Below are 121,896 nucleotides of genomic sequence, written 5' to 3'. Positions count from 1 at the left end.
GGAAATGTTTTATTATTGTCACCATTCCTGCATCTCCGATTAACATGGTTGGCTACGTATGGTGCGAAATAAGTTCCACATACATACATTATTTACAGCCCTTCATCAATCACCTGCTGGGTGAAGGCTTTCCCACGCCGTGCCACTTGTGGAGGTTGTTTGACCATACTTCACCATGCTGGTCAGTGCAGGTCGACAAAAGAGGGAATGGCAGAAATGGCTCTTGTATAATAAAAGTGGCACCAGGCCGTCGTTCTGCCAAGGCGTTTAGGAATGACAGACAAAAAACTCTACTGGAATTGGACTCATTACCTTTATTCGGTCTTGCATATCAAAGTCGATGATTATAAAGTAGAAAGAACACCGCGGTAGTGCAGCACAGAACGCTCCTCACCCAACACATTTCCAGGAAATCGTTTTTCCTCAAATGTAATGTAAAAGGCACCTCAGGAACAGCAAATGAATCGTAAAATGTGCATTCCCTACCCACGCACAGGTTACCCTTGCACCGATTACCTCCAAGAACCTGTCCAAACTGTATCATATCAAAGCAGTCAACAGAAATGATTGTGGTATGAACATTTTCTTATTTTAAAGGGATTAAGCGAGAGTTTAGAATAATGCTCTTTGATTCTTCAAATCAAGTTGTCAGGGTTAAAAACAGTAAAACGCATCCGCAATTCCATTATTCTCGACGTCTGATGCCTACACGGTGGTCCCACCAAATTACAATTCATCTCGCTGGCTCTTAGTTGCGCCAAAAAAGTCACAGATATACAATTAGGAAAAATGTACCAGTTATCTATGTTTTGGTGCAGAAAATAATAGTAATAATAAACCTCAACAAATTGTGTTTTCATTGTTCCCGATTACATGTTAACGTGTAACATGTGTACATGGTAATGTGTAAACACGTGTACATGTTAACGTGTAACATGTGTACATGGTAACATGTGTACATGGCAGTGTGTAACATGTGTACATGTTAACGTGTAACATGTGTACATGGTAGTGTGTAACACGTGTACATGTTAATGTGTAACGTGTGTACATGGTAGTGTGTAACACGTGTACATGTTAATGTGTAACGTGTGTACATGGTAGTGTGTAACACGTGTACATGGTAATGTGTAACATGTGTACATGGTAGTGTGTAACATGTGTACATGTTAACGTGTAACATGTGTACATGGTAGTGTGTAACATGTGTACATGTTAACGTGTAACATGTGTACATGGTAGTGTGTAACATGTGTACACGGTAACATGTGTACATGGTAGTGTGTAACACGTGTACAATGCCACAATACAATGTCCATTATTGTGGCGCCTTGCATTCTACGTCTGTTGAACTTCTTTCACGCCGTACACAGCCAACCGTTGCTAATCGGAGGTGCAGGGGAAGAACAACTAAATAGACTCGATGACCAGATTGGAACGATATTGTATATTCTAAATATGTAAATAAATAACATCGATAAAGAAGTGTTTCTTACGATACGACTATTATGGTTGGGCCAGAGAGCTACGTGCTTGCCTATGTGTTGTGAAGAAGGGTCATTGCCTGAAACGTCACCTATGACGTGTTATTGACGAATACGCTGAGTTATGTTGTTGTTATTTGAGCGTGTGCACCACTGCCAATACAGTCTTACCAGGTCAATTGTTCACTGCACAGGGGACTTGCCATCTCCTGCCGAGGATGTTTACTTTACAGGTCTTTAGGCTGTCATTTCCTTTTTTTATGGAGACCTAACAGTGAGGAGAGTTGTTTTGTGCAGTAGCATTGTAACGAAGACCACACATCATATATTGAGTCAATTTAATCGACCACTTGCACAGCAATATCACATTTCCGTGAATATAGTGTCCATTAATACTCAAACGAGCATTGATTGGTGCTCATTTCTATTGGCCACACTGAGCAAAGGGTAACACTCTGGCCATGGAGTCCATTAGGGAAGCCGACATTTCGTGAGAGACATCAAAGGGCTAAAGCCATATACCTGGAAAACGTAAAACTTAAAAACAATCATGTTAAACAACACCTTCATCATCGGTTATGTTCATCCTTTCAAATGATAAACTGAGAAGAGGTTTTCCCCCTTTTTTCTGGCAACAAAACAGGTGTTAAGATGTTAAAACACCAAACTGAAACCTTTTACAAGGAATCATGTCTGCATTAACCACAATACTTGTGGTCATGCAAAAAAACGTACTCTAATAATATTTGCATTGTCTTTGAACCTGATTGGTCCACACCAGCGACAACGCACTATCAGAGTAATTCAGGCATGGTTCCTTGTAAAAAGGTTTCAGTTTGGTGTTTTAACATCTTAACAGCTGTTTTGTTGTCAGAAAAAAGGGGAAAACCTCTTCTCATATTTTGGTACTGGCAAAGGAGGTCCCAGGATAAATGATAAACTGTCAAAATCATTAAAACATCAGTTTGTTCCTCTTGTTTTTCCAACCTGCTCTTTCTCCGACACCTCTCTTCTTTTGATTCATGACACCTTGAGACTGGGAAAGGTGCCTCATGAGTGCAAAGTGAATTTTTTTTTTATTATATTATTGACTTAAAGCTTTCGTGACTGCAGGAATTCATATTCTTTGGTCTTTCGGTAAAGTCACGTAGATAGGTTCAAGGAAAATAACAAAACCTATCTAGGTGACTTTACCGAAAGACCCAATAATATTATTATATTACCTTATTTGAATTTATATAGTGCCTTAATTAAGGCGCTAAACAAGCAATTCCCAATTTGTACATTTAAACGGCGTGATGAGATGCGCTGAGTTGATGAGGATAGCAGTGCATGGTGAATATAATGATGCTTGAAACAAACGGTGATTAAAGTGACAGCGAGTGGTTCATGATGATGAGCGAGTGTCATGCTGAATGCGTAGGGAAGTTGGGAAGAGGGATAGAGTTATCGATGGGGAAGGGAGTTTGGGTAAGCGAGGGAAAATCAGCGAGTGAGTTTCAAGGAACGAACGATAAATAGACGGTGAGGCTGATTGTTTGACACGTCAGGTCAGCTTGTTCCAGTGTAAAGAGGCCAGAAGCGAGAAAGAAGGGAATGGTGATTGGGGACGAGGAGGAGGGGGAACGGACAGAGACAGAGCTGGGATTGTGAACGGAGAGGACGAGAAGGAGAGTCGAGCGAGATGAGGGAAACGAAAGATATGTAAACTAGGGTGAGGAATTTGAAAGCCGGTGTAGCTGAACGAGGAGAGGTGGTGTGTGGGAGTGGTAGGGGGTGATTAAAGATGATCCGGGCAGCAGCATTTTGGATTTGTTGAAGTGGTTTCATTGCATAGGAGGGAAGACCGAGCGCGAGGGAGTTGCACTAATCGAGTGGAGTGAAAATGAGGGAGTGAGTTCAAAGTTTTGCGGCCGTAGTTGAAAAACCTTCGTCAGCTCCACTTTCCGACCAATGATACCCGGCTTGTGATGCACAGTGATGTGGGGCCCTCTCGTAACATCAACACACGCACAGACAAGTGCAGTTCTCATCCCGCTTATTCACAACACAAATACATTGATGAATGTAGGGCCCATGGCCACTACATATTGGTGACTCCTCTTACCCATAAAAGCATAGATTGGATGCCGATAATAGGAAAAAAAACTATTTTGGGCCACGCATAATATTGTGGAAAAAGCGTTCACTGCATTCGTGAAAGTTCGGCGGTTACAGATTTTTTAAAAGAAATTTAAGTTGTAAATCCACCACTTCTGACAGAAAGTATGGCGCAAGACATTTCCCCAATATGAGACCCCTACTGCAAAGTGAATTCAAACGTGTTTTTAAAAAGTGATCAGCAGTTGAGTTTTCTACTTAAAATGAGAAAATAAATTCCAACAGCAACAACAACAACCTTCACAAAGGGGTGATGTACCCTTACAGGTCTTCTGTGTGGAAGTGTTTTATCAAAGGCTCCTCTTGGTCTGCATTCTGCATGAGGTTAAAGTAGAAATGAATTGTCTGTTTATAGTTGTGTAACGAGATCCTCTCATTCACCCCGTGATACCTGCAAATACAAAACATCACATCACGTCAAGAAAATGTCTACGTGATCCATTCACCGTTCATAGCCGTAGGGTACCGAGAACATTTACCAACAATTGAGCTTAATTTAAATATACAATCATAAAACATTATCATTTGCAGCCTTTTGTCAATAGACAGTTGGATAAGGCGGCCCTCCCGAGCCGAGTCGGACGTGGAGGTCGCTTGACCATACTTCACCATGACAGTCAGCGAGCGAGGGCGTGGTGGGACCCAGGACTGGTTCAGCTCTCGCTCGCCACCGATGTTAGCCGTTGGATTCGGAGCGCGAGGTGTGAACCACCGCGGCACCACCACAACGACCCCCGCAAGCATTCACACTAAACAGGCTGACGTACATGAAGGGCCATTGCCGGGCGCCATTTCGGACAATGACCCTTCTTCATGTGCTATGAAAAAAAGGCAATAGCTTGAAACGTCGGAAATTATATTTTAAAAATAAACCATCACTTTAAAGCAGTGTTGTTGACGAATGTGTTGAGTTTTTTGTCAATTGTGCTTGTGCATCGCTACCAGCGCAGCATTACCAAATCACTTGTTTCAGCTATTCTAAGATATATTATAGTGTGAGTCTAATTCTTTCAGGCCACCAAAAAAACTGCTGGATCACAGTTTTCTGTGGGTGGTCTTGAATTCTATTAAAGCAGAAGCAACAACAACCACCTTCCGCAGAGAATCCAGACGACAACAATATGGCCATCGTCAGCATAGGCATCATAAGCTCTATCTTGATTTGAAGCTTCCGTGACTGCAGGAATCCATACTCTTTGGTTCTTTCGGTAAAGTCACGTAGGTATAAAAATAATACAAAAAATAATATAGCACGACGTTTCGATCGCAACACAAGCGGTCGTCCTCAGGCGGAAAAAAATTATCCAGCAGTGGAACTGCTGAACCAGGAAGAGCTGCTACAACAAGAGGTTATATATGTGGCGAAGGGCAAGCAGGCGGGGTCTGAGTTGGAAAGGAATTCCATCCCCGCACGCAAGCACATTTGTCGTGTTAATGGGGGAGGTTAGGGAGAAAGAGATTAGGGAGAGAGATTAGCATGAGCTCTACGTACACAGAAGAAGTGTTTCCCGTTACCTTGGAATATCCTCCAGTTTACTCCAAATTGGTGTGAACCTGTAGAGAGCGCTGGTCAGCTTCTGATAGTGCCTGGTATCCGTGTTGGCAATACAGAGTCCTGGCAGAGCAGAGTTGGTACAAACACATGGCCATGTCAGACTGGGGTCTTAACGTTGCTGCTGTGTTATAATTGTTGCATTATCGTCCGTGGACCTGGTTTCACTGCAGAGGGTTCGATTTCACTCGTTATACTTCGATCAAATTTCCTAGAACTTACAAAACCCACCAAAATGTTATTTAAAAAAATAATAGCTCGGCTATCAGCTGCAATAATGACACACTAACAGAGGATGGCGCTCAAGCCCAACACTTGAAGCTACAACTAAACTTTTTTTTATTTTACCAGGTAAGACCCACTGACCTAAAGAGCTCTTTTCAGAAGTGACCTGCCACCTATAATTGCTCGACGAAGTGGCTTATCACGTGACAATTCATAGTAGGCAAATACTATAAATGCGTGTTGATTCTAAATGTGGATACAAAAAACCAGAGGCCTCGGAGAAAAATCCACACGACCACAGGGAGAACATGCAAAGTCCAATTATACCTACGACTTCCTGTATACCAGACGAGGTAGTTAACATATCGCTACCGTGGCACCCTACACGACTTCCCAGGCTCGGGCCATTAGGATTTAGCCTCACAATATTATATAGAATTAAAGGCTACACAGGGTCTACAGCGGGATCTACAGGGTCTTCATACATTGCCAAAGAGTCCCAAAGGCAAAGGATTACTGCGGACCAGATCTGCACATGGCTCCCCTCGTCAGCCACGCACGTGTCCCATTCCTTGCTGGCAATTGCACACGCCGCTCGGAATAAAGAGGGTGGGCAAAATTCACAGGTGTATAGCCCTTTGGACACTCAACAGAACTGTAGATTCAATAAAACATCAATCGCACAAATTGGAACAACAAAAACTAGAAACTAATATATGAATTACTAATTATATTTGCAATAAATAAGAATTAAAATCAAGCATCTAGATTGAAAACTAATTTCTTTCGAACTGCTTTTTCTGTTTAGTTTGTTGTCCTTCCCGCACCTCCGATTAGCATGGTTGACTACGTACAGTGTGAAAGAAGTTCCACATATCGTACATAATTTGGAGGTCCTTTCTGACTCCCATATAAAAAAATATATAGTTTGTCTCGGCATCGATGAGTTCCTCCAGTAATCTGCCATTTCCAGCTCTGATCACGCAATGGGGGGGGGGTGGCGAAAGACGAATTGCGACATTGCTCAGGTGTCGATGACAATGGCGTGCTCACCCGGGGCGCTGACGATGTCTGGGAAGGTGTCGGTGATGCTTTTGCTGATTGTCCAGTAGCCAGTGGCAGACTCGTCAAACGGGCTGATCGGCAGGGGCTCCATGGAGGAGAGGACCTCCAGCTCCACTCGGTCGTCGGCGATGATCTCCTCGGTCAAGCGCAGCACCTGGCGGGAACACAATGTGACCACGGCACTCGCCAACCCGTGCAGCAGAGAGCAGCAAGTCCACAGCCTCTGCACGACACTGCTGCGGGAGACGGTGATCCCATAACCCACGTGACGGCAAGAAGAACCAATGAAAGTTGGGTCTATATAAGAGATGAGTGAAAGAGCTGGAGCATAGACCGTAAGACAGAGATAGACACCAAAGTATGTCGGGCACATTTATAGGCGTGATAGGGAAAGCCTGAAGAAAAGCTATTGATGTTTGGAATTAAGTGAAAGAAAAAGGAAACAGAAGAGGTTGACAGACTAAGATGGACAGTTAGACGGTGTACAGCCTTTTCTTCTAGAAGACAGTAGTTGCGTTCCCGAAGAACATCGCGTTATAATAAATCTATAATATAGGGTAAAGCACAGTCCGTGATAACACGTGAGATGTGTATGCAGGCTGAACAAAGACTGAGGCACGTGGAAGCATCCAGCAGCATCCCGCCTCGAGTCATTTTATGCCGAGGCAGCCGTACAACCGCTTATTCCTACTCGCGCGACGTAGTTATGTTCACTCAATCGTGTTATATCCAATTCGCGTTATAGGAGAACAGACTGTAACAGTGTTCTAGAAAAAGCCCAAAATCACAGAGTGGAGTAGCTTCATCCATTGATGAGCGGGAGAAAGACCAGCATAAGTACAATATATAAAGAGGGCCGGCGTGCCGCACATGGGCAGGGGGGGGGGGAGCACGGAGAAGCAACGCCAACCACAAACTGGATACCTTTATTAATTTATTTTCAGTAGTTTACAATTGAAACTAAAACTAAATTAATTATATGCACCCGCGATTCCTAATGTGAGGGATAAAGTTAACACCTGCCACCCCCACCCGTCCAAATATAGAAGTGAAACTCTGCCTGTGATGCCGCGTGCAGACTCACCTCGCTCACCGACTGAGCCGGGTGGATGCGGTAGTTGACGGTGGCCTCGGCGAGCGGCGCCACCACGTTCGGCTGCGGTAGAGGAACGCACGGCAGCCGGCTCAGGGTGAGGCAAAAGGGTTTCGTGCACGAGGCCGAGGTTCTTCAACGACGTTTTCCTGGCCGGCCTCACAATAAACCTTGCGTGCGATCGCGGGCCGTGTGACGGCACGTCAGAATCTTTGGAATCAGGATCTTTATTTAGTGCTGGAAGAATCCGATGAGCTATGACGCTCTTTTTCACAGATGTCCAGCAGGGGCAGGTCCGCAAGTATGGGCGGGCAAGCACATCATGGCATCAACATAACGTCCGCACACAGACTCCTATTTTATCTGAACCGTGTATTTACATGTCTCACATCTCTCCCTTGCCTTCATCTCACTTCTGTTCATCCCTATTTCTACGGCTCTCGCATCTCTCTCTCTTTCTCATGTATCTCTTTCTCATCTAATCTGTCTTTTTATTTTTCGCAGTCATATCTCTGAGCGGGCCACTCCGAGAGCTTTCGCAGGCCAAGTCTGGTCCGCAGGCAGCTCATTGAAGGACTCCGCACAAAGGCTTCGGCTTGCTTCTGCCTCTGCCTTTCCGAACAGGAACATCAAATTAGAAACCCCAGTTCAGAAACTGTGAATTCCCTAAGGAATGACGATCACATGACATAAAACCACAATCCCCAGTGCGGCTGCATTCAACAGCCAAACATGAGACATGGTAATTGTCACGGTGATATGATTGATCATAACACGTACAGGAAATCATTGATACTGGACATCTGTAAAAAAATAGCTTGAAAGCTCATCGGATTCCTCCAGTATAAATAGATCAATATTCAGATGTTTGTGTGGAATGGGCCCCACTTGTGGTTGCTCGGTGTTCCCTGTTGTGACTGACGTGATTCCACACAACTACAGAAAGTTCCACAGAGTTCACATTCCCCTATACATTGTTTACACACCTACTGAGAGAGGCTATTCTTTTTAAACGATGTTTTTATTTGACCAGATAAGGCTCACTGAACTGCTACGTAGCTCTCTGTCAGAAGCGACCTGGCCACAAATGAGAGCTCAACGAGGTGGCTCATCATCACGTGGACATTTATAGCAGCCGAATTCTCGAAACGCATGTTTATAATTGTGGAGGGAAAAACCAGAGAACCTCGAGATAAATCCACACGACCACGTGGAGAACATTCAAACTCCAAATATACAGGCGTCAGGGTCGGGATCGAACCCATAACCTCCTGTACACCAGGCGAAGGATGGAGCGGCAGTGCAGTGGTTAGCACAGTGCACAATGCACCCGGTGACCCGAGTTTGATTCTTGGCCACGGCTAACATCAGTGTCGAGTGATATCTGAAGAGGTCCTGGACTCTGACCCTTCCACTAACCAGAACTGATCAGCTTGGTGAAGTATGGTCAAATAGCCCCCATGGCTGACAAGGCTTTTGGAACACTTGAATTCAGCAGTGGGTTCAAGAAGGGCTGACATAATTAAAACTATGATTGTTTTATTACTGTCCTTAACTTATACCGTACAGTACTTGGAGAACATAGCAAGCATTTTACCTTGACACCTGCGTGGAATTCAGTCACTGCAGTTGTGGTCCTGATTAGGGCATTGGTGGTTGGCTTCTGACCCAGCACCCTAAGAGCATAAAGCGAGACATTGAAAGGACATTTGAAATGTAACGATGTTTAGCTCAAGCGGTTATTCAAGGAGTGCTGCGGTGGCTCGGAGATGTTAACTGCCTCGTCTGGTATACAGGAGGTCGTGCATTTTATCCTGACCCTGACGCCTGCTGCATATTTGGAGTTTGCATGTTCGCCCCGTGGTCACGCGGATTTTTCTGGTTTTTTCCCTCCACATTTAGAAACATATGTTTAGATTAAATAACAAGGTATATGGCCCAAGTTGCCTTCCCTCTGTTGGAGTCAATAAAATGGGTTCCACCCTCTGGACAGTCAACAAAGGCCGTCCTATGGAGACACCGCCTCTTACAAGCTGAATCGCGTTTGTTTTGGAAAATTTCACGCGGAAAAAAAAACTGAAAACCGAGGAAAAAACCCACCCACGTGAGGGAGATACAATCAACATTTCCATCTCCTGGCCACCTAGCACTCCCACGCCTACAACATCTGGCAAGCTAAGTATGTAAGTATGTACAGTGAGGGAAAAAATGATTTGATCCCCTGCTGATTTTGTACGTTTGTCCACTGACAAAGAAATGATCAGTCTATAATTTAATGGTAGGTTTATTTGAACAGTGAGAGACAGAATAACAACAACAAAATCCAGAAACACGCATGTCAAAAATGTTATAAATTGATTTGCATTTTAATGAGAGAAATAAGTATTTGACCCCCTCTCAATCAGAAAGATTTCTGGCTCCCAGGTGTCTTTTATACGGGTAACAAGCTGAGATTAGGAGCACACTCTTAAAGGGAGTGCGTCTAATCTCAGCTTGTTACCTGTATAAAAGACACCTGTTCACAGAAGCAATCAATCAATCAGATTCCAAACTCTCCACCATGGCCAAGACCAAAGAGCTCTCCAAGGATGTCAGGGACAAGATTGTAGACCTACACAAGGCTGGAATGGGCTACAAGACCATCGCCAAGCAGCTTGGTGAGAAGGTGGCAAGTTGGTGCGATTATTCGTAAATGGAAGAAACAAAAAAAACTGTCAATCTCCCTCGGCCTGGGGCTCCATGCATGATCTCACCTCGTGGAGTTGCAATGATCATGAGAACGGTGAGGAATCAGCCTAGAACTACACGGGAGGATCTTGTCAATGGTCTCAAGGCAGCTGGGACCATAGTCACCAAGAAAACAGTTGGTAACACACTACGCCGTGAAGGACTGAAATCCTGCAGCGCCCGCAAGGTCCCCCTGGTCAAGAAAGTACATATACATGCCCGTCTGAAGTTTGCCAATGAACATCTGAATGATTCAGAGGATAACTGGGTGAAAGTGTTGTGGTCAGAAGAGACCAAAATGGAGCTCTTTGGCATCAACTCAACTCGCTGTGTTTGGAGGAGGAGGAATGCTGCCTATGACCCCAAGAACACCATCCCCACCGTCAAACATGGAGGTGGAAACATTATGCTTTGGGAGTGTTTTTCTGCTAAGGGGACAGGACAACTTCACCGCATCAAAGGGACGATGGACGGGGCCATGTACCGTCAAATATTTGGTGAGAACCTCCTTCCCTCAGCCGGGGCATTGAAAATGGGTCGTGGATGGGTATTCCAGCATGACAATGACCCAAAACACACGGCCAAGGCAACAAAGGAGTGGCTCAAGAAGAAGCACATTAAGGTCCTGGAGTGTCCGAGCCAGTCTCCAGACCTTAATCCCATAGAAAATCTGTGGAGGGAGCTGAAGGTTCGAGTTGCCAAACGTCAGCCTCAAAACCTTAATGACTTGGAGAAGATCTGCAAAGAGGAGTGGGACAAAATCCCTCCTAAGATGTGTGCAAACCTGGTGGCCAACTACAAGAAACGTCTGACCTCTGTGATTGCCAACAAGGGTTTTGCCACCAAGTACTAAGTCATGTTTTGCAGAGGGGTCAAATACTTATTTCCCTCATTAAAATGCAAATCAATTTATAACATTTTTGACATGCGTTTTTCTGGATTTTTTTGTTGTTATTCTGTCTCTCACTGTTCAAATAAACCTACAATAAAAATTATAGACTGATCATTTCTTTGTCAGTGGGCAAACGTACAAAATCAGCAGGGGATCAAATACTTTTTCCCCTCACTGTAAGTACTTACTTACTTAAGTAGGGAAGTATTTACCTACTTAGCTTAAGAAATATGACACGATCAGACGCATTTAGATCTTTCAGGATTTATGGTTTCATTATTATTAAATATAAAATGTATTCTCCTCTTACGCATGGCCATCTATTCAGCGGCGAAGTGCCAATGTCGAGGTCTGCTGGCCACGACGAGGGCCTTCTGGAGAAGAATCCATTAACTGGCAATGAAGTTTTAGTACTTCAGGAAACGGCAATGCGATCACCACCAAAGTAATCTTCACAAAGCCAACAGTGAACTGAATCGAATCATTAAAAACAATTCATAATCAACGTTTTTGGGTTTAGATCGCGTTATTTATAAATGTGTCGTAACCCTCCACCACCCGACACGGCCAATCAGTAAAAAAGTGTCACGTTGACAAAAGACAATTAGTTCACTGCTTTAGCCCACCGGTGTGTTGAAGCGTGAAACCACAACAATTTACAATTTGAGTACGACGTTTCGCTGGTAATTGCATCCAGCAATTCGCCATTCTGGCGAATTGCCCGATGATGCTGGATGCAATTACCAGCGAAACGTCGTACTCAAATTGTAAATTGTTGTGGTTTCACGCTTCAACACACCGGTGGGCTAAAGCAGTGAACTAATTGTCTTTTGTCAACGTGACACTGTTTTACTGATTGGCCGTGTCGGGTGGTGGAGGGTTACGACACATTTATAAATAACGCGATCTAAACCCAAAAACGTTGATTATGAATAATATTGGTCGCGAAAGCCTACGTGTTAAACTCATTAAAAACAAGACGAACTATTATCACTCCACTCGAACAAATGTTTTGCATTGAAAGGTACTGCCGGTTGATGGACAGTGCGGCAGTTTATGGGGAAAGGTGACATCAGTGTACATAACGGTCGAGTTGTCATCGATCTGCAAGTTTTTTTTATCAACTTTTTTCTACATAAGACACTCAGTCCTCATTTGCACACAAATGCACCTCTGTATAAAGGCCCCACAATGTTAACGTTGAAGCTACAAAGAACTAGATTATTTTTTTATGTTACCAGGTAAGGCCCACTGAGCTATAGAGTTCTTTTCAGAAGTGACCTGGCCACAAATGATAGCTCAACGAAATGGCTTATCGCATTGAAATGTATAGCAGCCAAATACTCTGAACGCGCGTTGATTATAAATTCGAGGGAAAAATCAGAGGACCCGGAGAAAAATCCATACGATCACTGGGATCAGAATCGAACCCATGACCTCCTGCATACCAGGCAAAGTAGTTAACATCTCACCAACATGGTGCCCTAAAGTGAGCACCGACTTTGATCTCCCTGTTATGGCCCTGCTTACCAGCTGAAAATCGGGCCAAAGAGCCAAAGGTTGGACGTCACCATTCGCATCGGAAAGTTGAACTGCAGCAACAACAAACAAAACAACTTCGATTTAAAGCTTTCGTGACTGCAGGGATTCATCTTCTTGGTTCTTTCGGTAAAGTCACGTAGAAGGGAAGTAATAAAATAATAAAAATAATTGTTTTATTATGTTTTATTTTTATTATTTTATTACTTCCCTTCTACGTGACTTTACCGAAAGAACCAAGAAGATGAAACAAAACAACCTTCATGTAAATCGGAGGGAAACATCAGTTTGCGGAACACCGCGGTAAAAGTTCCATTCCATTTCTAATCAGGAATTACCATCAAGCATGCTCATCAGCATCAACACAAAAGTACTGAAAAGGATAGAAGACTGTTGCTCAACAGTAGTGTCTTGATTTATTTGCTGATAAATAATATAAAGTGGTTAGCGAATTGCGGTATGTACCCGGCCACCCAAGGTCGATTTCCGGCAACGGCCAACACCCACTGAGTTTTACCTAAACTGGTCCGGGCCCTCCACCTCCAGTTCAGCCACCCACACAAACCAGCATTGAGGCCAGAACTGGTCCTGGCCTCAGTTAACCCACCTGCAATATGGGTGCTGGCACTCAAAATTCAAGTTTGTTATTTTCAAGGTCACACCTTCTAGTTTTGTTTATTTCCCTTTTGAAACTGAAGCCAATGCGAGTTTAGAAACGATCTCTCAAAATTTACAACAATGCATTACAGTCAATACACGCATAGTCAAAGTAGAGGCATATATGCAGAGAAAAAGAGGGACGAGTCCTGAGCAACACGCAAACAAGTAAATTAGAACGGCATTTTCAGCTGTGGACTTTTACAATGAAAGTAACAAATTGAGAGGAGGGTGTGATCCCACAAACCTGAAGCTTCACTTTTCCACGTGCATATTGAAGTGGCAATCCTAACCCACACCGATCGACGCTGGTGAAATGCCAAATATAACCCCCACGTCCGACATGGCCTTACCTCAAACCGTGGATTGATACGTAGCTGTAAAGATTGAATTCACGAGAAAAAATGAACATGTCGGCGGGCACAATGAAGAACCAGCTTCAAATATGTGTGTGAATATCCCCTTTAGGAAAAGCTTTATTCATATAATGTATCAAATATTCTTTTTGTAAAATAACAGCATTGCAACAGCACAATGCGTTTAGAGAAGATAACAAAAGTGCAATCAGTAACAGCATCAGGACGGGATGTGAACCGATTAGGTTTGTCTCACTGGAGACGATTGCAAGCGTGTGGGTAATGCACTGACTCACTATAGTCTGAACAGCTGTGCGTCTAATTTCCTTTGTTTATGGCGTGAGTGACAGGCTGGCTTGCACGACTGATGCGATTGTTATAGGGCAATTGAGGGTATGGCTGCATCCTCCCGTGTGGCAATGAGGTTAATGCTTGACTCACAGTTGTAAGGTTGTGAGTTGAAATCCCGGTCAGTAGATTTTAAAATATTTTTGTTGCTTTGCTTTTCTACTATTGTTTTACAAATTTTTTTGTTCTATCGGTCTCAATGTAACACGTGTAGATATTTTACAAATTATTTGCATAAATAATAAATAACAGATACTTATTCTAAATGATTACTACATGCACAAGTCGATGCCTGTATCTTTTATAGTGATAATTATATTAATTTTAATCAATGTATTGTTGCATAGCTATTAGTCAGCCCCTCATCCCCATTAAATATTTTACACATTTAGTACCCCTTTGTGGGAAGTAAATTGTCGTCTTATGGACAGAATGGAGGAAACACTGGCTCAATGGAGTTGGTGCTAAATGAAAATCTTGATTTATTTTTATTCATCCTGGAGGAATCCGATGAGCTACGAAGCTCTTTTTCACAGATGTCCTGTAAAGCCCCCCCCCGCCCCCCTCCTCTTTGAGGTGGGGAGGTCACTGTGCGTGAGGTGTGACGTCTGAGCGAGATGTCACGATTGGGGGTGGTGGTAAAAACCCAAGCCCGCTGTTCACATGCTGATGGGTCTTTGTCCCCAATTTACGACCGAAATGTTGTGATGTTGCTATCGTGAACACCTGGACATACAGGGCCCTTCGGCTTTGTAGGTGGTGGAACTTCCTTTTTGTCAAGGACACTTAATTTTGCCATGGGTGAATAGGTATAGCGTTTGACAGACATACCCAGTCCACCCAATCTCGTCAAATCTGAGCATGGTTACATCCGAACAGTACTTTTAACGGGGACCAACATGCCAAAGAGCTTGCTGTGTTACGTGGTAAAGAGCAGAGGCAAGTGCAGCAACATCCGTTGTTGTACTACACCAACCCGCACTTAACCAGCGTGGTGAAGTATGGCCAAATAACCCCCATGACACACGGTGTGGGGAGGCCCCAATCCGGCAGTGGACTGAAAATAGGTTTGAAGAACAGCTTGTTGAGAAATTGGAGAGATTTTCGTTTTTTAAAGGCAGTCATGAGCATTAAAAAAGTGGCCATCTCTTGTTTACAGCCCTGAGCCAGTGGTGGAAATTCTACATTCCTATCACGGGGCCAAGTCCCTCCATAGGACAACCACTGCTGACTTCCCCACAAAGTGGTTACTCAATTTGGCAACCCTGTTGGAGTGATGTGCTGAGTCAATAAACCCCCCAACCCAGAACCGAACTCGCGATCTTTCAATTGCGAGCCGCTCACTCCACCTCACTCCATCGGTGAGCCAGCGCGGCCAGATTAATAACTTGTGCAAAATGTTTGCATTTCCATTGAAACATTCACTGCTGTCTCTAATAAATTGAGCAATGATTACAGAAAGTGAGAAAGGAATTGTGAGTTGCGTCATCTGGTCCAACATTATCATCCTCAGTTTAACACATTGGCTATCGCGACTAATGTCGATAATAGAGGATTTTTTTGGGGGGTTAGATCGCGTAAATATAAATGCGTCGTTAAACCCGCCACCACCCGACACAGGCAATTTGTAAGGTTTGTCACGTAAACAAAACATGCCAATTTGTTACTTGTTCAGCACACCGGTGTGTTGGAGAGTAAACCCACAACGTTTACAATTCGAGTATGACGTTTCGCCGGTAATTACAACCAAACTCATCATGCGACAGCCATCCTACATGTGCTGAAACATGTCGATTGTAAACGGAGTGACTCGCCTTCACGCTGACCATGGACAAATCAAGGCACGGTATTTAAAGTCCAGTATAGAGTGAACTTTCAAACATATATATAATGGCGTTGGGTGGGAGGGGATGGGGGGTGTTGCCAGAAAAGACAATACCCACGAATGGAAAACATGTATAAATTAGGCGAACACGTGAAGTGCGCCACCTGTGTTAATTGCTTCTTATTTTTGCCCATGTGTTTGCTAGCACGTTTGCATGAATCACACTGACCCGAAATGAGTTAGGAGCAGCTTAATCATTAAACCAGCATGCTGGCCAAATATTTATTTAGTTATGTTGCAAGCGCAGCTAATCCGCCCATGTATAATCAGAGCTAGCTACGAGTCGTAAGAATATAGGGTACGGGGAGAGGAAGTTGGGTGAGGCAGGTGTCGGACCGGACACCACACAGAGAGGGGGTGGGTGTCATTTGTTGGCTCAAAGGTGGTTTCTGACAATCTCCTATTCGAAAAAAGGTACAAATCTGTAAGAATAATAGGTGTAATCTTGATTTGAAGCTTTCGTGGCTGCAGGAATCCATTCTTTGGTTATTTCGATAAAGTCACGTAGGTAGAAAATGATTAATAGATCACGACGTTTCGATCACAGCACAAGGGAACGTCTTCAGGTGAGAGAGAGAAAGCTACTGAAACAAGGTCTTATGTAGGCCTGAGATGGGTGCAGCCTCAGGGTAAGTGGGTCTTACCTGGTAAAACAAAAATATTATAGGAAATATGAGCAGAGACTGCATTTCTGCCAACACATACGTAAGAGCTACTATTTGACAGCAAGAGATAAACAAGCCCCATTGTAAAAAAAGACACGTGTTATTGTTTACAAATTATGATAATCATTGGATCAAGGATGGCAGTGAATACAAGCCAAGTGTATTGCCTACATCATGACGTATGTATTTGTTTGTATTGCGCATTAGTGTTCCTGTGTGTGTGTGGTTTATATACGCTGTTGTGAAGCCACTTCTGACATGGGTACATTAAAACAAACGTGTAAGTGAGAAGGGCTTCAGAGTACCTGTGGTGAGAGGTATTCAAAGAGTGCTCTTTCTGGTCCAGACCCAAACTGCTGAGGCAAGGGGTTGCTCTCCAGGCTAGAATGCAAAACATCATGAGTAAGACAAAACTTAACTTATAACGGGAAATAACCTTGAGTTTCTCACAATAGATTTTACCCTCTTCTTTTTGATTCTTTCGGCAAAGTCACGTAGAAGGGAAATAATAAATAAAACAGGTGTCAAGATGTTAAAACACCAGACAGAATCCTTATTCAAGAAATCCTGTCTGCATTAACCACACGTACTTGTGGTGAACATGCAAACAAAAAACATGCTCTGATAATCTTAATTTAGGAGCTTTCGTGACTGCAGGAATTATTCTTTGGTTCTTTTCGGTTAAGTCACGTCTAAAAATAAAATAATAAATTAAAATAACATATTACGACGTTTCGATTGCAACACAAGCAATCATCATCAGGTATAAAAGAAATAGCAACAAAAATCTAACTAGAAAACTATAGACAGACATACAAGCAGACACACATCACAACGGCACACAGAGAGAGGACACAAATCGGCACAAAGAGAGGGGTCGTTTCTGTGACGGTCCCTTAAATATAGAGAGGGGGGGGGGCGGGGACGGAGAGAGAGAGGGGGCAGAGAGAATTAGCATATCAATGAGTGTACGGCAACGTACTGCTGTTGCAAGTAAGATGACAATGTGGAACGGGCACGCAAAATTGAAAACGGGCACGCAAAATTGAAAATTAGGAGACAGGCACACGAAAATTAAATAACCTAGCAAAATATCGAAATGTGATGTAATACAACACAGAGAGTCGGTTAACACACAATTAACGCATAGCCTGGTTGATTACGTGTTTCAAAATTTGCTAAGTTAGAATTTAAAGTGTGAAAATTCCAAAGAGAGGACACAGGCAGAGAGAACAAATAGCCAGAAAGAAAAAGGATAAGCATAAAACTTCCCCGTAGAAGTGGTTCAATCTTAATTTAGGAGCTTTCGTGACTGCAGGAATTATTCTTTGGTTCTTTTCGGTTAAGTCACGTCTAAAAATAAAATAATAAATTAAAATAACATATTACGACGTTTCGATTGCAACACAAGCAATCATCATCAGGTATAAAAGAAATAGCAACAAAAATCTAACTAGAAAACTATAGACAGACATACAAGCAGACACACATCACAACGGCACACAGAGAGAGGACACAAATCGGCACAAAGAGAGGGGTCGTTTCTGTGACGGTCCCTTAAATATAGAGAGGGGGGGGGGCGGGGACGGAGAGAGAGAGGGGGCAGAGAGAATTAGCATATCAATGAGTGTACGGCAACGTACTGCTGTTGCAAGTAAGATGACAATGTGGAACGGGCACGCAAAATTGAAAACGGGCACGCAAAATTGAAAATTAGGAGACAGGCACACGAAAATTAAATAACCTAGCAAAATATCGAAATGTGATGTAATACAACACAGAGAGTCGGTTAACACACAATTAACGCATAGCCTGTCACATTCCACATTGTCATCTTACTTGCAACAGCAGTACGTTGCCGTACACTCATTGATATGCTAATTCTCTCTGCCCCCTCTCTCTCTCCGTCCCCGCCCCCCCCCCTCTCTATATTTAAGGGACCGTCACAGAAACGACCCCTCTCTTTGTGCCGATTTGTGTCCTCTCTCTGTGTGCCGTTGTGATGTGTGTCTGCTTGTATGTCTGTCTATAGTTTTCTAGTTAGATTTTTGTTGCTATTTCTTTTATACCTGATGATGATTGCTTGTGTTGCAATCGAAACGTCGTAATATGTTATTTTAATTTATTATTTTATTTTTAGACGTGACTTAACCGAAAAGAACCAAAGAATAATTCCTGCAGTCACGAAAGCTCCTAAATTAAGATTGAACCACTTCTACGGGGAAGTTTTATGCTTATCCTTTTTCTTTCTGGCTATTTGTTCTCTCTGCCTGTGTCCTCTCTTTGGAATTTTCACACTTTAAATTCTAACTTAGCAAATTTTGAAACACGTAATCAACCAGGCTATGCGTTAATTGTGTGTTAACCGACTCTCTGTGTTGTATTACATCACATTTCGATATTTTGCTAGGTTATTTAATTTTCGTGTGCCTGTCTCCTAATTTTCAATTTTGCGTGCCCGTTTTCAATTTTGCGTGCCCGTTCCACATTGTCATCTTACTTGCAACAGCAGTACGTTGCCGTACACTCATTGATATGCTAATTCTCTCTGCCCCCTCTCTCTCTCCGTCCCCGCCCCCCCCCCTCTCTATATTTAAGGGACCGTCACAGAAACGACCCCTCTCTTTGTGCCGATTTGTGTCCTCTCTCTGTGTGCCGTTGTGATGTGTGTCTGCTTGTATGTCTGTCTATAGTTTTCTAGTTAGATTTTTGTTGCTATTTCTTTTATACCTGATGATGATTGCTTGTGTTGCAATCGAAACGTCGTAATATGTTATTTTAATTTATTATTTTATTTTTAGACGTGACTTAACCGAAAAGAACCAAAGAATGCTCTGATAAATATATGCATTGTCTTTGAAACTTATTGGTCCACACAAGAGACAGCTTTCTTTAGAGCCTAGTCTCAAAGTGTTCGACCAGAGAACGCCAAAAGGCAAATAGCACAAAGACAATGCCACTATCAGGGCATTTATACCTCGGGGTGAGCAGCTACAATATGGGACCTTCCATATGAAACTAAAGATTTCATATGGAAGGTCCCATATTGTAGCTGCTAACCCCGAGGTGCTCAGAACTCAGAAGGCTGGGCTGCCATACTAAATGTGTAGAAGTGGGCTCAGTGAGCTGGCTTCTATAACACCGTGCTGCTGCCCTCTCATTCGCTGTTCGGGAACTCCACACGTGTCCCATATGGGGTCGAGTGAACGCAAAAGTCGTGAGCACCCTGCGCTGTGAACCCGGAGCTCTGTGCTTCACTTGTGGCCACAATTAACATCAGCCACACCTTTCGCATCCTACGTCCCATTCGGGCTGTGGGTGTTACTTAAACCATACCTCACCACGATGGTCAACTCCGGGTTAGTTAAGGTGGTAGCATAGATATGGTAATATGGAAATACATTACAACAATTAGGGTTAACAAAATCGGACACATTCTTGGCGATGTCACGAGTTTTAGGCACGGAACAGGAAGGTCCTTTTCTAGATGTGAAGGCGGTGGCCCCAGAATGATTAATTAATGCGCTATGAAGAAGGGCAATTGCCCAAAACATCGCCTTTTATAATTTTTAGCTTTCAAGTCCACAAAGTAATTGACAATTGTGTTGAAATTGTGATTTCTGATTTTACACCAGTGCCAACACATCATCACTGAACAATGTTTTTACATCTTGACCAAAATATCCCACTTTGGTTAAGATCCAACACTTATGAAGCAAAAATTATGGGATAATTGAAAACAGAAGTAGCGGAGCATACACTCAAGGCCAGGCAGGTGCCCCTGCTATTTTGAATCTAGGCACTGTGGTGCTGCTGAAATCAGACGATATCTATTTGTAAGCGGCATATTAACATATCCGGGGTACACCGGTGTACGGTATAAAAAAAGCTCTTTTTTTGCAATCATTATTTATTTTCCAGTGATCCGCAACCCCAGTCACAAAATCTTGCGGGGTGGCAGTCCGTGAAAATCAGTTCTCGCGAGATCAAAGCAGTCAGAACATTAATGTTTATACGAGCAGCTGAACACGAAGCTTCACAGTCTGGTACCATATAGCAGCACCCAGTCTGATCACGACTGGTTGCTCCGTGTTCCAAAGGCAGATTTGACTCGTGCCGTCGACTTGGTCGGATGGTTCCTCAGTTAATTACCAGAATCAATTCTTGGCGGACGGTGGCATCAAAAGATTACGACTCGTGGTGTCACATGTTCGAATGGGAAAGCAGCTGCTGAATCTAAGGCAACTTCTGATGGAATGTCTGCAGTTCACTCAAGGGCAACAGGGACATCGTCAGACTGTTTGTGAGGACCGGTGTGTTATGCTGCACCGGTGTACCGCCAATATGTCCATATGGACTACAGCGTCATGTGGCCTGCAGTGCGAGTCTTGTGGCCTGTAGACTGCAAAGCGCCCACACCCCACCCGCCATGCTCTCATGCTGTCAAATGTTGTTTGTAAAGTGTTCAACTGATGCTAGTATGGGCTATGCTAAATACATACATATATGTGTGGGAAACTATTTGTGAATCAGATCCATGCCCTGAATCATAATTAATGTAATCACCGGGGAGTGAGTTAAACCAATTCTAACGATTCCTGTGAATGATGATAAACTCATCAGACACAAATGTGAGTGCAAGCTGGGAACGAATAAAAGCAGTAGTACACACAAAAGGAGATTTCTCAACAAGACAAGGTGCGATAGTGATCATTAGCTCGGTCCTCCCATCATGCCTCGCATAACACGACATCACTGTACTGCGTGTGGACTGCACACAGCCTTGCTTTATACAACCGACTCTCATATTAGGGCCAAAATTGTGACCATGTTATTTTATACAAAGGCAGGACAATGAGACAACTGTTTACCACGTTGTTCCCTGTTAGGAATCATCAGTACATTTCATAATGAGTATAGACATCGTTGCCTGGCTACCACCTCGTGCCACGGAGGCTTTGTGTGGGCCTCCCTCCCCTCCCTGGTCACTGTGGGGACAGTTTGGCAAGAAGGGTAACAATACCCCCCCCACTCACCGCGTGATGGCAGAGGAGAGGATGCCAATGGAACTCTCCCGGGCGGGCATAGAGGAGTGGCCCGTCTCTGTGCGCACACGCAGCCTCAGCATGAGCGAGCCCTTCTCCGACACACCCACCCTGCGAGCAGCACGCAGCTAGTCAGAACCACCAAACTCAGGATTTGCCTCGAGGACGTTACTCAGTTAAATGAGGGACGCATCGAGACACGTCTAGAAGTGTCCTGCTTGAGCAGGACACTTCGCTACAAGGCTACGGTGGCTGGGTATGTCGCTAGAAGAGACGAAGGTATGTGGTCGAGACTAATAGAGTGGTGGTCACGGGAAGGAAAGCGCTTCAGACTGTGTACAATAAAATCAGCTCATGTGCTAGATGGATTGTAGCTTCACAGGACTCTTAAGGGATGGTGACATCTTGGGGAAGCTCCCATCCAGCAGTGGATTGATCACGGCTGCTGCTGCTGCTGCTGATGATACTGATGGACAACGTTGGAATTTCGCGAGGATTTCAATGTGAGTGGAGCTTGCTGTTGGGGGTTATGGCAGTCTTTACAGATGGACTGCATTCCATATTCATGGAAGGTTACAGTGCTAATGTACTGGTAATGTACAAACTTATCACAGAATTCCTTAGCAGCTCCCACATGATCTATTTCGTGACTCACACGGCCACTGGTATCTGCAGGCCTGGCACGACCCCATCCAAGATGACCATTCCCTCATCCAGCAGGAAGTCCAACTTGACTCCTCGGGATTCCAGTAGCTTTGCAATATTTCGTGCACCTTTGTCTCCCCCGATCTGTCACACAGAGATGTTGAACAAAGGGGCAGCCACTCAAGAGGAACGCAGTACAAAATAAGTCATGTAAAGATGAATGAGTCAGCAATTCAAATCAAATCGTATGTTCAGAATACGACCCTTGAATTAGTATTTGTGCAGTGTGCAGCCCCTTGTCAATCCATGCTGGATAAAGTTCTCCCTCATGCTGTGTCATCATGAGAGTTGTTTGACCATACTCCACCACAGTGATCAATACGTATTCGTGAAGGAGGCGGCCCACTGCACTTTAAGTTGAATTGTGTTTGTAGGAATCAATTATTCAATATTCATTCAAACGTAATTAACGATAATGGGGCGAACAAGGCTGCATGAATAATGCAGAACGCATTCAAAAGGAAACAAGTGAGGTAACGCATTAATCGATCACTGAATCAAATCACCACCAGCATCGTGGACGAGGTAGAATCACGATGTGTGTGTGTGAGCTGTCAACGAAGACTGACACGCACTGCCACGGCGACCCTCTCCATCAAACGCCTGCTCTGCGCACTAAACGGCGCTGCAATGAGGAGCTGCTGTTTGTGCATACGGCTCCTCCCAAGAGATGCTCACTGCTCATCAGCAAAGACGAGATGAGCCTGTTTGATCTGGATACGGTTCTAAATAAGGCAGACCCTGCAGCGCTGGAACATCACCGCAGCCAGTTTCTCCCATGTCCCTGCACATCGCCACCGACGCTCCCCGGGCATGACTCATGCCTACATTTGTCCAGTGTCACCCTCTCACAGTCCTGTTCAGCCTGTGCCAACCTCTCGTTCCACTCTAGCAACTCGCCACAGTCCCGCAACATCGTGTACAGTACATGTCAATTCACTGCCGGATGAGAGCCCTCCTTCCCATGCAGTGCAGGTCGCGGTGGGGGAGGGGTTTACTTGACCATATTTCACCGCGCTGGTGAAGGTGGGGAGGGTAGATGTGGAAGCATAGATGTAGTCTACAGCTGCACTTCCCTCTGTTGCTCAGCACACAGAGCCGCATCTTATAACAACCTGCCATGTGTGTGTAACGGGTTCCGGAGACACTTGTAGAGAGAGGTAACTTGTTTATTACAATACAACACTCCAACAGTCCTGATACTCTGTTACAGCCTAGGTACACAGCCTAGGTACACAGCCTAGATACTCTACTCTGGCTACGCTCTGGAACTCGCCGTCACAAGGTCGTCGAGTCGGGAGTTCCAGAGTCCCACCACTGGCTCTCACATCGTCCCAGGGTCATCAGATGGCTGGTCTTGGGTCTTGAGCTACAACTGCCCCTGATCGTCCAGGGAGCTCTGCTTTTATAACTAGTCCCCAACGAGGGGTGGGGCCGTGTGCGCCCCCAGATCTCCCACAGAGCACACACAGCCCCCCCCCTTTGGCGGCGCCAAGGGGATTAAGCGCCTGGGAACCCAACGCCTGACGCCAAGAGGCTTAAGCATCTGACCCGCCTGAGAACCCACGCCTGGCGCCAAGGGGATTAAGCGCCTGGCCCTCCCAGGGACCCAGAGCCCCCAGCAGCCCCTCCCTTCTTATGTCACTACATGTGCATGGTGATCGCCCATCCCAGCAATATCCAGGTTCAAAAAAACCTGTTTAGCTTTCGAGATCGAGTGCATTTCAGATGACTGGGTCATACGTGCCATCTCCTTCACATGGCAAAAGTAGCAGCAAATAAGCACTGATGTTATTGCTTGCTCAGAGATATTTTTTTCCTCAGTATGTAGACATTTGAAATTATTAGAAAAAAAATCACACCGATTAACCCCTAAAAAAAAGAAATGCCCATGTATGCAATTCGTATGCATCACGGAGTATGAAATACTCTACAACAGGCTTTAGAGAAAACTCTTGCTGGAGAGTCTTCCGTACCTCCGATGAGCACGGTTGGCTACGTACGGTGCGAAAGAAGTTCAACATACAAAGAAAACACTAATAATACTGTACCCTGATTCACATAAAAATGCCTCAAATGCACAATACAGGCCAGCATGAGTCCTCCTCACCTCTTCATCGTGTCCAATGCCAATGTAGAAGGTCCTCTGTGGGACAAACCCACGCTGCAGAAGAAGCTCCAACGCCTCCAAAATGGCCTGTACACACGTTTCAAAATTATTTCGTTTAACCACGTGAAAACTCAAGAAAGGCTCATTGGCAGAGTGACCTGGCGCTTTAGTCTGACAGTAGGGGGCGATGTTTGCTATGTATAAACCCGATTGAGTAATTTGTGGATAATTAAAAAATTTAGACCCTGATAACAACATAAAACACCATCATACACCATCACGCCATAACCATCAAATAGCCAAAAAGCATCCCATTGCATAACCACCATGCTACCAATAGTACTAATTCATGAAAAGTGTAAGCATTTAAGCAGAATCCATTGTTTGTCTCCACATGTAAACTTCATTTTACTTTGTTTTTACCACGTAAGGCCCCACAGAGCTCTGTAGCTCTTTCCAGAAGCGACCTGGCCACAAATGATAGCCCAATGAAGTGGCTTATCGCGTGGAAATGTATAGCAGCCAAATAATCAAAACGCAGCATTTGTTTGAACAAGCAAACTCTAGACAGGATTTGAATTTCTGGGTCTCATCAGCAGAGTCACGATTGTGAAAGAAGATAGCACTGGGAAAGCCAATAAATAGAGCGATGGACAACAACGTATTCAGAGTTATATGTGGTAACACGGAACAAAGTTCTGCTTACACTTGTTTTTTGCTGAAGAAGTTCAAACAAAATTAAATTCACTTAAAAAGGACAATACAATTCTTGGATTTGGGGTTGGCCTTTACACTTGTATATTAAGGCCATTTTAAATAATTTTCACAAACCCATATCTTAACACTTCAGGTGATCATAAAACCCTTGCACAATACCACGCCTATTTGTCAGACTAATACACAGATATTAACAATCCTTTGGAACAAAAATGTTCCACCAAGAGTGTTCCACCAATGTACAACACACACAGCTGCATGTATATATTAAGCATATAATGACATCACCATTCATGGGTTATTCTATATGGTTATTATACACCCTTGTGCATGCAATGTTATTTGGTTGTCCTAGAAACGTGTTGTGATTCGATATTCACGTGTGCTACTACAGTACATATGAATTAATCACAGACCCAGACTCACATAGACATCCACAGACTCACGTAAAACGTATTGTAATTCTGAGTTCATGGCTTGGTTCTATTACGTGTGTAAGTGGTTCGAATTAGGTGCACACACACACAGCTTGGAGGCAACACTATTGATGAGAACAGTAAATAATATAACACTGTACATAAGGTGGTGACCACCTTCCTCAACTCACTAGCACTATGGAACACTTTACAGCGTGGCCAAGAGAACAAAGGGCTGCCCGGTCATGGACGACGACCGGGGACTTGAGGACCAATGATGGCGTCTTCACTTCGGGGGTGAACAGCCCCGCTCTCCGTTCACACCCCGCTTATAACTGCTCCGCGTGGCCGGCTCCGCACAGCATGCGATACATTGGCACAGCATGCGATGCATCGCATGCTGTGCTACAGCCGGCCTCACATAGCAACCCACCCGGTGCTGTCCACGATATCGGGACATCGCACGCCACGGTCCTCTCATACAGCGACATCCCCGATGTCACTACACATGTGCAGTACTCTGCACAGAAGCCCATAGACTCACACAGAGATTCACAGACTCACATGTGTAGAGGAGTAGAGGAGAGTGGTGGCGTCGCGTGCGCTGTCCGGTGCTGTGACATCACGGGACGTGGGGTCGCACGCGCCGGGCAGTGCACGTGACGTCTCGCCTCAGAGGGTATTTAAGGGAGACCCCGTGACGTAAGCGGGGTCACTGGAGGAACGGGGATAGTGGAAGGGGTGATGAGGGAACCCTTATAGTGATACCTGTTAATAAACCCTGGCGGAAGCCCCTAACTCACCTCCGTCTCCGAGTACCTCCGTCTACAACAGCAACAACTACTTAACAACTGGTGTCAGAAGTTTACACCGTCGCCAACATGTCAAAAGCGGGCACACGGCGTAAGAACCCACCGGCACATGACTTGGAGGGTGCCGAAGGCGGAGAGGAGGCTCCAGCAGTGACCCCGGAGCCCGGGACCCCGGTGACGGTCCCCATGGAAACGAGCGGGCCGGAGCGGGAGGATTCGGCTGCGGGGAGTGCCAGCTCACCGCCGCCGCCAGAGACGGAAAGCGTCCCCGCAGCTCTGCTGCACCAGCTCCTGCAGGCGGTGGGGCAGCTGACCGTCAGGTTGGCCGAGGTGGAGGCACGGACGCAGCCAACCGCCCCGCACTCGAGACGGGAGCAACTGTCAACTGCCAACGTTGAAAGCGCCGCCGTTTTCCCAGCGACCGCTCCACCGGAAATGGCCGTCATGTTGGCTGCGACGCAATCCGCGGCGGCCATGTTGGCTCGGGAGACGTATGCGGCCGCTACTACGGCTGTGACGCGGCGGCCGGCGGACATGGCTGCCATGGCGACCGCGACACCGCGTCTCTCCACCGACGCGGCCGGGGTTTCTCGGCACGCCGCTCCTGCGGGACCAGCCGCCGGCGACGACGCGGCTCTACATCAAGCTGCGCCCGCCGGGGGGGCCCCGGGTAAGTACGCGCGTGCCGTCCTCGCCGGGCTGCCGGGGTGGGCAGCGGCGGCTGCCGCTGCCCCGTACATCGCCGTGCCGCCGGAATGGGCCGCGGGTGCTGCCATGGCGACCGCGACGCCGCGTCTCTCCACCGACGCGGCCGGGGTTTCTCGGCACGCCGCTCCTGCGGGACCAGCCGCCGGCGACGACGCGGCTCTACATCAAGCTGCGCCCGCCGGGGGGGCCCCGGGTAAGTACGCGCGTGCCGTCCTCGCCGGGCCGCCGGGGTGGGCAGCGGCGGCTGCCGCTGCCCCGTACATCGCCGTGCCGCCGGAATGGGCCGCGGGTGCTGCCATGGCGACCGCGACGCCGCGTCTCTACACTGACGCGGCCGAGGTTTCTCGGCACGCCGCTCCTGCGGGACCAGCCGCCGGCGACGACGCGGCTCTACATCAAGCTGCGCCCGCCGGGGGGGCCCCGGGTAAGTACGCGCGTGCCGTCCTCGCCGGGCCGCCGGGGTGGGCAGCGGCAGCTGCCGCTGCCCCGTACATCGCCGTGCCGCCGGAATGGGCCGCGGGTGCTGCCGCGGCTCCACCTGTCGCTGCGCTCACAGGGCCGGCCACCGGCGATGCCGCGGCTCTGCACCTCGCCGTGCCTGCGTCCCTTGTCATGGATGACGCCGCGGCTCCGTGTTATACCGCCGCGTCTTCGGCGTGGCCCATGGTGGCTGCAACGCCGTGGTGCCTCGCCGCGTCGCGAGAGGTTGTGGCGGCTGCGGCCGCTGTCCCGCACCTCGCTGCGCCGGCGGGGTGGGCCGCGGGGGCCGCCGCAGCTCCGTGTTATACCGCCGCGTCTTCGGCATGGCCCGGGGAGGCCGCAACTCCGTGGTGCCTCGCTGCGTCGCGAGAGGTTGCCGCGGCTACGGCCGCTGTCCCGCACCTCGCTGCGCCGGCGGGGTGGGCCGCGGGGGCCGCTGCAGGCCCGATTTATACCGCCGCGGCTTCGGCAACGCCGTGGTCCCTCGCCGCGTCGCGGGACGACGCCGTGGCTTCGTACGCCGCCGCTGACAGGTGGGTCGCGAAAGCGCAGGTGCCTTCACACCTCGCTGCATCTACGGCGTGGCCCATGGGGGCCGCAACTCAGCCGCACTTCGCTGCGTCTACGGCGTGGCCCATGGGGGCCGCAACTCAGCCGCACTTTGCTGCGTCTACGGCGTGGCCCATGGGGGCCGCAACTCAGCCACAATTCGCTGCGCCTACGGCGTGGCCCATGGGGGCCGCAGCACCACCGCACCTTTCCGCGTCTTCGGCGTGGCCCGCGGGAGCCGCAATGCTGCCACCGCCGCACCACGTCGCGTCCGCCAGGTGGCCCGCAGGTGCCGCTTGGCTTCCACACCTCGCGGCGCCGCGCGGCCAATGGCAGCGCCGGTTACCCGACGTTGCGCCGTTTGTCGCGCAAGGGGGCGACTGGTCGGCCTTCCAGGACCGGTTCGACGCGGCATACATGTCGGTCGGCTGGTCCATGGAGGAGGCCTTGCCGGCGCTTCCGACCTGCTTGGACGAAAGGGCTCTGCAGGCCTTCAAGTCCATCTATCCGGCCAATCGGGCTACACTCCCGGCGGCCTATATCCAAATGGCCAACGTTTTTGAGCCGCCGTCCACCGCGCAGCTAAAGTTTTCATTGCGGCGGCGGGAGGAGGGGGAACTGCCGCTGGCCTTCCGCTGCTCGCTCCTGGCCCTGGCACAGGCTGCATACCCTGACCTGTACGGCAGGGCACTTGATTCTATGGCCTTGGGGAAGCTGCTTGACCTGGCAAGGGAGCTAGGAATTGCTCTGTCGATCAACAATGATCGGCAGATCACATCCTTGGCGGTCGCCGAAAACATTCAGGCGCACCTCTCCCTCCGCCAACGGCCTCAGATGGCGGCGTGTGCGGGGGTCCCGGCGCCGGACGGGGGGGTCACCTCTCAGGGGGTGGACACCCTCGCGGCCCTGGCGATGCCCGATCGTCGAGGAAGGGGGGCGGGTGGTCGCCGTCCGGAGCAGCGGGGGCGGCCGGGACCTTCCCGTCCACAGGAGGCGGACACGGTGGCCTGCTTCCGCTGTGGTCAGCGGGGCCACATTGAGCGGGGCTGCCGGAATGCCCCGGGGGCCTTTGGATAAGGGACTCCAACTTCTCCCAGACCCTCCTTGGCATCGGGTCCGGGGCCCCAGGCGAGTCGCGACGCATCATCTGCGCGGCCGCTCCCTTCACCTCATGCATCTAGCGGGGCTGGGGCCCATCGTCATGGGGTTGTCCTCGAAGGGTCGGGTGCACCATCGTCATCACCCCCTCAATGGCCCAGACAGACCCGCCACTGGGATGCGCTTGCGCATAGGATGGTGGCGGCAGCTGCCGGCTCCTCAGCGGTGGCAGGATATGTGCAAGGGGTGCACGTTCGCCTCCTGGTGGATACGGGGGCATCGGCCACCATTATTTCGGAGGCCATTTTTGGGCTGCTACCCCACAACGTGGGTCCGTTAAGGCCGGTTCGCGGGGCTTGTGTCGCCGCGAACGGCGGCAGTTTGGGCATCTTGGGCCACGTTGTAGCGTCGGTTCGGGTTGACGAGATTGAGTTGGCCGGGCCGATTTTGGTCTCCAGGACCTTGGCAGTGCCATGCCTCTTGGGGACCGACTTTTTGTCTAGGATGCCCATCCAAATTCTCGTTGACCAGGGCTGTGTGGAAATGCCGTCAGGGAGGCGGCTGAAATTCCTACAATCGCCTACCGTTCTGTCTCCCTTGGTCGCCGGTGTACGGGCCTTGAATAAAGTGCCGGTGACCGTACCACCGGCGTCACAAATCCTGATACCCCTTAGGTTGCGCAAACCGCTCGAAATGGGCTCCACGGAGACGGGTATCCTCCTGTCCCCGTCAAGCTACTTTTCAAGGACGAAGGGGTTGGTGGGCGCCTTGACAGCCGTGTCGGGGGGCCAGGACCTTTTCTTGCAGGTCCTCAATTCGGGACCCTTGCCGGTCGTAGTCCCGGCCGGCGCCGTCCTGGCACACGCGACCCCGGCTCCTCCACCCGAGAGCGCTGCCCCGGATGGAGGGGTCGTGGCGGGCGTGATGCGCACGGGGGACCCCGACGCATCATGGATCGCCACGTTGTGCGACGAGAATGCCTCGTTGTCCTCCGGGGAACGTCGGCAACTCCGCGACCTCATCGAGCGGTTCACCGATGTATTCAGCCAAAGTAAGTTTGATCTGGGTCGCACTACTCTTTTGGACCACCACATAGACACGGGCGACGCGGCCCCTATTCGACTTAATTCCCACCGCTTTAGCCCAGCGGAAAAAGATCATGTCTGCTCGGCTGTCGAGGAAATGTTGGCGGCGGACATCATCTCCCCATCTACTAGCCCTTGGGGTGCCCCCATTGTGCTAGTCAAGAAACGGGACGGGAGTCTCCGGTTCTGCGTCGATTTTCGTAGATTGAACAAGATCTCGGTGGCTGATGCATATCCATTGCCTCGCATGGATGATTCCCTGGATGCCCTCTCGGGCGCGCGGTTCTTTTCGACTTTAGATTTGCTCTCCGGCTTCTGGCAATTGCCACTGGATGAGGCCTCTAGACCCAAAACAGCGTTCCGCACACCCCAGGGGTTGTTCGAGTTCAATCGGTTTCCTATGGGTCTCCATTCGGCCCCGGCCACCTTCCAGCGTCTCATGGAGATGGTCTTGGCGGGGCTGCAGTGGGAGTCTTGTCTAATCTACTTGGATGACGTTATTGTTTTTGGCCGTACGTTTGGCGAACACTTGCAACGCCTTGAGGCGGTGTTCGTCAAAGTGCGTGCTGCTGGCTTGAAATTCAAACCCCAGAAATGCCACTTGCTACAACCATCGGTGAGGTATTTGGGACACATTGTTAGCACGTCAGGTGTCGCCACGGACCCGGATAAAACGGCTTGTGTCCGGACGTGGCCGACTCCCACATCTGTCGCGGAGGTGCGTAGCTTCGTTGGCTTCGCATCGTACTATCGCCGGTTTGTCCGCGATTTTGCGACCATTGCGAAGCCACTGCACGCCCTTTCCGCCAAAGGCCAAAGGTTTCACTGGGGCGCGGAGGAGGAGGCGGCTTTTGCGGCGCTTCGCACGGCCTTGGCGGATGCGCCGCCCTTGGGGTACCCGGATTTTACGAAACCCTTCCTGCTCGATACCGATGCCAGCGACACGGGAATTGGGGCTGTCCTGGCACAGGTGGTCGACGGGGTTCAGAGGGTGGTAGCCTATGGCAGTCGCGTTCTGTCCTCGACGGAACAGCGATATTGTGTGACCCGGAGGGAACTTTTGGCCATAGTTTATTTTGTTCAGTTGTATAGACCATATTTGTACGGTAGGCTGTTTACGGTCCGAACCGACCACGCGGCCCTGCAATATTCGCTGAAGATTAGTCAGCCCTCGAGTCAGCTGTCTCGCTGGCTCGAAGTGCTCCAGGATTACCCCTTTGATGTAATCCACAGGAAGGGGACACAGCATGGAAATGCGGACGGTTTATCCCGATTGCCGGCAGGCGGTGGGTGTGCTTGCGCCCTGGGCTCTAGCCGTTGCAAGGCCCCAGGGGACGCCGCGGCCCAGTTGGTCGCGTCGGCCGAGGCGGACACCCCTCCAGGTGCGGCGTCGCCCGCGGATTTCGGCCTTGGACTTCCCCGGGAGGTATGGTCCGGCTTGCAGATGGAGGATTCCTCTCTGCTGAAGCTACGGCGCCGTGTCGGACATAAGGCCCGGAGCTCAGCTTCGTCGGCTGCCCCGGAGATCGCCGTGCATGACGGACTACTCATGCGTTGGGATGCCCAATTGGAACGCTATTGTGTGGTTGTGCCCACTAGCCTGCGTGGTAAATTAACCCGAGCCATTCACGAGAAGCTTATGCACCTTGGCTACCACAAGACCTTATTGACCCTTAAGCGGGACTATTACTGGCCGGGTGTTGAGGGTGACGTGGCACTGATTTTAAAGGGTTGCCACGACTGCGCGCGGAGGAAGGCCCCAGTTGTCCGGGACCGGGCCCCGCTGCAGTCCATCCGGGTTTCTCGCGTTAATGAGCTCGTGGCGCTCGACATTTTGGGGCCATTCCCTGCATCCCAACGGGGCCACAAATACCTCTTGGTGGGCGTTGAGTACCTCACACGTTGGCCCATGGCATGGCCTTTGGTCGATCAGTTGGCCTCTTCTATCACCGAGGCCTTCGTCCAGGGGTACGTGTTTGACAAGGGCGCGCCGGAACAATTGTTGACTGACCAGGGGCGGAATTTCTCGTCTAGGTTGCTCAAGGAGGTGTGTGACCTCCTTGGCACCAAGAAAATCCGCACCTCGCCCTACCACCCCCAGTCAGACGGGATGGTAGAGCGCTTGAACCGCACCCTTACGTCCATGCTGTGCCACCAGGTGAACACGTCCCAGTCAGACTGGGACCTGTTCGTCCCGGGGGTCTTGGCGGCGTATCGGTTGGCCCCTCATGCCTCCACGGGATTTTCGCCTTTTTATTTGATGTACGGTAGGGAACCGGAGCCCCCGGTGCACGTCCAGATGGACGTTGGCTCCTCCAAGAAGGGGTCGGCGGTGCCGACCCCTTTGAAGGTCGCGCTTGACCGGCTGCGCGAGGCGCGACAGGCCGCTGCCGAGAATTCCGCAAGCCGGCAGGCGGCTAATGAGCGGCTGCCCAAACACCAGGCAGCTGGCCTCCCGTGGATAGCGGGTCAAAAAGCGTGGCTGCATTGTCCCCAGGTCCCCGTTGGCACATCGGCCAAATTGCATCGCCCTTGGCAGGGCCCGTGGAGGTTGTGGAGGTCCGCCGGCCGCAATGCGTCCGGATTCGGTTCGGTCGCCGGCAGTGGATAGTGCACCCGTCCCGGCTCAAACGTTATGTTCCATCTACCCTGGGGGATCCACCCCCAATTCCGGAGCGGCCGGCTGATGATGTGTCCGGCGTGCCTGACCGGCCGGGTCTCGTTGACGGAGGTGACGTCCGACCTGTGTGTGTGCCCCCAGGCCCCTCCCGAGTGAGGCCGACAGAGACCCCCCGGTCACCGGAGGCCACGGCGGTGGGCCTGTTGCCCGCTGACGGGCCACCTGCACGGGAGGCGGACATCATACGGGGGAGCGGGCCAGCAGCGCATACCCGCTCGAGGGGGATGCGGCTCCGGTGACGGCCCTGATGGCCGTTCAGCGGGCCCAGCCCCTGGCGCCCGTTCGGCGCTATCCGGCGGATGAGGCCTTCGGGGTCTATTTGTTTTGTTTTTTGTTGTTGCTGTTCTGCTTGAGGGGCCGTGCTGCCCTAAGGTTTAGTTTCTAGCAGCCGGTTATACCTTCAGGCACATGAACTCGTGAATATTCGGTCTTCGGTCCGGTGTGGGGCCCCGCTTGCGGGGTGCTTGCAGCCGGGTCGGCTGTTTTTTTTCACGGGGGGGGGTGATGTAGAGGAGTAGAGGAGAGTGGTGGCGTCGCGTGCGCTGTCCGATGCTGTGACATCACGGGACGTGGGGTCGCACGCGCCGGGCAGTGCACGTGACGTCTCGCCTCAGAGGGTATTTAAGGGAGACCCCATGACGTAAGCGGGGTCACTGGAGGAACGGGGATAGTGGAAGGGGTGAAGAGGGAACCCTTATAGTGATACCTGTTAATAAACCCTGGCGGAAGCCCCTAACTCACCTCCGTCTCCGAGTACCTCCGTCTACAACAGCAACAACTACTTAACACATGTAACGTGTTGTGTGATTTAAAGTTTGTGTGTGTAGTGCTTTGTTCAATTTAGATTTTTATTCCCCCAGTGTTTCGAGCCTGTTTTATACCGCGCGATGTCAAATAATTTAATAAAAGTTGACGGTGTCTTACCATGAGACTGTGCTTGTCATCTATGGTCCCTCGGCCGTAGATGTAGCCTTGACGAATCTCTCCAGAAAAGGGCGGTACATCCCATCCTTCATGAGAAATTGTACAAACTGTTAAGTAATTTAATGACATCGAGTGAGTTGTTGAATAGCGCGTCTACTGTGCAGAAGCTTAACATGTTAATCTTGATTGATGGGTGATGTATTCCCCCAGTGACGCCTTGAACCCAAGCACACCTACAAACTGTACTGGCAGTCCAAGAATAAAGCAATGCTTCGTCCAGATAGCAGCCTATAGAGGATTTAATGGCAGACAATTAACAAGAACTGCTTACGGATATAAACACACCACACCGTAATGCAAGTATTTAAAATATACCCTGCTACCTGTGCTCCGACAATAACCTCAACACAGTATTCGTGTACACATATTTTGTTTTCAATGGCGAATTATGTCACAAAAAACCTACAGCTGTACAGTAATCTGTGTGAAGTTATTTGTTTGTATTTGGCAGGCATATAGGGGTAAATTATAAACGCACTGCAAGCTGTGCCGTGATTCTATCTTTAGATCAAAGCACGTGATAATGGATGGACGCTTAACTAACACACGTAACATGCGCCATTGACGACGGGGCATGCATGGGATTGTTTCACAGGAGGAGTGCCGGGGGAGGGGGCTGCTGGCAGGATGCAGATTGAAGCAGCCCTTGCCAATGTGCCCCGAACAATATCATCACGTGTCCCTGTTGCGCTGCAACATCTCAAGAGCACCGATGTGGGCAATTTAAGTTTATTTTGTTTTCCATAATTTGTTGGGAGAATTTTAACAACAAATAATTTGGTAAATGTAACTCCTCTCAAATGATCTGGCAGACACCAGTCATTGCCAGACCTAACACGTAGGCTTTCACGACCAATATTATTCAAAATCAACGTTTTTGGGTTTAGATCGCGTTATTTATAAATGTGTCGTAACTCTCCACCACCCGACACGGCCAATCAGTAAAAAAGTGTCACGTTTACAAAAGACAAATAGTTCACTGCCTTAGCCCACCGGTGTGTTGAAGCGTGAAACCATTCAAATTGTAAATGTTGTGGTTTCATGCTTCAACACACCGGTTGGCTAAAGAAGTGAACTATTCGTCTTTTGTAAACGTGACACTTTTTTACTGATTGGCCGTGTCGGGTGGTGGAGGGTTATGACACATTTATAAATAACGCGATCTAAACCCAAAAACGTTGATTATGAATCGCCAGACCTGCTTGTTGCGTAACAGGTGAACATTCTGCTCCGTGGGAAATTCCAAAGTCACTTTGGTCTTGAGATCACCCTTACCCCGCGGTTCAAACCACCGTAGTTTTTAACAACGAGAAGCCACATCCTCATGTAAATACTGCACGTGATAAAAACTGTTTTGCTTGCAGGAAAACAAAGGGTCGCACATTATGAGTCTTGCAGATTGCAATAAACACAGGCCATATTCCCAGCCAACTAAATATGCAAACACCTCCCAAGGCTGCAAACGTACTTTGTTAGCAGGCTAGCCTGATGCTCTAGTCGTGGACTGACTGCCTCCAAAATCAAAGTTTGCCACTTTAAACCCACACCCTATTCGTTGAGAATGAGCCTCATATATTTGGGTGTATAGCAAACCCTTGTTCGACACATATGGGGCTCTGGCCTTGCCGAATTATCAAATATTCCAAATTATGTACAATGGAACTCCTTAGTGCCACCTGCCCCCTATAAAAAAATGTGTAATTTATTTTACAAAAAAAAATTCCGGCCTTTCTGGATGTCGTAAAAGGTGCTTGAATTTAAGTAAAACTCTTCACACATCATATGCATTGACACACCTGCATCAATTATATCCAAAACTTTGGATTTATCTCGCAGACTAAGGGATTTAAACATATGTAGTGAGTCCAACTGAGTCGCAGACGTTACTCTTTAGAGGCAACACATTTATTGTAACACGTATATACTAAGGGGTAACTGCCCCTTCACCAGATACAGCCTAGGGTGGTGACCACCCAGCTAACTACACTATACAGAGGAGTTACAGCTACGAAGGGTCGGACCCTCACTTGGGTCCCCGACCACGTGTTGATGCCTCGTAGGAAGTAGAGCTTCCAGCTTGTAGACGTAGAGCTTCCAGCTTGTAGAACGAAGAGACCCCGGTCCCTTTCAGGGACCCACCTTATATCCTCCCGGGTCATGGCTGCTCCACTCTCGGCCCTGCCCACCTTCTCGAGCATTCTAGCTCCCTCTCGATCCCGCTCGAGAGCTCTTCCTGGACACGTGATCACCCCCTAGCACCCCCCCCCTCCCCACCTGGGGCCTTCTCTGTGGACACTCCAGATCACGTGTCTACGGCGTCAACCAGAGTGCCATGGCCTGGGGCAACTCTGGCCCTGGGCTGACACTCTCCCGCTCCCCTTGTGAGAGCCCCACTACACGCTAAGCGTGGTGCCGACCTGACACAGCAACCCACACGGTGCTGTCCGCGACGTAAGTACATCGCATGCCACGGCCCTCCTGGGCCCGTACCATACAGTGACATCCCCGATGTCACTGCATATATATGAATGAATACATATATTGTATAGTATTGTTGTCACTTAACTTACCTTTAATAATGATGAACATACACATTTAAAAGTCCAATATCAACAAATAAATTAATTGCTTAGTATATGGCATTATTTAAACTCACCTTTAATTATGCCACTTCTTTTTCACTTAGGGGCCATGGTTAATGGTAATAATGTACGTCATATAATTCAACGCAGACGGTAGAGGGGTAATGTGAGGGGGGGCTACATGTGAAGAGCGCTTTCAGTACCATAGTCTGGAGCGGGCACGACATCCAGGTGGGCAGTCAGCATATAGGGCGTCCGCCCACCATCAGCGCCACGCACCGTCAGCAGGTGGCTGAAGTTGGCCACGAGGTCGTGGGTCACCAGCTCTGACTCGAACACCACTGGGAATTCTGCAAAGTGAGAGCAGCATCCACAGTGACGAGATGGTAACTACCTTGCCTGGTATACAGGTCGTGTACATTTGGAGTTTGCATGTTCTCCCCATGGTTCGCGTGGATTTCTCTCCGGGTCCTCTGCTTTTTCCCACATTTGGCTGCGATACATTTCAATGTGATACGCCACTTCGTTGAGCTATCATTTGTGGGCAGGTCACTTCTGAAAAAGAGCTGTATAGCTCAGTCGGCCTTACCTGGTAAAATATAAAACATTGTTTAGTTTAGTTTACAGCTCTTTGTCAATCCACGCCGTGACAGTCGTGGAGGTTGTTTGACCTCAGGGATTTATTTAATCCGGGTCTGTCTGGGTCTGAAATCAGGATATATTTCCACTCTGTGCACACCACATCTCAGTATACCTATTGCTATGACTATGGCTACTAGTTATACCCCACTTCCAGACATAACAGCAACTTGGATAATTTTTAGTGAGAAATTAATCCATGACCATACTTCATATTATGTTGGTCAGTGAGGGATTAGCGAAAGGAGGCCCAACATTGGTTCTTCAGTCACTCGACACTGATGTTAGCTGTAGCTGGGAATCGATCACAAGTCACTGGGTCCATAATTACGTTGCAAAAGAACTTGAAAAGACATTATTTTAAATTATCTTTAAGTAATAATGAATAGCTTTGTCAATCGGATGCTGGATGACAGCAAGGGGGCTGTTTGAAAATAATTCATCATGCTGGTTGGATTCACACTGGAACACTTTACTATAACCACGGTTACCATTTAAATTTGCCTTTCATGTTTAGTTGTCATGACATTGACTAAACATTTCTTTAGACTGCCTATCACCTGGCTACTACATACAATAGAGTACCCGTAGTTTATCAAGTACAAACAAGAAATTGTAGCTATGACGCAATAATCAGTATATAGCATTTCGTAAGACGGGCCTACAAGGACAATATTTTCCATTGCATGCAATTTGCGCAAGATAAAAGACTGGACTGGTTCAGTGCAGTTATCACTCATCCGGTAGCCTACGTTGTTCAATGAGACGCAGAGTGTGTGACACCCAGAAGTTATAAACCGTGATTCATATGACATTAGATGAAAAGCTTTAGGCTCTATTGCTGTAAATTTGTTTAAGTGCAAAGTTTATTTTGTCTCGCTTAGTGAGAAATCAAGAGACCAAGTCTAGTTTGCAAGAGTGACGTTGGTCAATAAAATAACAAAAGCAAAATAAAGTACCGCAGTGAAGCATTGTAGCAATCAAAAGACAATTCTCGTGAGAAATATTGCACGCACATAAATTAATGTTCAAACTAAATATTCCCCTGCAACACTAAGTTGAATGAACACCACCAAGCCCTTCATCCCCTAACCTCCCCTAACCCAGCGCCCTTCCTCCCCTAACCCAGCTTAAATATACGCTGCCAAGCTTGGTGGTGTTCATTCAGACGCTGTTCTTCACCTGAGGATGGCTGCTTGCGTTGTGGCCGAAACGTCGTGAGAATTGTATTTTATTATGTTTATTTTTATTATTTTATTATTTCCCTTCTACGTGACTTTACCGAAAAAACCAAGAAGATGCAGGAATTACTCTTTGGTTCTTTCGGTAAAGTCACGTAGAAAGAAATTAAATTAAATAATAATAGAATACGACGTTTCGATTGCAAGACAAGCAACCATCATCAGGTACAAATGAATGAGAAAACAAACATAGTAAAATTAGGAAGTGTAATGCAATGCAACACAGACAGTCGGTTAGCACACAGTTAACGCATAGCCTGGTTGATTACGTTCTTCAGATTCATCTTCAAAATAAAGTTTGACATTAAACAGATATAGGGTGCATAATATGTAAATGAAAACATTTATTTGTCAATAACACTGCCTTAAAATAAAAATGTTTTAATAATTGTGCACCCCTGCCAATTCATAATCACTAAATACTGTATGTTGTTTAACATCTATACAAACGACATATGTCGACTATGCATTCTAATCTAGAATATGGTAATATGATCAGGACCTAAACGTCTATGGTGAGGTCTGCAAGCCACGAGAGGGCTTCAGTGGAGAGTTTGTGTAGTTTTGCTCTTCCTCAGTTGAAGGAGCCGAGACTACTGTCATTTACTATATCGTCCAGTTTGGGTTGCAAGGCCATTCGCACTGCGGCTTTTATTTATAACACTGAGGTTTTCACGAGCAATATTATCCAAAATAAGGGTTTTTTTTGGTTAGATCGCATAAATATAAATGTCTTTAAACCAGCCACCACCCAACACAGCCAATTAGTAAGGTTGTCGTGTAAAAAAAACGTGCCAATTGGTTACTACTTCAGAAAACTATCGTGTTGGAGGGTAAATCAAAAACATTTACAATTCGAGGACGACGTTTAGCTTGTGATTACCACCAGCTTCATCAGGCGATAGCCAGAATTATGAAGAAATTCTGGTTTCTGGACTGGTTCAATCCTGAATTCTGACTATCGCCTGATGAAGCGTACATCGGTATACGGTATATTTTTTTATCCCCCACGCATGCCTATTCAAATTGAATGGTGCACTTTTAGAAGTGTGCCGTACAAGTTACTTTTCGTTGGTGCCACCTGACAATGACAAGGTGATACGCGTGAAATTTGAACCAGTCCACCCGCTTCCCAACTCTGAACCGACCAGTGTAAAGTTTGGTCAAACAACGATTGGGGGGAGGCTTTCATTCGACAGTAGATGGAGAAATTGATGTTTTTTGACAAGTCGGCACACATCAGCCTCGTATCTACCAGGGGAAGCATTCAAAATATTTTCCCTGAATTGTGTCTCGATTGTGCGTTCGGCATCATGTCATGGAATGCAGAATACATTTGGAAATCTCACAGAGCAGTGCAACACTTCGTGTCGGCAAAAGTCTCCCAGAACTACTTATTTCCCTTCAAGTGACCTCTGGTCCTCACTATAGGTGGCAGCACTTTCCCAAACACCCTGCCAACTGACAGGAATGTTCACTGTATATCAAATTGATATGCTGAACTGTCAAAGCGGGAATTTAGCTAAATAAAGTGCATAGTCAAGTTTAGCGGGTGTTTTTGTGAAGTTATTAGTCACCGGGTTGGGCCCATAAACTACACTCCAAAACCCAGTTTAATGATTCCAACCCTGACACCTGTACATTTGGAGTTTGAATATTCTCCCCATGGTCGCGTGGATTATTCTCCAGGTCCTCCGGTTTTTCCCTCCACGTTTATAGAAACATGCATTTAGAGTGTGTGAGGGGGATGAGTGGGTGTGTGAGGGGGGATGAGTGGGTGTATGTGGGGGTTGAGTGGGTGTGTGACAGTGTGAGGGGGGTGAGTGGGTACATTCGGGGGGTAAGTGAGTGGGTGTGTGAGGGGGGTGAGTGGGTGTATGTGGGGGGGTGAATGGGTGAGTGGGTGTGTGAGGGGGGTGAGTGAGTCGGTGTATGTGGGGGGGGGGGGGTGAGTGAGTGGGTGTGTGTGTGTGGGGGGTGAGTGAGTGGGTGTGTGAGGGGGGTGAGTGAGTGGGTGAGGGGGGTGAGTGGGTGTGTGAGGAAGGTGGGTGAGTGGGTGCGTGTGGGGGGTGAGTGGGTGTGTGAGCGGGGTGAGCAAGTGGGTGTGTGAGGGGGGTGAGTGGGTGTGTGAGGGGGGTGGGTGAGTGGGTGTGTGGGGGGGGGGTGAGTGGGTGTGTGTGGGGGGGGGGGTGAGTGGGTGCATGTGGGGGGTGAGTGGGTGTGTGAGGGGGGTGAGTGAGTGGGTGTGTGAGGGGGGTGAGTGGGTGTGTGAGGGAGGTGGGTGAGTGGGTGTGTGTGGGGGGTGAGTGAGTGGTGCGTGTGGAGGTGAGTGAGTGGGTGTGTGTGGGGGGTGAGTGGGTGCGTGTGGAGGTGAGTGAGTGGGTGGTGGTGGGGGGAGGGAGAGTGGATACGTGAGGGGGTGAGTGAGTGAGTGGGTACGTTCAGTGGGTAAGTGAGTGGGTGTGTGAGGGGGGTGAGTGGGTGTATGTGGGGGGTGAGTAGGTGTATGTGGGGGTTGAGTGGGTGCGTGTGGGGGATGAGTGAGTGGCTGTGTGAGGGGGGTTGTTGTATATACAGTATAGGCCTTTTTCCAAAAATGTTATATTAAGAATGATTCCGCCTATTTTTTTTTAAATAATCGATCGGGGTGAGCATAGGGCACGAAAGGGTGAGGCACACACCCACCCCTCACACCCCAGCTGCCTTGCCACATAAAAGCAACTGGTGGGAGGTCATCTACAAAGCCATTAAATAATAAAACCTCGGGGCAAAGGGAGGTTCATATGAATCTGGGAAATCTCCACGGGTCAAAGGACCATAAGACACGACCTCCACGGACGTTTTGGACAGGTTCCCAAACAAGTCCTCCAGACCCCACTGGCATCTGGAAAAACAGCCTGGTCTCACATCGAAACTTGCTGACACAGCCTTTACACCACCAGTCGGCTCTCCACGGACGGTGAGTGCCACAGGGCAAACGGACATTACAATGGGCGTTTTTTTAAATACGGTAAAAGTTCGAAAATTAGCGACAAGAATAAATCGACATTATAGACTGCCAGTACACTCTCAGATTAAGAACCAGACTGCAGTCTACATTAGTGGCTCTTATTATTACTTATTTTATTTTACCCTTATTCACCACATATATTACTTCTTATTGCATCTTTCTATCTACGTGACTTTACCGAAATAACCAAATAATATGAATTCCAGCAGTCACGAAAGCTTAAGTCAAAACTTAGTTAAATCTCCAACCTCAGGATATCAAAATATAACTCGAGAATAAGAAGCATCGATCCCTGGCGACACAGACAGAGAACACAATTTAATAAAACCCTCGGAATACCTGTGGTAACAACTATGGTACATCACAAATCTTGGTTAAACATAAACCCAATAATAATTATGAAGTATTAGACCTATATGACGCCAACACCATGTGAGACTAGGCTCTAAGAAAAGCTGTCTCGGGTGTGGACCCCTCAATTTCAAGGACAGTGCATACATTATCAGAGTTGTGTTTTTTGTTTGCATTCCGACCGCAGGTATTGTGGTCAATGCAAACATGACTCCTTGTAAAAAAGGTGTCAGTTTTGTTGCCAGATAAAAGGGTAAAAAAACAATTATCATATTTTGCTACTGGCAAAGGAGGTTCCAATGGAACATAACAGGTGTTAAGATGTTAAAACACCAAACTGAAACCTTTCACAAGGAATCAAGTCTGCATTAACCACAATGCTTGTAGTCAGAATGCAAACAAAAACATATTCTGATAATGTATGCATTGTCCTTTAAACTGTTTTAACATCTTAGCACCTGTTTTGTTGCCAGAAAAAAGAGGAAACCCCTATTATCATATTTCGGTACTGGCAATGCATTCATTTGCATAATTACACTAAATAGCATAATTTCGGAAAATTACAAATGTTTTAATGTTCATTAAATAAAAATATTTTTAAAGACCTAATATTACACGCTTTTATTTAACTCACTCTGTCTGTTGTATCCTCAATTCTTGTAACTCAATTTTAACTCACTTCCCAATGTCGTATCGACTGCAAACTTGGTATACGCATGTCATACTGATAACAATACCATATTCTATCATTTAAAATAATATATATATTTGTAAGCAATTTTTTTATATCTTATGTTTCGGCGTGGGTCTAATTGTCCACGCTCAACCGACGTTGGCTGTAAATCACCACAGTCCCTTACGTTATGGCAAGCCTCGGGGCCACTTCCTGGAGTCGTGGAGTTCTTCCATTACTCATTAACGCGTGTTTTTAAAAAGTATTTTTTTAAATATTACTTATATGCAACAACACAGGGTGAGTGGATGGGCCCATGTGCTGCACGTCGTCACCCTCGCGCAGCAGGCTGCCGAACCGCAGCAGCGCCACCTCGTCCAGCGCGCCGGGACCCTCTCGGGAGGAGACCGTGGGCACGCGCACGGCCGCGCGCAGCCTATCGCGCGCGCGCGCCTCGCGCCTCCCGACAAGCGGCTCGAGCGCGAGGCGCGGGGCGCGCGCGGCCCGACCGAGGCGGCTCTCCCCGCCCGGCGAGCGCGCTCCTCCCGCCTCCCACAGGAGCGCGCGCGCCACCACGAGCGCGGCGAGCAGCGCGGCGCTCGCGGCGAGCAGCGTGGCGAGCAGAGTCCGAGCGCGGGCCATGACAGCAGCAGCAGCCGGTCACGGTGGAGCGGGGAGGGTTGTTGGTGGTGGTGGGGCCTGCGGCGGGTCGCCCCGGGGGAGGGTGTAGGGGGGGACAGCAACAAGTCACGGAGGGGGTAGGGGTGGGTGGTGGCCGCTGCAAGGTCACTCCTCGCGTGAACTCGTCAATCGCCCGCGATCTAACCCCAAAAACCTCTAGAATGGATATTGGTCGCGAAAGCCGACGTGTTAAATTGATAGTTTTAACTGGTAAAGGGACTGGAACCCTTAACTCTCTCGGCGTGTTGACGAGGAGGGTGCCCGCTACGCGTGTGTCACCGGTGGGGCATGAGGGTCAGCACTTTTCAAACCGAGGACAAAATCCAGATTTTCACAAACGCATTTGTTAATACACTGCTGGAGTCCTCCCTATGCCGTGTGCGGTTGTGGGGGGTTCATCTGGCCAGACTTCATGGTTATTGGTGTGGGATGGTGAAGGTGGCATAGAAGTACAGTACAATAATGGATTTAGCTAAACTGCCCACAACGTTGACCCACAAGCTATCACATCTGTTATTACACACGGGGGTCATGCACCAAGCATTATGCAAGCTCAGCTCGGCTGAGTATCCAAGATTGGGCTCATTCTGGGTGAACAAAAAAACTTTTATTTATTATATCGCTCTTTGTAAAGAAACGTCCTGGCCACAAATGATAGCTCAACGAAGTGCCTTATCGTGTGGGAATTTATAACTGCCAAATCCTCTTAATGCATGATTCTAAATGTGGAGGGGAAACCCAGAGGACCCAGAGAAAAATCCACGCGACCACGGGGAGAGAGGCATGCAAACTAAATATACAGCAGGCGTCAGGGTCGGGATGGAACCCACAACCTCCTGTATACCAGGCAAGGTAGTTAACATCTTGCCACCGTGGTGCCCGAGTAGTGGTTACAAAACGAGTTACAGTTTCCTGGATAATTGATTTAAAAATGACTTCACCCCACAGTGGATTAACACAAGGGGCTGTAAAGTTATCAATTTCCAAGCAGTGATAACGCTTGCGCAAGTAGTGATGAGATAGTTGGTGCAGGCATCACGCATCTCGCAACCTGCAGCATTGGTAATAAATAAAAATTCAGTTGCTTATATGAATCGTAAAATGTACTAGTAAAACCGTATTACCATACAATCACCATGCAATTAAACATGCATATATCGGTTTTGGAATTAGAACACCAACAAATGACACCACAATGCCACAAAACGAAATAAGTGTTTAACCTGGTGAGAGTTGGCCGAGCAGGAGACAGTGGCCGAAGCAGCCCTGTCTGTCGAGTTGGCATTCCGCTTCTGCCACGTGCAGAGCCAGTGCGGACAAAGTGAGGTGCGGGAGTTTGGACTTCGGACTGCCCTTTAGGCAGTGCCGCCCTTCAGATATTGCGGAACAAAGATCAGAATCCAAGGAGAACACGCGGTGTTGGGCCACTGCATGCTGTTGGCATGGCACCGCTACCCACATCTATTACATTTCCATGACCCGCAGATCCCGAGTTGACCCCCCCAGTACCATTGTGTACGTGGTTTTAGTCAGCTGGAGTTGGCTGCCAGAGCCCAAATTCTCAGGGTCCGATTTCCCTTCACGGGCCTACCTGAATTTCCTCCGTCGATGGTGAGATCTTAACTACATCGCATGGTATACAGGAGGTCATGGGTTCGATCCCGACCCTGGCGCCTGTATATTTGAAGTTTGCATGTTCACCCCATGGTCGCGTGGATTTTTCTCCTGGTCTTCCGGGTTTTCCCCTCCACATTTAGAAACATGCGTTTAGCGTATTCGGCTACTGTAAATTTCACGTGATAAGCATTTCGTTGAGCTATCAATTGTGGCCAGATCGCTTCTGAAAAATGTCTATATAGTTCAGTGGGCCATACTTGGTAAAATAAAAATAGAAAAATAAAATACAATGGTACCCCGGAGATCGAACTTAATTCGTTCCAGAAGGCCATTCGAACACCGAATTAATTTTCCCCATAAGAATTAATGTAAATGACATTAATTGGTTCCAGACATGAGAAATCTCTCATTATAAAGCATTTTTACACGAAGTTTACAGTAATTACATGCATAAAATCATACAAAAAACAAGAAACAAATGAATTGAATAAATGAATAAATATATGGAATAAATTAAATAAATTAACATTGAACTTCACTTTACCTGCAGTAAGGAGAGTTGATGGCTTGAGTGGAAGGTGATGAGGAGGAGGTGGTAAAACCTTTGTCTGGGCAAGCGTCATGCACGCTGGCCATATATACGCGTCTCAGCAGTACAGGTTCTTTCAAGTCGCGATTGCCCGTTCGACCTCCGAATTTAGTTCAGTTTCCAGGGCAAAAAATGTTCGGAAATATCGTTCGAACACCGTTTTGTTCGAGTTCTGGTGCGTTCGATCTCCGAGGTTTTACTGTATTTTAAATACTCATACTCTTTTGGGTCTTTCAGTAAAGCCACGTAGAGAGAAAAATAATAAATAAAAATATTACGTTTCGATTGCAACACAAGCAATCGTCATCAGGTGAAAAAATATACAGTGTGGGAAAAAAGTATTTTATCCCCTGCTGATTTTGTATGTTTGCCCACTGACAAAGAAATGATCAGTCTATAATTTTAATGGTAGGTTTATTTGAACAGTGAGAGGCAGAATAACAACAAACTCCAGAAAAACCATGTCAAAAATGTTATAAATTGATTTGCATTTTAATGAGGGAAATAAGTATTTGACCCCCTCTCAATCAGAAAGATTTCTGGCTCCCAGGTGTCTTTTAAGAGTGTGCTCCTAATCTCAGCTTGTTACCTGTATAAAAGACACCTGTTCACAGAAGAAATCAATCAATCCGATTCCAAACTCTCCACCATGGCTAAGACCAAAGAGCTCTCCAAGGATGTCAGAGACAAGATTGTAGACCTACACAAGGCTGGATTGGGCTACACGACCATCGCCAAGCAGCTTGGTGAGAAGGTGACAACAGTTGGTGCGATTATTCGCAAATGGAAGAAACACAAAAGAACTGTCAATCTCCCTCAGCCTGGGGCTCCATGCAAGATCTCACCTCGTGGAGTTGCAATGATCATGAGAACAGTGAGGAATCAGCCTAGAACTACACGGGAGGATCTTGTCAATGATCTCAAGGCAGCTGGGACCATAGTCATCAAGAAAACAGTTGGTAACACACTACGCCGTGAAGGACTGAAATCCTGCAGTGCCCGCAAGGTCCCCCTGCTCAAGAAAGCACATATACATGCCCGTCTGAAGTTTGCCAATGAACATCTGAATGATTCAGAGGACAATTGGGTGAAAGTGTTGTGGTCAGATGAGACCAAAATGGAGCTCTTTGGCATAAACTCAACTCGCCGTGTTTGGAGGAGGTGGAATGCTGCCTATGACCCCAAGAACACCATCCCCACCGTCAAACATGGAGGTGGAAACATTATGCTTTGGGGGTGTTTTTCTGCTAAGAGGACAGGACAACTTCACCGCATCAAAGGGACGATGGACGGGGCCATGTACCGTCAAATATTGGGTGAGAAGCTCCTTCCCTCAGCCAGGGCATTGAAAATGGGTCGTGGATGGGTATTCCAGCATGACAATGACCCAAAACACACGGCCAAGGCAACAAAGGAGTGGCTCAAGAAGGAGCACATTAAGGTCCCGGAGTGGCCTAACCAGTCTCCAGACCTTAATTCCATAGAAAATCTGTGGAGGGAGCTGAAGGTTCGAGTTTCCAAACGTCAGCCCCGAAACCTTAATGACTTGGAGAAGATCTGCAAAGAGGAGTGGGACAAAATCCCTCCTGAGATGTGTGCAAACCTGGTGGCCAACTACCAGAAACGTCTGACCTCTGTGCTTTCCAACAAGGGTTTTGCCACCAAGTACTAGGTCATGTTTTGCAGAGGGGTCAAATACTTATTTCCCTCATTAAAATTCAAATCAATTTATAACATTTTTGATATGGCATTGCCCTTGTCGTCTGAGAGGATGACTATGTCATCTCTCTTTTTTAGTTGAGAAAGCTCAAAGCACTCATCCTTGCTGATGTTGCTAATAGGTGTCTTAGTGTTTTTGAGGATTGCAGTGATTTCCGATCTCAACCGTTGGGAAAGAACGATCTGAGGACCCAATTCAAACCATCACCTTGCCATACATAGCAGGGGTTACCAAAGAGATTTCCAAAATCATGAGCAAACACAAGATCCAGGTTCGATTCAACACAGTGCATACAATTCGTGATCTGATCCCATCTGTGAAGGATGTGATCCCTGACATGCAATACCCCCCGGTGTCTACAAACTAAGCTGTGCCTGCGGCAGTAGTTACATTGGGGAAACTAAGCGACATGTCTCGGACCATGTTCCTGAACATAAGGCAGATCTGAAACACGGTAGGACCAATACCTCGGCCGTGGCTGATCATTGTTTTAACGCTGTGGGCACACACGAAATATATTTTTCCAAGACGAAGGTACTCTGCAAACCCACTGGCTATCAACAAAGATTCGTTCATGAAGCCACCCAGATATATAAAAAGAGACAATTCCAACCGAGAAGATGAGTACAAACTGAGCAATCGTTGGAAGGACGTTAATAACCAGTTTAAGCCATAACTGGCTGTGATGTTTCCATCCTACCTGCCGTTGTTAGCAGTTATTTCCGACTCTCTGAGTTACATTACCAGGTTAAATGTCTTTACATTAACAGGCTAAATGTCTCACTAACACAGCCACCGCTGCTCCTTTCCCTCGATGTTGCGGTGGCTCTCGTTTTTTAACAGGCTAAATGTCTCACTAACACAGCCACCACTGCGGTGGTTCTCTTACATTGACATGCTAATCTCTCACAATGCAATGGCCACCTACACAGCTTTATTGTCCTTGATGTGGCGTTGGCACCCGGTTTTCTTACATTGACATGCTAATCTTACATTAAAAGGCTAAATGTCTCATTGACACAGCCACCATTGCGGTGGTTTTCCTACATTGACCTGCTAATCTTACATTAACAGATTGTCATTCTAATCTCTCACATTACAATGGCCACCTCTACAGCTTCGTAGTCGTGGAGGTATATCAGCTCTCCGATCTTACATTTACACGCAAATTCCATCTCTAGCCCCGCCTACTTACCCTTGGGCTACACCCATCTCAAACCTATATAATACCCTGCTTTAGCAGCTCTCCCACTATATTTTTTCCTGCCTCAGCAGCTCTCCCGCTATATTTTTTCACCCGATGACGATTGCTTGTGGTGCGATCGAAACGTCGTGATGTTTTTATGTTTTATTATTATTTTTCTATCTACGTGGCTTTACCGAAACACCCGAATAGAATCTATTCCTGCAGTCACGAAAGCTTTAAGTCAAGTTTAAATACTCGTCCGGGGGAAATTGGGAATATGGAAAAGTGGCCTCACTGCTGAAATCAGATTTTCATCATTTCTGGGGTTTCTCTGTAACCCAACGTATGAATTGCCATGCTGTGTTATTAAACAGCAGAGGCACACACATGCACGTGAGTTCGTGATGAATGCTGAAAACATAATAACGTGTAAACACAATCATTACAAACCATTCTCTTTATTTAAATACCTCACAGATCAGTTCCACCACTTTGATCCAGTTGTTTCACAGATTCTGCTACATTTTGCATTACTGGTTACGAGTAAGGCTAATTATGTTTTATGTCACGGTAATTCTTGGTGAAATTCATGGCCAAATGATGTGGGGGGGGGGGGGGGTAACCACTATTTCATGAAAATTTTCGAGTGAGTAGCCGAATAAAACGTACATCACTTGCCATTTCTAACATTTCACAGAATGTATTCGAATCCTCAATTTCGGTGACATCCATGAACTCTGACAAATGGTAGTCTTAGTTATGAGTGGGCCCAGAGCCCTCCTGAAGTGGAATGTGATGGTAAACATCAGAGGTGTGGACTCGAGTCATGTGACTTGGACTCGAGTCAGACTCGAGTCATGAATTTGATGACTTGTGACTCGACTTGGACTTGCATAACAATGACTTTGTCCCACCTATGAGATGTGGACTCGAGTCATGTGACTTGGACTCGAGTCAGACTCGAGTCATGAATTTGATGACTTGCGACTCGACTTGGACTTGCATAACAATGACTTTGTCCCACCTCTGGTAAACATAACACAAGTGTTTCTGGGGTTGGCACTGCCACGACGGAGTCTGGCACTTTTTTTAAGCGTGCCACCCCCCACCCCCAGACCATAGTCTGAGAACTCATGACGACATTGGCCAACTCATGACGACATTGGCCAACTCATGACGACATTGGCCAGCTCATGACGACATTTGCCTGCTCTTCATGCTGGGAGGATGCAATTCTAGCACGGGCAGGGTCCGTGCGCCGTTTAACTTTGTGAAAACAAATCGAGGGAGAGGCCCTGTTCCTGGCTGAGGGTATAGGTTGTATGTATGGATATTGAACTTCTTTGACAACAAACTAAACACAAAATGCAGTTTAAAAGAAATGAGTTTTAAATCTCATTTCTTGGATGAAAGTTGAGCATTCGAATTTGTTTCAAGAAGAACACGAGGAACATGGAGGATGCATCCCCTCCCCCCTCATGTCCTGGTCGACTGGTATTTAGTCAACCTTTATTGATAAACACTGCCTTTACTATTTGCAATTCGTGTCGTCCTTGTTGTCTATTTCACCCTTACCATTTGTTTCGCATCACTCACACAACTTTACGTACAAAAATATCTCCACTTTAAACACATTTTTCAACAATTTAAAAAAAACGTCAGGCAAAAAACTTGTGTTCTGTCTGTATGCCAATGAAACTCCATTGCTATACCCAGTTTTTAAACGTAACATGTAAATGGAACGCATTTAAATAAGTGCACTCAATCCACGTGCATCATGAACACTTTTGCAAATAGAATCCACAAATTCACAAAATTCATTCCGTGCAGAAGAACCGTACACTCAATCGGTTACGCTCGGTCATTGTGTTCAGTTGGGAAACTTGCGTTAATGCGCAACGGCATTTCTTTTATCACACCGTTACCAGGAGAAGACAATTCACGAGCAGTATTCAGATATGAAGCCCTTATATCATCCACTTTATATAACTTCTACGTAATATGTACAATTGACAGTACAGCCCTCACATCAACTTCCCCCCTGACTTGACCAACCGCTACGGACCGGTGTAGTGAGGTACGGTCAAATTGAGGCCTAAGAGATCCCTCATCCAGGAGCGGAATGACAACAGCGCTGCATGTGTACCAGTATAAGAGAAACATAAACAAGACTAAAAAAAAATACAGGAACGATTTTCACATATGCCTCTTGTGTCTTGTACCAAGTGTGAACGTTTGGCTGATGCATGGTGACAAACGTGCCCATGCTGTACCACGGATGCGGGGGCAGCTCTCATCAATGCATCTCGCTGCACCGTCAAAGCGGAGGAGGAGGAGCAGCGGAGAGAGTTTTGGCCGGCGAGTTGCCACAGACAGAACGCGTCAGCCGGCATCGGGGGCAGCATCAGCTGGCGTCAGGCAGCTTGCTCAGCGGGAAGGCGACGGCGACGTCGTAGGTGGGCGGCGGGGTGAGCGGCTCCACCACTATCCTCTCCTCCCGCGCGTTCCCCTCCTCCCCCGGCAGGTTGAGCGTCTTGCGGTGGTTCGCCGCCACCTCCGACTTGATCCTGCGGATCTTGCCGTGGTCGCCCGTCGAGGCGTTGCCCCCGGGGTGCGGGTCGCGGGGGTCGCCCGCGGGGGCCGAGAGGTTCTCCGTGGAGGTGGCGATGTCGTACGACGGCAGGTAGACGTCGTCTCCCGTCGCGTCGCTGGAGCTCCGGTCAAAGGCGCTCGCGTTCACCACCTCCTCGTAGCGCGGAGCGCGGAACAGAGAGCCGTCCCTGCGAAGGATGAACGGGGTCACATTGACGCATCACGTGGACGCGTCCCCGACGCACGTCTTATCTTACTTATGTTACTGAGTTATGTAGCTCTCTTTCAGAAGCGATCTGACCACAAATGATAGCTCGACGAAGTGGCTTATCACGTGGGCATTTATAGCACGTGATGTTGATTCTAAATAATTTTCTTATTTATTTAGCGCCTTCACCAAGGTGCTGAACAAATAATTATCAATTTGTATATGATTATGCATGAAATAAACGATAATGAAAGTGACGGTGAGTGGTTAATGATAATAAGTGAGTGATGATGAATGAGTAGGGAAGTTGGGAAGACTGATGGTGTTAAGATGGGAGTGGATGGGGAAGAGGAGTTTGGGTGAATCAGGCACAATAAGGGAGCTTTAAGGAAATAATGAAAAAAGAGACAGGTCACCCATTGCACAAAAGGCAATGATGTTTTTATCTAGAGTGCCACGGTGGCGAGATCTTAACGACATCGCCTGGTATACAGGAGGTCATGGGTACGATCCCGACCCTGGCGCATGTATATTTGAAGTTTGCATGTTCACCCCATGGTCGCGTGGATTTTTCTCCAGGTCCTCCGGTTTTTCCCTCCACATTTAGAATCAACTTGCGTTTAGGGTATTTGGTTGCTTTACATTTCTACATGATAAGCCACTTAATAGAGCTATCACTTGTGGCCAGGTCGCTTCTGAAAAACAGCTGTATAGCTCAGTGGGCCTTACCTGGTAAAATAAAAATAGTTTAGTTTATCTATGGTGATGGCTTTATTCATCTCCTCACTAAACAAAGGATGCCGACCGACTGACTATTTAATAAGCAGTACGAGCATCCGCAAGGGCAAACATGCGTTATACCATAGTCCTGTGTTGTGCTGGTTTGTCTCCCCGTTTTGGTCAATGTGGTTGGTTCTCAACAGGTGATGTCCCTAATAGCAACACAACCCTCTACTACAGTTCTGTTTATTGGATCGTATTTGTGAGAGTTATCATATCCCCCCCCCCACTACCTCCATGCCTGTTATGGGTGGAGGGCTAATTCGCGAAAGCTTTCAACCAGAGTTGGAGACCGCTAATAAAGTCGGCGCGCGCGACGTGTCAAGGTTTGGAGAGCCACTCCCTTCAACAAATGGCACGCGACTTATGGGAAGAAAAAATAAATTGAGATGCGATTCTCATCAAAAGTAACCGCTCAAAAGGGACTGCACTGTGCCCATTGGATGGGTAATTCCAATAACATGTCGATACGTCGACAAAACACATTACGTCTTCACGTAACGTTTCTCCACCGGCGTCATTACAGCTTTGCAGATTGCCGCAAAGTGATTGTGCATCAAACACCACGTTTACTATTTGTCTCCTTACTGAATACTGTACCTTGTCTGGGAATTCTGCGAATTCAAACTCCGACCCGGGTCTTACAACAACAACATTCAGGTGGGTATTTGGATGAAACTTTAACGTACGTTTCCATTCAGCCATCACCGTCAGCCACGTTTCTATTCACCGCTGGGTGATGGCATCCCAACGCAGTCGCCATCCGTCACCATCTTGCGATGCCACAATCCATCTCACTGCTGCTGCCCATGGGCTAATCCCTTTACAACCCTGTGTTTGCAATTCCATCACCCGGTCTCATCCACCGGCCCCATCTCGCGATGATTTGTCCTGCCCTAGTCGACTTACTTACGTCTCTAACCTGCGTCTCTAGCTCACACTCTCTCTAAGGATACGAGCCATAGAGGAGTGGGAAACCCACCTTTGACCAATGATTTATATTCGTGCTATGAAGATGTCACAGGTTTTAGGCACGAAACAGGAAGGTCCTTATCCAGATGCAAAAGGGGTGGCCCCAGAACGGTTCAGTCATGAAGAAGCGTCATTTCCTGAAATGCCGCTTATTATGTGTTTTAAGGCTGCAGTGTTATTGACGAATGCGTTGACGTTCTTCATTATTGGTGATTGTGCACCGCTGCCAATGTAGCATCGCCATGTAATTTCATTTTTATTTTTTGGAAAGATCCGTTTCATCTTTAAAGAAGTCTGGGAACTGTCTTACGGAGAACGGCGTTGTGTAATAAGGTGGCGAGTCTACCGCAGAACATCTGGACAAAACTGTGCCAAAATTCCTTTGCTTGCGGTTGTGCCAATGCTCCTCATACTAATGGGTTCCAGCAGGTCGAATCACACGTGTCCGAGGTTCCAGGTTTGAGCTGAACATATTGAGATTAATATTTGTCTTTACACGCACGCGCGTGTGCATACATAACGCCGATAGAGACCTCACTGACGTAACCACAGCTACTTAGTGCATCAAGAGCTCATAAAAAAGTACCACTTTGCAGTAAGTAAATTGTGGGTATACTATGGATATGCTGGCCCCAGTCATAGGAATGTGGTATTTATATTCTACACGTCATAGCAGGTAACATGTGAGACTAGGCTCTAAGGAAAGCTGTCTCGGGTGTGGACCAATCAACTTCAAGGACAGTGCATACAGAGTTATGTTTTTTGTTTGCATTATGACTGCAGGTATTGTGGTCTATGCAAACATGACTCCTTGTAAAAAAGGTGTCAGTTTTGGTGCCAGATAGAAGGGTAAAAAAACCAATTATCATATTTTTTACTAGCAAATGAGGTTCCAATGGCAGAATTTGAAACTCGCACCCTTCCGATTGTGAGCCGCGAGCCTCTGCCACTGCGCACAGCGTTAAAGTGTAATGTGAGGATATATCCGGGTCGTTGACGGATTACAACTCGTCACGATGATTGGCTCTGCCGGTCCTGGTCCATAGCCAATGGGGGGAAGCCTAGCGGCGTGGCCCTGACGTAATGGAAAGGTGACAGCTGTAAGTAGAGGATTGGTTATGCTGGCTTTAGCCACAGCCAATGGGGAGACGAGTCAGGGGCGTGGTCCCGGGAGCCTACGGTGAAATATGGAAGATTCCATAGAGGCTAACCAGGATTGGTGGAAACGTACCACGTGACCTGGGTATTAAATAGGGGTGGAGACGAACAACACGTGGTCAGAACTGGAACGAACGAAGGGAAGAGGCCACGCGAGAGCGGGGGTCCAGGCTGCCACATGGCTGCGCGCGTCTCTTTCTATCCCTCTCACGCTGTCTGTCAGCAGCGTGAAGGAGTGTTGTAATGAAAGACGAATAAAGACCGGATTCCAGAAGTCGCTTCAACGACCTTTATTACAAAATGATGCTTTCAGGATGAGCTCACCGCGTCGGCCCAGCACTGACCTGTCCATGATGACCCCACCGTCGGCGATCGCCTCCGCGCGCACCTCCGGGACGGGCGGCTGGCGGTGGCGGGCGACGCACACCGACCAGGTGATGCCGATCACCAGGAGGCAACCCCCCACCCCGCAGAACATCACCACGGTCCGCGTGGACGACTGGCCGATGGACGGCGTAGACGGCTGGTCGACGGAGGTGCCGTTCCAAATCCGGTCCGGGTTTTCCACGGCTCTTCAAGAACACGTGGGGGGACACAAGGTGGTGTAGGACATCACTCTGGGGCAGACTGCTGGTCGCTCATTCTCCTCTGCCATCCCAATATGGTCTGGAATTCCCTCCCCCCAGAAATCCTACCTACCTTTTACCTACCAACTACCAATTTTTATTTCACCAGGTAAGGCCCACTGAGCTATGTAGCCCTTTTTTAGAAGCTGCCTGGCCACAAATTATAGCTAAACGAAGTGGCTTATCATCACATGGAAATGTTTCGGAGCCAAATACTCTAAAGGCACATTTATAAATATGGAGGGAAAAACTGGAGGACCCAGAGAAAAATCCAAGCTACCACGGGGAGAACACGCAAACTCCAAATATACAGAAGGCGTCAGGGTCAAGATAGAACCCACGGCGTCCGACGCACCAGGTGAGGTAGTTAACACCTCGCCACCGCGGCTTGTAAAATAATCAAGTGGCCTTTAAACATCAATGAAAGAAAGTATCGAAATTTTCGGGGGTCACAAACCTCTGAAGGACCCCCCACGAAACAATCGTAAGGGCCATATTCCCCTGAAAAACGTCCATGTGAGTGGCATATGTGAGACGCGTTTTTTGCTTGTGCACACCAGTGCAGAATGTACACCATAATATAGGTAATTTTTTTGGGATGATATTGAACGCGAAAATCTACATGTTAAACAGAATGTTCGGTCCGGCGCTCCGTTACATAACCGCTCTCACCTCCAGGACAGCATGAGGATGCCAAGCATGAGGATGCCGATGCCCAGGGCCAGGGTTGCGTAACGAAGGCCAGAGCACTTCTCTTGAGACATCGCCAGCTTGTCTCTCGACCCCTTTGATCTACGGGGTGGGGGGAGGGGGAGAAAGCAGCAAAAAAAACGAGGATTTGAACGTTCGCACAAGCTCCGGTGATGTAAAAAATATCTGAAATCGCCGTGACGTTGTGTAACTCTGCAAAGAATCTTACGCTTCGGATGGGTTCACACTGAGAGGTGCACACGGCGATGTGAAACACATGCAGGTGACGACCAAGGCAAGTGGGATGTTTTTATTCTTATTTATTGATTGCAACATTTCACCTGTATAATCACCTGAGATGCAACGTCTCATTTGCAAGAATGGCAGAGGGATGGCTGACTGATGCGTAACATCGCAAACACGCAACGGCACCCACACAAAACACATTAAAATCTACCGTATACACTGTATACATTTACACAACCTTAAGTTTACAAAAATTTTTTTTTTTTATCTTACCAGGTAAGGCTCACAGAGCTGTATAGCTCTTTTTCAGAAGCGACCTGGCCACAAATGATCGCTCAATAAAGTGGCTTATCATGTGCACATTTATAGCAGCCAAATACTCTAAACGCATGTTTCTAAATGTGGAGGGGAAAACCAGAGGACCCGGAGAAAATTCCACGTGACCATGGGGAGAACATGCAAACTCGAAATATACAACAGGCGTCGGGGTCGGGCTCAAACTCACAACCTCCTGCATACCAGGCGAGGTAATTCACATCTCACCACCGTGGAAATATGTCAACAGACGTCACCTCACTCATGCACAGCACAACATGCAGCAAAACCCACTGTTGTACTATACTATGTGGCAGTGGCAACTGGTTTCTCTTCAGTCTGAGCCTCCAGTAAACTTAGTTCAACATTAGTAGCGACTGGTGCAGGATCAACATTGGGGAGACAAAGGCGGTCGGGAGTTGGCAGCGCGACCCCACTGCCACGTGGTTGGAGTGGCGCGTGCAGTACCCCGTGCAGGCTGAGCGGGGCAAGTCTGCGGAGCTCGCTACGGTCCACGCCGCGTGTGTGGGAGCTTCCAGCCCGCTCTGTGTCTGCGAGTCTATAGCGCCGTGCGTCCAACATGTGTCATCGGCTGCGGCGGGGGGTTGCTCGTGCGCTGTACATCAAGGCCCGTCGTTGTACCGTACTATGCTCCTGCGTCTATGCTCCTGCGTCTATGCTCCCTGCCTTCATTCTGCCACGCTGACCAGCGCAATGAAATTGTGCTGAAAGTCACCCCTCACGACCCCGCAAACTGCATGGAGATGGTCCTCATTCAGCAGTGCTTTAACTCGAGAGTTATGCATGTACACACATGTACATGTACACACATGTACATGCTATGGTACAACTTTCAGCTGGAGGAAGTGAGAACCAATCTGAGGAGACAGCGTGGGTGGGCAGGTCGGGTTCAAAGATTCAAAGATGTCGAGGTGGCGGTGTCATCAGCAGAGAAATGTGGCGCCACGGTGGCTAGGAGATGTTAACGACCTCGCCTGGCTTACAGGAGGTCGTGGGTTCGATCACAACCCTGACGCCTGCTGTCTATTTGGACTTTGCATGTTCTCTCTCCCCGTGGATTTTTCTCCTTGTTTTCTCTCCACATTTAGAATCAACGTGCATTTAAAAGTCTTTGGCTGCGATACATTCCCACGCGATAAGCCACTTTGTTGACCTATCACTTTTGGCGAAGGTTGCTTCTGAAAAAGAGCTGTACGGGCGGCCCTCGTGTTAGGAACCTAATTCGTTCCTGAGGCCCGTTCTTAAGTCGAACGGTTCCTAAGTCGGAACACATCAATGCACCGTGTTTAAATGATCAGCGGTATGAAATATGTTCCGGTTCAACAAAAAGGGAAGCATAAGCAGCGCCCATGAAGGCATGTAACACTGTAAAAAAAATGCCGTGCAGTAAATAAACATAAAATAAAGTAACAAAGAGAAAAAAAACTTTTATTTTCACTTACATTGAGCCCTGATGCTATCTTGGGGGCAATGAGTCACCACAATTGCACACACACAAAGATCCCCCGTGTAGCCTTAACATACTGTGGGGGCAAGTGCTGTTAGCGAGCAGCACCTATGAAGACCGGCACGGCACACGAAGGGGTGGGTGGCCAGCACCACGCCCGGCCGCCTTTGTCTCCCCAGTGGCGACGTTTACACACCACACCAGGTACTCAGTTGAGGCCGAGTCGACCTGGAGGAGGCCCAGGTCCCAGTCAGATAATCGTCACCGGTGTTGATCGTGAGCGAGAATTGAACTTTAGTCGCCAGGTTGGTAGGACAGTTCGCGAGGCGTTCAACTATCGCTTCCCCCAATACCAGCACCCACCATTCGCCACTAAGTGGCAGCCATGTCACCACGGCGCCTGTGCCAGGCGAGGTGCACTTTGAGGCCACTTTCACACACACACAGGAACTGGTGTTGGCTGTGAGCAAGAATCGAACTCGCGTCGACGCTTTTGTATTGTAGCATAGCGCTGACCGCTCCACTACCGCTCCCCACACACTCACTTTCACACACACACGCGCAAACACTCGCTCATGACACCTCGCGGAGGATCACTCCTCTGAATAAAATACCTCTGTGGTTCCATTTCGAGGTCGCGTTTTAAGTGAACGCGTTTTAAGTGTGCGTGTTCATCGGTCGAGGATTGCCTGTATATCTAAGTGGGCTTTACCTGGTAAACATTTCTAGTTTAAGAGTTTACTTTGGAAATCAAGATGCGTCATCGATTGTTGGGTTTGGCGTTCATCAGCCGACAGCCAAACGAATTAAATAGTCACGCAGTGCACACGCATTGAGACAACGTGCCAGTTCCTATTGCTCCAGCTCACCGGCAAGTTGAGGAGCACGCCTCACAAAAACAACATTTTCGCAAACAGTCCCCTTTACAAACGTGGCAATGAGGAGATTGTGTTGGTGGTTTTCTGCTTCTGAAGAATTCTCATCCACTGACCGCCGCGCTGGGACAGTGAGAATCAACGCGTCCTGACAAACGATTCGCTCGCGTTGTGGCGCAGGCCTTCGACGTGCCTACACCCGTTAAGTTATAGAACTTACGCGCATTCAGTTATAGACCCCAAGCGTTAAGTTGTAGAACCTCCATGTTAAGTTCTAAAACCTACACATTAAGTTATAGACCCTAAGCGTTAAGTTATAGAACTTACGCGCCAAGTGACAAAACTTACACGTTTAGCTATAGAACATACTCACTAAGTTATAGAATGTATGCGATACTTCATTTGCTTTTGAAGGCATATCCCGTACACTCGTACAGCATGGGCTGGGGATCGCAGTCACCCGCAATGCATGCCAACTCGGTAACGTTACATGCGCAACCGAACTTACTCCGACTTTCCTCTCAACAGCCGATTGAATGCTGTGAAAGGGATGGCTCCCGTGTCTCGCCGTGGTGGAGACTGTAAACATTGTGTAATGAGTGTTAACATTGTGTCATGAGTGCATTGAGATTGGTCGGTCAAGGAGTGATTTGCTGCTCACAGGAGCACTGGGATTGGGAGACAAGTGAAAGATTTAGAAGTACAAGTTGCTTTCCCTTCAGGTTCTGCTTGTCACTCGTGGCGAGTCTGTGATGGATTGGCAGGGTGGCAGCGTGTGTGCCTCTACTTATGCACGTGTGTACGTTGAACCTCTTTCGCACCGTATGTAGCCAACTGTGCTAATCGGAGGTGCGGTGAGGGGGACAACAACTAACAAAAACAAAGTGTTAATACTCACGCCTTAGAGCAACACATTCCTGGGCTCGATTATAAACTCAGGCGCGTTCCTGTGTGGAGTTTGGACGTTCTCCCTCTGTTCTGCGTGGGTTTCTGTCTGGGTTTACATGTGGGTCTTTACTTGGGTGTCTGTGTGGGTTTCCTCGCGGTTCTCCAGTTTCTTCCCCCATAGCTAAAAAAAAACAAAAAACCCATGGCGATGTAACTGGTATCGGCTAAACATTCCAAAGGGCGAAAAATAAAATACCCACAACTTACTCAATTGGGATAAACACACAGCAGCGGCAACACAAACATCACCCCCCTCTCCCTAACTGCTAAAAACACCTGGCAAGACCCTCTTGACAAAGGGTCCTGAGACTCGGTGAGGCTTCCCGGGGTAAAGAAGTGTAATAACAACAACACGCGTAGTTCATCATCTTGAGACTTCGGTGAGAATTCAGACGGCGCTCAACAGCTGACACGCGTGTGGTTATAAACGCTATCGTGCAGAGGCAAACAGTTCAGATGGAAGTAGAACATGGATTGTGAGGGCAAAGTGCGACCCCCATTACAGGTTTCAACTCGAGTCTCGTATAGGCCCAGTGATGGCAGGCAAATCGCTGTCGCCACCAGCATGGGAGGCCACGATGATAATTTTTGCTATTTGAGAAAACGGCAAATAGTGGCAAATCGCCAGATGATGCTGGATGTAATTACCAGCGAAACGTCGTACTCAGTTTGTAAATGTTGTGGATTCACTCTTCAACACACCGGTGGGCTGAAGTAGTAACTATGTGGTATTTTTTTACGTCACAAATCCCTTAGTGATTGGCAGTGTTGGGTGGTGATGGAGGGTTTCGACACATTTATACTCATGCAATCTAACCCAAAAACCTTTATTATGAATAAAATTGGTCGCGAAAGTCTACGTGTTCAACTGATCTATAATTGACTGTTGTTTTTGGGTTATATCACGTAAATATAAATGTGTCGTTAAACTCGCCACCACCCGACACAGCCAATTAGTGAGTTTTGTAGTAAGGTTTGTTTACGTGCCAAACCTTACTAATTGGCCGTGTTGGGTGGTGGCGGGTTTCACGACACATATTTAGGCGATCTAACCCGCCCCCAAAAAATAAACCTCTTATGGAGAATACTGGTCGGAAAAGCCTACTACGTGTTCAACTGCAGATAATGCGCGCTGGGACTTTTACGTGAGAAATTCGAGTGGCAAATTCAAATACAAATGTGAGGCACGCGCGCGAACCAATTTGAACTGCACCACTCCAGTTCCCACGACAGAAACGAAGCTGAATCACGCGGGAGCGCAAACAGGCTGCCTCTTTCACCAACCCACACTGACTGGCGTGGTGAAGTATGGTCAACCGACGCCAACCTCTGATTAGAAGGGGTGGCTACGTACACTGTGATCCAGAAACTGTGGAGGCAGCAAGGGTTGGTGGATCGCACACAGATGTTTTCTCAGAGCGCTCCGGTTTTCTCCAACGTGTACAAATACAACTTTGTATGTACGTATGTTGAACTTCTTTCGCACCGTACGTAGCCAACCGTGCTAATCAGATGTGTGGGGGAAGGGCAACAAACTAAATACAAAAATCAGTGAGAAAGAAATGAGTTTTCAATATGAGATTTAAAAGTGCACAGCTCCCGCTGGTTTCCTAATATCGAAAGGAAGAGCGTTCCAGACGGCCGTAGAAGTGCATCTGAAAGCGCGAGATGCGGTGAGCGTCTTTGTTCGATGGCCAGCCAAAATCCGTTGCTAGAATGACCGGATTTTGGGTGATGGTTATGTTCCTTGACGAAAAAACTGACTTGAGAACTTGGGCAATTGTTGGTAGCGCCGGCTCACCGCCTTGCTACTGCCTTCCAAGTTCGGCTCTGTGGTTCCTCAGCGATGTAATTTGCATGAACGATGATGCGATATATATACACAACTCAACATCGTTAACTGCGAGGCTCAGGAGTGTTGAGGCACATTTGTTCGGTGTTCTCAAATGACTCCGGGAGATAGGCAGCGCATGTACAACTCACACACACGACCCACGTCCATCGTGGCAGAGATTTAATTTTAATATGTAACTTTATTACATTTGTATTTGGTATCTAAATTACACATCTCAAAGTAATTGGTGATCTGCATCTAAACAACTTGCCATGTGAGTCAGCCGTAGAGCAAGCAGACTCAGCAAGCAGGTTCTCAGCAGTCAGAAGGTTGTGAGTTCCAATCCTGGTTGGGGGTTAATACAGCCTTACAAATAAATGTTAATTATTATTTGTATTTCCATTTTGTGGTGAAGCAGGCAGTGAATCACTCCGATCCACCTCTGCCATATGAATGTGGAATTGACACCACTGGCTCAGGGCTGTAAAGGAAAATAAAAAAAAAACTATTTTTTATTTACCAGGTAAGGCCCCATTGAGCTATGTAACTCTTTTTGAGAAGCGACCTGGCCATAAATAAGAGTTGAACTTAGTGACTTATCACGTGGACACTTATAGCAGAAGCCAAATACTGACGTTGATTTTAAACGTGAAGGGAAAAACAGGAGGACCTGGAGAAAAATATACGTGACTACAGGCAGAACACGCAGACTCCAAATATACAGCAGGCATCAGGGTCGGGATCGAACACACGCCCTCCTGCACACAAGGGGAGGTAGTTGACATCTCCTAGCCACAGCAACGGCGAAGAGCACTGCCTTAACCCTCATTTTAAGCAGGGAACTCGCTTCAATGCGCATCCAAATTACACCGAGACACAGTGAACCAGTAACTAGTTACTCACACCACATTGCGCCAGTGATTTGTAATTTGAATTACAAATCCGGCCCATGCTGGGCATCTGTGAAATAGCTCATCAGGTTCCTCGAATATAAATAAATGTTCTAATTCTGAATGTATTTTTCCCGTCTTTACGTGGCAGTGGAGGTTCCAGCTCAGCCACACAACGTCCAGAACTCTGGGGGGCGGTGGGGGGTGGTGGGGAGTAGGGGGTAAGTGGGGGACTGTCGATGGAGCGAGAGAGATCAAGAGTGACTTCCTAGACAAAGCGGAAAGGTCACAGACTTTGCATTAACCCGCAAGGTTCCTGTGCACCAGGTACCTCTGACCCCGTCTCTTCAGTGCACATAAACACAAACGGGGTTGAACGGCCGTGTCAGCCAGGTCTCTACACCCTGCCGCTATAAACGGGCGTCACGTTAGATAATTTCCCCCCACGCGCACCCTGCCCTTCCGCCCCGGGTGCACTTGATGCCACAGACCCAGGCAGTTGTGTAAAGGTAAAGCAGCCAGGAGCGAGGATAGATTGACTCAAGAGCCGGGGTTACTGCCTTCATCCTGTGACACATGTCTCACCGCTCAATTTGCATAGGCAAAGGAGACTCCATGTCACAAACGTTACCGGGAACATTTCAGAGTTTGGGGTGCGTTATAGAACCTGTCTCAGACAAGCGGAGATAAGTCGACTGGGATTGGCTGGGGTAGGATGCGTCGTGACTCGAGAGGAAAGCCACATTGGGGTGAGAAAGGTGGAGACCGAGGCCTGGAGAGAGAGAGAAAGGTGGTTCTAATCGGTGAGCCAGGATGCGGAGTGAGGAGTGGACGTGGAGATGGTGGCCCAGGACAGCAGTAAGTGGAGAAAGAGGAGCAGGAAGGGAGATGCCACATGAGTGGGTGGAGAATCGCAGAAAGAAGTATAATCTCGCACACCGAGTAAATCCTTGCAACGTAAAGCAACCTTGAACGCTCCTCCTGCTTTCATTCAGCATTGGGTAGAGTACGGCGAACGATGATGACATTGCGAATATACATAGCCTCTCAAGATTTCCCAGATGAAACCGCGAGTGGCAACCCCGGCAATGTAAATAATGGCACGGATCACCTTCGTTCTCGCCGCAATGCTTGCTCCTCGGTGTCATTGACTTGTGACCCGCCCGCTGGCCATTCCCGTGTTGTTTAGCAAACGGCGTTGTCTGGGGTCTCTCTTGCAACAGAGCCACCCTTTCTCAATGGACTCAACGCGATAATGAATTCATTGATAGAGCAAACACCGCCCCGCCCCCCCACAGACACCTCGGCAAACAGAGCTCTGATTTATTAAGCTCATATTTCCCGTGAAAACACACGCCCGTTTACACTGCTGTCTCTCTCAGTGCCAGCGAGTTCAGTGCCGGATTATCCTCGGACCAAAAGTAGCTACGTATGCTACCGGCCCCGCATTTTCAAGGGCCCCGCGCTAAATGCTTTCAATCTATCAATTCCGGTTCAGTGATTCTGCACTTGCTCTATTACTATATACTCGCCTTTTGCCCGTCCAAGGACGGGTGTATTTCAGTAAATCTGAAACTTGCAAGCGAAAAGTAGACCACGACGTGATATTTATTGACAGACTTATTTCATTTAAAGGTTATAATCCGTTGTTCATCGTGACGTCCTTTTTACTTCTATGTCTCAATAGCGTTATGGAGATCGCGTGACGTGAGGGTTCCGCTCATGATTATTAATGAGAGCGGGTGCTACATGTGGAGTGACGTCATCCGCTCATGATTATTAATGAGGGGGGGGGGGTCCATGTGGAGGACGTCACCTGTTCATGATTATTAATGAGCGGGGCTGGCCGACGTGGAGTGACGTCACGTACGGGACACACAGACATTCTTGGCTCATTATAGTAGTAAATGCTACAGGCCCCGCACGAGCTTAATCCGGCACTGAGCGAGTTGTAACAATGGCGTGCCTCGTGGGTTTGCACGACGAACCCAGCGACCCACGTTTGATTCCCGGCCATGGCTAACGTCAGCGTATGTTGAACTTCTTTCGCTGCGGGGAGGGATATCGACCCCATCCCTGGCTCACACATTCACCAAAGACAAAGATCCCCCGTATAGCCTGTAACAGACTGCTGGGGCAAGTGCACGTACACACAGATACAACAAAGATACCCTGTATAGCCTTAACAGACTGTTGAGGCAAGTGCTGTTAGCGAGCACCTATGAAGGCTGACACGGCACACGAGGGGGTGGGTGGTCAGCACCACGCCCGGTCGCCTTTTTCTCCCAAGTGGCGACGTTTGCACACCGCACCAGGTACTCATTTAGGTCGAGTTGACCTTGGGAAGGCCTAGGAGCGGTGACCGTGAGTGGGTTTCAAACTCGGGTCGCCGGGTTCAGAGCATAGTGTAGCCGGTGCGCGCTGCACTGACAAGCGTGGTGAAACAGGGCTGCCACACTCTTCCCACTTACAGACCAAACCTGGACAACACTGCAGCACGCTGCAATAAAGTTCAACACGATGCCACTAAATCACGGTTTCAAATCAATTGCTGCCGACCTCATGAAGAATCCATTCGGATCTCTCGCAGGGTAGTGCAACCCCCCCCCCCCCCCCCGTGTTTAGAGAGCGGCCCACAGAAGCGGATATCGCAGAGCTGCCTCTGAGATCCCTTTTACGTGACCTCCACTTCACCCAGTAAGGGGCAGCACTTTTCCCATTCTCCTCTCCCATCTGTGAAACCTTTGCTGCTCCTTCTCCCAAAACCTTTGTTTCTCCTCTGCCACCATTTGCCCGCACTTTCCCTGGGGCCCGCTTGAGTATCCGCACCGGGTAAGTGACACCTGCGGGGCCTGCTTGTGCGCCGTCTGATCGACGGTGCACAGAATGACCAGACGCGGCATTTTCATCCTGTTTTACTGCTGGACTTTTCCCCTGGGATGTCATTAGATCTCTGGGCTTTGATGGCTGCTGCTCCACTGTGTGTGTGTGGCTGTTTGTTTTCCCTCCCCAAAACAATCCCTCGTTTTTCTCCTCAGCAGTTGTGAATCACTCCTGAGATGTGGTCTCAATTCCTTTATCGGTATCTAGCAGGACAGTTCAGTGATTACCAGATCTAAGGCAAGACACATTAACTCTTCTCTAATGCTTAACTCGTTTCACTTTGAGTTGTTAAATAATTTCCTACTTCAGCTTCAACCAAAAGCGCGTTTTCATATGAAATCTGGATTACTCCTTCGCCGCAAGGCCACAGGGTGCCAACATTGAAGCGGTCTGAGCCAGCAAGGGCTGCCACATCTGCTGACGAAAAAAAACTTGAATATTCATATCCACGCTGCGGCGTCCACACAGACGCACACGGCATTGTCCCCACCGATCACCGATTTGACGTTCAGATCTACCGACGACAAGAAAAATCCACGACTGAAATAAGGGTGACCCATCCAGTCTGCTCTCCTGTAATGCCGCACGTCGTTTTCATAACGTGAATTGGAAACAATGCGATAATGAATGTATTTGGGAATGCATCTTGTTCATAACGCGGATATGAATTGGATATAACGTGATTGAGTGAACGGAGCTAGCATCATCACACGAGGCATTGGGGGGATGCTGCTGAATGCTTCTAGATGCTACCCACGCGCCTCAGTCTTTGCTCGGCCTGCGTTTCACATCTCACGTGTTATCGTGGACTGTGCTTTACCCTATATTATGTATTATTGATTATGACGCGATTTTTTAATAATGCGGTGTTCTTCAGCAACAAGACTACTACTGCTTTTCAGAGAACAGTTTGGGTTTGGGCCACACGTGGTGGTAGCTTCATTCCAAAATTCTTTGTCATTAGCCCTCCACCGCCCGACAAGACTGTCACGTTAACACAGATGTCATCATCTTTTTTTATTATTATTGATACGTGGACCAAAGTGTGGATCAAGTTGTGACTGACAACACTCCTCATCCTCACTGGTGGCATGAGACCTCTCGCGACCGTGCTCAACGTCAACGTGCGACGACGTATACACCCTCAGACTGCTCTGAGCTTTGCGAGGTAGTGAAGCTCGTGAATGGAGTGGGCTGCTTCCACCTCTTGCACCGTGCTCCTCGGGGACCCCGCCCTTGCACGTGACCTCTACGACCGAAGAATGGGTCGAGCTTCTCAGTAATAATAACAACCACAACAGTGCAGGCCAGAAAAGCCATACGTTTTACAACAACATCTTGCCACGGTGACAGGAGGTCGTGGGTTCGATCCCGACCCTCACACCTGCTGTATATTTGGAGTTTGCGTGTCTCTCTCCCCGTGGTCGCGTGGATTTTTCCGGGTCTTCCGGGTTTCCCCTCCACGTTAAGGAACATGTTTTTGGAGTACTTGGCTGCTATAAATTTCCACACAATGAAAAGCCACCTCGAACTACCATTTGTGATAGCCAGGACACTTCTGAAAAAAGAGCTATACAGCTCAGTGGGCCTTTCCTGGTAAAATAAAAAAATAAATATAGTTTATAGTTTAATAGCTTAGTGTTTAAAAACGTGTCAAAGCACCAATTGAAAGTTTAACCATTAAGGCTGCTCATTTCGCGTGCTGGGATTTATCGGCGTAGGCTGAGCCCGTGGGTGCGTGCGTGTTGCCCCGTCTGTCCCTCTGCCACCGCACACCACGTGGGATCATTTCACGAGGGCGACAAATCTCCCCCCAAAGCCATTCACGGCAACGTTTACCACACAGCTCACCATTGCTATTGCCCAGAACTAAATGTCTGGGTAAGACTGAGGTAGGAGGATATTTTGGGGGCACGTGTGGGGTACATGTTAGGGTGCGACCTGCGTTTCTCCGCAATGGAAGTGCCACGGTGGCGAGATGTTAACTACCTCGCCTGGTATACAAGACGTCGGTTCGATCCCGACCTTGACGCCTGCTGTATATTTGGAGTTTGCGTGTTCTCTCTTCCCGTGGTCACGCGGATTTTTCTCCAAGTCATCCAGTTTTTCCCAACCACATTTAGAATCAACATCAGGCGTTTATAATATTTGGTTGTTGCTATAAATGTCCACATGATGATAAGCCACTTCGTTCAGCTATTAGGTAAGGCCCACTGAGCTATATAGCTCAGTGGGCCTTACCTGGTAAAAATAAAAATCGTCTGTAGTTTGTTTTATAGTATTAAATCACCGTGGGATGTCGGAGGCAGCCCGCCCGCTTAGCCGCCTATCTCGCTGATCGCCCGGCCCCGCGTACGTCGTGGTGTTCTCTTGCCCCCCCCCACGCCGCCTCCTTCTCAGTCACCGGTGTCGTCATCTCTCTGCCGGTCTGATGAGTCAACTCCGGCGTCAACGCTCATCCCGCCGAGTGCCAGCCACTTCAGTCCGAACCGCTGGTGGGCCGCTCCGTGCCCCGAGCACCTCTATCTCCATCTCTCTCGCAATGCAAATTTGTATTCTCCGCCAGCTAGTCGCAGCGTTTCGTCTCCCCCCCCATCCTCCGCACTCTTAAATTCTCAGCATCCCCCACTGGCCACCCGATGACAACTCGATTCAACGTCAATCGCTCTCCGCTCTCACATCTGTCGCGGGTTTGCGAGTGGTTTTAGGTTGACCGTCGGTCTAGAACCTTCTGTCGTCAGCTTCCGCGAAACATCCCTTCCCCCACTGGCAGCACGACTAAACCTTTGCAGGGGCTAACTCTTGAGTTACTACCTCCGAATTCCTCTCTAGCACCTCCTCTTCTTCTCCCTCCAACACACACCTCTCCTCCATACCGCCTTTCCCTCCCTCCCATCCTCCTCTTTCTCATTCTCTCCCTCTCTGCTCCAAACAAGACAAAGTCTCTTCCCCTCAACTCCGCACACTTCCGCCCTCTCCCTCTCCTCCCGATTAATTTCAAACCTGGAGGACAATCCCTGTCATCTCGTACACTTGGAGTGGGGGACAGTTTTTTCCCCCTTGCTCCAGGCGAATGCCGAAATCAATTGCACGAGATGTCTAGATTCCGTTATGTCGTCTAAATTCTTACACACTCGCATCATGCCTGGTGATGCCTGCCCTCCAGCAGACACTCCCTAAATATCACCGCAACCGTTTACCCAATAACACTTCGCATGGATGCTTTCTGAGAACTTTAATAGGGCTGCAATGTCGAGGCTCCAGATAAACACAAACTAAGAGTTTATATGCGAGGTTTTTTGCTAAACAGGTTAATCTACGGGGATTGTTGCGGGGGCAAATCTACGGGGAATTATGAGACGAGTGGATCCGGAGCACTTTTTGGAAATCTGATATCTGAAAATAAGCAGAAGAATCAGCAGCAGTAGTGGCGACATCGCAGCTCGCCCAGAGAAGGAGGGGATGTCTCTGATCGGCCAGCGCACGACACGGGCTGCGGACGTAGAGATGAGAAAGAAACATACGAATGCCGACAATAAAAATGGAACCAATTTTTCTAAAAAGTGAGCAGAGAAGGAAACTGGCACTTTTTGGACACACCTGTAGTGGGATGGACGACAACAGGGGAATTAAAAGTGTGTTGTGGTTCGGAAAAATGGAAGGAACTGGAAAGAGAGGAAGACCTAACAGGGAATGGCTTGGCGACGAGGACGACATAAGAGATTGGTGCCATAAAGATGTGGCCACGAGATGGCTAATGGGATGACTGAGCACGGCAGCCGTGTTCACACAGCCAGCGGAGGCGAGGGGGCAGCAAACATCCACGGAATTCCCTTCCAACGGCCGAGCCGTATTGCCTCGAAAGTGACAATCAGCCAGCCGGCAACGATTCTCCAATCGGTGGCGTTTCAACGGACAAAGATCCCCCCGCGTAACCTAAACAGACTGTAGGCGAGCACCTACAAAAGCCGGAACGGCACACGAGAGGGGGTTGGTGGCCGGCACCATGCCCGGGCGCCGTTGTTTTCCCAGCAGCGATGTTAACACATCGCACCAGGTCCTCATTTGAGGCCAAGTCAACCTAGGGGAGGCCCGGAACCGGTTCAGATAATCGTCACTGGTATTGGCCGTGAGCGGGAATAGAACTCGGGTCGCCGGGTTCTGAAACGCAGCGCTCCCCAACACACACACGTGCTCGCGTCCTCCTCGGCTCTTCTGTCATGGGGGGGGGGGGGTTATTTGACCATACTTCTCCACGCTGGTCAGTGTGAGTTGGTGAATACTGTGGGGGGTGGTGGGGTAGGGGGAGGGGGTGCTGTATAGCATAGTGCACGGTGAGCATCGGTGATAGTTCAACCGGGGTTGTGGCCTGGTCTGGGTTTGACCCGGGAAGTCTGGGAATTGGAGAACGGTGTTTGGGTGACAGCAGTTGATTGATACCGAGATCCCGCACCAGTATTTGTGTTGCACAGGAATTGGCGTGTTTGGTCTCCCTGCTCACTACGTAGCTACGCAGCCTATAACCACCTGGGCTGCCCATCCAAGCACCATCCAGGCTCCAGCGTCCCCTGGCACCTCCGATTAGCACGGTTGGCTACGTACGGTGCGAAATAAGTTCAACACACATACGTGCAAGCGTGCTTCGCTTCTGAGATGTGACGATTTTGGGAGGCGCTGGTGGGTGATTTTTAGCCGTGTGCAAACGGATTACACGAATAAGTTCATGGGGGGGGGGGGGGAGCAAAGCGCGGGTGAATATTGCGGTTTCTACAAAGGGCCAAGGAATTCACGAGGCAGACTGCATACGAAAGAAACCACGCGCCGATGCTCCATCGAGGCGGATGTTTGTGTGTGGCAGGGGAGCAGCACAGACCGGAGCAACTCAGCGCAGACCGGAGAGAGTGCGCATGACACCAGAGCGAGGCGAGCCGCACGCCCTGCTGTGGCAGTGACCCCACGTGTCCCACCGCCACACAATACGACTACACAATACTACACACTACTACTACACTATACTACTACTACTACACAATACTACTACACACTACTACTACTACACACTACTACTACACTATACTACAGACTACTACTACACAATACTACACACTACTAGACTCTACTACGCACTAGTACTTCACAACATTACACTACTACTACACAATACTACTACACAATACTACACACTACTAGACTCTACTACGCACTAGTACTACACAACATTACACTACTACTACACAATACTACACACTACTACTACTCTACTACTACACAATACTACACACTACTACTACTCTACTACTACACAATACTGCACACTACTACTACTACACATAACACCCCACACTACGACACATACCACCCCACACTACTATAAACACCACCACAGACGACTCCACACACACAACACACATCACAGCATTAACACAAGACACAACAACCCCCACCACACACACCACGACTCAGTGTCTGCCCTGTGTCGCAAAGGCACACGTCTCATTTCTTCTGTAAAAACAAAGTATTCTTACTTTATCACTCTCGCGCTATCGGCGTGACGGCACGACACCAACGATCCACTCGGAACTCTCGCAGAGAGAATGACCCACGGAAGTGGGTATCGCAGAGTTACCTTTGAGATTCGCTTCAAGTGACCTCTGAGGGCCACACAGTGAGGGCAACTCCTTCCCACCTGCCCTGTGACTGAGAGTAATGTCCCATCGCACCACAAAAGCGATTCTTTTAAAAAATTCTAATAACTGGGAAAATATCTGTGCAAACCAAATGTAGTAATATGGGTTTTTGTTTGTGGTTACTATGCGAGAAAACACCACTGGGTTCGCCACGGTGGCTAGGAGATTTTAAATACCTCGCCTGGTATGCAGGAGATCGTAGGTTCGATCCCGACCCTGATGCCTGCTGCTGTATATTTTAAGTTTGCATGTTCTCACTCCCCGTGGTTGTGTGGATTCTTCTCCGGGTCCTCCGGTTTTTCCCCATTCACATTTATAATCAACATCACGCGTTTAGAGTATTCGGCTGCTATAGATTTCCACATGATAAGCCAGCCATTTCGTTTAGCTATCATTTGTGGCCAGGTCGCTTCTGAAAAAGATATACGTAGCAGTTCAGTGGGCCTTCACCCGGTAAAGCAAACAAACTGTTGAACAGTTTGAGTTTAGAACCCAAGGCGTCAGCGGCCACTCGGTCACCCCCTCCAGTAAATACCAAGCAGCCTAAGATGAGCAAAGAGCACCCCCCCCCATCCCACCCAGCCCACTGGCAGAGAGGCCGTCGTTTCCTCCCACTGCGTCGAGGCATCGTCGTGAGCCCAGGAGCCTCCCCGGGTCACCACAAGCGTGGAAGGTAACTGATGGCAGCGGCTGTACCCCCAACGCACGCACACGGTCGCCGCTTGTTGTACTCGCAACACAAGAGCACAACGGGGGGGGGGAGTGTGTCACGGTTTTAAGCGCCTCAAAAGCGTTGACGTGCTGCAGACAAACCGATTTACGAAAAGACTGTCGAAAAAAGCCCTCACTGCCGAGGAGACACTGCATGTTGCTCTCCCAGAAGGCCGTGCGGCTGATGTGATGTGTATTGAGTACTTTTATTTGTTATGTAGAGGGACAGGTACGTGGAGGAGGCATATTGCCTGCTTATTATAGGCAGTGTGGCGCAGTGGTAACACTTGCGCCTTACAGCAAGAAGTCTTGGGTTCGATTCCCAACGCGGGCACTTTTCTGTGTGGAGTTTGTAAGCTCCCCCTGTTCTGCAGAGTGAGTGTGAGCGTGGTCTGCATGTGTGTGTATGAGGGAGTGTGAGAGTGGGCGAGTGAGAGAGGGTGTGAGTGGCAGCGGGCGTGAGTGAGTTGTGTGAGTTTGGAAGTTCTCCCCCCGGTCTATGTGGATTTCCCCTCTGGATTATCGAGTTTCCTCTCGTAGCTAAGAACAAAAACCCCACACAATGGAACCGATATGAGTCAAGACATCCCAATGCTGAGAATTTTGCCTTCAAATAACCCGATGAGGATAGCACAAAGCAGCAGCAACATCGCTCCCCTTACTCCGAACAAAAAGACTAAATAACTTGGCAGCATCCTTCTGAAAAAGAGCCTTGATGATCAGTGAGGCTTTCCTGGGTAAACGAGCATCATGCAAGTAACAACAACGCATATTGTCTTACATTTGCTGATGCTGACAGGGCAATAGAGACGCATTTCCTCCGAATAGCCTAAACAGGGGCAAGTGCTGTTAAGCGAGCACCGATGTGAAGTCCAGCACGATAGACGAAGGGTGTGGGTGGCCAGCACCACATCCGACCGCCTTTGTATCCCCGGTGGTGATGTTTTTACACATCGCACTAGGTACACATTTGAGGCTGAGTCGACCTACGGGAGGCCCAGAACCATTTCAAATACTTGTGACTGGTGTTGGTCGTGAGCGGGAATCGAACTCTGCACACTGGGTTCACAGCACACCGCACTAATCGCGAGCCTACCGCTCGATGGCTAACACACGCACACACGCACACACGCACGCTCTCCCCCGGTCGTGCGGATACCAGGGAGCAGTTACGCGACTGCGGATGAAACCATCGCCCATGGCCTGCGGGAGAGGAGGAGAAGGAGCAACGCGACCCGACTGGCTCGCCGCTGGCGCTCGGCAAACCACGGAGTGGCTCTCGATCGAAGCCGCTTAGCCCAGTTATAGCAGAAGCGACACCGCGGCGACGCACGCGCCGCTCCCGAGGCGGCTGTCTGGCTCGACTGCCTCAACGTGGCGCTGCGGTTATTGCTCTGCATCCACCTCCATCAGCCGTGCGACAAGGAGAAGAGCGGTAGAATGCGACTGGAAACAGGGCAACAGCCACGGCACCCGGCACCACAACATCCACCACTTGGAACCTCGCTCCTCTGCTAAACGGTGACAAACTCAGCAGGCAGTGTACAGGCCGGACACGAGAGTAATGATGCATAACACACGAGGGGTGGTTCCTAAACTCGTACAGCCCCCCCGAAGAACAAGCCGGCAGTAGGCAACAATGGCTATGCTGTACTGATGATTCCTAACAACCATGTAACACGATTCATTGTTGTTCTTTTGGTTTTGGTCATCGCAAAAAAATGTGTCTTACGCTCTCCTCCACCCGACACAGCCAATTCATCTAAAAACTACTCAACTATTATATTTTTTATTTCACCAAATAAGGCTCACTAAGTTGTGTAGCTCGTTTTCAGACGTGACCTGGCTACGAATGATAGCTCAACGACGTGGCTTATCATGTGGACAATGACAGCAGCCGAACACGAATCTCGTCACACACAGTGCTGCTGATGCAGTGACACGCAGGGCTCGACGGGAGAACTGTCCAGCCTCTGGTCACAACCGCTGGCCCTTGCCGTGCAGAGGTCACCGTGGGCGGCAGTAGCAGCGGCAGCTTTATTATTGTTGTTGTTGCTATGACTACTCTCAGCAGAACGGGGAGAAGACCGGCGGCCTTGATTCGCTTGCCTTACTCCCCCCGTGCAGAGTCGCGGAGTGAGCCCCAAACCGTAGCAGCCTGTGGAAGGACAGCGCTAGCGTCTGGTTACGAGTCGACCGCTCGACCCTAATTTGTGTATCGACGCTCTGCCGTGCCTGGGTCTGCTCCTCTCTCTCTTGTCCCTGAGCTGTCCCCCGGTTATTGAGACGATGTTTCCGCTCCTGATGTTCTGGCTCCGAACAGCTGCTTTCTTCTGTCTGCTGCTCCAGTAGAGAGGGGTCAGCTGCGTGCGTGTGTGCATGTGGGTGCCGACTGCTCGCTTACGCTCGCCAAGTCTCCGCGCCCACGTCGCTGTGACGCTTTGACCGCAGTCGTTCTCCCAGCGTCTCTCCGCTGTGTTGCACTGCGTCCGAGTGCGTTGGCTGCTGAGACTCGCGTTCAGTCCGCGAGTCTGTCCGTTTTCACGGACACAACGAGGCTTCGCAACAAGGCGACTCGTGATACGCACGTCGCTTTGAGGGCAGGAAAAGTCAGTGATTTATCATTGAAGCAAAGTGTCTCCAAATAATAATAAATAAGTGTACACTTGTAAAGCGTATTTCATCCGTAGATCCCAATGCGCCACGGTGTGTGGACAGCGGGAAACAGAGAGAACCTGCGGGGTACATGGCAAGGACCAGGGGGGGGGGTAAAGGCAAATTTAAAGAGGTGAGTTTTTAAGACGGGACTTAAATATATCTTCCTCTATACGAGTATATGGGTCTCTATGAGAGTCTGTGGGTCTCTGTGCGAGTCTGTGGGTCTCTGTCAGCTGAGGAGACGACATTCTCCACCGACACCGTCTCGTGGCAACAAAGCCGGCGGGGGCTGGTCGTACCCACCCAACCACGGGGGTCGTCGTATCCACATACAAATACGTACAATGCGTGGGGGGGGGTACAGACGCCTGAGCATAGTACAGTCCAACTAGGGATTCTGCTGTATGGTTTCTGCCGACAGCAAGAGCAGCCTATAGCGCCTGCGTTATGAGTGGCAGTCACCCTCTAAGCACTCATCAGGCTAAAAACACTGGTTAGCTTGACATCAGATCACAATCAGCGCCATTCCGGGCAATTTTGTCAGAGGTGCATGATGTCATCAATGGAAATTTTGATGCGGAGGGCGGCAACAATCGGTGACCAATTCACAACAATCGTGGCCGCTCCACTCGACATCGGACAGAACAGCGGGGGCTCCTGAACCTCCGCCCCCAGAGTCTGGCCGAGCCTCACCTCCCCCCCCACCACCCGTGTCGTCCATCGTCGCGTGCTGCTCGCGTTTCGTGCGCGCTCACGGTGGCTTGAATATCCTAGGCAGTCGCGGTCACCGACCCCGCGTGGCGGCGCGGAGTCGATCCGCAGTGTTTTCTGCGCTCGCGTCGAGCGTGGCGAGTGAGCCGGCGAACGCCTTCAGAAGCCTAGCGGGGAACATGAGAAACCCTGCCGGCGAAAGCTCGAAGCGGGCAGTGGCGTTATACTGCGTGGGCCGTGGTGTGAGACGTGGACCCGCACAGAGATTCATAGACTCACACAGAGACCCACAAACTCATATGGAGACCCACATACTCACGTAGAGATTCATAGACTCACACAGAGACCCATAGCCTCACACAGAGACCCATAGCCTCACGCAGAGACCCATAGCCTCACGCAGAGACCCAAAGCCTCACGCAGAGACCCATAGCCTCACGCAGAGACCCATAGCCTCACGCAGAGACCCATAGACTCACGCAGAGACCCAAAGCCTCACGCAGAGACCCATAGCCTCACACAGAGACCCAAAGCCTCACGCAGAGACCCATAGCCTCACAGAAACCCATAGCCTCACACAGAGACCCATAGCCTCACACAGAGACCCATAGCCTCACACAGAGACCCATAGCCTCACACAGAGACCCATAGCCTCACACAGAGACCCATAGCCTCACACAAAGACCCATAGCCTCACACAGAGAGACCGATATACATGATGGAAATGGGCAGGAGTGTTACTCTGCGATGAATGCTTCGAGATTGGTGATCACCGTTGCGCTGTGGACGATCCTGGCTTGTCCGTCGGTGCATGAGATATAGCCGAGAAGATAGCCGCATCTGCCTTGCAAAGACGTTCCAAACTAAACTTGGAAAACTATTTTTTATGTGATTAGGTAATGCGCACTGAGCTATGTATCTCTTTTCAGAAGCGACCTGGCCACAAATGATCGCTTCAGAAAGTGGCTGATCACGTGGAAATGTACAGCAGCCAATCGCTCAAAACGCAGGTTGTTGATTTTAAATGTGGAGGGAAAAACTGGAGGAACCGGGGGACCCGGAGAAAAATCCAAATATACAGCAGACGTCAGGGGCCGAGATTGAACAACCCACGACCTCCCGTATACCAGGTGAGGTAGTTAACATCTCGCCACTGCGGCCGCCCCCTGCGTCTGCAGGATCGGCCCGCTCAACATCGTAAAGCAACAGCCACGTTCCAAACCCCCCTCGCCCACCAGCTTTGGAAATCGAGGCAACGGAAATAATGAGCCAGGTCAGCGGGGCGATTACTTTGTCCCTCAATGTTGTGAGTCACCACCCAGCAATTGGCTCCGCCCCTCCCCCCTTACATCATCTCCAAACATACCTGAACGTCACGCGATGATTTATATCCCTCTGAGTAAGAGGCGATGATGGCACTCTCGGCGGTTACGAGTGATCTTAATGATTTTTGTTAAAATGTTTTTATTCCGCGTTGCGGCTCCGGATAAAAGAAAAGCAAACGCGCAGCCCTACGATGTCTTGCTGCTCACGCCGCTGCTGACCGAAGGTGTCTCCACTCGAGCTGAACCCTCGACAGTCCCGCTGGAGGGTTTTTGGCCTACTCTGCCAAGCGAGACCAGACATCCCGGAAAGTTAGGGAGTACCCACATTGTACCCCACCTCCCGGTAGACAGAACAGTCCTCTAGTCGTACCCCACGTGCTACACTGATTGGTGGACACAGGCCACGGCGGTTATTTAAGAAGCGTGCCCCCCCCCACTCAACTGCCGCGTCTGGAGATCGAGTCGATGCGGTGTGCCCTCGGGGTACCTCTCTCGCCTGGTACGGAGGAGGATCGTGGGTTAGACCCCAACCCTGACGTCTGCTGTAAATTTGGAGTTTGCGTGTTCTCCCCGTGGTGGCATTGATTTCTCTCAAGGTCCTCCGATGTTTTCCTCCACATTTAGAAACACGCGTTTCGAGTATTTTACTACTGCTATAAATTTCCACATAAGCCACTTCGTTGAGCTATCATTTGTGTCCAGGTCTCTTCTGAAAAAGAGCTAACGGGCCTTACCTGGTAAATAACAACTAAAAAAGTATAGTTTATTGCGAGTGCAATCAACTAGAAATGTGCAGTGAACACCTAAGGGGCTATCTGCCCATGGTTCGTGATGACGACGACGATGATGCAGACGCTCTGCATCCAGCACGGCCAGGAAGGAATTGCAGCGGGGAAGAGAGTCGAGGCCGAGGCGTGTCACCTGTGGCTCCACGTGGGAGTTCCATCACTGGGGCACGCGGGCAGGGACAGCAAGCACACGCCACCAGCCAGATGTCACCACTGGCCGGCACGAGTCTCGAGACTGTGTAATGGATGTGGGTGTGAAAAAGAGCTTTGGAGCTCATCGGATTCCTCCTGCAGTCTTAATAAATAAATAAAAAATATTCTGTTCCTCCGAATTTGTTTTCAGGCGGGTCCTGCCAAGCCGGGGTGGTGGGGGCGATGATGCTTCTGCTGGGTGTACTTCCTATTGAATCATTTGCTGGTGATGTTTAAAGAATTGAGATTTGTTTTTGACAAATACCAGTTACATTGTTTGGGGGGTTATTTAGCTATAGAAGAAAACCCGAGAACTCGGAGGAAACTCTGCGCACAACAACGGGGAGGGAGGACGCCAGACAACCCACTTAGAAAGGCGCTCGAGTCGGGAATCAAACCCCAGTGCTTGTTGCTGAGCGCCGTGAGTGTCACCACCGCACAACCATCGCCCTGCCCGTTCCCCAGACACCCCGGGGAGAGCCGTTCCCCCGTCACCCCCCGGGGAGAGCCGTTCCCCCGTCGCCCCCCGGGGAGAGCCGTTCCCCCGTCACCCCCCGGGGAGAGCCGTTCCCCCGTCACCCCCCGGGGAGAGCCGTTCCCCCGTCACCCCCCGGGGAGAGCCGTTCCCCCGTCACCCCCCGGGGAGAGCCGTTCCCCCGTCACCCCCCGGGGAGAGCCGTTCCCCCGTCACCCCCGGGGAGAGCCGTTCCCCAGTCACCCCCCGGGGAGAGCCGTTCCCCAGTCACCCCCGGGAGAGCCGTTCCCCAGTCACCCCCCGGGAGAGCCGTTCCCCAGTCACCCCCGGGAGAGCCGTTCCCCAGTCACCCCCGGGAGAGCCGTTCCCCAGTCACCCCCGGGAAAGCCGTTCCCCAGTCACCCCCGGGAGAGCCATTCCCCCGTCACCCCCCGGGAGAGCCGTTCCCCTGTCACCCCCGGGAGAGCCGTTCCCCAGTCACCCCCGGGAGAGCCGTTCCCCAGTCACCCCCGGGAGAGCCGTTCCCCAGTCACCCCCCGGGAGAGCCGTTCCCCAGTCACCCCCGGGAGAGCCGTTCCCCAGTCACCCCCGGGAGAGCCGTTCCCCAGTCACCCCCGGGGAGAGCCGTTTCCCCCGGGAGAGCCGTTCCCCCATCACCCCCGGGAGAGCCGTTCCCCAGGCACCCCCGGGAGAGCCGTTCCCCAGTCACCCCCGGGGAGAGCCGTTCCCCCGTCACCCCCCGGGGAGAGCCGTTCCCCCGTCGCCTCCCGGGGAGAGCCGTTCCCCCGTCACCCCCCGGGGAGAGCCGTTCCCCCGTCACCCCCCGGGGAGAGCCGTTCCCCCGTCACCCCCCGGGGAGAGCCGTTCCCCCGTCACCCCCGGGGAGAGCCGTTCCCCAGTCACCCCCCGGGGAGAGCCGTTCCCCAGTCACCCCCGGGAGAGCCGTTCCCCAGTCACCCCCCGGGAGAGCCGTTCCCCAGTCACCCCCGGGAGAGCCGTTCCCCAGTCACCCCCGGGAGAGCAGTTCCCCCGTCACCCCCCGGGGAGAGCCGTTCCCCCCGTCACCCCCCGGGGAGAGCCGTTCCCCCGTCACCCCCCGGGGAGAGCCGTTCCCCCGTCACCCCCCGGGAGAGCCGTTCCCCCGTCACCCCCCGGGGAGAGCCGTTCCCCCGTCACCCCCGGGGAGAGCCGTTCCCCAGTCACCCCCGGGAGAGCCGTTCCCCCGTCACCCCCGGGGAGAGCCGTTCCCCAGGCACCCCCGGGAGAGCCGTTCCCCCGTCACCCCCCTGGGAGAGCCGTTCCCCAGTTACCCCCGGGAGAGCCGTTCCCCCGTCACCCCCGGGAGAGCCGTTCCCCAGTCACCCCCGGGAGAGCCGTTCCCCAGTCACCCCCGGGAGAGCCGTTCCCCAGTCACCCCCCGGGAGAGCCGTTCCACAGTCACCCCCGGGAGAGCCGTTCCCCAGTCACCCCCGGGAGAGCCGTTCCCCAGTCACCCCCGGGAGAGCCGTTCCCCAGTCACCCCCGGGAGAGCCATTCCCCCGTCACCCCCCGGGAGAGCCGTTCCCCTGTCACCCCCGGGAGAGCCGTTCCCCAGACACCCCGGGGAGAGCCGTTCCCCCGTCACCCCCCGGGGAGAGCCGTTCCCCCGTCGCCCCCCGGGGAGAGCCGTTCCCCCGTCACCCCCCGGGGAGAGCCGTTCCCCCGTCACCCCCCGGGGAGAGCCGTTCCCCCGTCACCCCCCGGGGAGAGCCGTTCCCCCGTCACCCCCCGGGGAGAGCCGTTCCCCCGTCACCCCCCGGGGAGAGCCGTTCCCCCGTCACCCCCGGGGAGAGCCGTTCCCCAGTCACCCCCCGGGGAGAGCCGTTCCCCAGTCACCCCCGGGAGAGCCGTTCCCCAGTCACCCCCCGGGAGAGCCGTTCCCCAGTCACCCCCGGGAGAGCCGTTCCCCAGTCACCCCCGGGAGAGCCGTTCCCCAGTCACCCCCGGGAAAGCCGTTCCCCAGTCACCCCCGGGAGAGCCATTCCCCCGTCACCCCCCGGGAGAGCCGTTCCCCTGTCACCCCCGGGAGAGCCGTTCCCCAGTCACCCCCGGGAGAGCCGTTCCCCAGTCACCCCCGGGAGAGCCGTTCCCCAGTCACCCCCCGGGAGAGCCGTTCCCCAGTCACCCCCGGGAGAGCCGTTCCCCAGTCACCCCCGGGAGAGCCGTTCCCCAGTCACCCCCGGGGAGAGCCGTTACCCCCGGGAGAGCCGTTCCCCCATCACCCCCGGGAGAGCCGTTCCCCAGGCACCCCCGGGAGAGCCGTTCCCCAGTCACCCCCGGGGAGAGCCGTTCCCCCGTCACCCCCCGGGGAGAGCCGTTCCCCCGTCGCCTCCCGGGGAGAGCCGTTCCCCCGTCACCCCCCGGGGAGAGCCGTTCCCCCGTCACCCCCCGGGGAGAGCCGTTCCCCCGTCACCCCCCGGGGAGAGCCGTTCCCCCGTCACCCCCGGGGAGAGCCGTTCCCCAGTCACCCCCCGGGGAGAGCCGTTCCCCAGTCACCCCCGGGAGAGCCGTTCCCCAGTCACCCCCCGGGAGAGCCGTTCCCCAGTCACCCCCGGGAGAGCCGTTCCCCAGTCACCCCCGGGAGAGCAGTTCCCCCGTCACCCCCCGGGGAGAGCCGTTCCCCCGTCACCCCCCGGGGAGAGCCGTTCCCCCGTCACCCCCCGGGGAGAGCCGTTCCCCCGTCACCCCCCGGGAGAGCCGTTCCCCCGTCACCCCCCGGGGAGAGCCGTTCCCCCGTCACCCCCGGGGAGAGCCGTTCCCCAGTCACCCCCGGGAGAGCCGTTCCCCCGTCACCCCCGGGGAGAGCCGTTCCCCAGGCACCCCCGGGAGAGCCGTTCCCCCGTCACCCCCCTGGGAGAGCCGTTCCCCAGTTACCCCCGGGAGAGCCGTTCCCCCGTCACCCCCGGGAGAGCCGTTCCCCAGTCACCCCCGGGAGAGCCGTTCCCCAGTCACCCCCGGGAGAGCCGTTCCCCAGTCACCCCCCGGGAGAGCCGTTCCACAGTCACCCCCGGGAGAGCCGTTCCCCAGTCACCCCCGGGAGAGCCGTTCCCCAGTCACCCCCGGGAGAGCCGTTCCCCAGTCACCCCCGGGAGAGCCATTCCCCCGTCACCCCCCGGGAGAGCCGTTCCCCTGTCACCCCCGGGAGAGCCGTTCCCCAGACACCCCGGGGAGAGCCGTTCCCCCGTCACCCCCCGGGGAGAGCCGTTCCCCCGTCGCCCCCCGGGGAGAGCCGTTCCCCCGTCACCCCCCGGGGAGAGCCGTTCCCCCGTCACCCCCCGGGGAGAGCCGTTCCCCCGTCACCCCCCGGGGAGAGCCGTTCCCCCGTCACCCCCCGGGGAGAGCCGTTCCCCCGTCACCCCCCGGGGAGAGCCGTTCCCCCGTCACCCCCGGGGAGAGCCGTTCCCCAGTCACCCCCCGGGGAGAGCCGTTCCCCAGTCACCCCCGGGAGAGCCGTTCCCCAGTCACCCCCCGGGAGAGCCGTTCCCCAGTCACCCCCGGGAGAGCCGTTCCCCAGTCACCCCCGGGAGAGCCGTTCCCCAGTCACCCCCGGGAAAGCCGTTCCCCAGTCACCCCCGGGAGAGCCATTCCCCCGTCACCCCCCGGGAGAGCCGTTCCCCTGTCACCCCCGGGAGAGCCGTTCCCCAGTCACCCCCGGGAGAGCCGTTCCCCAGTCACCCCCGGGAGAGCCGTTCCCCAGTCACCCCCCGGGAGAGCCGTTCCCCAGTCACCCCCGGGAGAGCCGTTCCCCAGTCACCCCCAGGAGAGCCGTTCCCCAGTCACCCCCGGGGAGAGCCGTTACCCCCGGGAGAGCCGTTCCCCCATCACCCCCGGGAGAGCCGTTCCCCAGGCACCCCCGGGAGAGCCGTTCCCCAGTCACCCCCGGGGAGAGCCGTTCCCCCGTCACCCCCCGGGGAGAGCCGTTCCCCCGTCGCCTCCCGGGGAGAGCCGTTCCCCCGTCACCCCCCGGGGAGAGCCGTTCCCCCGTCACCCCCCGGGGAGAGCCGTTCCCCCGTCACCCCCCGGGGAGAGCCGTTCCCCCGTCACCCCCGGGGAGAGCCGTTCCCCAGTCACCCCCCGGGGAGAGCCGTTCCCCAGTCACCCCCGGGAGAGCCGTTCCCCAGTCACCCCCCGGGAGAGCCGTTCCCCAGTCACCCCCGGGAGAGCCGTTCCCCAGTCACCCCCGGGAGAGCAGTTCCCCCGTCACCCCCCGGGGAGAGCCGTTCCCCCGTCACCCCCCGGGGAGAGCCGTTCCCCCGTCACCCCCCGGGGAGAGCCGTTCCCCCGTCACCCCCCGGGAGAGCCGTTCCCCCGTCACCCCCCGGGGAGAGCCGTTCCCCCGTCACCCCCGGGGAGAGCCGTTCCCCAGTCACCCCCGGGAGAGCCGTTCCCCCGTCACCCCCGGGGAGAGCCGTTCCCCAGGCACCCCCGGGAGAGCCGTTCCCCAGTCACCCCCCGGGGAGAGCTGTTCCCCCGTCACCCCCCTGGGAGAGCCGTTCCCCAGTTACCCCCGGGAGAGCCGTTCCCCCGTCACCCCCGGGAGAGCCGTTCCCCAGTCACCCCCGGGAGAGCCGTTCCCCAGTCACCCCCGGGAGAGCCGTTCCCCAGTCACCCCCCGGGAGAGCCGTTCCCCAGTCACCCCCGGGAGAGCCGTTCCCCAGTCACCCCCGGGAGAGCCGTTCCCCAGTCACCCCCGGGAGAGCCGTTCCCCAGTCACCCCCGGGAGAGCCATTCCCCCGTCACCCCCCGGGAGAGCCGTTCCCCTGTCACCCCCGGGAGAGCCGTTCCCCAGTCACCCCCGGGAGAGCCGTTCCCCAGTCACCCCCGGGAGAGCCGTTCCCCAGTCACCCCCCGGGAGAGCCGTTCCCCAGTCACCCCCGGGAGAGCCGTTCCCCAGTCACCCCCGGGAGAGCCGTTCCCCAGTCACCCCCGGGGAGAGCCGTTACCCCCGGGAGAGCCGTTCCCCCATCACCCCCGGGAGAGCCGTTCCCCAGGCACCCCCGGGAGAGCCGTTCCCCAGTCACCCCCGGGGAGAGCCGTTCCCCAGGCAGGAGTTAATGTTAATTTCGATGCCAAGCCAGCAATGTGTGCATGCTGTGTTTATTTATTGCCGGGTGTGGTTATGTAAGCATGGGCGTGCTTCTCTGCTTTGTCACACGCACACAACACAAAAATATACAGTACACACACACACACAGGGTGCAGATTCACAGCACACACAGCACGAAGATACATAGACACACAGCATTGAACATGCACATGTGTGCATGCCAATCCACTCCATTGCAGTTTGCGGGGTCGTGTGGGGGGGGGGTGACTTTCACCACAATTTCATCGCGCTGGTCAGTGTGGCAGAGTGAAGGCAGGGATCATAGACGCAGGAGCATAGTACGGTACAACGACGGGCCTTGCTGCACGGCGCACGCGGAACCCCCCGCCGCAGCCGATGACACATGTTGGACGCACGGAGCTATAGACTCGCAGACACAGAGCGGGCTGGAAGCTCCCACACACGCGCCGTGGGACCGTCGCGAGCTCCGCAGACTTGCCCCGCTCAGCCTGCACGGGGTACTGCACGCGCCACTCCAACCACGTGGCAGTGGGGTCGCGCTGCCAACTCCCGACCGCCTTTGTCTCCCCGACGCCGAGACGAGTCGCAAGTGTTTTTTTGTTTTAAACGAAGTTGCCACACGCGTGAGTACTTGTTGCGGCTGCAGAGGAACCGGTTGACGCAGTGTGCGTGTGTGGTCATGCAAACGTTTAACAGGGGGACGCGACGCGCACGGACAAAGAATGCCCAGAGACAAAGATCCCCCGTGTAGCCTTAACGGACTGTTGGGGCAAGTGCTGTTAGCGAGCACCTATGAAGGCCGGCACGGCACACGAGATGGTGGGTAGCCAACACCACGCCTTTGTCTCCCTCGTGACGATGTTTAGACACCGCACCATCTACTAGATTGAGGCCGAGTGGATCAAGGGAAGGAACGACAACGTAATCACACACACCACGACACACACACAAAGACCACACGACACAGAATCACACACAACAAGGCATGTATAGAGCACACGCTTCGAACACACAACGCGTACACATATCCCCCGTATAGCCTTAAACAGATTGTTGGGACAAGTGCTGTGAGAGAGCACCTATGCACACACACAAATTTAACCGCTGGCATGCATCACTGTACGTGGTGGTGATGTTACTCCAGTGCTTGTGCCAGGCTAGGTGCAGATTGAGCGCACACACACACAACACAATCAAACCAATTGTACCATTTCACACAGCCCCAACAGCGGAATTCCCACGAGCACACACACACACCGCCAAGACAAAGACCCTCACAACTAAGAGGCCGCTGTGGAACCGCCGCCTACGACAGAGACTGTATGTGGGCGACACGTTGTGGAAGCCGGCTCCGACCACCTGGTGGTGCCCGGAGCCACGAGCCACGAAGGCAAAGATCCCCCCGTATCGCCTGCACAGGCTGGTGGCGCTGTTAGCGAGCTCCTGTTTTATGGCCGCGACGGCAAACCACGGGGGCGCGCGCTGTGGTCAGCACCACGCCTGGCCGCCTTTGTCTCTCTGGTGCTCATGTTTACACACCGCACCGGGCACGATACTCATTTGAGGGCTAAGTCGACCTAGGGGGAGGGCCCCGGAGCGGTTTCCGTGAATCATTGCTGGTGTTGGCCGTGAGCAGGAATCGAACTGGGGGTCGCTGCTGCACTAGCCCAACGTGAGAGAGGGAGGGTGGAGTGGAGTGGTCGGATCGAGGCATTGAGGCGAGAGGCGAGGAACCGCTCAAGAGACCCACAGAGATCCACCCTCAACAGACCCAAAGAGATCCACCCTCAAGAGACCCACAGAGATCCACCCTCAACAGACCCACAGAGATCCACCCTGAAGAGACCCACAGAAATCCACCCTCAAGAGACCCACAGAAATCCACCCACAAGAGACCCACAGAAATCCACCCTCAAGAGACCCACAGAGATCCACCCTCAAGAGACCCACAGAGATGCACCCTCAAGAGACCCACAGAGATGCACCCACAAGAGACCCACAGAGATCCACCCTCAAGAGACCCACAGAGATCCACCCTCAAGAGACCCACAGAGATCCACCCTCAAGAGACCCACCGAGATCCACCCTCAAGAGACCCACAGAGATGCACCCTGAAGAGACCCACAGAAATCCACCCTCAAGAGACCCACAGAGATCCACCCTCAAGAGACCCACAGAGATCCACCCTCAAGAGACCCACAGAGATCCACCCTCAAGAGACCCACAGAGATCCACCCTCAAGAGACCGACAGAGATCCACCCTCAAGAGACCCACAGAGATCCACCCTCAAGAGACCCACAGAGATCCACCCTCAAGAGACCCACAGAGACCCACCCTCAAGAGACCCACAGAGATCCACCCTCAAGAGACCAACAGATCCACCCTGAAGAGACTCACAGAGATCCACCCTGAAGAGACTCACAGAGATCCACCCTCAAGAGACCCACAGAGATCCACCCTCAAGAGACCCACAGAGATCCACCCTCAAGAGACCCACAGAGATCCACCCTCAAGAGACCCACAGATCCACCCTGAAGAGACTCACAAAGATCCACCCTGAAGAGACTCACAGAGATCCACCCTCAAGAGACCCACAGAGATCCACCCTCAAGAGACTCACAGAGATCCACCCTCAAGAGACCCACAGAGATCCACCCTCAAGAGACCCACAGAGATCCACCCTCAAGAGACCCACAGAGATCCACATTCAAGAGACCCACAGAGATCCACCCTCAAGAGATCCACAGAGATCCACCCTCAAGAGACTCACAGAGATCCACCCTCAAGAGACCCACAGAGATCCACCCTCAAGAGACCCACAGAGATCCACCCTCAAGAGACCCACAGAGATCCACCCTCAAGAGACCCACAGAGATCCACCCTCAAGAGACCCACCGAGATCCACCCTCAAGAGACCCACAGAGATGCACCCTGAAGAGACCCACAGAAATCCACCCTCAAGAGACCCACAGAGATCCACCCTCAAGAGACCCACAGAGATCCACCCTCAAGAGACCCACAGAGATCCACCCTCAAGAGACCCACAGAGATCCACCCTCAAGAGACCGACAGAGATCCACCCTCAAGAGACCCACAGAGATCCACCCTCAAGAGACCCAGAGAGATCCACCCTCAAGAGACCCACAGAGACCCACCCTCAAGAGACCCACAGAGATCCACCCTCAAGAGACCAACAGATCCACCCTGAAGAGACTCACAGAGATCCACCCTGAAGAGACTCACAGAGATCCACCCTCAAGAGACCCACAGAGATCCACCCTCAAGAGACCCACAGAGATCCACCCTCAAGAGACCCACAGAGATCCACCCTCAAGAGACCCACAGAGATCCACCCTCAAGAGACCCACAGAGATCCACATTCAAGAGACCCACAGAGATCCACCCTCAAGAGATCCACAGAGATCCACCCTCAAGAGACTCACAGAGATCCACCCTCAAGAGACCCACAGAGATCCACCCTCAAGAGACCCACAGAGATCCACCCTCAAGAGACCCACAGAGATCCACCCTCAAGAGACCCACAAAGATACACCCTCAAGAGACCCACAGAGATCCACCCTCAAGAGACCCACAGAGATCCACCCTAAAGAGACCCACAGAAATCCACCCTCAAGAGACCCACAGAGATCCACCCTCAAGAGACCCACAGAGATCCACCCTCAAGAGATCCACAGATATCCACACTGAAGAGACCCACAGAGATCCACCCTCAAGAGACCCACAGAGATCCACCCTCAAGAGACTCACAGAGATCCACCCTCAAGAGACCCACAGAGATCCACCCTGAAGAGACTCACAGACATCCACCCTGAAGAGACCCACAGATATCCACCCTCAAGAGACTCACAGAGATCCACCCTCAAGAGACTCACAGAGATCCACCCTCAAGAGACCCACAGAGATCCACCCTCAAGAGACTCACAGAGATCCACCCTCAAGAGACCCACAGAGATCCACCCTCAAGAGACCCACAGAGATCCACCCTCAAGAGACTCACAGAGATCCACCCTCAAGAGACTCACAGAGATCCACCCTCAAAAGACCCACAGAGATCCATCCTCAAGAGACCCACAGAGATCCACACTCAAGAGATCCACCCTCAAGAGACCCACGGAGATCCACCCTCAAGAGACTCACAGAGATCCACCCTGAAGAGACCCACAGAGATCCACCCTGAAGAGACCCACATAGATCCACCCTCAAGAGACTCACAGAGATCCACCCTCAAGAGCCTCACAGAGATCCACCCTCAAGAGACCCACCGAGATCCACCCTCAAGAGATCCACAGAGATCCACCCTCAAGAGACCCACAGAGATCCACCCTCAAGAGACTCGCAGAGATCCACCTTCAAGAGACCCACAGATATCCACCCTGAAGAGACCCACAGAGATCCACCCTCAAGAGACCCACAGAGATCGACCCTCAAAAGACCCACAGAGATCCACCCTCAAGAGACTCACAGAGATCCACCCTCAAGAGACCCACAGAGATCCACCCTCAAGAGACTCACAGAGATCCACCCTCAAGAGACTCACAGAGATCCACCCTCGAAAGACTCACAGGGATCCACCCTGAAGAGACCCACATAGATCCACCCTCAAGAGACTCACAGAGATCCACCCTCAAGAGACTCACAGAGATCCACCCTCAAGAGACCCACAGAGATCCACCCTCAAGAGACCCACAGAGATCCACCCTCAAGAGACTCACAGAGATCCACCTTCAAGAGACCCACAGATATCAACCCTGAAGAGACCCACAGAGATCCACCCTCAAGAGACCCACAGAGATCCACCCTCAAGAGATCCACAGAGATCCACCCTCAAGAGACCCACAGAGATCCACCCTCAAGAGACCCACAGAGATCCACCCTCAAGAGACCCACAGAGATCCACCCTCAAGAGACCCACAGAGATCCACCCTCAAGAGATCCACAGATATCCACCCTGAAGAGACCCACAGAGATCCACCCTCAAGAGACCCACAGAGATCCACCCTCAAGAGACTCACAGAGATCCACCCTCAAGAGACCCACAGAGATCCACCCTGAAGAGACTCACAGAGATCCACCCTCAAGAGACTCACAGAGATCCACCCTCAAGAGATCCACAGATATCCACCCTGAAGAGACCCACAGAGATCCACCCTCAAGAGACCCACAGAGATCCACCCTCAAGAGACTCACAGAGATCCACCCTCAAGAGACTCGCAGAGATCCACCTTCAAGAGACCCACAGATATCCACCCTGAAGAGACCCACAGAGATCCACCCTCAAGAGACCCACAGAGATCCACCCTCAAAAGACCCACAGAGATCCACCCTCAAGAGACTCACAGAGATCCACCCTCAAGAGACCCACAGAGATCCACCCTCAAGAGACTCACAGAGATCCACCCTCAAGAGACTCACAGAGATCCACCCTCGAAAGACTCACAGAGATCCACCCTGAAGAGACCCACATAGATCCACCCTCAAGAGACTCACAGAGATCCACCCTCAAGAGACTCACAGAGATCCACCCTCAAGAGACCCACAGAGATCCACCCTCAAGAGACCCACAGAGATCCACCCTCAAGAGACTCACAGAGATCCACCTTCAAGAGACCCACAGATATCAACCCTGAAGAGACCCACAGAGATCCACCCTCAAGAGACCACAGAGATCCACCCTCAAGAGATCCACAGAGATCCACCCTCAAGAGACCCACAGAGATCCACCCTCAAGAGACCCACAGAGATCCACCCTCAAGAGACCCACAGAGATCCACCCTCAAGAGATCCACAGATATCCACCCTGAAGAGACCCACAGAGATCCACCCTCAAGAGACCCACAGAGATCCACCCTCAAGAGACTCACAGAGATCCACCCTCAAGAGACCCACAGAGATCCACCCTGAAGAGACTCACAGAGATCCACCCTCAAGAGACTCACAGAGATCCACCCTCAAGAGATCCACAGATATCCACCCTGAAGAGACCCACAGAGATCCACCCTCAAGAGACCCACAGAGATCCACCCTCAAGAGACTCACAGAGATCCACCCTCAAGAGACCCACAGAGATCCACCCTGAAGAGACTCACAGAGATCCAACCTCAAGAGACCCACAGAGATCCACCCTCAAGAGACCCACAGAGATCCACCCTCAAGAGACCCACAGAGATCCACCCTCAAGAGACCCACAGAGATCCACCCCCAAGAGACCCAAAGAGATCCACCCTGAAGAGACCCACAGATATCCACCCTCAAGAGACTCACAGAGATCCACCCTCAAGAGACCCACAGAGATCCACCCTCAAGAGACCAACAGAGATCCACCCTCAAGAGACTCACAGAGATCCACCCTGAAGAGACCCACATAGATCCACCCTCAAGAGACTCACAGAGATCCACCCTCAAGAGACTCACAGAGATCCACCCTCAAGAGACCCACAGAGATCCACCCTCAAGAGATCCACAGAGATCTACCCGCAAGAGACCCACAGAGATCCAACCTCAAGAGACTCGCAGAGATCCACCTTCAAGAGACCCACAGATATCCACCCTGAAGAGACCCACAGAGATCCACCCTCAAGAGACCCACAGAGATCCACCCTCAAGAGACCCACAGAGATCCACCCTCAAGAGACCCACAGAGATCCACCCTCAAGAGACCCACAGAGATCCACCCTCAAGAGACCCACAGAGATCCACCCTCAAGAGACCCACAGAGATCCACCCTCAAGAGACTCACAGAGATCCACCCTGAAGAGACTCACATAGATCCACCCTCAAGAGACTCACAGAGATCCACCCTCAAGAGACTCACAGAGATCCACCCTCAAGAGACCCACAGAGATCCACCCTCAAGAGACCCACAGAGATCCACCCTCAAGAGACTCACAGAGATCCACCTTCAAGAGACCCACAGATATCAACCCTGAAGAGACCCACAGAGATCCACCCTCAAGAGACCCACAGAGATCCACCCTCAAAAGATCCACAGAGATCCACCCTCAAGAGACCCACAGAGATGCACTCTCAAGAGACCCACAGAGATCCACCCTCAAGAGATCCACAGATATCCACCCTGAAGAGACCCACAGAGATCCAACCTCAAGAGACCCACAGAGATCCACCCTCAAGAGACTCACGGAGATCCACCCTCAAGAGACCCACAGAGATCCACCCTCAAGAGACCCACAGAGATCCACCCTCAAGAGACCCACAGAGATCAACCCTCAAGAGACCCACAGAGATCCACCCCCAAGAGACCCACAGAGATCCACCCTGAATAGACTCACAGAGATCCACCCTCAAGAGACTCACAGAGATCCACCCTCAAGAGACCCACAGAGATCCACCCTCAAGAGACCCACAGAGATCCACCCTCAAGAGACCCACAGAGATCCACCCTCAAGAGACCCACAGAGATCCACCCTCAAGAGACCCACAGAGATCCACCCTCAAGAGACCCACAGAGATCCACCCTGAAGAGACTCACAGAGATCCACCCTCAAGAGACTCACAGAGATCCACCCTCAAGAGACCCACAGAGATCCACCCTCAAGAGACCCACAGAGATCCACCCTCAAGAGACCCACAGAGATCCACCCTCAAGAGACCCACAGAGATCCACCCCCAAGAGACCCACAGAGATCCACCCTGAAGAGACCCACAGATATCCACCCTCAAGAGACTCACAGAGATCCACCCTGAAGAGACCCACAGAGATCCACCCTCAAGAGACCCACAGAGATCCACCCTCAAGAGACTCACAGAGATCCACCCTGAAGAGACCCACATAGATCCACCCTCAAGAGACTCACAGAGATCCACCCTCAAGAGACTCACAGAGATCCACCCTCAAGAGACCCACAGAGATCCACCCTCAAGAGATCCACAGAGATCTACCCGCAAGAGACCCACAGAGATCCAACCTCAAGAGACTCGCAGAGATCCACCTTCAAGAGACCCACAGATATCCACCCTGAAGAGACCCACAGAGATCCACCCTCAAGAGACCCACAGAGATCCACCCTCAAGAGACCCACAGAGATCCACCCTCAAGAGACCCACAGAGATCCACCCTCAAGAGACCCACAGAGATCCACCCTCAAGAGACCCACAGAGATCCACCCTCAAAAGATCCACAGAGATCCACCCTCAAGAGACCCACAGAGATCCACCCTCAAGAGACCCACAGAGATGCACCCTCAAGAGACCCACAGAGATCCACCCTCAAGAGATCCACAGATATCCACCCTGAAGAGACCCACAGAGATCCACCCTCAAGAGACCCACAGAGATCCACCCTCAAGAGACTCACGGAGATCCACCCTCAAGAGACCCACAGAGATCCACCCTGAAGAGACTCACAGAGATCCACCCTCAAGAGACTCACAGAGATCCACCCTCAAGAGACCCACAGAGATCCACCCTCAAGAGACCCACAGAGATCCACCCTCAAGAGACCCACAGAGATCCACCCTCAAGAGACCCACAGAGATCCACCCCCAAGAGACCCACAGAGATCCACCCTGAAGAGACCCACAGATATCCACCCTCGAGAGACCCACAGAGATCCACCCTGAAGAGACTCACAGAGATCCACCCTCAAGAGACTCGCAGAGATCCACCTTCAAGAGACGCACAGATATCCACCCTGAAGAGACCCACAGAGATCCACCCTCAAGAGACCCACAGAGATCCACCCTCAAGAGACCCACAGAGATCCACCCTGAAGAGACCCACAGAGATCCACCCTCAAGTGATCCACAGAGATCTACCCTCAAGAGACCCACAGAGATCCACCCTCAAGAGACTCGCAGAGATCCACCTTCAAGAGACACACAGATATCCACCCTGAAGAGACCCACAGAGATCCACCCTCAAGAGACCCACAGAGATCCACCCTCAAGAGACCCACAGAGATCCACCCTCAAGAGACCCACAGAGATCCACCCTCAAGAGACCCACAGAGATCCACCCTCAAGAGACCCACAGAGATCCACCCTCAAGAGACTCACAGAGATCCACCCTGAAGAGATCCACATAGATCCACCCTCAAGAGACTCACAGAGATCCACCCTCAAGAGACTCACAGAGATCCACCCTCAAGAGACCCACAGAGATCCACCCTCAAGAGACCCACAGAGATCCACCCTCAAGAGACTCACAGAGATCCACCTTCAAGAGACCCACAGATATCAACCCTGAAGAGACCCACAGAGATCCACCCTCAAGAGACCCACAGAGATCCACCCTCAAGAGATCCACAGAGATCCACCCTCAAGAGACCCACAGAGATCCACCCTCAAGAGACCCAGAGATCCACCCTGAAGAGACTCACAGAGATCCACCCTCAAGAGACTCACAGAGATCCACCCTCAAGAGACCCACAGAGATCCACCCTCAAGAGACCCACAGAGATCCACCCTCAAGAGACCCACAGAGATCCACCCTCAAGAGACCCACAGAGATCCACCCCCAAGAGACCCACAGAGATCCACCCTGAAGAGACCCACAGATATCCACCCTCAAGAGACTCACAGAGATCCACCCTCAAGAGACCCACAGAGATCCACCCTCAAGAGACCCACAGAGATCCACCCTCAAGAGACTCACAGAGATCCACCCTGAAGAGACCCACATAGATCCACCCTCAAGAGATCCACAGAGATCTACCCTCAAGAGACCCACAGAGATCCACCCTCAAGAGACTCGCAGAGATCCACCTTCAAGAGACCCACAGATATCCACCCTGAAGAGACCCACAGAGATCCACCCTCAAGAGACCCACAGAGATCCACCCTCAAGAGACCCACAGAGATCCACCCTCAAAAGACCCACATAGATCCACCCTCAAGAGACCCACAGAGATCCACCCTCAAGAGACCCACAGAGATCCACCCTGAAGAGACCCACAGAGATCCACCCTGAAGAGACCTACAGAGATCCACCCTGAAGAGACCCACAGAGATCCACCCTCAAGAGACCCACAGAGATCCACCCTCAAGAGATCCACAGAGATCTACCCTCAAGAGACCCACAGAGATCCACCCTCAAGAGACTCGCAGAGATCCACCTTCAAGAGACCCACAGATATCCACCCTGAAGAGACCCACAGAGATCCACCCTGAAGAGACCCACAGAGATCCACCCTCAAGAGATCCACAGAGATCCACCCTCAAGAGACCCACAGATATCCACCCTCAAGAGACTCACAGAGATCCACCCTCAAGAGACCCACAGAGATCCACCCTCAAGAGACCCACAGAGATCCATCCTCAAAAGACCCACAGAGATCCACCCTCAAGAGACTCACAGAGATCCACACTCAAGAGACTCACAGAGATCCACCCTCAAGAGACCCACAGAGATCCACCCTCAAAAGACCCACATAGATCCACCCTCAAGAGACCCACAGAGATCCACCCTCAAGAGACTCACAGAGATCCACCCTGAAGAGACCCACAGAGATCCACCCTGAAGAGACCTACAGAGATCCACCCTGAAGAGACCCACAGAGATCCACCCTCAAGAGACCCACAGAGATCCACCCTGAAGAGACCTACAGAGATCCACCCTGAAGAGACCCACAGAGATCCACCCTCAAGAGACCCACAGAGATCCACCCTCAAGAGATCCACAGAGATCTACCCTCAAGAGACCCACAGAGATCCACCCTCAAGAGACTCGCAGAGATCCACCTTCAAGAGACCCACAGATATCCACCCTGAAGAGACCCACAGAGATCCACCCTCAAGAGACCCACAGAGATCCACCCTCAAGAGATCCACAGAGATCCACCCTCAAGAGACCCACAGATATCCACCCTCAAGAGACTCACAGAGATCCACCCTCAAGAGACCCACAGAGATCCACCCTCAAGAGACCCACAGAGATCCATCCTCAAAAGACCCACAGAGATCCACCCTCAAGAGACTCACAGAGATCCACCCTCAAGAGACTCACAGAGATCCACCCTCAAGAGACCCACAGAGATCCACCCTCAAAAGACCCACATAGATCCACCCTCAAGAGACCCACAGAGATCCACCCTCAAGAGACTCACAGAGATCCACCCTGAAGAGACCCACAGAGATCCACCCTGAAGAGACCTACAGAGATCCACCCTGAAGAGACCCACAGAGATCCACCCTCAAGAGACCCACAGAGATCCACCCTCAAGAGACCCACAGAGATCCACCCTCAAGAGACCCACAGAGATCCACCCTCAAGAGACCCACAGAGATCCACCCTGAAGAGACTCACAGAGATCCACCCTCAAGAGACCCACAGAGATCCACCCTCAAGAGACTCACAGATCCACCCTCAAGAGACCCACAGAGATCCACCCTCAAGAGATCCACAGAGATCCACCCTCAAGAGACCCACAGAGATCCACCCTCAAGAGACTCGCAGAGATCCACCTTCAAGAGACCCACAGATATCCACCCTGAAGAGACCCACAGAGATCCACCCTCAAGAGACCCACAGAGATCCACCCTCAAGAGATCCACAGAGATCCACCCTCAAGAGACCCACAGATATCCACCCAGAAGAGACTCACAGAAATCCACCCTCAAGAGACCCACAGAGATCCACCCTCAAGAGACTCACAGAGATCCAACCTCAAGAGATCCACAGAGATCTACCCTGAAGAGACCCACAGAGATCCACCCTCAAGAGACCCACAGAGATCCACCCTCAAGAGATCCACAGAGATCTACCCTCAAGAGACCCACAGAGATCCACCCTCAAGAGACTCGCAGAGATCCACCTTCAAGAGACCCACAGATATCCACCCTGAAGAGACCCACAGAGATCCACCCTCAAGAGACCCACAGAGATCCACCCTCAAGAGATCCACAGAGATCCACCCTCAAGAGACCCACAGATATCCACCCTCAAGAGACTCACAGAGATCCACCCTCAAGAGACCCACAGAGATCCACCCTCAAGAGACCCACAGAGATCCATCCTCAAAAGACCCACAGAGATCCACCCTCAAGAGACTCACAGAGATCCACCCTCAAGAGACTCACAGAGATCCACCCTCAAGAGACCCACAGAGATCCACCCTCAAAAGACCCACATAGATCCACCCTCAAGAGACCCACAGAGATCCACCCTCAAGAGACTCACAGAGATCCACCCTGAAGAGACCCACAGAGATGCACCCTGAAGAGACCTACAGAGATCCACCCTGAAGAGACCCACAGAGATCCACCCTCAAGAGACCCACAGAGATCCACCCTCAAGAGACCCACAGAGATCCACCCTCAAGAGACCCACAGAGATCCACCCTGAAGAGACTCACAGAGATCCACCCTCAAGAGACCCACAGAGATCCACCCTCAAGAGACTCACAGATCCACCCTCAAGAGACCCACAGAGATCCACCCTCAAGAGATCCACAGAGATCCACCCTCAAGAGACCCACAGAGATCCACCCTCAAGAGACTCGCAGAGATCCACCTTCAAGAGACCCACAGATATCCACCCTGAAGAGACCCACAGAGATCCACCCTCAAGAGACCCACAGAGATCCACCCTCAAGAGATCCACAGAGATCCACCCTCAAGAGACCCACAGATATCCACCCAGAAGAGACTCACAGAAATCCACCCTCAAGAGACCCACAGAGATCCACCCTCAAGAGACCCACAGAGATCCACCCTCAAAAGACCCACAGAGATCCACCCTCAAGAGACTCACAGAGATCCAACCTCAAGAGACTCATAGAGATCCACCCTGAAGAGACCCACAGAGATCCACCCTCAAGAGACCCACAGAGATCCACCCTCAAGAGATCCACAGAGATCTACCCTCAAGAGACCCACAGAGATCCACCCTCAAGAGACTCGCAGAGATCCACCTTCAAGAGACCCACAGATATCCACCCTGAAGAGACCCACAGAGATCCACCCTCAAGAGACCCACAGAGATCCACCCTCAAGAGATCCACAGAGATCCACCCTCAAGAGACCCACAGATATCCACCCTCAAGAGACTCACAGAGATCCACCCTCAAGAGACCCACAGAGATCCACCCTCAAGAGACCCACAGAGATCCATCCTCAAAAGACCCACAGAGATCCACCCTCAAGAGACTCACAGAGATCCACCCTCAAGAGACTCACAGAGATCCACCCTCAAGAGACCCACAGAGATCCACCCTCAAAAGACCCACATAGATCCACCCTCAAGAGACCCACAGAGATCCACCCTCAAGAGACTCACAGAGATCCACCCTGAAGAGACCCACAGAGATGCACCCTGAAGAGACCTACAGAGATCCACCCTGAAGAGACCCACAGAGATCCACCCTCAAGAGACCCACAGAGATCCACCCTCAAGAGACCCACAGAGATCCACCCTCAAGAGACCCACAGAGATCCACCCTCAAGAGACCCACAGAGATCCACCCTGAAGAGACTCACAGAGATCCACCCTCAAGAGACCCACAGAGATCCACCCTCAAGAGACTCACAGATCCACCCTCAAGAGACCCACAGAGATCCACCCTCAAGAGATCCACAGAGATCCACCCTCAAGAGACCCACAGAGATCCACCCTCAAGAGACTCGCAGAGATCCACCTTCAAGAGACCCACATATATCCACCCTGAAGAGACCCACAGAGATCCACCCTCAAGAGACCCACAGAGATCCACCCTCAAGAGATCCACAGAGATCCACCCTCAAGAGACCCACAGATATCCACCCTCAAGAGACTCACAGAGATCCACCCTCAAGAGACCCACAGAGATCCACCCTCAAGAGACCCACAGAGATCCACCCTCAAAAGACCCACAGAGATCCACCCTCAAGAGACTCACAGAGATCCACCCTCAAGAGACTCATAGAGATCCACCCTGAAGAGACCCACAGAGATCCACCCTAAAGAGACCTACAGAGAATCACCCTGAAGAGACCCACAGAGATCCACCCTCAAGAGACCCACAGAGATCCACCCTCAAGAGACCCACAGAGATCCACCCTCAAGAGACCCACAGAGATCCACCCTCAAGAGACCCACAGAGATCCACCCTCAAGAGACTCACAGAGATCCACCCTGAAGAGACCCACATAGATCCACCCTCAAGAGACTCACAGAGATCCACCCTCAAGAGACTCACAGAGATCCACCCTCAAGAGACCCACAGAGATCCACCCTCAAGAGACCCACAGAGATCCACCCTCAAGAGACTCACAGAGATCCACCTTCAAGAGACCCACAGATATCAACCCTGAAGAGACCCACAGAGATCCACCCTCAAGAGACCCACAGAGATCCACCCTCAAGAGATCCACAGAGATCCACCCTCAAGAGACCCACATAGATCCACCCTCAAGAGACCCACAGAGATCCACCCTCAAGAGACCCACAGAGATCCACCCTCAAGAGATCCACAGATATCCACCCTGAAGAGACCCACAGAGATCCACCCTCAAGAGACCCACAGAGATCCACCCTCAAGAGACTCACAGAGATCCACCCTCAAGAGACCCACAGATATCCACCCTGAAGAGACTCACAGAGATCCACCCTCAAGAGACTCACTGAGATCCACCCTCAAGAGACCCACAGAGATCCACCCTCAAGAGACCCACAGAGATCCACCCTCAAGAGACCCACAGAGATCCACCCCCAAGAGACCCACAGAGATCCACCCTGAAGAGACCCACAGATATCCACCCTCAAGAGACTCACAGAGATCCACCCTCAAGAGACCCACAGAGATCCACCCTCAAGAGACCCACAGAGATCCACCCTCAAGAGACTCACAGAGATCCACCCTGAAGAGACCCACATAGATCCACCCTCAAGAGACTCACAGAGATCCACCCTCAAGAGACTCACAGAGATCCACCCTCAAGAGACCCACAGAGATCCACCCTCAAGAGACTCACAGATCCACCCTCAAGAGACTCACAGAGATCCACCCTCAAGAGACTCACAGAGATCCACCCTCAAGAAACCCACAGATATCCACCCTCAAGAGACTCAAAGATCCACCCTCAAGAGACTCACAGAGATCCACCCTCAAGAGACCCACAGAGATCCACCCTCAAGAGACCCACAGAGATCCACCCTCAAGAGACTCACAGAGATCCACCCTCAAGAGACCCACAGAGATCCACCCTCAAGAGACCCGCAGAGATCCACCCTCAAGAGACTCACAGAGATCCACCCTCAAGAGACTCACAGAGATCCACCCTCAAGAGACCCACAGAGATCTACCCTCAAGAGACCCACAGAGATCCACCCTCAAGAGACTCACAGAGATCCACCCTCAAGAGACTCACAAAGATCCACCCTCAAGAGACTCACAGAGATCCACCCTGAAGAGACCCACAGAGATCCACCCTCAAGAGACCCACAGAGATCCACCCTCAAGAGACCCACAGAGATCCACCCTCAAGAGACTCACAGAGATCCACCCTGAAGAGACTCACAAAGATCCACCTTCAAGAGACCCACAGAGATCCACCCTCAAGAGACCCACAGAGATCCACCCTCAAGAGACTCACAGATCCACCCTCAAGAGACCCACAGCGATCCACCCTCAAGAGACCCACAGAGATCCACACTCAAGAGACCCACAGAGATCCACCCTCAAGAGATTCACAGAGATCCACCCTCAAGAGACCCACAGAGATCCACCATCAAGAGACCCACAGAGATCCACCCTCAAGAGACCCACAGAGATCCACCCTCAAGAGACCCACAGAGATCCACCCTCAAGAGACCCACAGAGATCCACCATCAAGAGACCCACAGAGATCCACCCTCAAGAGACCCACAGAGATCCACCCTCAAGAGACCCACAGAGATCCACCCTCAATAGACCCACAGAGATCCACCCTCAAGAGACTCACAGAGATCCACCCTGAAGAGACTCACAGAGATCCACCCTCAAGAGACCCACAGAGATCCACCCTCAAGAGACCCACAGAGATCCACCCTCAAGAGACCCACAGAGATCCACCCTCAAGAGACTCACAGAGATCCACCCTGAAGAGACTCACAGAGATCCACCCTCAAGAGACCCACAGAGATCCACCCTCAAGAGACCCACAGAGATCCACCCTCAAGAGACCCACAGAGATCCACCCTCAAGAGACTCACAGATCCACCCTCAAGAGACCCACAGAGATCCACCCTCAATAGACCCACAGAGATCCACCCTCAAGAGACTCACAGAGATCCACCCTGAAGAGACCAACAGAGATCCACCCTCAAGAGACCCACAGAGATCCACCCTCAAGAGACCCACAGAGATCCACCCTCAAGAGACCCACAGAGATCCACCCTCAATAGACCCACAGAGATCCACCCTCAAGAGACTCACAGAGATCCACCCTGAAGAGACTCACAGAGATCCACCCTCAAGAGACCCACAGAGATCCACCCTCAAGAGACCCACAGAGATCCACCCTCAAGAGACCCACAGAGATCCACCCTGAAGAGACTCACAGAGATCCACCCTGAAGAGACTCACAGAGATCCACCCTCAAGAGACCCACAGAGATCCACCCTCAAGAGACCCACAGAGATCCACCCTCAAGAGACCCACAGAGATCCACCCTCAAGAGACTCACAGATCCACCCTCAAGAGACCCACAGAGATCCACCCTCAAGAGACCCACAGAGATCCACCCTCAAGAGACCCACAGAGATCCACCCTCAAGAGACTCACAGAGATCTGCCCCTCAAGAGAACCGGGCAACTCCCACAAACACGGTGGCGGCGACGGCACACCTTCAAATTCAATGCCAGATTCCGTGACGTAAGCACACAGTTTACGTGACACACACAGATTACGTGACACACACACAGCCTACGTGACACACACACAGTGCACGTGACAACTCCTATCACACAGGTGGCCTGGCACACGGAGCGCGTGGCAGGGTCCCCGTCGTCCCTGTGCGCGCCCTTCCGACCCCGTCTCGCGTTTTTCATCCCCGTCACTCTTGGTGCCTCTGTGTCTCCCCGTGTCTCTGTGTCTCCCCGTGTCTCTGTGTCTCCCCGTGTCTCCCCGTGTCTCTGTCTCCCTGTGTCTCCCTGTGTCTCCCCGTGTCTCCCTGTCTCCCCGCGTCTCCCCGTGTCTCCCCGTGTCTCTGTGTATCCCCGTGTCCCCCCGTGTCTCCCCGCGTCTCCCCGTGTCTCCCCGCGTCTCCCCGTGTCTCTGTGTCTCCCCGTGTCTCTGTGTCTCCCCGTGTCTCTGTGTCTCTCCGTGTCTCTGTGTATCCCCGTGTCTCTGTGTCTCCCCGTGCCTCTGTGTCTCCTCGTGTCTCTGTGTCTCCCCGTGTCTCCCCGCGTCTCCCCGTGTCTCTGTGTTTCCCCGTGTCTCTGTGTCTCCCCGTGTCTCTGTGTCTCCCCGTGTCTCCCCGTGTCTCTCCGTGTCTCCCCATGTCTCTCCGTGTCTCCCCATGTCTCTGTGTCTCCCCGTGTCTCTGTGTCTACCCGTGTATCTGTGTCTCCGTGTCCGTGCTCACCTGGGCTGTGTTCGTGGTCTCCTCGCTTCCACGGAGCCGTCCGCTCTGTAACTCGAGGGACGGGATCCGCTCCCACACAGCAGCAGCTGCACTTGGGGGTACAGCAGGAAACGCCTCGCCCCAGCCCCTGCTCTCACAGCTGCTGCCCAAACCTCCCAGCTGCCTGCAGCTCCTACGGTCCTCCTACTGCTCTTCCTCTCAGCCTCCTACTCGATATCCCAATCTATTCCTCACTCTTAGCGCTCACGATCACTCTCGTCCTCGCTATCCGACTTCACCCCGAACTCTACCCACTGCACCTCTGTCGCCTACTCCACTCTGCTACGACTCGCCCCACTCTCCTCTCTCTCCGCACTGATTTATTGATGCCGTGTGCCGTCTGCTCTGGACTTGCCTCGGCTCACAAAGACGCCGCCTCTCCCCGCCACCCACACCACTCGCACAGGCAGCCACGTCCGGCCACTCCCCCATCCGCCAGAGAGCTCCCCTCGGGTCTCTCCCCATCCCCTCGCCCCCTCCCCTTGCCCCCCTCGCCCCCTCCCCTTGCCCCTTCCCCCCTCGCCCCCTCCCTCCCCTCGCTCTCTCTCCCCTCGCTCTCTCTCCCCTCGCCCCCCTCGCCCCCCTCTCCCTCCCCTCGCCCCCCTCGCTCTCTCCCTCTCCTCGCTCTCTCTCCCCTCGCCCCCCTCGCCCCCCTCTCCCTCCCCTCGCCCCCCTCGCTCTCTCCCTCCCCTCGCTCGCGGTCTCCCTCCCAGCCGCGATGCACTGCCGTGACGCCGCCTCCGCCTTCACCACCACCACCACGGGGAGAAGTCTCCTGGGGCGCTCACACAGCGCAGTCAGCCAGATCACAACGGGATTCAGCGATACAGTAGACAATGTTTGGTTGTTGACCAGGTAAGGCCCACGGAGCTATATAGCTCTCTTTTTCAGAAGCGACCTGGCCACAGATTAACCAGATCACAGCGTGGTTTTGACTTATTTATTTAGATTTACTACGCAGGATGATCCATGTAGCCAGTTGCCCCGCTACTTTACACGGAATATCCGTGGTGCCGTGAGCACAGCTACAAAACGTCCATTGGAATATTGCACAAAATGGTAAGTCATACCACAATGTGGTTAGCCAGCTGACGAAATGGTTAGCCGGATCACAGCGTGGTTAGCCGGATCACAGCGTGGGTAGCCAGCTGACGAAATGGTTAGTCAACTCACAACGCGGCTAGCCAGATGACGAAGTGGTTCGCCAGATCACCGCGTGGTTGGTTACACAGATGAAGTGGTTAGTCAGATCGCAATGCGGTTGGATCACAGGGTGGTCAACCAAGACATTGCAGCACTGCTCCTCTGCCTGTTTACCCAGCTGCTCCCGTTGATATTCCAGCACGGCGCTGCCGAGATGTGATCTCGGGTTGCGCGCAGTGCGAGTGGCGCGAGATGCCACGAGCGAGCAGTGATCAACTGCTGCTCTCTCTCTCTCTCTGGCATGATGGCAGGAGCAACATGTTCAGGAGTTAGATGCCAATGTCTGCCGTTAGCCACGACGAGAGAGCTTTAGCAGAGAGAGTTCGTGTAGTTGTGCTGTTCCTCCTCCCTTGAAGGAGCGCATACTACGATACGGTCAATAGTTTGGGTCGCATTGTCACAATCGCACGACTGTGGCTTGCGTCTTGAATTTTCCATTCTGAAAGATGTCCACATCGACCTGTCGATTTTCTAATGCGGTTGATAGTTACACCAGCGGTGTGGGTGGGCGAGCGCGTGAATGAGGGAGTAAGTGGGTGGGTGAATAAGGGAGTGAGTGAATTGATGGTTACACCTGTGGTGAGTGGGTGGGTGAATGGGTGTGTGATGAATTGGAGAGCGAGATGGTTCCACCAGTGTCTTCGAGGGGGGAGGTCAAAGCCAGGAGGTGCGACGTTTGAGTTTCCAATGGAGGCGTTTTATTCTGAACGCCCGCGTTGTTCTACCGTTTCGTCAGCGACCTTCTGGAGCCGGGTGAGAGTCTTGGATGGTGACAGCAGCGCGACCCCAGAAGGGATGGGATCGACACTTGAGTAGTCGGTGGTGAGGGACTGTGGATGTCTTGATTGATGGATAGGCGGTTGTCGTTGGTCAGAGAGCACGTGTCAATTCTCGTGCAGATTGCGCGCCTCTGCGGATATTTGGTGGCACAATGTTCGCCAGAACAATGGAGCCAGGGGATTGGTATCGGTTCCGTTATTACTAAGCCTGGTCACCAGGAAAGCCTCACCGAGTCACGAGAGTCCTCTGCCGAGTTCATACGGACGTGAGTAAATTTCAATGAATTTCCAGGGATTATTTCGTTATTGGAGAGGTTTTTGGGCACTGCCAGTAAGGTTGAACGAGCTTTTGTTTTTAAGCTATGGGAGCAAACCGGAGAAAACAAGGGGGCCAACATGCACAATACACATTTAAAAAAAGAAACCAGTCGAGATTGGAACCCATGTGCTTCTTTCTGCAAGGCGCGATCGCTCCCATGGCGTGTAAGGGCTAAAGGAGCACACCACGGGGGATGGATCCACAACGCGAGATCCAAACTCAACGGCACAGCTCACGGAGGAGGGGGGGGGGGGGCGCCACGGTGACGCGATGTTAACTTCCATGCCTGCTAGACATGGGTTCGATCCCAACCCTGACGCCGGTATATTTGGAGTTTGCAAGTTATCCCCGTGGTCGAGCGGATTTTTCTACGGGTCCTCCGGTTCCCCCCCCTCCACGTTTAGGAACATGCGTTGAGTGTATTTGGGTGCCATAAATTTCCACACGACGATAAACCCACCTCGTTGAGCCATCATTTGTGGCCAGGTCACTTCTGAAAAAGAGCTACATTGCTCAATGTGGCCTTACCTGGTAAGAGAAAGAAAAGAGTTCGCGACTCGGGTCGCAGAGGCAACGTGCGGCCTTCCATGTGGTCTGCAGGGGCCAGTGCAGCAACCAACCATTGCACTACTCCACAGTCGAGTGTATTATCCAACCAGCCCGTACTGACCAGCGGTGGTGGTGAAGTATGGCGACCTCTCCCCCCTCTCACAACAGTGGAGTGACCCCTGGATTGGCAGTGTGTATTACAATCTCCGCGGGGCGAGCGACTGCCTCTGCACGCCGTCTGTAAAAGCGGAGCCGAGGTACAACACGCGCCGGGCTGGCAACTCCATCTGCACAGCGGACTCTTGCGATAGAACTATGGCTTTACTAGCCATCACCGCATCTGCAGTCGTCTGGAACGCTCGTCCGATATTAGGACGCCACCTGGGAGCCGTGCACTTTCACATGTATATTGAAAACTAATTTACTTACAACTTGTGTTTAGTTTGTCCTTCCGCACCCCCCCCACTTCCGATTAGCACGGTCGGCTAACCTACGGTGCGAAATAAGTTTAACAATCAGTACTTACGAACTTTATGCTACGAATTAAGCCGAGACTACAGCGCCCTCTGGTGACCATACCCACACCGTTCGTGTTACAACGCGACTGGGAAAAACATCGTGAGGGTGATCACTGGACATTTGCGAGCTGCTTTGTAGCTTATCGCCTTGTATACAGAAGGTCGTGGGTTCGATCCCGACCCTGGCGCCTGTATATTTGGAGTCGGTCTCTCCGTGGCCGTGTGGAATTTTTTTCTTGGTCCTCTCCACATTTAGAAACATGCGTGTAGAGTATGTGGCCGCTGCTTAACACATTTCCACACAAGCCAGTACCGTTGCGCCATCATGTGGCCAAGTCGCTTCTGAAAAAGAGTTACCTGGTAAAATAGAAAGTTTGTGCTTAAATGAAGCGCTCTTGGGCAATGATCCCTCACGACACACAACAGGTCAAAGGGGGTGGAGCACTCGGCCGCTCTGGCCTACTTCGTTGCCCACCGCTGCCAAAGCAGCAGCGTCAATTGTGTAACAACGAATTAAAAAGTCCAAAAATCCCGATGCGAACCAAAATAAACTTTTAAAAAACGGTTTTATTTTAAAGTGCACTAAAAAGTAAAGTAACGCGATTGGACAAGGGGAAGTGGACGACCTCTGGATTACGAGAAACGCGGCGCTTGCTTTTTGTGCGAGCCAATTCCAGTTAGGTGAAAACGCTGCGGTCGACACAAAAATATATAATTAATATGCCGTCCATGGAAAATGTAATTGCTTGAAAGGAGGAAATTATGCAATTTTAATAGAGGCATGCATTGTCACCGGATCAGAGTTCGTGTGCAAAATTTGGAATGGATTGGACAACAGGAAGTAGACAATTTTTATTACAAGATTTGAGCACGACAGCTTTCAAGTTAAGCAAAACCGTTGGAAAAAAAAAAAATCGCATAATTTCTGCCGAGCCGGGATTACGCTGCAACATCGCTACCCCCGTTGCAAAACGTGGCAGGACACCTTCCTGAAGTCAACTATGCGAGGTTTTCCTGCGAGCACAAGCATAAGTAATAATTAAAGGGCAGCCGGCCACACGTACCGTCCTGGCATGGGAACCTTGTTCAGGTCAGCATCACCACGAACACTTGGTTCACTCCCCAGGTCGCTTGTAGGACGAAGGATCCGATTTAGAAAACCTCCCTATAAAACACCCCCCCCATCCTTCCCACGAAATCTTTCGAGTTCCACATCCTTCATCGGTACCTTACTTTAAAAATTCCCTTGGGTGGAGGTCCCGCGTCCCCTGCGTAACCCCTACATCCCCCCCTCCCCCTACAAACAAAGCTAATGATGTACCGGTATACGACCCAAAGTCGACAACGTTGGGTGTGGCCGCCAGATCCTTGCATTCGAGCAGGAAACAACCAGTGCAGAGAGAACGCGACGATAGATGCGTGCAGGAGCTATGGGTAACTAGGGCTGCAGAATGTCAGATCGCCGGACCTGGCTTGGGTGTGGTCAGTTGGATGCAGTAGATTGTTTTATGCAACCCACCCTGGCCACGGGTGAGAAATATCACCCCCCCCCCATCGTCACTGCAGAGTAGTTGTTCTCCCCCTTACCAAAAAACTTGCAGCTATAAACCTTAAAATTGCCCAACCACACCCCCCCAATATTCTGTCATCATGCCTTCTAACGGTAGAGTTCTCCAGGCAGTTGAAAGACATTTTAGAAACACTATTTGGGTGAAAATACTCAAAAAGTCTGACAGTCATTGACCAGGTGGGCATGTAGTGGCACAGCAGTTGGCATGGGATCTGGTACAAGGAATTGATCAATTGTGCCCGGGCAAATTTCGTGCTCCTTCTGCAGCACCATCTAGAAAACTGCACTCCCTCTAAGCCCCCCCCCCCCCCAACGCACACTTCCCAGGAAGCATTCCAACATTGCACGTTCATTGGGTCTATAGCATGAGACACAGGTTTCCATCGAAAATAGTCATCATGAAAAGGCCCCATTCGGTAAAGCAGCAGTCAAAAAACTTTATTTCACAAATCGTCTAGGTTTTACGCTTTGGAGGGGTTACGGAGGCACTGGAAGCAGGCTGTGAACTTGAGCACGAGGCCCAGGACCAGGAGGACGAGGGCAGCCAGAGCGGCGCCCCACAGCACCCGGCCGTCCACGGTGGCCCCTGCACACAGGAGATGAGACGGCCATTGACGGCATCACCACAAGTCAGTGCGAGTCTGTGTGGAATAGACATCGAGGGTGTGGTACATGCAGTGCAATTTGTGCCCTCTGCTGTTCACAATGTAGTTAGCCTATAACCCCTGTTATACATAGTGGTCATCCACCCAAATTGCCAATTAATCTTCAGACCTAAAAAAGCATGTACAGTTCGGTTTGTCCAATTACTAAATGGTGGCGGTGGGTTGTCAATTGGCAGGTAGAGGCCGGTTTAGGATGAAAAAGGTGAGGCTTATGGAGCCAAAACACTTTTTCAGAATTAACCTGGCCACAAATGATAGTTCAATGAAGTAGGTTACAATAATCATGTGGTCATATATAGCAGGTAAACTCTAAAAACACGTCATAAAAATGGAGGGAAAAAACCGGAGGATGGAGAAAAAGGCCACGCAACCAGACGTGCACTTCAAGTTACATGTCATGGTCGGGATCGGACCCACGGCCTTCCGTAATAAGGCAAGGTAGCGAACATCCTCGCCACCTGTGGAAGGATGGCCACAGCCAAGGTAAGCACAGCAGGGGTTGGGCATTCAGAGACACTGCACGACTTTAGCTCAAAAAATTGTGGAAGTGTCACCACTTAGCTTCCATCATGGAGCCAGTTCTGGAGAACAATTAAGAAACTGGGCGTTACAAAAAAAGGATCAGAAATGTTAAGACGGAATCGGCCACCTAAGCCACAGCGTCAGTTTCTTGTGACTTTAAAACCAAGTAAAACTCACGGCCAGAGGTCTCGGCGTCAAAGTGGAGAGGGCCACGGCTGACGATGTAGATCGGCGTTTCCACTAATATCAGGGGGCTGCGCTTGGTTCTGGGAAGCAAACATCCCTGGTAGCACCTGGAGCCAGCTTCGGACCTCTTGCAGGCCATGACGGCACAGTGGATGTACACCTGGGAGCAGAACAGAGCTCACAATGCTTAGAAGGAAGTTTGGAGCACGGGGTGAGGCATGGAAAAACATTTTCCGAGAAGTAGCTCGGCCATCTGGGTTTTCCTGACAATATTTAGAAAGCTCCGTGGAGCTGCCCTAAAGCTATATTTGGAAATAAAGGTTGTTTTGAACCACTTTGGGTTTGGCTAGTCTTTCTCCTGCACCTCCAAGTTTGCACACAGTTGGCTACATAACTTCAAAATAGCGTGCGACGTAGGTGGCGTCGTGTTCGTAAACTCGATGCAGAAGAAACTGCCAAGCAGGAGGGCCACTAGCAGCAAAGTCCAGCCCTCTCACCAGCACTGCTGCCCTATAGCTATTGGGTAACAGGACCTAACTTCAATCGTTAGGGCCCTCCAACAGGTGCCATGGCAGGATCAGTGACAGTCTACAAACCAACGCTCCACGGTTTAGCTGCCACCCCAGATTGGGTTAAAGTGCCATGAGGTTGTCTTGGTACGGAAGCGTTACCGACAACTACACCAAGCAATACACAAGCCGGCAGCACAGTTGTGCTGCTCCCATCTCTTAAAAATGCAGTTGTCGAGCACATGCCTAAAAAAAAGTCCAAAAGTGGCAGTTGATTAGCACCGAGACCAAAAACAGGTAGTCTTGTAGGAGGTCAACACCACACCGGGCAGAAGACTCGAGTGAAGCTCATGAGGACAGCAATGATACCACGACGGTGAGCGATCAGTTCCGGCGAGGTGAGCGAAGGGAGCACAGCTCACGTTGGCACGAGCGGTCGCGGTGAAGGCAAACATCCTGAAGCGGAAGCGGAGCTTCGCGTCCACAGAGGTGAGGTTCGTCATGTCCGCTAAGAGACACCTGCCAAAACAACCACACCGTTTGTCACCCCCATCACAGCACTAAACTAGGGGGTTCCACCCCCCCCTGGTGTAGCAGCAGAAAATGAAGCAACCCCCACAGGACAGCAGGTCGACTGGGGGTCCCCAATCGTCTTGATTGCATGGAGGGGGTGTGGTGGTAGGGTACCATACCCCTCCCGGATGAGGTAGTATTTGTTGGGGTGCTGGGGGCTGCTGTCAGGGGTGGCGTAGCAGTCCAATGCGAAGATGGTGACGTTCAAGGTACTCCTCACAGACACCTGCAGGTGCATCGCGGCTCCCGGGGTCACAAGCAGTGGGTACTGGCTTGGCAGGAAGGGAGTCCCAAACCCAGAATCCGTGAAAAACTCCATGCGCAAATCCAGGAGCGAGAACACGGTCTGGTTGAGCACTAGGGATAGTGCGGTGGGCTCGAGAGGCCCCCGACTCAGCAGCTTCGTCCGTGAAACCTTGCAGCTATAAGAGAATCGGAGGGAAACAAATCAAGGGGCTGGAATGTTTGTAAAAGGGGGAGGTGCAGTTGCAGATAGTCTGCAGTAAGTCTTTACAACGTCAAGGGGAAGGGGTCATAGAGTTCCTACTGAAACGAGCATTGGTGCACAACTCCGCTGCAAGTTCCACATTTATAATTGGGGGGGGGGGGGGGGGGAAGAGTTTCATAAAAAAAAAAGTTGCCAGATTGCAGCTGTGTCTACCGGGTGTTCAAAACAAAAATTTCAGGCCACAATTCTAACTTTCATACAAGACCAATGACAACATTCCCCCCCACCGGTCATTTGTGAAAGAGCAACACCTCAGGGTGGCCCCTTATCTGTGTGAAAGTTTTAAAAGCTGTTAGTTTAAGAAAAAGGTCTTGTGCAGCACTGGACAAACATCTCCAACGTACGTGCAGTTGACGAGGACATACTGGTAGTCGTAGGTCACGATGTAGCTCGTGCTGCTGGCCAGAGACACCATCTGTGTGAACACCAAGTCAGTGTCCGTCTCCTGCACGGACAGAGGCCACACGGACACAATTAACAAAACTGCCAAGTATCCAACTAGACATTGTTACATGCACTGCACTCGGCCCATGTTTTGCAGAGAAAGTGTTAGTGTGATAGCGAAGGGTGCATTTTTGAACACGTGCAGCACTTTTGGTCAATGTGCTGGATGAGGGCCTCCCTACGCTACACAAAATGGGGGGGGGGGGGGGGGGGGGGGGGGGAGTACAAGGATTGCACTTCACCACAACGGTCCCTGAAACTCAAGGTTGAAGGTGTGCTGGTATCAGGTATAGGGCATATTTATGGATTTTACTGCCCTCTGCTGACGAAGCCCGGCAGAGCAAACATTTATCACCTTCACAGCACAGTTGAGTGCGGGAAACTCGCTCAGGACAAACCCGAGAAGCCACGAACTGGGGATCCAAGGTCAGACAACACCAAGGGCAGACGAGCATGGACGAGACTAGAAGCGTCGGCAAATGGAAGCATTAACATAAAGGTAATTTCATTCTTTTGGTAAAGTCGTGTAGAAAGAAAAATAGAATATGAAGTGTAATTTGTACCCGACCGGTTGCAATTGAAACGTCGTATTCTATTATTAACTAATGTGTTTCTTTCTACAGGACTAACCGAAAGAACCAAAGAGTAATTCCTGCAGTCACGAAAGCTTCGAATCTGGCGTAATTCGAGTTCATCGTCTCCTCGAGTGGAGCGTGGCTACACCACGAGGACTTAAAATCGGAAGTTGCGAATTCTCTACAAATCCTGTGTGCATGCAGGTGACCAGACTTGCACAACTGCCACAGGGCATGAGTATGGAGGGGCATCAGACTTTGGAGACCCTAGAGTGCAGTGAAGCCCATCCATCATTGGCCATTATGCAGAGCTAGGTCGGGGGTTTCAAAGACCCAAAAAAGGTGACAGTCGTTTGCCAACCTCAAAAATTGTGCCACAGTCACCGAAGGAGATGTTAAAGGTGACGAACTGCTGCTCGTCCGTCAGGTTACAGCCTGTGGCCTGCGTGTTGAGCCTGAAAGAGGACGCGTTGTAGCCAAAAATGGCTCCTTTAGGGATCTTGACGATCATGTGCTCGTTCACGCAGCTCACGTTGAAGGCATCTGCATGAGACAAAAACCAAGACGAGAAAGTTCAACTAAGCTAGTCGATGAGCAGCATCACAAGCCACGCGTGCAGCACAAGTGGACTGGCATGATCAAAGCAAAAGTCTTGGGAGTTGCAGGCCAAGCACTACAAACTTACATGGTGGAGACTATTTTGCCAACACTGAGAATGTTCCCAGCCTGAAAAACTTACAGTAAGATGCAAAACTCTGGTGGCCAGCCAAGTGCAAGGACTGCAAAAAGTGGTATTGACATTTTATGCAAAATGTGATTTCTAGAGCCGGCAAGAGGCTTGATTGTGTTCAGCAGGACCAGGTCTCCCATACGCGGCCAGCATGTTGCAAGGGTGACATAGCCATCGAGCACGCAGGTGGTACAACTGCTCTGGGCCCACAAGACATCTGGACCACCCTGCACAGCACACCTAGGAATCCCCTCCCACCATCTCCCACCACGGTGGGGACCGGCAGGATCCAGTCGCAAGCGTCGTGCGCAGCAGAGTTGAGCCGTCGGCCGGGAGTAGTGAACACGTCCTGCGCCACGCCCGGGTCCAGCTGCAGGCAGCAGCGTGCACCCAGGGCACCCGCAGGAATGTCAAACGTCATCACGTCCCCGGGGCCCTTTTTCACCAGCTTCTGGTCGGCAGCATCGATCTTATAAACCAGAGCACCGCCCTCGACCAGGTGGAAGCGAATGTATGCCGTGGGCAGGGCCGGGACAAACTGGAAATGGCAAAGGGAAAAAGTGTGACATTAAGGAAGAACGATCACACGCACTGTGGGAATCCGAGTTGGCACAGATGGTATTGTACAGTGCAACAGTTTAATATTAAACGCATTCTGACCAAGAGGAGCAGAGTACTAGGTAGACGTGGCACGGCCAACATCCTGGATTCTCATCCAGACAATTAAAAAAAACTGGGTTCAAGTACTGGACAGTTGACAAATTAAATTCCATCTACAGTGGTGCCGTGACCAATCCTGTTCATCTCATCATTAATAAATAATCGTTATCGGGGGTGCTGTAGTGGTGAGATGTTAACTCGTCGCCTGGTACAGGTGGGTTTAACTAACCGTAAAGCTTGTATATTTGGCATTTCCACATCTCCCTTCCCATGTATTTCCTGGTTTTTCCCTTCATATTTGGAATCAAAATGCGTTTTAAATATTTGGCTACTATTAAATCAAGCCACTTCGTTGCACTCATTCGTGGCCAGATAGCTTCTGAAAGAGGTTTATAAACTTAGTGGGGGCCTTACCTGGTAACATAAGCATTTCATCCATTTCGATTTAAAGCTTTCGTGAGTGCAGGGATTCATATTCTTGGTTCTTTCGGTAAAGTCACGTAGAAGGGAAGTAATAAAATAATAAAAATAAAACATAATAAAATAATTCACGACGTTTCGGCTACAACGCAAGCAGCCGTCTTTAGGTGAAGAATGAGACACTGCCAAGCTAGGAGCTTATATATATAAGCCGAGTTGGAGGTGGAAGAAGAAGAGAGCCTTAACAAAAGAATGTGCATATCAAGAGGAATTTAGCATATTCATGGGAAATGCGTAGGAGGCGGGCGGGGGGGTTTCAAAGTCATATCATGCATTATGCAGGATCAGCAGCACCAAAGGGAGGGGGGGGGTAGCATTAACAAAGGGAGGGCATGTTAATAGTATGTAGAAGCAATGAAACATGTGAATGGGAAAACGGTGGCAGGAGATCCGCAGCGGAGCAAATAATGCATTCCCTGTGGAGAACACATAATACACAGCTAATGCCAGTGAGTGGACTGCGGTCTGAAAGTCACCATAAACGTGAACAACAATCAGTTAAGATCCGAAGTGGTTTATTACGTCCTTCCAATGATTGCCGAGCCAGAATCCATCTTCTCGGTTGAAATTGTCTGTTTGTATATGTGGATCGCCTCATGAACGAATCTCTCATGGTAGCCAGATGGCTTGCAGAGAACCTCTGTCTTGGAGAAGTCAATGTCATGTGAGCCCATTGAATTGTAACAGTGATCTGCCACGGCTGAGGTGTTTGTCCTACCGTGTTTCAGGTCAGCTTTCTGTTCACGGATGCGGTCTGAGACATGTCGTTTGGTTTCTCCAATGTAACTGCTACCACAGAGGCAACTTAGTTTGTAGACGCCAGGGTACTGTATGTCTGGAACCACGTCTTTTACAGACGGAACCAGATCACGGATTTTATGTACCGTGTTGAATCGTACCTGAATCTTGTGTTTAATCAGGATTTTGGAGATCTTTTTTGTGACCCCAGCAATGTAGGGTAAGGTGATGGTTTTGAAAGGCTCCTCAGCAGGATCCTTCTTGACCCGACCTTATGGAAGAGGTACGTAGATGACACTTGTCATCTGGCCACATGGCCGGCCTGCTCTAGACCAATTTCTCGACCACATCAGTTCCATACACCCAGCCATCAGATTCACCATGGAAGTCGAAAAAGATGGCAAGCTACCCCTTTTTGGATGTCCTAATTAAAAGGAGACCTGATGGTTCAATGAGCCATTATGTCTACAGGAAAGCCACCCCATACGGATGCCTACCTAAAACCGGATTCCCACCACCATCCATCCCAGAAGAACTCCCTCATCAAGACTCTATACCATAGAGCCCAATGCGTCTCCGACCATGAACACATTTCCAGTGAACTCAAACACGTACGCCAAGCTCTTAAGGCTAATGGTTACTCCGACTACACAATCCGCAAGGCCATCACTCCAACCATCAAGAATGATCCTGCTGAGGAGCCTTTCAAAACCATCACCTTACCCTACATTGCTGGGGTCACAAAAAAGATCTCCAAAATCCTGATTAAACACAAGATTCAGGTACGATTCACAGTACATAAAATCCGTGATCTGGATCCGTCTGTAAAAGACGTGGTTCCAGACAGTACCCTGGCATCTACAAACTAAGTTGCCTCTGTGGTAGCAGTTACATTGGAGAAACCAAATGACATGTCTCGGACCGCATCCGTGAACATAAAGCTGACCTGAAAACACAGTAGGACAAACACCTCAGCCGTGGCAGATCACTGTTACAATTCAGTGGGTTCACATGACATTGACTTCTCCAAGACAGAGGTTCTCTGCAAGCCATCTGGCTACCATGAGAGATTCGTTCATGAGGCGATCCACATATACAAACACAGAGACAATTTCAACCGAGAAGATGGATTCTGGCTCAGCAATCATTGGAAGGACGTAATAAACCACTTCGGATCTTAACTGATTGGTGTTCACGTTTATGGTGACTTTCAGACCGCAGTCCACTCACTGGCATTAACTGTGTATCTTGTGTTCTCCACAGGGAATGCATTATTTGCTCCGCTGCGGATCTCCTGCCACCGTTTTTCCATTCACATGTTTCATTGCTTCTACATACTATTAACATGCCCTCCCTTTGTTAATGCTACCCCCCCCCTCCCTTTGGTGCTGCTGATCCTGCATAATACGACTTTGAAACCCCCCCCCGCCCACCTCTTACGCATTTCCCATGAATATGCTAAATTCCTCTTGATATGCACATTCTTTTGTTAAGGCTCTCTTCTTCTTCCACCTCAGCTTATATATAAGCTCCTAGCTTGGCAGTGTCTCATTCTTCACCTTAAGACGGCTGCTTGCGTTGTGTAGCCGAAACGTCGTGAGAATTATTTTATTATGTTTTATTTTTATTATTTTATTACTTCCCTTCTACGTGACTTTACCGAAAGAACCAAGAAGATTTCATCTATTATGGGCCATCTGGCCTGCGAGTGGACAATTGACAAGCTGATGGACACATGGATTATACATTATTGCTCTCAATTGAAACTTCGGTTGCATTAACAGCACAGCAGGAACCAGTACCACCTGCTGATTGAAGAAAATGGTGAAGTCCATTGCCCCACTCTTCTGAACGTTAACGCTGAAGCGCAGGGCCATAAGTGTCGTCGGAGCTGGGGTAACTTTAATAATGGCGGCTCGCAGCCTCTGCAGAGGATCGGGGACACCTGCGGGTAACGACGAGTCATGTTAGATTTAAGCATTGGAGGGCACAGCACTAGCTGGCTAGTAGTCAGACTTAAACCCCCACATAAAATCAAGGGACGTTTCAAACCACAGAACTCTACATCCATTACAAAAAGCAAATGTACAAGGTCTGCTTGCCACATATATGCTTTACAAAAACCAAGTTAAGTAAATGTGGTAAACTTTGTTAAATCACACATATTAAAGTACATTGGTAGATCTCCCTCTTTAGAGGAGTTCTCATTCCCCCCCCCCCCCCCACACTCGTTTCCCTCCCCCTGGGTGGAAATTTCACAAAATAGCAACCCCCCCCCCCTCCAAACTCAGCAAGCTGGTGGGTCGTACCAACCCCTACCATAGATTTGGCACTTTACACTCCACCAATTCAGACATTAGTTACCCTTAGGTGGTAACTTTGCAGTCAGCAAGACCAGAACTCGCAGGTTCAATCTAATCCGGAAGGCAGTGATGCAGCTACACACCTACAGGGCCACTTGGCACAACGATGGTGATGCAGCGCAGCTCACCCTGCCATCTGGAAATACATGGATGTGCATCAGAATGTCAAACGATTAATACTGCCAACCAAATCATTCAGGGTGGAGGTGGTACAGAGCCCAGGAGGGAGTCAAACCACCAATAAAAAAAAGCCATGTTTTCGCAGGGGCAGTCACCCGTCCAAGGTCAGCGCATAGAAGCACGTCCAGTGAGCCCCCGCGTCGGCGGCAGACGGAGTCCAGAGCAGCAAGGTCCGGTGGATGTGCGCGTCCTCTGGCGCCCTCTCCAAAACACCGACAGGGACGCCCTTGCCAGACAGCACCACGATCTCCAACGAGATCACCCTGGAAAAAAATGGAAGCCAGCAGAGGCGTTAGAAACCAGGACATGATCAGAGTAGCACCAGCCTCTTAATAGCAGTATGCTGCAAGGATGCTAAGATTTCTGAAAATTAGAGGGTTTCAGAAATAAAAAAAGTGCAGTATTGCACGAAAATAAGTTTCAGCCTTGCACAACACCTCTGGCTGAAAAGAATGTAACATGGTCATTGGCCAACTGAAAATTTGAGAATGTAAAATGACCACGCAGTTTGAGCTTCAGCACTGTACACCTTTAGAGGCGTTTTAGCCACATTCTCCAGCCTGCATTGATGGCTCCGTTGTTAAAATGCGTTTACAGGTTTAAAAAAAGAAACGGCGCAGATTTACAGAGTGCGAGGCATGGCACGCGGCAACAGAGTAGAGACTACACGAACTGCTCACGTTTCGAGGTCGCTTGAAGCTCTGGCCTTCACGGCAATGGGAATTTGAAGGCGAACTCCGACGCAGGCATTCACCACGGCACCCTGGCTCGGCGTTGGGCCGAAAAACACGAGGCTGACACAGGCCTCGGATGCTGCAACTGAAGCGGCGGTGACAGAATGATTAGAGCTAAAAAACCTGCCACAACACCGTCTCCCAGGATCAAACCGTCACACCCAAGTGAGAATGGACACTGTGAAACAGGCCTGGGCTTCAGTATAACTTTTTCATTGGCAGTGCAACATGCAAAGGTGCTATGTTGGAAAGATCTTAACCATCTCCTGGTATACAGGTCGTGGGTTCGATCCAACTAACGCCTGTAAATTTGGTGCGCAGGTTCTCCGTGGTCGCATGCACCATGGGGATTTGCGATAGTTAGGTTGCTTCTTAAAGAGTTATAGCTCAGAGAGCCTTGCCTGATTATAGCCACTGGGGAGTGACCTATTAGAAAGCGGTCATGATAAGGATTAAATTGCATTATGGACGCTACACATTTTGGTCATGGGACCAGGACAAAAGCAGCATTGGATTGGGTACACTCACCACATTGTTACCATGTCCCTGCTACCCACTAGAGCTCAAATTATGCATCCTCACCCAAGACGGAGAACTGCAGCATCACCGACGACAAGCAGTCCACTGGCGTCCTGTAGGTGCCCTTTGTCTCAATAACCGCAGTCGGGAAGTCCTCTACCACCACCATGACGCCAAACTGCTTTGGGAGTTGGTCAGTCACCTGTCCAACAAACTCAAACTCGCAGCGGTCCTGGGAAAGCAAAAAAAAAAAAGGAGCACAGCATTCAGCATTGAAGTAAAATATATATAACCACCGTTACATCCAATACACGTTATGAAAAACGTGCACGAGGAGAACACTTTGTCAGCATCAAAACTCTGGCCAAGCTGCGATTAAAAACAAACATTGTATACCCCTGCCAGTGCCACAGGAAAATACCACTTTAAAAATGTTTAAGCTCATCACCAATTAATGTATAATTTGGTGCCATTAGGCACAAAGATGATATTTGGGACAATTGGCAGACTGCTACTATTCATCATAAGTTTGAGAGAGTCTGTCAAAAGTCCACTCCCAGACTAATCAATGCTTGGCCCAAAAAGGCTAGAAATCCTACGCTGGAAGACGCACTTACACTACAGGTTGTAGCAAGGGGATAACCACAACGTACCTCCAAGAGGCGGGCGTTGGGGAACGTGCCACAGATGCCACCATGACACTCGGGTCCTCTGGCATAACGGCACCTCACAGTGTCTCCGTCGGGGTCCGAAACTTGGATCTTGACGTTCGTCTGGCACTGGTTACTCACTCTGCGTGACAAGCAGACGCACCTCGGGTTCAAACATCTGCCTCGGCCAATGATGCGACACTTGAGATGGTCACACAACCTTCAAATATGGATCAAGTTGCAACAGAGGGCTCGGCCCAGGGAACGCGGTGTGCCGACAGCCCCGCCCATAGGGCGTGGCCCGTTGGTTAGCCCCACCCACCAGAGGAACACGAGGCCCAGGGGACTAGACAAAAATCCAGGTTTTTTTGAGACATCGAGAGACCTCGGAAAGTGGGAGAGTCCAGTCAGTTTAAGCCACTGTCAAGCACGAGTGCCATTTAAATTAAAAACGAAATTAAAACCATTTTACTTTACCAGGCAAGGCTTAGAGCTATATAGGTTCAGAAGCAACCTAGCCACAAATGATAGTTCCAATGTGGCACATTACCCCATGTGGAATTTATAGCAGCTAAATTAAAACGCGTGAATTGGATTACCCAGAAAAAATCCACGCGACCAAGGGGCGAGGACGGTATGAACCCATCCACAGTACCTGACGAGGTGCGCGATGCTGGCCCTCGGTGAGCTGTTGGGCTGGCCCGTGTCGCTTCTGGTTCTTAGGTCCACAAAGGTAGACAAGACAAAGTCGACACTTCTCTGCATGGTCACAAAGCCAGACTCGAAGTATTCGCTGTTCCAACAGCAAGACTTCTGCCTGGAGACGAAGGCAAACAGTTGGGCGTTCAGACGGGTGGAGTGCAGCGGGCCATGGATATAGTTGCTCAGTGGCTGTTCGAAGCACCTTCAAATATTCAAAAGAGTATTTGGTTTGCAAAAACTTCTATTACAGACCAATTGTGCGATCACATTTTATCAATGTATGCATGTTTAGCTTATTTTCGCATGGTACGCAGCCAACCATACGCAGTGGTGGCTGTTAACATCCGAAATGCAGCATGGGTATGTGGATCACATCGTGAATCTCCCTAGCCCCAGCTATCGAGGTGACGAGCCAGGGTACTGCGGCAGGGCAAAACAGCACATGGAAGTGCTGTAATCGCCATATGTACGGGGAGAGAGTTTTGTTCCCTCACCTTGCACACATGGCCTTTGGCCGTGTGCTCCAGTTCTCCGCCGTGTATAATAACGCAAAAAATTACTGCAAAAATCTCAATTTGAAACCAAACGCAGGATATTCTTCGAGTTGTCGGTAAAGTCACGTAGATAGGTTAAAACAAAACTACGACACGTCGATCGCAACACGCGGTCATTGTGTTGCGATCGAAACGGCGTAGTGTTCGTGTCATCTTCTTTGAACCCATCTACGTGACTTACCGAAAGACCCAAAGAATATGAATTACTGCAGTCACGAAGGCTTTAAAAGGTCACGATTCAAATGCAGGATGCTCCTGAAAAGAAAAAGCCGACATTGCATGTAGCTTTGCTGAATCATGAACACCAAAAAGTTAAGCCAATCAGAAAGAGCACTGGCCAGTGCTTGGATGATTAAACGCAATGCATAACAGATGTTATAGGCTGCAAGGCTACATGGCAGGCAGCAGAGCGCTGTGCAGAACACTGCATTGCCATCTACCACTCAACGGCGATCCTCCTCCGCCCCCCTCCCCCGGCACAGGCCAACATGGGGCAGAATGGTGACGTAACCACCCCCCCCCCCACGGTACGCACGGCGTATGAACTACCTCATCCAGCCATGGAGCGGCGTGCATCTACAAACGCGAATTGCGCTTCGATGCCGAGTCACCGTTGGAGCCAAGCGGCGCTTTTTTTCGCCTCCAACGTAGGAGAGTGAATCTTCTATGTCCTCTCCAATTGCCCCCTCCCTCCAACCAAAAACAAACTCTGCCACACCTTAAAAGAGTTAATCGTGGGACGTCGTCCCTCTGCATACCCTTGCAAGCAGCGGATGTCTGGCCGAGAATCCTCACAACAAAGCGATAGGGGTTCCGACAACCTCCACCAAGGTGGTGGCGACATCATGGCGCTTGTGCCAGGCTAGGTGCACGGAGGCCACGTGAAGTGTCGAACGCCCACCGGCAGGAGGTCACGGGGCAGACCCAGCAGGTGCCATGCGTCGACTGACCGACGCACCACCTGTGCCTCCTACTACGCATAGTGGATCACGCAACCCACTGCGAGGGTCACCGTTGGCCAACGTGGGTCCTGGTGCAAGAAATTGGGGAGCCCTCCCGCCCCCAGCCGTCTTTGTATCCCGGCACCTGGGCCCCTGCTGCGGTCCATGGGTCAGGAATGCAGTTGCCAATGCTACACCATGAGTCGGTAACCAAAACATTTGACTTAAACTGGTTCACAAGTTCAGTAGAAAAAAAATCGACATTGCAAGGAGCTGCAATGTATGCGAATACGAGAGTCCTTGCTAAATGTCGTCACCAAGAATTCATTACAAAGCCGGTGGGATGCAGACCCCTGGGCTACACTTCACATGTCGCCTCCAACCCCACCACTGGCAGAGTCGCGGTCCATTCCCAGGTGAAAGGAACTCCTCCGCCGCGGCTCACCTCACATCGGTCACGGAGTCCCTCTGAATCTGCAGGGAGAACGCGGCTTCCAGAATGGCGAGCGTGCCCCAGGAGGAGGAGGGAGTCCCGCTGCCGCACGAGAACGCCACCGCGAAGTGCGTATTGGGGCATCCGTTGGAGCAGCTCCACGTCTGGGTCAAGTCGCATCGAGAGCCGTTCAGAGACACCGACGAGACGAAGTTCACCTAGAGCGGGGGAGGTGTGAAAGAGACCCCAGGTACAAGCACCAGACGATCCATACCAGCCCGTACAGCATTTACATAATGCAGGGGACAGTGCTGCTAGCGAGTACCTATTGAAAAAAAGGCCAGCATGCCACACGAGGGTGGGTTGGCCAACACCATGCCCGGCCTTTGCCTCCCGAGAGACATGTTTACACACCGCACCAGCTACTTCATTTGGGGAGGCCTTGTTGACCGAGGCGGTGGCCTCAGATCGGTTCGAACATTTGTTATTGGTCGTGAGCAGGAACCGACCTTTGGGGGTAGCCATGGCAGCACGGTGCTAACCGCTGCGCCACCGCTCCCTCCACAAGCACCATCACCACCGCGCAGACTGCAAACGCTGGCGACTGTGTGGAGGAGTTCAAATATGACCAACCCAACTACTTCCCTCCCCTTCCACGTTACCAGATAAGGTCCACAGGAGGTGTTGTAGGTTAGCTCTTTTCAAAAATTCCCCAGGCCATCGCCAGAGGCGTAGCTAGGGGGGGGGGGGGGCAGGGGGGTACATATGTCCCCGGGCGCCAAGGTAAAGGGGCGCCAAAATGAGGCTTACAACGTTACATTATAACTTATTGCGGCGGGCGCGGCAGCCTGAAACTACTGCACAAATCTACACCAACCTAAAAGCTTATATATCCCGCCACACACAGCCTACATGTCATGCAATTACATTTTGGTACGCGCGCCTATTAAGAACTTACATGGAAGAACGTCCCAAACAGACAGGCGCAGTCTTTCAGCCTTCGTCACTGGCCTGTTTTTTGGTGGCGGAAACTACGATGGCCTATTTGTAGTTCTTATTAGTGACACCACGCTCCAGGCGACTGCAGCAGCCGGAGCAGCCCACGCACGTCAACATAGCGTGGCCTTCATTTAGCAGCATTTACTACAAGGCTCACTTATACGTGTACGTCGCTCGTACCTTATATTTGAACGGACCTAAGAGCCGAGCCATGCTCGCTGGCGGACACTAAATGAGAGTGTTACCGTGTTAGCTAGACCACCGTGCCACGACTACAAGCCACCGGACGAGCGTCAACCTCGGCAGGAAAGTCTATGCCGTTACATGGCCGCGTATGACCGACAGTATAAGCTTATAGGCGGTGGCGTCCAAAGCGGCGACCTATTTTGGTTACTTGAACAACAAGGTATGTTTAATGATATTTTTTGATAAATTAATAAATAAAATTTTCAATATAAAATAAAATGTATTATATCGATATTTTTAAATATCTGCAGCATAATCTGCCTTTAAGCGTATAAATTATGTACTTTTAATCTGCATGTATAGCCTAATTATTATAATAATAATTTATTGTAGTAGTACTATGCCAGTGCCACTATGTTATTGTCTAGGGCTACACATTTTTTTCACTTCAGTGTACTCAGTGATATAATAATATATTTATAATTTTTGTCAGCCATGTCAGGAAGAAAACGAAGCGGCACTCAATGTCGTAAAAGAAAAAAAGAAGCTGAAATGGTATCAAAAAAGTCAAGTACATTACTGGCTAGCTTTTTAAAGAAAGCCAAGAAGAAAGAAGATGCAAACTCCAACGCTTCAGAATCAGAAGATGGCGGCTATCAACCACCCATTTCAGAGCATGTAAACGAGAAGGTTGAAGACATCGAGGACTCGGAGAAAAACATGGTTCAGACAGATGTTACTGTCTATGCTGAGGAAGACTCCGAAAACACTGAAGACCAGGGCGTCGTCGTTGAACAGGTTCAACATGATGATAAACTTGTTGACAGTAACGGGGAAGATGAGATAGAAGAATCTTCTGATAGAGAAGCTGAAAATACTCATTATGATGCTGTTCCTGCTGTACTAAGGTTTCACGATGTTGGCTACTTAGAATTTGATAAAACGACAAAGCTATCGAAAATACCACAGCCTCTTCGCAATTAAATGATTACTCTCGGATCCCTGCCTTTTCAGCACAGAGACAATCTATCATCAGTATCCAGAGAACGTTCAATTACATCAGCATGGTTTAAACGCCGACTAGCGAACAGAGAGGAAGTGAATCGTTCGTGGCTATTATATTCACCAATCAATAAAGCTGCTTACTGTTTCTGTCGTCTATTATTTACATCGAGTTCAAACTCACGAGCTTCGTTTGAGTTAACAAACGGTTTCAACAAGTGGAGAAAGCCAGAAAAACTAAATTCTCATGAAAACAATCCTAACCACCGCACAGCTTTTTCTACATGGAAGGAAGCCGAACGAAGGATAATTGATGGTACTGGAATTGACGCAGTGGTTCAAGCTCAGATTCATTTGGAGAAACGTTGGCGAGATATAGTGCAATGAATACTCACCTGTATTAAGTTTCTGGTTTCACAAAATTTGGCACTACGTGGCCATGAGGAAAATTTGAATGCGGATAAAAATGTTGGAAACTTTCTCGCGCTGATCAAACTCGTTGCTCAGTATGACCCATTGTTAGCAAAACACGTACAGCACGCAGGAGAAAATCCGGAATCAGTTTCTTATTTGTCACCGGAAATCCAGAATGAATTTATCCACATACTTGCGTCGACGGTAAAGAACCAATTGTTGAGTGACATCAGGAAAAACAAGTACTACAGTATCTTACTTGACTCAACTCCTGATCTAGGACATCGGGAACAGCTTTCTCAGGTCATAAGATTTGTGGATGTGGATCTTCAAACTAAAAAGTAACTATCAAAGAATCATTTTTAGGTTATATCGAGATACATGCAAAAGATGCAGCAAGCCTAGAAAGTCATCGTCGAGAGACTGAAATCTGACAACATACCTCTAGCCGACTGTCGGGTACAATGTTATGGCAATGCTGCTGCGATGACTGGGCATATATATCCGGCCTTCAACAACGAATGTGACAAAAATCACAGCATAGTTTGTCAACTGTGACAACCACAGCTTAAACTTAACAGGAGTACACTCCGCTAAACAGGATCCACTTGTCACATTTTTGGAACAGTTGAAAGTATATATTTGTTTTTCTCTCGTTCAACAATTCGTT

General features: G+C 50.7%; 3 protein-coding genes across 4 annotated transcripts in view; all 3 read right to left on the bottom strand.

The window, feature by feature from the left end:
* Positions 1 to 2,925: 2,925 nt before the first annotated feature.
* On the bottom strand, positions 2,926 to 43,175 carry PM20D1 (peptidase M20 domain containing 1). Its single transcript, XM_078869509.1, has 13 exons — positions 42,869 to 43,175; positions 36,823 to 36,969; positions 33,978 to 34,063; positions 24,509 to 24,595; positions 22,349 to 22,482; positions 21,685 to 21,804; positions 16,954 to 17,029; positions 12,729 to 12,790; positions 9,177 to 9,255; positions 7,571 to 7,642; positions 6,475 to 6,640; positions 5,160 to 5,259; positions 2,926 to 4,035 (listed from the first exon to the last, which is right to left on the bottom strand). Exons 1-13 carry the CDS (start codon positions 43,173 to 43,175, stop codon positions 3,906 to 3,908), a joined length of 1,566 nt encoding a protein of 521 aa, XP_078725635.1. The 3' UTR covers positions 2,926 to 3,905.
* Positions 43,176 to 48,469: 5,294 nt separating this feature from the next.
* Positions 48,470 to 100,445, bottom strand: TMEM51 (transmembrane protein 51). Its single transcript, XM_078869844.1, has 4 exons — positions 99,983 to 100,445; positions 55,335 to 55,454; positions 54,381 to 54,608; positions 48,470 to 51,106 (listed from the first exon to the last, which is right to left on the bottom strand). The coding sequence occupies exons 2-4, from the start codon at positions 55,424 to 55,426 to the stop codon at positions 50,731 to 50,733; spliced, it is 696 nt and encodes a 231-aa protein (XP_078725970.1). The 5' UTR covers positions 55,427 to 55,454; positions 99,983 to 100,445; the 3' UTR covers positions 48,470 to 50,730.
* Positions 100,446 to 105,289: 4,844 nt separating this feature from the next.
* Positions 105,290 to 121,896, bottom strand: part of LOC144942836 (uncharacterized) — a 17,812-nt gene continuing 1,205 nt past the window's right edge. Inside the window, exons 2-16 of one of the 2 annotated variants that reach the window (XM_078869842.1) lie at positions 118,638 to 118,843; positions 116,651 to 116,812; positions 115,999 to 116,137; positions 115,409 to 115,577; positions 114,773 to 114,911; positions 114,188 to 114,355; positions 113,996 to 114,048; positions 113,355 to 113,494; positions 109,912 to 110,209; positions 109,303 to 109,484; positions 108,267 to 108,367; positions 107,534 to 107,836; positions 107,264 to 107,360; positions 106,324 to 106,492; positions 105,290 to 105,545 (exon numbers count right to left, since the gene is read on the bottom strand). In XM_078869842.1, the coding sequence (XP_078725968.1) occupies positions 105,421 to 105,545; positions 106,324 to 106,492; positions 107,264 to 107,360; positions 107,534 to 107,836; positions 108,267 to 108,367; positions 109,303 to 109,484; positions 109,912 to 110,209; positions 113,355 to 113,494; positions 113,996 to 114,048; positions 114,188 to 114,355; positions 114,773 to 114,911; positions 115,409 to 115,577; positions 115,999 to 116,137; positions 116,651 to 116,812; positions 118,638 to 118,843 (2,451 nt within the window). In that variant the 3' untranslated portion in view covers positions 105,290 to 105,420. The remainder of the gene's footprint in view (positions 105,546 to 106,323; positions 106,493 to 107,263; positions 107,361 to 107,533; positions 107,837 to 108,266; positions 108,368 to 109,302; positions 109,485 to 109,911; positions 110,210 to 113,354; positions 113,495 to 113,995; positions 114,049 to 114,187; positions 114,356 to 114,772; positions 114,912 to 115,408; positions 115,578 to 115,998; positions 116,138 to 116,650; positions 116,813 to 118,637; positions 118,844 to 121,896) is intronic. The other variant, XM_078869843.1, reaches the window with a different exon arrangement.

The sequence above is a fragment of the Lampetra fluviatilis genome, chromosome 28 (genome assembly GCF_964198595.1).
Source record: "Lampetra fluviatilis chromosome 28, kcLamFluv1.1, whole genome shotgun sequence".
In the NCBI taxonomy this organism is placed as follows: domain Eukaryota; kingdom Metazoa; phylum Chordata; class Hyperoartia; order Petromyzontiformes; family Petromyzontidae; genus Lampetra; species Lampetra fluviatilis.
Note: the sequence above shows the minus strand (reverse complement) of the source record. Positions and strands in the feature narration are given on the sequence as shown.

Bases quoted from the DNA above. Each gene is read 5' to 3' on its own strand.
- TMEM51 (XM_078869844.1), bottom strand. From the start codon at position 55,426: ATGTCTCAAGAGAAGTGCTCTGGCCTTCGTTACGCAACCCTGGCCCTG. The intron at 54,609-55,334 runs GTGAGAGCGGTT...GTGTTCTTGAAG, and splicing joins ATCCTCATGCTGTCCTGGAG to AGCCGTGGAAAACCCGGACC. The intron at 51,107-54,380 runs GTCAGTGCTGGG...CATCCTTCGCAG, and splicing joins GGTGGGGTCATCATGGACAG to GGACGGCTCTCTGTTCCGCG.
- PM20D1 (XM_078869509.1), bottom strand. From the start codon at position 43,175: ATGGCCCGCGCTCGGACTCTGCTCGCCACGCTGCTCGCCGCGAGCGCC. The intron at 34,064-36,822 runs GTACTGAAAGCG...TTTCTCATGAAG, and splicing joins CGTGCCCGCTCCAGACTATG to GATGGGATGTACCGCCCTTT. The intron at 12,791-16,953 runs GTACTCTGAAGC...TTGTTGCTGCAG, and splicing joins TTGAATACCTCTCACCACAG to TTCAACTTTCCGATGCGAAT.